The sequence below is a fragment of the Erpetoichthys calabaricus genome, chromosome 1, assembly GCF_900747795.2.
Source record: "Erpetoichthys calabaricus chromosome 1, fErpCal1.3, whole genome shotgun sequence".
NCBI lineage: Eukaryota > Metazoa > Chordata > Cladistia > Polypteriformes > Polypteridae > Erpetoichthys > Erpetoichthys calabaricus.
In genome coordinates this window covers 12086490-12230668 of record NC_041394.2, presented here as the reverse complement: position 1 = coordinate 12230668, position 144179 = coordinate 12086490, and the positions used below count along the sequence as shown (strand labels likewise).

General features: G+C 43.4%; 5 protein-coding genes across 5 annotated transcripts in view; 1 reads left to right on the top strand and 4 right to left on the bottom strand.

Moving 5' to 3' along the window:
- Positions 1–7702, bottom strand: part of rhoub (ras homolog family member Ub) — a 15830-nt gene extending 8128 nt beyond the window's left edge. The window contains exon 1 of the mRNA XM_051934362.1: positions 7241–7702. Within this exon, the coding sequence (XP_051790322.1) occupies positions 7241–7457 (217 nt within the window). The 5' untranslated portion in view covers positions 7458–7702. The remainder of the gene's footprint in view (positions 1–7240) is intronic.
- A 22278-nt stretch (positions 7703–29980) lies between these two features.
- On the bottom strand, positions 29981–62240 carry LOC114644933 (reticulon-2-like). Its single transcript, XM_051934403.1, has 7 exons — positions 62088–62240; positions 42458–42668; positions 38698–38836; positions 38283–38352; positions 37237–37283; positions 36037–36095; positions 29981–30238 (listed from the first exon to the last, which is right to left on the bottom strand). Exons 1-7 carry the CDS (start codon positions 62098–62100, stop codon positions 30196–30198), a joined length of 582 nt encoding a protein of 193 aa, XP_051790363.1. The 5' UTR covers positions 62101–62240; the 3' UTR covers positions 29981–30195.
- Positions 62241–77090: 14850 nt separating this feature from the next.
- Positions 77091–97596, bottom strand: LOC114645218 (uncharacterized). Its single transcript, XM_051935481.1, has 4 exons — positions 97488–97596; positions 86481–86534; positions 85670–86188; positions 77091–77275 (listed from the first exon to the last, which is right to left on the bottom strand). The coding sequence occupies exons 1-4, from the start codon at positions 97543–97545 to the stop codon at positions 77091–77093; spliced, it is 816 nt and encodes a 271-aa protein (XP_051791441.1). The 5' UTR covers positions 97546–97596.
- Positions 97597–116060: 18464 nt separating this feature from the next.
- Positions 116061–133475, bottom strand: fkrp (fukutin related protein). The gene is made up of 4 exons (XM_051934159.1): positions 133378–133475; positions 126458–126505; positions 123867–124062; positions 116061–118580 (listed from the first exon to the last, which is right to left on the bottom strand). The coding sequence occupies exon 4, from the start codon at positions 118229–118231 to the stop codon at positions 116660–116662; it is 1572 nt and encodes a 523-aa protein (XP_051790119.1). The 5' UTR covers positions 118232–118580; positions 123867–124062; positions 126458–126505; positions 133378–133475; the 3' UTR covers positions 116061–116659.
- Positions 133476–134240: 765 nt separating this feature from the next.
- The window catches only part of strn4 (striatin, calmodulin binding protein 4), a 133225-nt gene continuing 123286 nt past the window's right edge, over positions 134241–144179 (top strand). The window contains exon 1 of the mRNA XM_028792904.2: positions 134241–134591. Within this exon, the coding sequence (XP_028648737.1) occupies positions 134340–134591 (252 nt within the window). The 5' untranslated portion in view covers positions 134241–134339. The remainder of the gene's footprint in view (positions 134592–144179) is intronic.

The window sequence follows — 144179 nt, the reverse complement described above, 5'->3', positions numbered from 1 at the left end:
AAATATCCTTTAATATCATTCAAAGTTTTATATAAAATAAATAGTGTTGCATGGCAAATGTAGGCACCTTTCAACATCATTCAAGGCGCTATATGAATGAATAGTGTTTCGGTGTAAATTGCACCACCTTTAAACCTCATGCCATCTTAATCAGCAGCCTCCCAAATGGCGCCTCGTCACCGTGAGCACACAGTTAGGCTCCTCTGGTAGCCTAAAATCGGATTGAGGATTTCAAAAAACCGCTTGGATGCCAGTTTTGTTGATTTAGATTCCCGTTTGCCGGGCTCAGCGATTAAAGTGTATACTTTGGAAGGTGCTAAACGCCATGGTGACAGCCCCTCACCGTCAATCTGTTTGTTTAAATGGAGAGTCTTTGAAATTCAAGTCATAGGATCCCACCCGACTCGACAGATCCATTCGGAAAAAAAAAAAAAAACAGGACAACAATCGCTCCTGCAGATCGGGGGGGGGGGTGGGGGGGTGCTCTTATCGGACAGCGCTGGAAACCTCGTGGAGCTGAACGGAAAAAACAGCGTAGCGTCTCACGGTGCTCGGGTCAAGGGTGAGGGGTAGGAGCCAGCGAGTCTGCTGCATTCACGAAGGAGTTGATCTGTCAGCCTATTGTTAAAAAAAGAAAAAAAAAAAGTACTTTCCAAAATTCTAGCCATGATAGACAAAATGAAAAAATGAGAAAAATCACACCAGCGTTAGACCGGGGAGTCGAGGGTCTCGTCTTTGTGAGTGTGTGCACATTTTATGTGACAGTACAGCCAGTTCAGAAAAAGCGCAACGATCGGCACGGGCATGGCGGGGGTGGTGGGTGGGGGTTTAGGGGGGATTTGAGCCCATAGACACCGGCAGTTGCTAACTTTCTCCGCTTTTCACGGATTCATAATCCACGGCGATTACTGGAATGAGTGACCACTACATTGAGATTTTGTGGAGTTCCGCCCAGAATGACGTAATTTAATCCGTCGTGAATATGTGTGTGTGTGTGTGTGTGTGTTGGGGGGTCTCCTCCTTTAAATACACACAAAATAAATGCAACCGGCCCGACGAGTCTTTTCAGCCAGCAAGCCCATTCAGACCATTTGGAATTTTATAGGAACTGCAGGTCTAAAGTTAAACAAACCAAACACGACGTCGTTTGCGCAATCAGCCGTTCTTATGCCTGCAGTTTGAACACTAATGGGACTTCTTCACGGCGACTGTTTACATGCGCGAGGAAGAAAGGAGGCGTTTTAACAGCTTTAACAGCTACACAAATGACATTAACTCTTTAAGTTCATTATCGACTGCCGCGTAGGTGCGATTGTCGCCGTGAGTCACTTATGTGCTCCGCCGTCCCGTCCAGAACTTCAGAGACCCCCCCGTGGGTTCGCAAAAGCGGGATAAAGTCTTTGATTTGAAACCTCGGAACGCCTTTAAATGGCACAACACTTAAGCCGCGGGTCTGTTTTAGCGGGTCGCCAGCACCTGCCCGCTAATAAAGACGCAAGGCAGGACCCACTCGTGGACGGGACGCAGATCTGAGGCAGCGCATACACGTGACGTGCAAAGCCACTTTGTAGCATGTATAGATTATATAACTGTAACTAAATATTCAGTTACAGCGGCCACCCATTAATTAATCCGCTCGTCATTCGGCAACACAGCGCATGCGCTAAAATAATCGGTATAAACGGTCACTTTACTGGGTGCAGTGGGTCCTTGTAGAAGCATTGATTGACAGAAAAACGATTTAATTCTGGAAGAACTCTTTGCTTGTGTGGTTCTTGGCGCTTTGAAAAAGTTCCTTATATGTAAAAAAACGAAATCGTCCCTGTCTAGTAAAAGGCTGCAGTATTATGAAGCGAAAGTCCTTTAAAATCTTCGTCATCATCTATCCATTGCTATCCATGAAGCCCAATACAGATCTAAATAAACAAAGGCTCTTTTTGGAATCTTCATGTGAATGGATATCTAGGGTCCTAAAAATGGTTTTCCTATATGGCATTGCTCGGAAGAATCATTTTGGACTTTTATCGTGTTTAAAGTCCTGGGGCAGAGAGAGAGAGAAGACTTTGGACTTTAAGCCCTGAGGTTGTGGGTTCAAATCCCACTACTGACACTGTGCGACCCTAAAGATAAAGGCATCCGTCAAGGAATAACAATATATGTTTTAAAAAGTCATTCCTAAATAAAAAATGACTTAATATATTCAGACGCTGATTTTATTTTAATATTAATCAGTAGCCTCCCCAATGGAGTTTTTGTCATCTGCAGCTGTGAGCACAATATTTGCCTGCTTAGCATCCCATAATATTTATTTATTAATTTACCATGCCTGCTTTAACCAGAGCTGGAGCCTATCCCTAAACAAAGTGCCAGACCATCATAGGGTGAAGGGCCATCTTAACATATGGGCACAATGGGCACCGGCCGGGGTCCCCAGGAGCATAGGGGCACGTGTTGTTTCTGATGCTTAGGAATGTTTCTGTGTTGTTATCCACACAGGGGTGCCAGCGCATTATATTGCCTGTGGGTCTGTGATGCTGGTAAGATGGCACTGGGTGAACACACAGACATACATTAGGGGTTACTTTGGCATTGCCTGTCCACTTAACCTGCACGTCTTTGGACTTTAAGAGGAACCCCACATGAACAAGGGGAGAACATGCAAACCACACCGGGAGGACCCGGGATGTGAACCACTTCCTCTTTGTTGCAAGGCAGCAGAACTATACAGTATACCACTGCACCACCATGCCACCCAAAATATATATAAACACACTTAAAAATAAAGGTGCCAGAGTGGTTCTTCAAAGCAATGCCATGGGGGTGGGCATTTTTGGTTTCCAAAAGACCCATCTGCATGAAGGTTCCAGAAAGACCATTTATAATAATAAAATAATTCTTTGCATTTATATAGTGCTTTTCTCACTACTCAAAGCGCTCAGCAATTGCAGGTTAAGGGCCCAACAGAGCAGAGTCCCTATTGGCATTTAAGGGATTTGAACCGGCAACCTTCCGATGGCCAGTGCAGATCCCTGACCTCAGAGCCACCACTCCGCCTATTTATTTATTTAGATCAGTAGCAGGCTCCATTCAGTGAATAATTAACAGATTTAGGAAAAACCAATGGGTCATGAACTTGAGGACTCTTCCCTCATAAGCTAACTTCAGCTCTGCTAGTGTCCTGCTAGGTATCCTGACATTCATGAAAGATTTCCGGATTATTTTTTCAACATATTAGGAAGTTTTTCAAACCACAACTATGCAGAGAACCCTTCCCAGAACAAAACGGTGCAAAGGTTCAATAAGGAACCACACAACCCAGTAAAGAACCATGAAGTGCCATTAAAGAACTATTATTTTGAAGAGTGTACATACTGTACATTCAGATATAGAGCCTTACCGATAAGGGATGCACAATACAGTACACGATGAATTATTATCAATGGCAAAAACATTAAAAGAAAGCATCACTACAAATAAATCTGAGGTACTTTCACGGTTTTAAAACATAAAGTAACTTAAATGTCGGGGACATTCCACGTCATTCATCTCTGAGGATTTTCCACGAGTTACGAGGTGAATTCTCCAGAGCTACTGACTTATTTCTTTATTGACCTCCGCCTTAACTTGCCACTTTTCCTCGCTCTTATCTTAAACATCCATCCATTTTCCAACCTGGTGAATCCGAACACAGGGGTCTGCTGGATCCAATCCAGGGCACAAGGCAGGAACCAATCCCAGGCAGGGTGCCAACCCACCGCAGGACACACACAAACACACCCAGCACACACTAGCGCCAATTTAGAATCGCCAATCCACCTAACCTGCATGTCTTTGGACTGTGGGAGGAAACCCACGCAGACACGGGGAGAACATGCAAACTCCATACAGGGAGGACCCGGGAAGCGAACCCAGGTCCCCAGATCACCCAACTGTGAGGCAGCAGCGCTACCCACTGCGCCACCGTGCCACCCATTTATCTTAAACAGCTCTTCAAAAATACCTACATACAATAAAGTGTATTCTACAAATACTGCGATGGACTGGCGTCCCGACCAGGGTTTGTTCCAGTCTTGTGCCCAATGCCAGCTGCGATAGGCTCCACCCCTGAACCCCCCCCCCCCCAATGTGACCCTCTTCTAGAAAAAGGACTGGCTGGTATTTTACAAATAAGGTTTCCCTGGCAGCTCTTCCCGGTATCCGTCGGTGTTGCTCCACTTATTTGGACGTTCTGTCCGCGTCATTTTCTGCTGTGATGTCTGCTCCCGTAAAGCGCTGTCTGATGGTGCTATATGTACACACTGACCGATTATAAAGCGCTCTTCACGGCTTAACATCAGGCATCTTACACTCAAAAAAATGAATCATGGTGTAGTTTATTATTAAGTATTTTCATCTTATTGATTTTATTTAAATATTAAGATTTTCAAAATGTATTTATTCAAACTACTTAAAATCAGCATAAATGTCTTAATTGTAAAAATAATTAAATTTAATCAGTTAAAATGCATGTAAACATTTTAAATATGTCTACCAGTGAAACAAATAAGATTCAATTAGTTAAAATGTATGAAATTGGTTTACTGTACATATACATTTGAGGAAATGGGATCATTTCGAAGCGGAACTGACGTAAGAGTTCTTGCCGCCGTCCAAACTTGCAGCTTTCTACTGCTACTGTGACTGGTAAGTTACATCTGCACTTGTCGTATTTAATCTGCCACTTATTAATGTATGTACGTGTTATTTTTGTACAACTAATATTGTATAACGGTTTTATCAATATATTGATAATCAAATTAAATAAGTAAATATGTTTGTCTTGTCCGCTGTAGCTAGTCAACTTGCACACAATTCTAATAAATATCAGCCAGCTTTAGCAAGTCAGCTTTTTACTGTATACAATAATACAATTCACTGTCATGTAATGCAATCCGTCCATTCCTCCTGCACAACCTCATTTTAAGGAAACGGAAACGATTGTAATTCATTACACGGTGAAGCACACTGGAAGGACGTGCTGTGATGATTCGTCATAATAAGCGTGAATTATAAAACTAATAAAATATTACGGGCGGTACGGTGGCGCAGTGGGTAGCGTGGAGTTTGCATGTTCTCCTCGTGTCTGCGTCGGTTCCCTCCGGGTACTCCGGTTTCCTCCCACAGTCCAAAGACATGCAGGTTAGGTGCATTGGCGATTCTAGATTGTGCCCTCCGGTGGTCTGGCGCCCTGCCCGGGGTTTGTTTCCTCCCTTGCGCGCTGGGATTGGCTCCAGCAGACCCCCGTGACCCTGTAATTAGGATATAGCGGAATGGATAAAATATTACCGGCCAAACATTTATCCGTCCATCCACTTACTGAACACGACAGGTCCAACTTTAAAGCCGCAGATTGCCGGTTGTGTTTCCCAACCTGCACGGGACGCCGCCGTTCGACTGCCAGTTCACCAAACGGACACGGCCTTGATAACGTGGAAGGCACGATAGTTTTGTGGGTTAGATAACTTTAAAACGATGTTTCTCTTTTTAAGGTGCTGCTATTTCTAAGATGAGCCCCTGCGTTAATGCAAAGCTGCCGCTCGAAAGGTCCGGAGTGGTGGCTCTGAGGCTAGAGATCTGCACTGACAATCGGAAGGTTGCCGGTTCGAATCCCGTAAGTGCCAAAGGAGACTCTGCTCTGTTGGGCCCTTCAGCAAGGCCCTTAATCTGCAATTGCTGAGCGCTTTGAGTAGTGAGAAAAGCGCTATATAAATGCAAAGAATTATTATTATTAACGCTGCAGATGAATGGCAATCAGAGCTCTTTGAACGCTTACGGTGCTGAGCATGAAGAACAGAACAGAATGCCGTTTGTTGTCACTATACACATGTACAATGTGATTAAAAGCAGCCCCTTCAGTGCCGACATATATGTAGAACACAACAAGTAAATAAACAAATGGGGAGAAATGGAAGTAAGCACCCGCTTTAAAAGGCCGACAGTGTGACTGAACTTTAATGCTAAGACAAGTCACACGCCTCTCCCGAGTTCTCACTAATGCGGTTTAATCGCGGGGGGGGGGGGGGGGGGGGGGGGGGGCAGATTTGCAACAACGTTAACGTAAGCTGCACCAGTGCATTCAAAGCAAGGAGTCCGTTAAGCGTCGCGTCCGTTTTATATGTTTGCGCTTTAACGGGCCGCCATAGCCTGTCAGATAGTAAAGACACAAGGCGGGACCCCACGCCAGCCGGGACGCACTTCTATCCCAGAGTATACACTCGTAAGAAGCCATACTTTATATAACCGATATACTGTAACTGTGCCCGAATATCCAGTAACAGCGACCATCTACAGTATATGAATGAATCCGCTCATCACCCCCGAAATCCCGCAGGTACCTTTCGGAATGCTGGCTCTAAAATGACACTTTATTGGGATTTGTGGTCCGTTCTTTGAATCCCGGCTTGACAAAGAACCAATTCATTCTGGGAAGACTTCCGCGAATATGACTCGGGGTCTTTGAGCTTCGAAACGGACAAAAGAGTTGGACAAAACGCAAATCTTTAATGTCGAATATTGGTCAGCAGGATATAACAGATAAAGACCATTGAGCTGAGCGTGTTATTGTGTGCAGCACGAGTCTTTTTAAAAGCGGGACCCCAACATGTATTATCAGCTATTCGTGGTTATTTATGGATCGTGTTACATAGCTAAATAAATACATAAATGGTCGTTCTGGGAACCTGAATGGGGATGGTGATATTGGGAACCAGAAAACATCGCTATACACTTAGGCACCTTTTATTTTTAAGACTCTAATGTGTCGCATGGGACACTTACTACGGGTCAATTTAGTGTCGCCAAATAACCTGACAAGTGATGTCTTTTGGAGATGTGGGAAGAACACCAGAGTAAACGTTAGGGGGACCCCCGCAGGCCAAGTGACAACGTGAAAAATCCAAGGCGACAACGAATGGTGTCACTGCTACCCAATACGCCACCCAGCCGACCTATATAATAACTGCACTATCGTATTTATGCTATATATGTACCATAATAATAATAATATATATATAAGTACAGAATAGATCCAGATATACAGCACACACACGGTTATATATAAGCAGGCATAGACACATGCAGATATAACCGCTTTGCTGCATATATTATTATTACTAATTTTATTATTTTTATCATTTCTTGGCGCTTCTCCTACGCGCGCACTACTTCCTCGTAGCCCCCCGAACTGTTAACGATGTCTTACCTGAAAAGTCGTCGAATGCGGTGGGCACGTATTTCGTTGGATAGCCGTTTGTCGTGTAGCTGACCACCAAACTGGTCTTGCCCACGGCCCCGTCTCCCAGTAGGACACATTTCAGGTTTCGCTCCTGTCCTTCCCACGACCTTTTTTCTTTCGGCTTGTGGGGGGGCACCGGCGGGGCAAAAATCGGCCTGTAATCCGAGGGCATCTGCGATAGCATGGTGCTACTATCAACGATTCGCTCCAGAATTGCAGGACTCGCACGGCGGATGAACTACAACATTAAAGAACTCGGGTCCAAGTTGACACCTTCTCAACACCAAGGCGGCATCGGTGTAAGTAACAAAAAAGAAGAAGAAAAAAGACGACGGGTTTGGTTGAAAAGTCTCACGTGTCGCCTCACTAACCGCGAATAAAGTCCACCTCAGCCCAACGTCAGTTTAAAAAGCTCAGCTGATTATCTTAGCCCGTCCCACAGCCACCCCCACCCCCTCCTAATATCCACACAATAGGCGCACAGAGCCCTCCCAGGCTACATCTCAAGCTCCGTTCATTGCGGATCAGTTCCCTGCTGGGGACACAGACCTGTATACGTTACAACCCCCTCTCGGTTTTCAAAAGCGTCCGAACCGCCCCTTCCCCCCAAAACCCCCCACCCAAGAAGTGCTGAGCGCTTAGCGACGGGACCGCAGCGGCCAGCGCATTAGGCTCACTTCATTGTAAGCGCTACACTGTGGGCGAGCTGTGCGAGTTACGGGATAGCAGATCGGCAACGTTCATACCGAAAACGGAAACGGAGGCGCTCCTCGTCCGAACAAAAATACCCCCGCTCCTGTAACTGGGGGCCGGGGGTGGGTCACTTTTTATTAGCACATTAAAGTGTACAGATTTGAATTTTTAGTTTTTAAGATGACGATAAGCATAATTAAAAGCTCAAGTTTTACATTGTACTACGCTAGCCAAGCCGGGACTGGGCACAGCATGGCACACTGACACACACCACGGGCAAGGTATTTAATGCTGTCGACCAGCATGATTTGGGACAGTAAGGGGAGAACGAATGTGCAAAGGGAGAACACACAGACTGTACACAGGAGGACCGGACCAGGGTGCAAGGGCAGCTAGGCCGGGACGATCAGCTCGCTACACCCCCTGAACACAAAAACAAAGCAGTGTATTGGAAATGTAATGGGAACATCTATCTGTTATATAGTGCCTTTCACATCTATCTATCTATCTATCTATCTATCTATCTATCTATCTATCTATCTATCTATCTATCTATCTATCTATCTATCTATCTATCTATCTATTTTCCAAACCGCTGAATCCGAACACAGGGTCACAGGGGTCTGCTGGAGCCAATCCCAGCCAACACAGGGCACAAGGCAGGGAACCAATCCCGGGCAGGGTGCCAACCGACTGCATCTATCTATCTATCTATCTATCTATCTATCTATCTATCTATCTATCTATCTATCTATCTATCTATCTGATATATAGTGCCTTTCTATCTATCTATCTATCTATCTATCTATCTATCTATCTATCTATCTATCTATCTATCTATCTATCTCTTTATCTCTCTATCTCTATCTTTCTATCTATCTATTGTGCCTTTGCAATCTATATATGTTATATAGTGCCTTTCACATCTATCTATCTATCTATCTATCTATCTATCTATCTATCTATCTATCTATCTATCTATCTATCTATCTATAGTGTCTTTCCCTCTATCTATCTATCTATCTATCTATCTATCTATCTATCTATCTATCTATCTATCTATCTATCTATCTATCTATCTATCTATCTATCTATCTATCTATTATATAGTGCCTTTCACATCTATCTATCTATCTATCTATCTATCTATCTATCTATCTATCTATCTATCTATCTATCTATCTATTATATAGTGCCTTTCACATCTATCTATCTATCTATCTATCTATCTATCTATCTATCTATCTATCTATCTATCTATCTATCTATCTATCTATCTATCTATCTATCTATAGTGTCTTTCCCTCTATCTATCTATCTATCTATCTATCTATCTATCTATCTATCTATCTATCTATCTATCTATCTATCTATCTATCTATTATATAGTGCCTTTCACATCTATCTATCTATCTATCTATCTATCTATCTATCTATCTATCTATCTATCTATCTATCTATCTATCTATCTATCTATTATATAGTGCCTTTCACATCTATCTATCTATCTATCTATCTATCTATCTATCTATCTATCTATCTATCTATCTATCTATCTATCTATCTATCTATCTATCTATCTACAGTATAGCATATTTAACACAATTTTTCATTGTATTTCAGGGTTCCGTATCATACTTTCTTAATTTCTTATTAAACGTCTAACACACAAATATAACACACCAGATGATCCGTTGTGGTTGGATCCTCAATGTCTGACCCAAAACAGTCATTTTTTTGGAGGACAAAAATCTTTGACTTGATGCTTTGTGATGTGACCTCTTGGCTGTTTAGAGCCATGCAAGTCCGCTCTTAAAAACTAAGGTTGCCGGAGTGTTTCTTTAGAGAGATGCCATAGAGGAGCCATTTTTGGTTCCCAAAAGACCCATCTGTATGAAGTTTCCATGTATTTAGATGTTTTTGCACAGTCAATTTCAATGAATAGACGGTAACAAATTTATGAAATACCAATGGTTTGTAATGGTGGTTCTTGATTTTAAAAGGACACTTGCTGCCTATGTACAATAACTCAGGCTAATTCCAGGTTTTCATACTCTGTTAAAAATGTTTTTCAAAGCATAAAGAACCAAATTTGTATGAAAAGAACCCTTAACAGAATGAAATAGTGCTTTGTCAAGCAACGGCTCTACAGTATAAGGAATGGCACAGCCCAGTAAAGAAGCATATATTACTATTAAGGAGCCAGTATTGCAGATTACACATTAGTAAACTTCATGGACATTTTTTCCAAGTTTGGGAATATTATAATGATCCTAAAGTTACACCCACATTTCCAAAAAAAAAATGTAAAAACATATAGAAAGAAAAGTGGGGACTAATTTGTGCCGAGAATGACGACGTCCTAAACCGTGCTGTGTATCGTGGCCCTTGTTCCCTTTTGAGCCGCTGCCCACCAGAAGGTGTGTATGCGCCCCGATGTGGACTGGCGCCGGCCCGTCTACACTTAGTTCCTGCTTTATGTCCGATGCTCCCCAAGAACACAAAATTGGATTAAACGACATCATTAAATGGGCACTCAGATTTTAATACAGACGTTTTAATTAAATGGAGCTCGTTATTGTATTCCCTCGCCAAATGATCATCTAGATCCAGATGACGCCTGATGTGTCCTTTTTGTGTAGTGGACGACACCATTTATGAATTTTCATTTAATCTGAATTTATCTAAAAGGGCTGTGGCGTTTGGTGGTCAGCATTTCAGAAATAGAAGTATTGTAGTCTTTACTTTATTTCGGCGCTTTAAACAAACGCAGCGTTGCGGATTTCCTTGGGGACAAAGCGTTTCTCTTTTTGTCTTCCCGCAGCGTCCGAATCGGCTTTAAAAGCCTCACGGGACCGCGCATTGCGCGTCTTCGAGCTACAGCAGTTTGGCGAGCGTTTGTCTCCCCCTAGTGGAAGATGGTGAGCATGAGGCGGATTTCACCTATAAGCCTGATACAGTATAAGGTTATGGAAAGTGTAGTTTGGTGGAAGGCAAAAATGTATGAGCTGCTGGTTGTATCTGAACATCACGGTGAAAACTGACATTGTCCTAAACTGCAGCATAGACAGGACGCTTAGTCTGCTCGTGATCATGATGATCATGCTGAAACAAGACACCCCAAAGACCACCCAGAAATGTGGTGTTGTATGATGTCAAGGTGGCATGACAGTGGAGAACCGCATGATTACTTGTGGCTATGCAGAGTGTGTCACGTTGCCATCATGCTGGTCAGGAACTTTGACAAAGGCATGTTGGGCAATTATATTCCTGTTTCTCCTTCTCCTCTTGTTGGTGTCAACATTAAACTCACCCGTGCCACCATTCTGCCCTGGCCCACAGTCAATTCAGTTGGAATCATCACATCATTAGAAACAAGTGTGGACAGTCCACAGTCATTGAGTGGAAATGGTGGCATCTGGACAAGTTCTGCGACCTGAGTTTACCATTTTGGATCACAAGTGAATCACAATGCAAAAGGTGAATGAGGTACAGAAAAAGTGAATTGGGGCTGCAAATTGTTTCTAACAAAGTGAACACGGGTTAAGGGTTTGCCAAAAGATTCAATAAAGGAATTGGGGCATATGTAATAATAATAATAATAATAATAATAATAATAATAATGACATATTGAATATTCATGTATACAATAGCAGTTTAAAGACATCAATGACACTAGTGTCATTTACATTTTCTAATCTGCCCAGTCCTGAACAGGGACCTTGAGTGGGATGATGGAGCCTATCACAGCTAGCAGTGGGCACAAGGCAGGAACAAACCCTGGACAGGGTGCCAGTCTATCACAGGGCAAACACACACAAACACACACACGCACACACACACACATATATACGCACATTATGGACAAATTAGGATCATCAGTCCTCTTATCTTGCATGTCTGTGGGAGAAAACTGGAGCACCAGGAGAAAACCCACAAAGACACGAAGAGAACAAGCAAACTGCACAGCGGGAGGACTTCAGTGAACCCTGGGACTGCACCACTGTGCCACCCTGGCCTTATTGGGGTATTATTATTATTATTATTATTATTATTATTATTATTATTATTATTATACACTTAGTTTAAAAATGTTGTTACTACTACTACTAAAAAGGATAATAATATTAAAACAAAAGTGTACAAATTGCTACTACTATTACTAGTACTACTAGTAATAATAATAAAGTATTGAACATTAATGCATACAAAAGCCATTAATTACCCTGGTGTGATAATGATAATAATAATAATAATAATAATAATAATAATAATAATAATAATAATAATGTGATAGGGACATTGACGTCTTTAAACTGCTTTTCTATGTATTCATATTAAATATGTCCTTCTTCTTATTATTATTATATAATACTTAAACGGGGTTTAGAATGTTGTTACTGCTACTAGTAATAATAATGGTAATGTATTGAACATGAATACATACAAAAGCAGTTTAAAGACATCAATGACCCTATCATGTTATTATTATTATTATTATTATTATTATTATTATTATTATTATTATTATATAATATTAAAACATGTTTTAGAATGTTGTTAATGCTACTAGTAATAATAAGATAATGTATTGAACATGAATACATATAAAAGCAGTTTAAAGACATCAATGACCCTATCACCTTATTATTATTATTATTATTATATAATATTAAAACATGTTTTAGAATGTTGTTAATGCTACTAGTAATAATAAGATAATGTATTGAACATGAATATATATAAAAGCAGTTTAAAGACATCAATGACCCTATCACCTTATTATTAATTATTATTATTATTATTATTATTATTATTATTATCCATCCATCCATCCATCCATTTTCCAACCCGCTGAATCCGAACACAGGGTCACGGGGGTCCGCTGGAGCCAATCCCAGCCAACACAGGGCACAAGGCAGGGAACCAATCCTGGGCAGGGTGCCAACCCACCGCAGGTATTATTATTATTATTATTATTATTATTATTATTATTATTATTATTATTATTATTATTATTATTATATTAAAACATGTTTTAGAATGTTGTTAATGCTACTAGTAATAATAAGATAATGTATTGAACATGAATATATATAAAAGCAGTTTAAAGACATCAATGACCCTATCACCTTATTATTATTATTATTATTATTATTATTATTATATAATATTAAAACATGTTTTAGAATGTTGTTAATGCTACTAGTAATAATAAGATCATGTATTGAGCATGAATACATATTAAAGCAGTTTAAAGACATCAATGACCCTATCACCTTATTATTATTAATAATAATAATAAACTGGTTTAAGAATGTTACTACTACTACTACTACTAATGATGATGATGATGATGATGATGCATACATTCTGAATGGGAGTCCTGTGATCTTTTTATTTTATTCTGATGTCATTCCTTTGAGATTTTTTCTTTGCTATCTCAGGCGCACACACCATTTGTTTAAGTCGCCTTTTCAGTTATTTATATTTATTATCATTAAATCTCTTTTTAAGTCGCCCATCTCTGTCGCCGTTCGTCTTTCATTAGCTGCGTTTTTCTCCCTCTGCCCCATTTTCCATATTTGTTTTTTCTCTGAATGCTGCCAGATCTAAATTTACTATAAAGCGCCTTTCCATTTCCCAGGAGTCTCTTCTTCTGCTCCTCTAGTACTTTGCTGCCATGTAGCATGTGGTCTGTGCCAGTCTGCCTGTGTGCCAACACTGTGGCTCTCTTTTACACAATGAATGGCCACCTCCTCCACGTTCAGACTTTTTGTCTTCTTGTTCACTGGGTTCACTGGGTGACGTTTTATGCCCTCACATTGCCTCGATGGCCTGACATTGCCATTGTTCTCATGGTGTTGGCTCAAGCCAGTTTCTTATGCCATGGCTGACTTCAGGCCTCCATGAAGGAGGTCAGCTGCCCGGTGGGCTCCAGCGTCACTGTACTTTCTTCATGTACTAGCATCTCGCCATTGGACCACTCAGTTGAGACAAACAGGGGCACACAGTGCATGTTTAAATCACAAGTCCGTGTGAACAGCACCCTGGGTTTGCCTGGTGCACAAGGCAGGCTCCCTGGCCTGGGAACAGGACCCCCTGATTTACATTCAATGGTGTGTCTGTCTTCTTGCTCTTATTTGCCTTCCATTGTATTGAGATAGCAGCTCCCATCCCCGAGCACTCACAAAGAGATCCTCCCGGCCTTTAAATCTCCAAAGCTCATTAGCAGCCCACTGACCAAACTTCTGAGCTTTGATGTGCTGGGAAAGTTTGACCATAAAGACGCAGACGGAGGTGGCGATCTCCTCCACCACCAGCCGATGCCTGCGTGTGAAAGGCAAACGGAGAGCTTCTCAAGAGAAAAAACAAATGTTTAAGTAAGTTGATTAGACAAAGATCAGCTTGAAGAAAGCTTTTGAGCGTCTGCATGTGCTACCTGGGCAGGCACGGCCATCGATGGACCAATCAAAGAACCTGAGCATCTCGGGCAAACAAGTAAAGAATAGAAATGGTGGATTAGTGAGGAGAAAGATCAGGCCAGGAGCCCCCCAGTGCCGCATCACAAAGGCCACCATTGGGGAGGCGAGTAAAAGACAACGCAAATACACAACGGCGGTGGGTCGAGGTGCGGCTCCTGAGCTCAGTGCATTATGTGAATGAATAATCAAAGCAATCAATTTATGAAGTCCCTCCATTCATCTGTCCAGGACTCGCATGTCTTCTGTCAGATGGAAGATGGCGCTGAAAGTGGAAATAAAAGGATCAGAACGGCAAAGCTTCAAAGTCGCAATGCAGACATCACCTGACAAAAACGATAAACGTTATTTACAGAAAAGAGCGGCGCCGCTCAGCAACTCTACAAGCTAACAGACCTGGGGGGCCGCTGACAGTCGGGCCATCAATGGGACAAAGGCGGGCCAAGAAAGGTGCAGGAGACAACACACGGCACCAGTGTCAGTCTGTATGCCCGTCCATTTGTCTAACTGTCTGTCTGTCTCTCTTTGTGTCTCAATGCCTGGGCATTCGTCCATCTGTCTGTCTGTCTGTCTGTCTGTATGTTAGTCCATCTGTCCATCTGTATGTGTGTCTGTCTCAATGGCAGTCCACTCATCCGGTCGTATGCTTGTCTGTCTGTACGTTAATCCGTCTGTCTGTCTGTCTATATGGCAGTGCGTTTCTTCTTCTGTCTGTCCTTCTCTATGTCTGTATGTTCGTCCATCTGCATATCTGTATGTTAGTCTGTCTATTTGATGACCTGCTTGTCCATCTGTATGTGTGTCTGTCTTAATGGCGGTCTGCTCATCCGGTCATATGTTGGTCTGTCTGTATGTTAGTCCATCTGTTCATCTGGTGTGTCTGTCTCACTGCCAGTTCAGTCATCCATCTGTATATCTGTATGTCAATCTGTCTGTTGGTCAGTCTGTCCTTCAGTCTGTCTGTACACCTGTCCGTTTGTCCATCAGAATGTCAGAATGGCTGTACGTTAGTCCATCTCTCTGTCTGTCTGTCTGTCTGTCTATATGGCAGTGCGTTTCTTCTGTCTGTCCTTCTCTATATCTGTATGTTCATCCATCTGCATATCTGTATGTTAGTCTGTCTATTTGATGGCCTGCTTGTCCATCTGTATGTCTGTCTGTCTGTCTGTCTGTCTGTCTGTATGTTTGTATGTGAGTCCATCTGTTCGTCTGACTGTCTGTCTGTCTCAATGCCAGTCTGGTTATCCATCTATATGTTAGTCTGTCTGTTGTTCTGTCTGTCCTTCTGTCTCTCTCTATGGCTGTCTGTATGTCTATATAGCTGTCTGTCTGTCTGTATGCCAGTCTGTTTGTTCTTCTGTATATCTGTATGTTATTCCATCTATTCCTCTGTCTGTCTGTCTGTATGCTTGTCCTCTTGTCCGTCTGTATGTCTATATAGCTTGTGGCAAGCGGCTGGGGGTGGCACCCAGCCGGGATGCCCAGAAGGACTGGAGGAGGGCTTACGCCTCCTCCAGACCACAAGGGGGCAACTGCCCTGGTGGCTTTGGTGACCACGGGAACGGAGCTTAGAAGCTCAACCCTATAAGGGCCCGTAGTCCCTGCCAGGGGGCGCCCCAATGCCTATGGAGCCCTGGCCCTCAGCACTTCTGCCACACCCTGAAGTGCTGGGTCGGGGTGGGGGGGGGTGTATTGAAGACCAGGGACACCCGGAGTGCTTCGGTACTTCCTCCACACCAGGAAGGGGCGGCAGAAGCTCATCAGGAGGCACCTGGAGCACAACCGGGTGTGTATAAAAGGGGCCGCCTCCCTCCATTCGAGGGCTGGAGTCAGGTGGAAGAGGACGGAGCTCAGAGGAGTGGAGGCGGTGAAGAAAGGCATTGAGGAAAGAGGCCTGGACTTGGGGGTGATTGGTGCTGCGGTACTGGGCTTGCGTGTGCTTCAATATTGTAAATAGTTAGGGTTAGATAAACGTGTGTGGACTGAACCAACGATGTCTACCTGTCTGTGTCTGGGCTGTTCCCCACAAGTTGTAGATTAGTCAGTCAGTCAGTCAGTCAGTCAGTCAGTCAGTCAGTCAGTCAGCCTGTCTGTCTGTCTGTCTGTCTGTCTGTCTGTCTGAATGCCTGGGTGTTCATCCATCTGTCTGTCTGTCTGTCTGTCTATATGCCAGTGTGTTTGTTCTTCTGTCTGTCCTTCTCTATGTCTGTATATTAGTTCATCTGTTTGTCTGTCTGCCTGTCTGTATGCTTGTCCATCTGTCTGTCTGTCTGTCTGTCTGTCTGTCTGTCTGTCTGTCTGTCTGTCTGTCTGTCTGTCTGTCTGTCCATCCATTTGTTCTTCTCTCTGTCCTTTTTGTATGTCTGTATGTTAGTCCATCTGTTAATTTGTCTGTCTGTGTGTGTCTAAATGCCTGTGTGTTCATCTGTCTGTTCGTCTGCCAGCCTGTCTGTATGCTTGTCCTCTTGTCTGTCTGTATGTCTAAATGCCTATGCATTTGTCCATCTGTCTGTCTGTCTGCCAGTCTGTTTGTTCTTCTCTCTGTCCTTTTGTCTGTCTGTCTGTCTGTCTGTCTGTCTGTCTGTCTGTCTGTCTGTCTGTCTGTCTGTGTCACAATGCCTGTGTGTTTATCTGTCTGTCTGTCTGCCTACCTGTCTGTATGCTTGTCCTCTTGTCTGTCTATATGTCTCAATGTCTTTATATTTGTCCATCTGTATGTCTGTATGTTAGTCTGTCTGCTTGTCCATCTGTCTGTTGTGGTAGAAATCAAGCACATTAATTAAAGGAAGAAACGTTTCCTCTACTGGGACAAGTTTAATAAAACCTTCTGGAGTTAGTAATCAGGCAGGAGAAAATCTGCTCATTGCTTCTTTATTTACTCCTCAGCAAAGGCCTTAGACGGAGCATCCAGCATGGCCGTCTGTTACAGCCTGGTCAGAATGATCAAAACACAAAGAGTGGACACTGAATTCACACACAGCGTCCATAGCAATGCACACGTTTTACTCTGGCTGGCTCCTTGGCTTACACATCAGATCGCTTAGGAAATAAAAGTCTCTTTTTGTTACTCTCCTGTTCTTCCTATATCTTTAGGATTAACTATTATCTTTGAAATTAAATTTCTGTGTATGTTAGGACAATCCAGTTTTTTATAAAGGACCTCTGCTGATTTCTTAATCGTTTTTCACTATATTTTGTGCATTACATCAGCCTTTCCTCGGGCACATCCTTTCTTTACATGACCATCTTAGTAGTTTTCCAAAACCAAATCTTATTTATTTCAAAGTACTCTGCAAACCAAAATACTTGGCTATTGTTTCTTCTAAATTATTTTCTCACACCATCTGTCTGTCTGTCCGTCCGTCCGTCCATCCGTATGTATGTATGTATGTATGTATGTATGTATGTATGGATGGATGTCAGTCTGTATGTATGGATGGATGTCAGTCTGTCTGTCTGTCTGTCTGTATGTATGTATGTATGTATGTATGTATGTATGTATGTATGTATGTATGTGTGTATGTATGTGTGTATGTATGTGTGTATGTGTGTATGCCAGTCTGTATGCCTGTCTGTCTGTCTGTCTGTCTGTCTGTCTGTCTGTCTGTATGTATGTATGTATGTATGTATGTATGTGTGTATGTATGTGTGTATGTGTGTATGCCAGTCTGTATGTATGTATGTGTGTATGTATGTATGCCAGTCTGTCTGTCTGTCTGTCTGTCTGTATGTATGTATGTATGTATGTATGTATGTATGTATGTATGTATGTATGTATGTGTGTATGTGTGTATGTGTGTATGTATGTATGCCAGTCTGTCTGTCTGTCTGTCTGTCTGTCTGTCTGTCTGTCTGTCTGTCTGTCTGTATGTATGTATGTATGTATGTATGTATGTATGTATGTATGTATGTATGTATGTATGTGTGTATGCCAGTCTGTATGTATGTATGTGTGTATGCCAGTCTGTATGTATATATGTGTGTATGTATGTATGCCAGTCTGTATGTATGTATGTCAGTATGTATGTATGTATGTAAGTATGTATGTCAGTCTGTTTTTGGGTATGTTTGTCCATTTGTGGGTCTATCTGTTCGTGTGGTGTCCCTTCTTACAAACCAAAGTCTCTTATTTCCTAAACACGGGCGCAGGCCGAGTGAAAATCAATGCAGGCGGGTCCCCCAGAGACGACCCATCATTTTCACTACTCATCCCATCAGACTGCTAGGCCTGCCCATTAATATTTTTGTTAAAGAAACTTTCTTTTGTATACCTGTGAAGAAGTAAATGCACCCCATGAAATGTTTTACCGAGAGCAGACCTCAAATGGTCAGATTGTCATTAGAGGAGATCTTCCTGGCGCTCATCTTATTCAAACTAAGTGAGACATTTGGTTTGGCAAGAAGTGTGTGTGGAGAAGGACAAACAAACTGGAATGGCCTTCACTTCACTATCAGAACGTAGACTTGTCTTACTCAAATGGAAGAACCCTAACTCACCTCTGTTAAGTCAGTTGGTAACTGAAATTATATAAACTGCTGAAAAAAATGAAAGGTACCCTTTGTAATGAGAGTGTAGCATCGAGTCAATGACACTTGTGGGCTATTGATCAGGTCAGTGAAGTAGCAGAGGGGCTTGTTCATCAGTTTCTGCTGCTTTGGTGCACTAGAGGAGCAACAATGAGACAGAAATGAATGGTTTAACAGCTGGAGGGAGGCCACTGACATTTTCCCCTCTTCATCTCATTTTGCATTTGGATGCGGTCAGTGTCACTACTGGTGGCATGAGGCCATACCTGGACACTACAGAGGTGTCACAGGTAGTCCAATGTCTCCAGGATGGCACATCAATACGTGCCTGTCATTGCCAGAAGGTTTGCTGTGTCTCCCAGCACAATCTCAATGGCATGGAGGAGATTCCAGGAGACAGGCAGTTCCTCTAGGAGAGCTGGACAGGGCCCCTTGTAGAAGGTCAGCAGGACCCACTGGTATCAATGGAGGAACATGAGGAGCACTGGCAGAGCCTACAAAATGACCTCCAGCAGGCAGGCAGGCCACTGGTGTGAACGTCTCTGATCAAACAATCAGAAACAGACTTCATGAGGGTGGTGGCCTGAGGGCCCGACAATGTCCTCTAGTGGGCGCATGGAGCTTGATTGGCATTTGCCATAGAATACCAGAATTGGTAGGTCCACCACTGGTGACCTGTGCTTTTCACAGGTGAGAGCAGGCTCACCCTGAGCACATGTGACAGACGTGAAAGGGTCTGGAGAAGCCGTGGACAATGTTTTGCTGCCTGTGACATCGTTCAGCATGACTGGTTTGGTGGTGGGTTAGTGATGGTCTGGGGAGGCATATTCATGGAGGGGCGCACAGACCTCTACAGGCTGGACAACGCCACCTTGACTGTCATTAGGTATCGGGATGAAATCATCAGACCCATTGTCAGAACCTATGCTGGTGCAGTGGCTCCTGGGTTCCTCTTGGTGCACGAAAATGCCCAGCCTCATGTGGCGAGAGGATGAAGGACTTGATCCCATTGACTGGCCCCCACACTCACTCACCTGACCTCAATCCAATAGAACACCTCTGGGTGGGACATTATGTTTGGGTCCATCTGACTGTCCAGGAGCTCAGTGATGCCCTGGTCCAGATATAGGAGGAGATCCCCAGGACACCATCCGTTGTCTCATTAGGATGTTGTCAGGCATGGGGGGCATACAAACTGAGTACGATTTGGAGTTGCTGTAGTGAAATTTCGGCCAAATGGACTCACCTGCCTACCTCATCATTTTGTTCCCTTTGATTTTCGGGGTGTTTTTGAGTTAATTCCTCTGTTGGTTGATCATTTTCATTTCCATCACACGATGTGCCGTCCTTTCATTCCTAACACATTACCAGTCCATAGCAGTAGAGATGGCCAGCAGGATTTATTTTCTCATTGAGATCTGATGGGTTTTCAAAGTGGTCCTTTAATTTTTGTGAGCAGTTTACGTGTTTCGTTTTATCGGCCATTTACATTTTTACTCCTGTGAGTGGCCGTGTATATAAGGGTCCCAGTGCACTGCAGGGCCTACAATGCTGTTAAGACGGCCCTGACCATAGCTGGCTGGGGTGAACAGATGCCCCTGTAACTGGGCTTTCTAGATAGACACCGCCTCATGTCTGGTGGTGCATGAAGAACAGCGAGGGGATCTCTCAGGACAAACAAAAAGGAAACAAGCGAGAAGAAGAAGATCTCTCTTTTTTTTAGCAATAATAGAAATGTCAGTGGCCACATTGGATGATCCTTCCCTCCACTCATTTTCTGTTTCTACCTCAATCTGACAGGCCGCTTTCTTCAGGAGGCGCTTTCTACGGACGCACCCGTCTGCTTTTGATCTCCGCCGGCTCACCCTGCAGCCGCAGTATCTTACAATCAAGACAAGCCTCCATGTTTTCTTTTGGATGACTGAAGGAAAGTCAACACGGCGCCACAACAAAGCGGGCCCTGTTTGTGTCTGTGAGCCCTCGCTTTGCCGCGTCGCTCAGCTCCTGTTCTCTGAATGGCTTCTCAAATCTCCTGTGACGTTTGTTTTCGTCTCAACCCCACAAGCGGAGTGCCACACGGCACGGGTCAGTGCAAATGTCAGCACCGATGTGCCCGGCTGCACAGCAAAGTACCGGGGATTACTTGGTCTTCTAAGGCTTGGGGACAACCCAGGAAGTTGGGGGGGGGGGGGGGTTTCAAAGGGAGTCCGACGTTTTACAGTTCGGCCTCTTTGAACTGGCAGACCCTTCATTGTTCATGTCAATCAATTAGTCGCCCATTTGTATGGTGACTTTAAATGTGATAACACAAATGGCCGCAGAGTAACAATGATGACTGCAATGAGTAAATCCAAACAGGAAAGTCAAGATGGTTAGAAACAAAATAAAGGCGACGCACTCAAGACGTCAGCACAGCCACAGATAAGAGGTCAGTGTGCCAGTAGAGGGAAAATGACCTTCTATAGCCCCCAAAGTGGGGACTGCCATTCACGAGGGTGGACTGTACACTTAGGGACAGTTTGGGTACAAAACTGTGGCCACCCGTGTAGGGAAGGTCTGTCACACACTCTGGACAGACCACCTAATTAACCTCTAAAGACACCACCAGAAAGGGGTCTCAGTCCCAAAATGGAGTGCTCTGCTACTGCCCTCTAGTGGCGATCAAGTACAAGTCTCTAGGAGAGGCCAATCTCAGCAATTCTATCTATCTATCTATCTATCTATCTATCTATCTATCTATCTATCTATCTATCTATCTATCTATCTATCTATCTATCTATCTATCTATCTATCTATTATATAGTGCCTTTCTATCTATCTATCTATCTATCTATCTATCTATCTATCTATCTATCTATCTATCTATCTATCTATCTATCTATCTATCTATCTATTATATAGTGCCTTTCAGTCTATCTATCTATCTATCTATCTATCTATCTATCTATCTATCTATCTATCTATCTATCTATCTATCTATCATATAGTGCCTTTCACATCTATCTATCTATCTATCTATCTATCTATCTATCTATCTATCTATCTATCTATCTATCTATCTATCTATCTATCTATCTATCTGTCTATCTATTATATAGTGCCTTTCACATCTATCTATCTATCTATCTATCTATCTATCTATCTATCTATCTATCTATCTATCTATCTATCTATCTATCTATCTATCTATCTATCTATCTATTATATAGTGCCTTTCAGTCTGTCTATCTATCTATCTATCTATCTATCTATCTATCTATCTATCTATCTATCTATCTATCTATCTATCTATCTATCTATCTATCTATCTATTATATAGTGCCTTTCTATCTATCTATCTATCTATCTATCTATCTATCTATCTATCTATCTATCTATCTATCTATCTATCTATTATATAGTGCCTTTCTATCTATCTATCTATCTATCTATCTATCTATCTATCTATCTATCTATCTATCTATCTATCTATCTATCTATCTATCTATCTATCTATCTATCTATCTATCTATCTATCTATCTATTATATAGTGCCTTTCAGTCTATCTATCTATCTATCTATCTATCTATCTATCTATCTATCTATCTATCTATCTATCTATCTATCTATCTATCTATCTATCTATCTATCTATCTATCTTGTCCGCATGTGTTCTTAGACTTTTCAAGCTAAGGCTGTTGCACTTTACTGAACTCGGACCCACCAAGTGCCGGCGTGTTCCATGTTGATTAGCACATACAGCTCAGAATTTCCCTGCACTCTGTACACATGAGGACCCTCTAAGCTTTGACCTATAGGGGGCGCCTCTCTGCCCCAAACTCTTGACACAGCTTCAAATAAATGTTATTCTTCTTCTGCAATTCACAGATAATTTCTTTTCTTTTTCTCTTTCTTTTCCTCCTCAAATCTTCTTCCGGTGAGCTTCACCCTTGTCCACTCCCAACTCTGACTTGTCTGGCTGAGGTTGAGGAGCTTCTTTTAAGTGGGACCCAGGAGTACTTCCAGTATAATTGTATTATCTATAAAGGAACAAGCACTGCCCTGTAATGTCCATTACTATGTATCTCCAGTGGCTTCCAGTTAATTGAGAAGTATCCTGCTGCAGCCCGGACAGTTGAAAGCCTCCGACAGCACTTCAGACTCTATGAGGCCAGGAGACTCTTTGTATTCATGTGAGAAACACAACAATGTTTATTTTTACCAATTGTCCAGCTAAATGTACAATTAAATGATTTACTAGTTGGATTCAATAGATACTTTAAATACGATTTGTTGCTTTATTTGGAAAATTGATCCATTTAATTTTTTCACACAAGTTACGTTGACTTCTGAAAGCATACATATATACATATATATATATATATATATATATATATATATATATATATATATATATATAAAACCAGTAACAAAAGACACATCCATTCTGTGGTTTTGCTTCAGATGCAGAACTGAGAGACCTTGATAGTTTAGAAGTTTCATAAATTTTGAATACTCAGGCCTCAAAACTACAGAGTCCACTGGTTTGAGAGCAGGAACCTAAAATGAACTGAAATCAGTGTGAGGGGCGTGTCTTATAGGTGTCAGTACACTGGTGAAACAGGGGAGTGGCTCCTGTAAAGTGGGCGGAGTCAATTAGATGCAACTGTCAGGGGCGTCGTCTTATGGGCCTCAGAATGTCTCAGGTTGTTGAATCTCTCCGAGGCTTCAGACTGTCTTGCCAGCAGCTTCACTCTATTGAATTAATCTTAATAGAAAGCTATTGCCCTCTAGTGGCTAATTGGAAATCTCTTAGAGGTCCCAATTTCAACAGCTGCTTTCCTCTACTGGTCATCATTACAAACCTTTAGCAGCCCTCAATTATTGAATGTAATTTATAACTCTTGCCTACTAAAGATCTTTAGGAGATGCCAGTTTCAGCAGTGTGGGCACACATAGCTTCCAGTGACCCAGAACTGAATGAGGCATTGTAAATAAACGAATGAATGAATGGGTACAAGTGCTGCCTTCTAGTGGTACCGAATTCTTGGTGTTAATGCACAAGTATGGCTTTCTAGTGGCCGTCTTTCACACATCTCATTAGTAGTAACAGAACAAGTGCTGCCCTCTAGTGACCAGAATTATAAACCTCTAGTGGCTCCCAATTGAAATTAAGGTAAAGCTATTGCCCTCTAGTGGCTCAACTTTAACAGAGCCTAATTCCAGTAGTAAAGGAGCATGTGCTGCCCTCTACTGTCCATTATTTCAACTTTTCAGTGACCATCACTTATTGAACTTCTTGTACTGGTATTTCCCTTTATTGATTGATGATTACAAATGCCAGTTTAAGGAGTAAATGAAGAGATGCTGTTCTTCAGTGGTCATTACTGTAAATGTCTAGTGGCTTCTAATTATGGAAGTTAATAAATATACAGCTATTACCCTCTAGTTAATGTCTACTAAAATGTTAGTTTCAGCAGTAAGGGTGGGCCTGGCTTCCAACAGACCTGATCTGAATAAGACAGATTAAGAATGGATGTCTACTGCTATCTTGTAATAATAAATGTTTGATCTTATTGTACAGCTACTGCCATCTTGTGGCCATCTCTCACAAATCTGTTTTTGAGCCTTATTTCAGAAGTAAAGCAAATAATACTGCCCTCTAGTGGCCATTATTGCAAATCTTTAGTCAGTCAGTCATTTTCTAAACCGCTCTGTCCAGAACAGGGTCACGGGGGGTGCTGGAGCCTATCCCCGCTAGCATAGGACACAAAGTAGGAACAAACCCTGGACAGGGTGCCAGACAATCTCACATACACACACACACACACCAACCACACACTAGGGCCAATTTAGCATAAGTTGCATGTCTTTGGAGAATAGGAGGAAACCAGAGCACACAGAGGAATCCCACGCAGACAAAGGGAGAACGTGCAAACTCCACACAGGGAGGACCCGGGACAAGATCTTTGGTCTCCATACTGTGAGGCAGCAGAGATACCACCATGCCACCGGGCTGCTCTTGAAAGTCTTTAGTGGTCCTCAGTTTGTGAACTTTTGCAAGAGAGTTTCTTGAAATGTCCACAAACTTGGACAAAGTGTTACAAGAATGCATTCGCCGGAATTATGTGTCCTGTGACACCGCTTCTAGGACACTTCCCCTAGTAACCCAGTGCCACATCATAACAACCAGGCGGCTAGACTCAAACATAAGTTTAGAAAGAAAATGAATGGAAAATAATTTGGTTTATCAAAAAAATTTATACAGCTCAAGAAAAATGTATGAAAACTGACCCATCGTATTAAGATCACAATGTTATTTTGTAGCCAGTTAGCATTGTTACGCAAAGTCTAGGAGAAATGTATGACAGGTGACATCATTGTTGTGATGGTATACCGTAATTGTCAGTTTCATGTGTTTGCTGGTTTTCCAAGATTGTGAACACTGAAACGGTTCTGAGAGAGTGTGGTTAACCCCTTAACCGCCCTCTGCCGGATATATCCGGCATTGTAGCTTTAATGCTGACGCCTTACTGCCGGAATTATCCGGCACATTTGCCTGTGGTTATGTGAATGCCTGGCGCGTAGTATAACTGACAGTTTGGCGTGGGTATTATTACTACGTTGTATTTCGACAACTCTGCGATTCGATAGTGAAAGCTGTGAATATGGCGAAACGTAAACTGACTTCAAGTGAGGTTTTGCAGGGGATTTTGGACAATAATTCTGATCATGATTGTAGCAGTTCTGAAGAAGATTTTAGTGACAATGATGATCAGCAACGTGCGCTGCATGATACTGTGAATGAAGACGCATCGGATGACGGCGATGAGTGGGTGTATCCCCAGCATCTCAACTGGACTGCTGCCCGAGGTGAACTACCTTTTCTGCATCCGTTTGAGGCAACGTGTGGCTTTATTGTTGATGTAAACAATTACACTGCTGAGCAGTTTTATGAGCTGTTTGTGTCACCTGATTTGATCAGACATTTTGCTCATCAGACAAATCTGTATGCAGCACAGTTTATTGAGAAAAATCCCAATTCACCTCCACATTCCCGTGTTCGTGCTTGGGTAGACACTGATGAAAACGAAATGAAAAAATTCATTGGGATTTTGATGTTGATGGGAATAATCAGAAAACCAGATATTGAGATGTACTGGTCTACAGATCCTATGTATGCAACACCTATTTTTGCAGCTATCATGACACGTAACCGATTCTCTTTGCTGCTGAAATTCTTTCATTTGAATGACAACAGAAATGAGCCAGATAAGAAAGATCCAAACCGCGACCGCTTGTTCAAGCTACATCCTTTGATTGATCATTTATTTGAAGCATTTCAGTTGCCCTACATGCCAGGACCGTCAGTTACAGTTGATGAAAGTTTATTGTTGTGGAAGCCTGAGAAAAGGGACATTTTGTGTTTTATTATGTGTTTGCCCATTTCTAGAACTTGCACAACATTTAGTGGTCAATACTGCTTGAATAAATGTAAAAAATGTAAAAAAAATGTAAAAAAGTAAAAAAACGAAAATTGTTCAGATTTCGCCTGGCGTGGGGAATATTTAGGGAGTTGGCGGTTAAAAGGTTAAAACATCTCTGAGGTTTACCACTTAAAACGTCTTGAATTTTGGTTAACGTCTTCATTTTTTTGATCCCCCAGTTTTTGACTTTTGGACCTTTCTCATGATTCCTGCATTTTCAGATCCTGTGGCCTGACATGTCACTTCATCTGTGACAGAACAAAGAGGGGAGTGTGCAGTTCAAAACCATAATAAAACCCTTTTACGATGGTGATGGTGATGGTATGCCACCCTGCCCTTGCCTGTCTCCCACCCGGTCATGACTGATCACACTGTATGAGCTTTTAGATGTTTTTTAAGAAAGATTCCTAAAACTCGGGACATCTGTGTCAAATTTATCAAGCGTCTCGGAGTTACTCCCTGGAATTGCACTAAAAGTCTGACTGGGATAAGAATTTGTCCTCCCTCAGAGTAGGACTTGCGAGGAGTAGGAGATGACATTTCAGAATAAATGATTTTTCAACACCCCGAGCTGCAAGTTACTCATGATGACGTTTTGTACCTTTCTGATAATAAGTATAGGGCTTGACCAAAATGATGACAATAATAACATTCAAAGAAGAAGAAGGAAAATATAATAAGGTAAGATGTAGCACTAAGCTTCACGCTACTGTGGCTACCGCAGCAACATCAAGACTTACAATAGTAGCCACCATGTTACCCAGAAGATATGCAGGGCTGGTTGGGTGAGTGTCAGCAAAACGCCTCACAGCTACACTGAGCTCTGCATTCCACAAATGACTCTGAGTGGGAGGGGCCCCCTAATAGTGCAGCTGTAGCCCCACCCCCAGGCCTATATAAGTCTGTAAAATCTTCAGGACCACTAGTGAGGCATTGACGTGTGCTCTGGTAGGTTTGGCTCCCCATTGATTTTTTGGAATTAAGACCACAGTTTTAGTGGTGGTTGAAGTGCATTTGGAGCCTCAGGAGTGTGTGTGGGTTGGGTTGGGGTACCCCAAATGTCCACAGAGGGTGGTCAGCATTAAACTTCACCCCTCTGTCAATAAAAGTGTGCCCATAATCAGGGCTGTCTTAACGCATGGGCATGCTGGCCAGTTGCCTGGGGGCTGCCTGAGCATAGGCGCCCCATGCCTAATCTCTGTATGTTGTGACCTGCTGAGTGGTTGTGTAGGTAGGTACACACCTACCAGGGGTCTGGGGAGTAGCATCCCTAGATGTCCACAGAGGGTGGTCAGCATTAAACTTCACCTCTCTGTTAATATTAGCGTGCCCGTAATCATGGCTGTTTTAATGCATGGGAACGCTGGGCAGTTGCCCGGGTGCCCCATGCTAATCTCTGTATGCTGTGACTTACTGAGTGGTTGTATAGGTGAGGAACCCCGTGCACTGCTTTGCCCGTGGGCCTATAATACTGTTAAGACGGCCCTGTCCGAAATTAATTGACTGGCTCAGACTGTAATCACCATTCCAAAGTTTTGGTCATGGACACTCTATGCAACCCCCATTGGGTAGCTGCCCACGTCCCACATTCTTCTCTCTGCCCCTGATTATGAGTGGTGTTATGCTTATTTTCGGTTTTTGTCATCTGTGAATTCTTTGTTATATTTCAGTTCATTTTGTTCCATTTGTTTATTATGTACTTTGTTTTGTGTGCTCCTATGTTCCTTTTATTTTTTGGTTAGGATAGAATCATCCCTGCATCACAAGTAAGAGACTGACCCTCCTCAAACACCCATAAGCTCTGACTGGCATCAGGAGATAAGGCAAAGGGTGGGGTCAAGTGTGACGCGTGATGGCGATTTTCACTCCCCGTGGTGTCACATTCATTCACCATGTTATAGTCACCAATGCAGGATGACCTAAAATATCCATAAGCTTTTAATTGACCTTCTCAGGCTTGGGTGACAAAAAGCCAATGAAAAGTAATGGAATCCATGCTTGCCTCCGGACCGCCAGTGATAATGAGGAGTCACATCTGGCATTGCAGTCTGCTGGAATACTCACAGACATCTTAACAGCATTATAGACCCCCGTGCAGAGCAGCACATTGGCGCCCCTACCTACCAAACCACTCAGCAAGTCACAACATACAGAGATTAGCATGGGGCCCCTATGCTCACGGGGTCCCCCGGGCAACTACCCAGTGTGCCCATGCGTTAAGACAGCCCTGGTAATACTCCATATGAAGTAGGCGAAGGCCGTCCAGAAGTGTGCTTCTAAAGGACACACCACATGATTGCCCCAGCATGCATTGCATTGCATTAGCCCTCCCAAGAATTCCTGAGAAGTTAAGTTAGAAAATATGGTGACATATATAAAAATAAACACATTAATGGTGATGGTGTGCCACCGTGACCTTGCCGGTCTCCCTCCTGATCACACTGAATGAGCTTTTAGTTTTTTTCTGTTTTCTTCACCTGCTTACCCTTTGCATGTCACCAAATGGTCACTTTAACTCTTTCAGCGCTAATTATTTTTGCTTCCTTTTAATCCCAGGGCTGAATATTTTTCCAAAAATATCGTTTTTTTCAAAAAAAGCCCACAAAGCAATGGTTTTCACGCATAAATCAACATAAAATCCTTATTTTTGATCAATATCACTCTGTTTTATGTTCCAGAAGCCCCTGCAGTAGGCATATTCACATACTTATTACCTACATGTTTGTCCCATCACTCATAAGCTGAAAGGCACTTTCTGATAAAAGATGGCTTGAAGTAGTCAAGGGGCTGCTAATCTGTTGTGTCCACCACCAGGCCGTGTCGTTTGGTGAAGTCCAGTTGCCAGCTTGTCTCTCACAGATCGATGTCTGTGTAGTCCTCCCAGGGCGAGCGTTTTTCATAGGTGTGTCACCTGCACGAGCGTGTCCAGCAATCCGATCACCTGATGGAGGTACCTGACTTTCGTTTTCGATCTCCAGATCACTTGTATAAAAAACCTCAGTTCGAGAAGTAAGAGTCCAATTCAACAATAATATGCAAAAAAAATAAATAAATAATATGCCGAGTATTTCGCCTTGTGCATTTGCTTCACTCTCTATTGCCCGATGTCGATGCCATTCTAGATGTTGCTTACTCTACGCTATTCATGCACACGCAGGGTTTCAACATCAAGTCAAAGAGTTCTAACAGTCCTCCGAGCAAAGAGGGTCTACCTATAATGTCACAGTGAGTTTTATCAACATTTACAGCTTTCTGTCGCCCTCTGCCCCTGATGTCCATTCTCAACCCCTTGTGTCGACAAAAGTCAACTTTCGCCCTAAAAGAGTTAAACTGGAAAATTTGAAGGCAACATAAAAGCAGGTGGACACAGGGCCAGAGTGACCAGAGGAAAGGTGCTATATAAAGAGCAAAGTATTAGCATCATTACTATTATAGAAGGGAAGGGTTAGGGTTAGGGTTAGGGTTGCCTTCTGTCTGCACTCAGTCCCACTCCACACCAACCGAACCGCAGCGCCACACACAAAGCAGACAAGAGAAATTGTAAAAAGTCGTCGTTTAATAGGAAAGACGTGTCATTGCTTTGCAAATCGGTACCCTGTCTTTGAGCGCTCGGCGGCTAAGACATAAGTGACAAAAGAGAAAGGCTTCATCCAAAATGGAGCGATTGACCATCGCAATGATAAGCACTTTGTGGTGTCTTCACAATACCCGCCTCTCAGCGTGGCCCCACCCACTGCCCCAAGTACCTCCTTCTCACTGCTCTTTGGCTTTGGCACTTGGAATTTTTGCCCGGAACCTGGAAAAACAGAGAAAGTGAAAACGTGAAATCTAAAACACGACACTCACCGAGCGTTAAGACAAAGAAAAATGGAAGAATGGTAATATGTTGGGCTTCCTCCTGGGATTTATATGTATTGGTGTGACTCCATGTAGATATGGCCGAACCCGAAAATTTCCGACCGCCTTGGCAAAAGATTTTCCAGCTCATTGTTTCATGTCGCGTTTCCTACTTTCCCTGTGTCTCCTTTATTTCCAAGGGTGGTTGTGTCACAATATTAGCTAAGAGAGAAATTTCAACCCATAGATCAGATAATCAGCGGGTTTCCATTCGGTTAGTTAGTATTTGGTGGTGTGACACCCAGGGGTGCGTCAGCCACCCCAACCCCGACACAGACAAGTGGGACACAAATGTCGCACAGCACATATTTAATTTCACGTGGGGGAAGCACTTTTCTCGCTCCCTACACAGCTTAGCACAGTCCTTTCACCTCCACTCCTCCTCAGCAGCTCCGTACTTCTTCCTCCCGACTCCGGCCGCTGAGTCGGGGCAGTTGGCCCCTTTTATGGGACACCCGGAAGGACTCCAGGTGTCCAATGACCTCCTTCCGGCAGCACTTCCTGGTTGTGGCTGAAGTGCTGCCAAACAGGGCCCTGTAAATGAACAGAAGCCCCCTAGTGGTGGCCACGGGCTCCAGTAGGGTTGAGCTTGCATACTTCAAATCCACTATTAGCCAATGGGGGCTTCCCTCTATTGGTCCGAGGGAGAAAATGTCCTCCAATCGTTCCATTGTCGGGGCATCCCGGTCTTGTCATTTAACTGGTTTGACTTGAATCAAAACACTTAGGGTCGCCTTCAACAAGCTTCTCACAATGCGTGGCAGGACAGTTTGCTCATTCGTCCTGACACAACTGCTGTAAGTCAAGCAGGTTTGGGGTTTGTTTGGAGGTGCTTCTTTTGTTTTTATAGGATTCAGGTTAGGGCTTAGTGATGGCCACTCCAGTCCTTTCACATTAGTGTCTTTAAGTCATCATTGGTCTGCTGGAAGTCAAATTTTGCGACCCAGTTTGAACTTCCTGGCTGATGTCTTGAGGTGTTGCTTCAGAATTTCTAGGTAAACCTCCATTCTCTTCTTCCTCTTCTCCTTCTTCTTGCTTTTCATCTTTTCACCCTTCTAGGTATGGTCAATGTGTTTGATCAGCCTTCTCAAAAACAGCTCTGTCCTGCACCTCATTCATTCATTCATCCCTGGGAGTAAATCTGTGCCTCCTTCCTGAACGAGGCAGATCCCTCATTGGTCTGCTGGATGTCAAATTTATGACCAACTTTGAACTTCCATAAGTGACTCTACTCCGTTGGACCCCTGAGCAAGGAGGGCTCTTAAACCTGCAATTGCTCCATCCAGGGAGTGATGTTAATCTGCAGCCAGCTCTACCAGCAGGTCCTTCAACCTACAGGTAAAACTTGGGGGTTGGTGGCAGGACTGGCACTGCAGCCACCATAAAAAAACCCAACAGTGTTCAGAGTGGTGCTGAGGTGTCACCTGCTGCACGGCTGCACTTGGGTCCAAATTTGGGTGGTTTGTCATGTGGTGGGTGCAGCAACACCCTGTAATCAGCGCAGGCTCCCATCTTCTCTCTTTCTTTCTCTTTGAACTTCCTGGCCAATGTCTCGAGGTGTTGCTTTAGAATTTCTAGACAATCCTCCATCCTCTTCTTCTTCCTCTTTATCTTTTCCCCCTTCTAGGTATGGTCGATATGTTTGATCAGCTTTCTCCAAACAGCTCTGTCCTGCACCTCCTTCCTTCATTCATTCATTCATTCATCCATCCCTGGGAGTAAATCTGTGCCTCCTTCCTGAACGATGCAGATCCCTCATTGGTCTGCTGGATGTCAAATTTGCAACCAAGTTTGAACTTCCTGACTGATGTCTTGAGGTGTTGCTTTAGAATTTCTAGATAATCCTCCATCCTCCTCCTCATCATCATCATCATCTTCTTCTTCCATGTGGGATCAATGTGGCTGATCAACCTTCTCCACACAGCTCAGCCATGCATCACCTTGCCAGTCAAGCCCTTTTCCTTCAGATCTTCTTTGACTCTTACTCCGCCACTTCTTCTTTGTCCTCCCTCAATTTCTCTTCCCCCAGACTTCCATTCCCATCATTCTTTGGCCCACATCTTCATTGTCTCGCCTCATCACATGTCCACACCACTTTAGCCTACTCCCTTGTGCTTTCTCAGATTTCTCTTCCACTTCTCTTGTATCTCTGATTGTCTGACCAGAGAACACCCCATCCCACTCCCTGTGTCCTGGAGATTACGTCAGTCTGGCTTTTTCGATGTTAGTTTTGGAGTAGAGGCTCCTTCTTCATGAGACGGTCAGTCATGCTATGGTGATGGCCACTCCAATACTTTCATGTTGGTGTCTTTCAGCTATTGTTGGTCTGCTGGAATTCAAATTCTGTGACCAAGTTTGAACTTCCTGGCTTACGTCTTGAGGTGTTGCGTTAGAATTTCTAGATAATCCTCCATCCTCCTCCTCCTCATCATCATCATCTTCTTCTTCCATGTGGGATCGATGTGGCTGATCCACCTTCTCCATACAGCTCAGCTCTGCACCGCCTTGCCAGTCAAGCCCTTTTCCTTCAGATCTTCTTTGACTTTTACTCCGCCACTTCTTCTTTGTCCTCCCTCAATTTCTCTTCCCCTGGACTTCCATTCCCATCATTCTTTGGCCCACATCTTCATTGTCTCTCCTCATCACATGTCCACACCAGTTTAGCCTGCTTCCTTGTCCTTTCTCAGATTTCTCTTCCACTTCTCTGATTGTCTCATTTCTTCTTCTGTCACCTTTTGTAACTCCACACATCCATCTCCACATTCTCATTGCTGCCATATGTGACTTTTCCTCCATCCTTCTGATGTTATTTATTTTCTGAAGTTCCCCAGTCCCTTTACTCCTCTCCTCATATTATGTCTCTGACACCACCATGATTGACAATAGGAGTTTATCCTTCTTTAGCTTAACATCTCACCCCTCATATGCTATATAGTGGTGACCTTTATAGTCAAACAGTTCAGTTTTTGTTTTAATTGGACCACAGAACACCCCATCCCATCCACTTTGTCCTGGAGATTACGTCAGCCTGGCTTTTTTAATGCTAGTTTTGGAGTGGGGGCTTCTTCCTCGTGAGATGGTCAATCACGCTATGGTGACGACCACTCCAATACTTTCATGTTGGTGTCTTTCAGCTATCGTTGGTCTGCTGGAAGTCAAATTTTGTGAAGAAGTTTGAACTTCCTGGCTGATGTCTTGAGGAGTTGCTTCAGAATTTCTAGATGATCCTTCATCTTCTTACACTTCTATGTTTAGTTGATGTTCTTGATCAACCTTTACCAAACAGCTCGGTCCTGCACCTCCAATGATCGTTCATCCCTGCATTGAATTTTGTGCTTCCTTCTTGAATGACGCAGTGTCTGTGTTCTCTAGATATGAAGGTTTGCAAACAATTGTTTGGACAGAAGCTTGTGGTGCATTCATTAGCTTGGAGGAACCGGACATGTGGAGGTCCACCATGTTTTACTTGAATTTTCCCAAAGGTTACAAGGCACTCTGAAAGGTTAGGGTTAGGGAGCTGACCTGGGATGCCACTATTGTGGAAGGATTACTTATTCAGGGCATTGTCTCTGCCAGCACACCCCCCAGGTTTTGGTACCACTACAGAGACCTGCAGGGCAGATTGGGAATTGTAGTCCTGTTAGTTCAGTCCTGTTGGGTACCGCCAGGGGGGGCTGAGAGGATTTAGGAGTCCTACTCTGTCAGGCTGCAGCTCTACCCGAAAGTACTACTGAGCCACAGATTGGGGGACACTGGCAGTGCCCCGGGATTTGGCATAAAAGGAGTAGCAGCCTGTTCCAGTAGGGGGAGCCACAGTCGGGAAGAGGAAGACAAAGCTTCCCTGGTGGTGTGGAAGGGAGACGAAAGGGTGTCTATCTGGTGGAATTGTGCGGTTTGAAGCTTTTGTACTCGGTGGGGAAAATGAAGGAAAACTTGTGGAACGCACCAGAACTGAGCCATAGCAACTCTAGGCTGGTAAGCTTAACATGCATCACAGGAATATTAATGGAAGGAATTCTGATGGATAAGATTGAGCAGCACATGGAAAGGACACAAGTTATTAGGAACAGTCAGCATGGAGTCAGAAGATGGAGGTCGTGTTTTACTAACATGCTGGAATTCTATGACGAGGCAACAAAAGGATACGACCAAAGTGGAGCAGATGATCTGATTTATCTTGACTTTCAGATAGCATTTGATGAGGTGCCACATGAGAGGGTGGGCATCAAACTAAAAGAAGTGTCAGTTCAGGGTGTGGTGTGTCGATGGGTGCAGAATTGGCTCAGACACAGGAAGCAGAAGGTGATGGTGTGAGGAACCTCATCAGAACTGACCGATGTTAAGAGTGGTGTCCAGCAGGGCTCAGTGTTGAGGCTGCTGCTATTTTCAATATTTATAAATGATTTAGATAGGAATATAAATAACATGCTGGTTAAGTTTACAGATGATACCAAGATAGGTGGATTAGCAGATCATTAGGAATCCATTATATCATCACAGAAGGACTTGGATAGCATACAGACTTTATACAGCGGATCAAATTTAATGTACATAAATATGAAGTATTATTTGTGAGAAGTAAAAATGTTAAGTTTGAATACACAATGGGAGGGCTGAAAATCGAGAGTAAACCTTATGAGAAGGATTTAGGAGTTGTAGTGGAGATAACACTATCAACTGCCAGGCAGAAGTCATTAAGAAGGCTAACAGAATGTCAGGTTATATAGCGCCTTGATGTGTGGAGTACAAGTCACAGGAGGTTCAACTCAAGCTTTATAACACACTAGTGAGGCCTCATCTGGAGTCCTGGGTGCAGTTTGGGTCTCCAGGCTACAAAAAGGACATAACAGCACAAGAGAAGGTCCAGAGAAGAGCAACTGGGGTGATTCAGGGCTACAGGGGATGAGTTATGAGGAAAGATTAAAAGAGCTGAGCCTTCACAGTTTAAGGCAAAGAAGATTAAGAGGAGACCTGACTGAAGTGTTTAAAATTATGAAAGGAATTACTTGAGTGGATCGAGACGGTGACTTTATAATGAGTTCATCAAGAACATGGAGACACAGTTGGAAACTTATTAAGGGGAAATTTCGCACAAACATTAGGAAGTTTTTCTTCACACAAAGAACGATAGACGCTTGGATTAAGTGACCAAGTAGTGTGGTAGACAGTAAGACGTTGGGACTTTCAAAACTTGATGTGAGGTTTTTTTAGAATTCAGTGGACAGGACTGGTGAGCTTTGCTGGGCTGAATGGCCTGTTCACGTCTTGCTTGTTCTAATGTTCTAATAGACCTCATCGGTTCTCTGACCCAGTAATAGAGAAACGGACAAAAGGTTGAATAAAATAATAAGCTTTTCATAGTAAACAGGGTGCTCATAACTTCATCAGATTGACTTTGTGTCCCAGGCTGGTGTTTATCTATGTGGGGTTTGAAGATGTTGGGTTTTTCTTGATTGAGTGCGGCCATCCAGAGCTAGATGACTCCAAACTGGCTGAGTGTGCTGGCGTGTGCTTGTGTCAGTGTGCCCAGACCCTTACAGATAATGGAATCCACCTTATGCTCAACATGTGCCCACTCCTGGAGGCACACAGCTGGAGATTCAGATTAAAAAATGGATGGATGGATGGATGGATGGATGGATGGATGTTTCTAAAAATATGGATAAACTTCACCACTAGAGGGAAGCAAATACTCACTTTTCTCTAATATTTCCAATCTGGGATGTCACCAGCCCCACATACTGATCAATTTGTGCCTTAGGGGGGAGAAAAGACACCAAAATTACAAAAATGATCACCAATTTCAACAGCTTGGACAGTCTATCAGATAATAGTTTGAATAAAATTTCAAACTGTATGCAAATTGAAAGGAGCTGCAAAATATACAATAGACACTGATGGCTTTGTGATGTGCATGTGGTGAGGTTTGTGGAGCGCAATCAGCGTACACAGAATTGTGATTATAAATGTATTAAAAGGTGATAGATAGATAGATGTGAAAGGCACTATATAATAGATAGATAGATAGATAGATAGATAGATAGATAGATAGATAGATAGATAGATAGATAGATAGATAGATAGATAGATAGATAGATAGATAGATAGATAGATAGATAGATATGAAAGGCACTATATAATAGATAGATAGATAGATAGATAGATAGATAGATAGATAGATAGATAGATAGATAGATAGATAGATAGATAGATAGATAGATAGATAGATAGATATGAAAGGCACTATATAATAGATAGATAGATAGATAGATAGATAGATAGATAGATAGATAGATAGATAGATAGATAGATAGATAGATAGATAGATAGATAGATAGATAGATAGATAGATAGACATGAAAGGCACTATATAATAGATAGATAGATAGATAGATAGATAGATAGATAGATAGATAGATAGATAGATAGATAGATATGAAAGGCACTATATAATAGATAGATAGATAGATAGATAGATAGATAGATAGATAGATAGATAGATAGATAGATAGATAGATAGATAGATAGATAGACAGATAGACATGAAAGGCACTATATAATAGATAGATAGATAGATAGATAGATAGATAGATAGATAGATAGATAGATAGATAGATAGATAGATAGATAGATAGATAGATAGATAGATAGATATGAAAGGCACTATATAATAGATAGATAGATAGATAGATAGATAGATAGATAGATAGATAGATAGATAGATAGATAGATAGATAGATAGATAGACATGAAAGGCACTATATAATAGATAGATAGATAGATAGATAGATAGATAGATAGATAGATAGATAGATAGATAGATAGATAGATAGATAGATAGATAGATATGAAAGGCACTATATAAGTGTTATATTGACTGCTGCCTTTAAATATTACCTGGTGTTGCCGGTACAGCAGCGGTATGGAGAACACACAGATCACAGCTGAAAGAGAACAGAAAGTCAGTCTTTATGTATTTGATTCCTCTTTACATTTTCTGCCAGTCACAGTGAGTAGTGCCATCAGGGGGCGCTCTAAGCTCAGGATATAATCCTTCTGTATTCAGAACAGCTCCAGAAGGTCACCATCCCAGAAATTTCCCCGTCACTGAAGTTGTCAGTTCTTGATTAAATGTCATTTGTGACTCTCACCTACTGTAATTTCTATACCCTAATTATGATGACCACCTTCAACTGGCTTTCCAGGTGGTACCAGTTTAGTGAGCATCTATGCCTGGTTTATGCCCTCGAGTGCCCGTTGGTTATAATGTCTAAACCATTTCAGCGTTGCTGGTGGGCACAGCCTGCACTGGAGGTGTCAAGTGACAGGCAGAAGTCCTCCAGGATGGAATGCTAGTCCATTGCAGCACCCAATCACACACAGTCACACACACACACTAATCTGGGGTTAATAATAATAATAATTCATTACATTTATATAGCGCTTTTCTCAGTACTCAAAACGCTATCCACACAGGGAGGAACCAGGAAGTGAACCCACAATCTTCCACAGTCTCCTTACTGCAAAGCAGCAGCGCTACCACTGCGCCACCTGTGAGGACAACTTACAGAATTACAGGATTTCAGAAGAGACTCCATCCAGACCCAGGGAGAACTTGCAAATGGCCAATGGGTAAGTGTGACGATGCGGGTTCTGCTCCAAGCTCCCATCCGCTATTAGGGAGCCCTTGAACCCAACACCGTCAGTAATGTCACCGAGATGAGCTGACAAATGGAGACAAATCTCTCATGAAGCCAGGGGATATTTCCAAAAGTGAAAACATGCTTTTATTAAAACAATCCAAACAAAAAGTGCAAAAGTGACCAGCAGGTGATCACCAGCTGACCCAACACCCAATGCAATGCACTGCCTCAGGCCAGACTGTATGATCCACTGCAACTTGTCACCCTCCTAGCATTTACATCAACTAAACGGAGTCTTACCGATAATGACGAGAGTCAGGCCATTGAAAACGGCGCCAATGTAGGTGAGCAGGTACATCAAGACTGTGAACTGAGAGAAGACACGGGTTCAAATATTAAAAAACAAAACAAAACAAATCATCAGCAAATCAACCAGCGTATGACTCGACTCAAAGATGGGGGCTGAGATCTGATGAGAGGGACTGACAGTAAAGAGCGCCACCTACAGGCTCTGCTGCCCGCACTATGATGATGGGGTCACATTCTTTACGGTGCCACTACAAGCGCCAGCTAAGCAGAATTTGAGACTGTCAGGAAGAAAAGGGGCAGGTAGGTGACTGAGATAATGACAAAGTGACAAAGTGAGCAGAATGACATTAAAAAAAATAAGACCCCCCCCCCCCCCCCCCCCCCCCCCACACCCCCGAAGGTGTACCTTGATAGAGTCGATGAAACTGTCCACCAGAAATAACCGGCGCACCTCCGTCATGGCGGACGTGACCATCACAATAATCCGGTCCACAAACTTCTGAGTCTGCTCTTGTGACAGGCTGATGTCCACATCCAGATAGGTCCTAAGGTACAGCGTGAAGACAGGAGCACAGAATGAGACCTTACTCTATGATATATAGCGCCTTTCACTAGTGACCTCAGATACAACAGACTTGTTATTATTTACCTGCCTTTTGATCCATATCTTTCTTACTTAAATTTTGGCGAATCTGATTTACTAACAGCAGCTCCAATATCCATCCATCCATCTTCTTAACCTGCTTCTCCAGACTGGGTGGCAGGGAAGTTGGAGCCTAGCCCAACAGTCATTGGGTACAATGCAGGAGCAACTCCTGGACACGGCGCCAGTCCATTGAAGGGTTAACACACCAAAACATATGAGGGGCCGATTTAACATCTTTGGGAGGAAATCGGAGCAAATCCACACAAACACGGGGAGAACATGCAAACCCCATGCACCCAGGTACCCCTGATGTGAGGCAGCCACTGTGCCACCTGCATTCCCAATATTGAAGAATAAATAACAGTTCATGTATACGGCTAAGCAGAATTCAGCGATACCATCTGACAGGCAAGCGTAGGGTGTGCTTATGGACAAGAAGAATAAAGGAGTAACACGGTCACTCACTTCTTTTCTATTGTTTCCTCTAGAATGGAGGGGGACACTCCGACCAGAGTTGCCTCGAAAGCCTGAGTATTGTAATCTTTTTAGTTAGCCGATAAAAGGTGTCATTTTACTTGACTTCTCACTGCATTCTTTGTAAGTTGTGGTAATTACACACTGAAGACCCCTGTATTCTTATATGGTGGTCCGGAAGGCTCTATCCGAGGTCCGCTGCTCTTTTCGATCTCCATGCTTCCGTCAGGTCAGATGATCTCAAGGCCTAACATGAGCGACCACAGCTATGCTGACGACACACAACTGTATTTGTCAATGGCGCCTGATGACCCCGACTCTCTTGATTCACTGAACCCCAGTGTCTTACTTGTGTTTCTGAATGAACGAGTAGCCATTTTCTCAAACTAAATAAAGAGAAAACAGAAATCTTAGTGATATAGTGAGGGTATTAGAAATAAACTTGATCTACTAGGCTTAAAAGTCAAGACGGAGGTAAAGAATTTAGGGGTAACTATTGACTCTGAGGTGGCACAGTGGTAGCACTGCTGCCTCACTGTTAGGAGACCCGGGTTCGCTTCTCAGGTCCTCTCTGCGTGGAGTTTGCATGTTCTCCCTGTGTGGGTTTCCTCCCACAGTCCAAAGACATGCAGGTTAGGTGCATTGGCGGTCATAAATTGTCCCTAGTGTGTGCCCTGCGGTGGGCTGGCACCCTGCCTGGGGTTTGTTTCCTACCTTGCGCCCTGTGCTGGCTGGGATTGGCTCCAGCAGAAAGATTTCTGCCAAGAGTGCTTGCTGGACTAAATATTACTTTATTTTATTCATATAATGTGTGGTGTTATATTGTGTCTTGGGTTTGGCGTTCTCTGGCACCCCCTGGTGGCCATGTCATATTTCAAACACTCAACTACTTTTGCTCCTGCGCAGCAAAAAAAAGAAAGCAAAAAAAAAAACCCTTCTATAGGGAAAAAAAGCTTTAAGCATTGCGGTAGGCTGGCGCCGTGCCCGGGCTTTGTTTCCTGCCTTGTGCCCTGTGTTGGCTGGGATTGGCTCCAGCAGACCCTCGTGACCCTGTAGTTAGGATATAGCAGGTTGGATAATGGATGGATGGATTATTGATTCTGACCTGAATTTTAAAATCACATGTTAATCAGATTACCAGGACAGCATTTTTCCACTTAAGAAATACAACAAAAGTTAGACCTCTTATAACATTGCAAGATGCTGAGAAAGGAGTTCATCCTTTTGCTTTCAGTTGGCTAGATGACTGTAACGCACTCCTCTCAGGACCACCAAAAAAAAAAAAGATATCAATCGATTCCAACAAAGGCAGAATGGAGCTCCCAGAATCTCAACTAGGAAAAGAAAATCTGAGCACATCACCCCAGTTCTGGCGTCACTACACTGGTAACCCGTGTCATTTAGAATTGGCTTTAAAATATGGCTGATGGTTTACAAAGCCTTCAATAATCTGCTCCATCTGATATTTCAGAATGGCTGTCACCTTACACTCCAAATTGTAACCTTAGATCTTCAAATGAGGGTCTGCTTAGAATTCCCACAGAAGTGGTGAGACGGCCTTCTGCTGTTATACGCCTAAAATCTGGAATAGCTGACTGATAGAAATTCGCCAGGCTAATATGGTGGAGCACGTCAAAAAACTGCTGCGACCCCTTATTGTAAGATGGCTTTCTCAGAGCTTCAATTGAGTGTAACCCTGATATTCTGTATATGCATCAAATTATCATTTCTAACATGGTGGCTCCTCAATCTGTCCTAATCCCTACTTTCTCTGCTGTTCTTTTTCCATTTTTCTGTGCTGCCAATCTGTGCCACCGCCACCCGATCAGAGCCCTATATTGATGATTGAAGGCCAGAGGTCTACGTGACCATCATCATCATCACATTCTTCCATGTGAACCCTGAAAGCCATGAGGACTGATTGAGGTCGATGATGTCCGGTAGAAAGCCTAGAGGGGGCTGGGTGGTCTCGTGGCCTCAGAACCATCCATCCATCCTGTTCCGCTTATCCAAGATCGGGTTGCGGGGGCAGCAGCTTGAGCAGAGATGCCCAGACTTCCCTCTCCCCGGCCACTTCTAGATTTTCCAGGAGAATCCCAAGGTGTTCCCAGGCCAGCCAAGAGACATAGTCCCTCCAGCATGTCCTGGGTCTTCCCCAGGGCCTCCTCCCAATTAGATGTGCCCGGAACACCTCACCAGGGAGGCGTCCAGGAGGCATCCTGATCAGATGCCCGAGCCACCTCATCTGACTCCTCTCGATGCGGAGGAGCAGCGGCTCTACTCTGAGCTTCTCACCCTGTCTTTAAGGGAGAGCCCAGACACCCTGCGGAGGAAACTCATTTCAGCCGCTTGTATTCGTGATCTCGTTCTTTCGGCCTCAGAACCCCTGCAGATTTTATTTATTTATTTATTTTTGTTTTTTCTGTCCTCCCTGGCCATCTGACCTTACTTTTATTCTATGTTAATTAGTATTACCTATTTTTATTTTTTACATTTTGTCTTTTTTCTCTTTCTTCATCCTGTAAGGCCCTTTAAGCTACACCATTTGTATGAAAATGTGCCATAGAAATAACTATTGTTGTTGCTGTACATCCATAATGGCTAACATGGTACAACACCCAGGTAATACAGGGCTCACAGGCAGTACTACTTCACTTTGACGACTGGGGTCCCCCTCTGCGTCACTTATGTAATTGGCACCCCTCTATGTACATAACAAGGACTTTCATAAACTGTGCCCCTAATGGCTATAATCACCATTCTGAATTTTTTGGTGAGGGTGTCCCATGCTGCCCCTGGCAAGATGCCACTCTGGGTAGCTGTCCACAGTGCCCATGTTAATCACCTCATTAATAGATGAGGTCAGAGACTCCTCTAGGAGGTTCCCAGAGGGGCATCATGGCTGGTACGGTCTTTCGGTTTCTTTGTGCATTAAGCTGCTCCTTCTGTTTATCCCGTCCTTTGTGGGCTTCAGACAGACTCAGGAGCGCCCCCTTATAATGAACACCCCAGTACTGAATCTGCTCTTTGTCTCAAGCTAACTTACTGGAATGGATTTGTGCCATCAGACTTCTTCAAGGCCTTCAGGATTTTCATATAAAGGCGAGCCGAAATCGTCATGCACAGGATCGTCAGGGACAGGTTGGAGGCAATGCTGATGATGCTGATCTGCGACAAGGTGATCAGCGCCACCACGAGCCCAGTGAAGATGAAGCCCGTCCACTTGGCATCTTTCCAGTAGATGAGTTCTGACACACCTGGATAGGGCAGAGAAAGCAAAACGTAAACCGTGATGTCGGCGGACAACTCAGGAAGCATCCTGAGGACAAACGTTACGGTGCCATGAAATGGGTGGAACCGTATAGAAAAAGTGTCATTTCTAAGTGCTGTGACCAAATCCCCTTTACATGAAAGTCTGCAGAGTGCACTTTCATCACAACGTCTGATTTGATTGATTTGTAATTTTAAACTGTGGAGCAGAGGAGGAAATCAAGGAAAAGTTAGTCTTTGTCACAAACATAATAGAGGACACTGTAGGGGTGTAATTATGTGTCCCCCAGCGAGCAGACCGTGTGTATCTGCATAGACTTCTGATGGCCTAATCAAACACCTCAGAGCTGCTGGCATCCCGAGCTTGACCACAGTGCATAATCGAAAAAGCACTTGTGGGACCACCGACTTCACTTCGGTACCAGGTGTGATAAAGAGACCAAAGAGACAGATTAAGGGTTGAGAAACCGTCCCCATCTATCTATCTATCTATCTATCTATCTATCTATCTATCTATCTATCTATCTATCTATCTATCTATCTATCTATCTATCTATCTATCTATCTATCTATCTATCTATCTATCTATCTATTATATAGTGCCTTTCTATCTATCTATCTATCTATCTATCTATCTATCTATCTATCTATCTATCTATCTATCTATCTATCTATCTATCTATCTATCTATCTATCTATCTATTATATAGTGCCTTTCTATCTATCTATCTATCTATCTATCTATCTATCTATCTATCTATCTATCTATCTATCTATCTATAATATAGTGCCTTTCACTCTACCTATCTATCTATCTATAGGGTGATCCAGATCTAATTATGTAATTTTCATTACGCTTTAACTTATTAAGTTTATTACATAGAGAATTCACAGCACCTGCGCTGCACATAAAGATTTCACTTAAAATTAATTTTGTTGCTGATAGATGGCAGCACCTGCCCTGCATTCTAAAATGGTGTGGAGACGGTTGTCATTCGAACAGTTGCATAATGAGATCTGGACCCCCCCCCATATACTGTCGATGAACCAGAATATTTGCTGCTTCTTTTACAGAGGGTAAGAATTAGCACACACATTCTGTAAAACATTGGAAAGGTGGCTGATTTTTATGGCGGATGGACCAGAAATTGGAGTAGAAGTGAAATGACGTGGACAGGATGGGACGGAGATGATGTCATCAGAGGGTGACCGGGTTGAAGTTGTCACGTGGGGACGGCTGGGATGTGGAAGGTCTTCCTTGTTCGTGCTCGTTTTTTTTAGCGGAGACTTCACGTATTGGGATTCGTCGGCTCTTCGATCCGTTTGATGAAAAAATGAGAGAAGCGTGAGTATGCCGTCTTATATCCCCTGTCCGGTGAGTTTTCACGCTCCATTGGACCTTTTGGCTACTCTCTAGCCGCGCGTGTGTGACACAGGACTGGAACCTACAAGCATTAGGGTAGAAGTCCAAAGTCTTAATCTCTACTGTGAAATGAACAGCCTGGACACACACAAAAAAGGGTTTGCGGCAGCCTCCCCATATATTGTCCCGGGCTGCATAAAGGGTTTTGAAAGAGCACTCATGTGCATAGAATTGAGTCCTGAACTGAACTGACGTTAAGCAGGAAAGATGGCGGTTTGAAAGGGTCCGGACCGGAAGTGACGCCATCTTGGTACCAGAACCAGAAGTGGCATCATCCTTGGCACTGGAACCAGAAGTGATGTCAGCCTTGACACTAGAACCAGAAGTGACATCATCCTTGGCACCAGAACTGGACGTAATGTCATCAATGTGAAATCAGGCCGGATTTGCGGTGATTGGCCTGTAGAGATAACAGAATTAGGTTTAGTGTACCCTGTCACCCCCTGGCTTGGCGTGGAATTACCTCCACATGGTTGTTTCAGCTCCCTCCCAGTCGCGTGTGTGTAAAACTACGTACTGTATAGCACACTGTCTGCCAATAATGTAAAAATAAACCCTCTGAATATTACGTACAGGAAAGCACTTAGTGCATTCTTATACGCTTGGCACTATAAAGGAGGCCCCGTCGTGTTACAGAAATTGACGTCAGGTAACAAAGCTTGTCTGCATGTACACTTACCGGCCACTTTATTAGGTACACCTTGCTAGTGTTGGGTTGGTCCCCCTTTGGCCTTCAAAACTGCCATAATTCTTCATGGCGTAGATTCAACAAGGTACTGGAAACATTCCTCAGGAATTGTGGTCCATATTGACATGACAGCATCATGCAGTTGTTGCAGATTTGCCAGGCTGCACATCCACAATGCGATTCTCCCGCTCCACTACATCCCAAAGGTGATCTATTGGATTGAGATCTGGTGACTGTGGAGGCCATTTGAGTCCAGTGAACTCATATTGTCATGTTCAAGAAACCAGTTTGAGATGATCTGAGCTTTGTGACATGGCATGTTATCCTGCTAGAAGGAGCCCTCAGAAGATGGCGGTCATAAAGGGATGGACATGGTCAGCAACAATACTCAGGTAGACTGTGGCATTTAAACAATGCTCAGTTGGTACTAAGAGGGCCCAAAGTGTGCCAAGAAAATATCACCCACACCATTACATCACCACCACCAGCTTGAACCATTGATACAAGGCAGGATGGATCCCTGCTTTCATGTTTTTGACACCAAATTCTGACCCATCATCTGAATGTCACAGCAGAAATCAAGACTCATCAGGCCAGGCGACACATTTCCAATCTTCTATTGTCCAATTTTGGTGAGTCCGTGTGAATTGTAGTCTCAGTTGCCTGTTCTTAGCTGACAGGAGTGTCACCCGGTGTGGTCTCCTACTGCTGTAGCCCACCTGCTTCAAGGTTTGAAGTGTTGCATGTTCAGAGATGCTCTTCTGGACACCTCGGTTGTAACAAGTGTTTATTTGACTTACTGCTGCCTTTCTATCAGCTATTATCTGTTTTTTCTATCAGCCAGTATTGTTGCTGATCATGTCCAACCCTTTATGACTGCAGTGTGCCCAACTTCTGATGGCTCCTTCCAGCAGGATAACACGCCATGTCACAAAGCTCAGATCATCTCACACTGGTTTCTTGAACATCACAATGAGTTCACTGGTCTCAAATGACCTCCACAGTCACCAGATCTCAATCCAGTAGAGCACCTTAAGGATGTGGTGGGAAAGGAGATTCACATCATGGATGGGCAGAGGGCAAATCTGCAGCAACTGCGTGATGCTATCATGTCAATATGGACCAAAATCCCTGAGGAATGTTTCCAGCACCTGATTGAATCTACACCATGAAGACCAGTCTGGCCATTCTCCTCTGACCTCTGGCATCAACAAGGCATTTTCGTCCAGAGAACTGCCCCTCACTGGATATTTTCCCTTTTCCAGACCATTCTCTGTACACCTTACAGATGGCTGGGCATGAAAATCTCAGCATATCAGCAGGTTATGAAATTCTCAGAGCAGCCTGTCTGGCACCACCAACCATGTAAAATTCAAGGTCACTTCAAACCCCTTTGTTTGCCATTCTGATGCTCTAGTTGAACTTAAGGATACCATCTTGACAATGTCTACAGGCCGAAATGCATTGGCTGATTAGATATTTGTGTTAACGAGCAGTTAAATGAGTGTACCTAATAAAGTGGCCACTGAGTGTATTTATACACTTCATTCATTGTGTCTCATTTACATTCTGGTGACCCATCTTCTTTTTTACACTTGATATTAGGATTTTGTAGTCAGTCATTTTCTAACCCACATAGTCCTGAACAGGGTCATGGGGGTCTGCAGGAGCCCATCCCAGCTAGCATAGAGTGCAAAACGGGAACGAATCCTGGACATAGTGGGATGCCAGTCTGTACTCTATAGTGTCTGTTATAAAATCAGTGTTTTTCAGTCATTATTATTGGACTTTGGTATTATACAAATGTATTTACCTTGTACTGCGGTGGGCTGTCGCCCTGCCCGGAGTTTGTTTCCTGCCTTGCACCCTGTGTTGGCTGGGATTGGCTCCAGCAGACCCCCGTGACACTGTGTTCGGATTCAGCGGGTTGGAAAATGGATGGATGGATGGATAGAGTTTCCCAGTAATACAACAACTGTCATGTGATGTTCATAACGTTTGATGTTATACACTAAAGATGTCCCAAACACACAGAGTTCCAAATGCTCACTAGAGGGGAGCCAACCATTAAACCCCAGGTCGTCCAGAAAAGGGTAACCTAGAATCTTTCTCTGATAATCCACTTAATCTGATAAGCATTTCGACAGTGGACTGCCAGTGGTTCAATGGCGATTGCAAATAGCAGTGGTGACAAGGGGCATCCTTGTCTGGTATCACGTTCTCAATTAAAGTAGTCTGAACAAATGTTGTTAATACAAACTGAAGCTTATGGATTGGTATACAGTAGTTTGATCCATGCACAAATGTTCAGGCCAAACCCAAATTTCTCTAATGTAGTGAAAAGGCAGTTCCATTCAATCATATCAAATGCTTTTTCTGCATCCAACGATAATATCATCTCTGGGGTGTTTGACTTTGCAGGTTAATATATTACATTAACTCTTTTAGGGCTAATTTTTTTTTTGTTTCTTTTCTCCCAGGGCTGAATATTTTTCCAAAAACTAACATTTTTTAAAAAAGAACACAAAGCAATTGTTTAACATATCAAATCAACAAAAAATATTTACTTTTGACAAATGTTACTGTCTTGCATGTTGTATGAGCCTGAATTCTCTATGTGTTGTTTTGATGCCTATTTTTCAATTGTCTGTTGCTGCATTTTCTCACATATATTGTTAGTGTGTACTGTAGAGAGACAAGTCACCCATTTGCCATCGTGCCATGCCACTGCCACCAAGTTTTCTGCCTGCATGAAAACCGTATTGTCACCTCTTTTCATCTTTAGAAACTTTATGAACTTTATGTATGGCATTATAGCCTGGCTCACCCCATGGGATTTGCTTCTGTTTATTACAGAAGTGAATAAAACTTTGCAGCAGCACGTACCTAAGCCACCCGGGGACAAAACACGTTTGGACCAATGCTCCCTGAAGTTATATCACCAGTTCTGTCCCATCTCTATTTGTAATGCCACAGCGCGCTTCATCTCGTCTTTCGTTGTGGGTTTCCACTTTGAATAACGAGAATGCGATGCAAAGGCAGCCCGCGATTCAAAAAAAATCTCTGCCTACCTGTTTGTCTCGTCTGACAGTAGCTGAAAAGCAGCATCAGGAGAGAGCAGCCTGAAGTACAGTAGCTGGTGATCTGTCGTGTCCAAAAGCAAGCCATGCCGTCTTGTAAACTCCGGTAGCCATATCGGCTCTCAACGGATCAATGTATGTGTATTTATCCCATGCGAACCTTGCCGTAGATGCATCGGCTGCGCGAAGGCACTCAACTGGCAGCAGATCCGCTCGCGCGGCATCGGCTGGTGTCTGATCAGCTGATGCCTGCTTCTAACTCTCTTGCTCGATCTCCTGATCACTGCCAATAAAGTCCGATTCTGAAAAATCAAGAGTCCGATTCCACGGTAATGCGCAAAACAACGTCTGCCAAGTGTTTTCTTTTCTGCACTTGCTTCGCTGCCTTTTCACATGTCGATGCCATCTTGCCATTGTTTACATTTCGCAACTCACGCACACGCAAGGTTTATTTGCCGAGTCAACGAGTCTAGCATTCCTCCAAGCACAGAGGGAATGCCTGTGACGTGACAGTGAGATTTGTCGCCATTAACAGCTGATTGTCGCCCTTTATCCCTGGATGTCGACTTTTGTCGACATTCGCCTTCAACCCCTCCTGTCGACAAAAGTCGACATCCGCCCTAAAAGAGTTAAACAGGCGTCGAAGATTGAAAGCTAAGTTTCGGCCTTTAAAAAATCCAGTTTGATCTTGTGATATTACCGAAGGCAGCACTTTCTCCATCCTTCAAGCTATGATTTTTGAGAGTATCTTAACATCATTATTCAGAAGTGAAATTGGTCTATATGATGCACATTGTGATAAGTCCTTATTTTGTTTAGGAATGACGGTGATTAGGGCGGCGCGGTGGCGCAGCGGGTAGCGCTGCTGCCTCGCAGTTGGGAGACCTGGGGACCTGGGTTCACTTCCCGGGCCCTCCCTGCGTGGAGTTTGCATGTTGTCTGCGTGGGGTTTCTCCGGGCGCTCCGGTTTCTTCCCACAGTCCAAAGACATGCAGGTTAGGTGGATTGGCGATTCTAAATTGGCCCTAGTGTGTGCTTGGTGTGTGGGTGTGTTTGTGTGTGTCCTGCGGTGGGTTGGCACCCTGCCCGGGATTGGTTCCTGCCTTGTGCCCTGTGTTGGCTGGGATTGGCTCCAGCAGACCCCCGTGACCCTGTGTTCAGATTCAGCGGGGTTGGAAAATGGATGGATGGATGGATGACGGTGATTAATACTTGGTGAAAAGTTTGAAGTAGAATTTTATTGTCTCTAGCTTCTGTAAATGTTGTTAATCAGAGGGGAGCTAGCTGAGTGGAGAATTTCTTATAAAATTCGACAGGGTATCCATCAGGGCCTGCTGATTTCCCACTCTGAAGTGACTTTATAGCATCTAGTAATTCTGATAGTGCCAGAGGTTTATCCAATTCCTCTGCACTAAGATTATCTATTTGTGGTATCTGTAATGCATCCAGAAATGCATTAGATTGTGTATTGTCTTCTTTAAACTCAGTAGAATATAACGATTTATAGTAGTCTCTAAATGTGTACATTATATTTTTATGGTCAATGATTTGAAGTGAGGCTCTTCATCGGAAAGGGCAGACTCTGCACTCAGAACTCAACCTCTTGACAGCTAAAGAAACTGAACAACTCATTTTTAAATCAAGACAACATTACTATGAACACGGAGAGAAAGCTAATAAGCTCTTAGCTCAACAAATCCACAAGCAAGAAGTTCGCAATACAATCCCAGCAATCACCAACACAAACAACATCATTGACTGGTAACCTAAAATCTTTATAAATAAAAAGATTTAATAATTTTAAAAAATGCTCTGAAGGCAAAGAAGCTTCTCAAGAGCACAAAAGGCACGGCTGGGGGTGCCTGACAAGGTAATCCAAAAGCAAAAGAGTCCCAATCACCAATCCAAAATGCAAAGTCAAGAACAGAGTATTGGGTAAACAAAAATCCAGTAAGAACACCAATGAACCGCAAGGGACTGAGGCTTTTGCCAGCCTTTATAGGGCTGAGGGCAGTCCCTGCATTCCGCCTCTTAGGGATCCACCTGCAAGACACAACAGAGGACACGGAGACACATGGAAAATGAAAGCATCAACACTCTGTTAACATCGAAAACGAGCCAAATAAGCAACAATGGGCCATCTGAACCCTCAGCCACAGGGGACCCTGGCTGAAACATAACAATGTTCATGTCAGATATTGTATTCCTTTGATTCTTGATATCAGTGAGTGTTTGCCTGCAGGGGGCGCACAGACAGACACCAGGCACAAGTACCAAGCACAACACACTTTATTTTCAGTGGTAACGCTTCCCACACCATTCCCACAAGTGGCGCAGTACAGTGAGTACAGCACACAGCACTTTCTTTGCCTTTCTCCTTTCTTTCTGTTTTCTCTGTCACTTTCTCCTTCGCTTCCACTCTTCCTCCAGCAAGCTTCGTCTCTCTATCCCTCCCAACACTGGCTCCTTTTAAGCTTCACCTGTGAATGCTGCAGGTGGCTCATTAGGGAGGTCTGGAATCACTCTCAGGTGACATAATAGGGCTCTGCAGTCTCTGCTGCCAACCCCACCCCGTGGGGACATCCCAACATACATGCATAGAACTCCAACTCCCAGCATGCCCTGTGGGAATCTGTGGTGTCCCAGCAACCCATTGGGGCTTCCCTCTAGGGAGATAATGCCCTTAGCACACTCTCTTTCTCCAGTCCTTCCACAATGGTGGCATCCCATACAAGTAAGGCCCCTGGGCTGTCAGTGAGTCTACTTCTATCTCTTCAAAAGAATAAGCATGACTGTAATCAGTGCAGTGTAATTTAATTCTTTCCTTTTACCTTTCCTCCATTCATTTCCTTCTTTCTTTTTAAAATAACATCAACCTGCTTTCACACATTTGATTTTTGCAGGTTTTGCAGCAAGAAAGTTAAGGCGATACCTCTCATTTGTTGTGTGTTGTGAACTCCAGCTGCCACAAAACTTAAAAATGGGTGCAGACCTCAAAATCGAACACATCAAATGCCAGACCTGCCGTCTACACCAATCGATACCCACCAGATAGGCCTCACTCCTGGCAGCCTGGTCCCGAAACTCAAATAGCAGACTTCTGGCCTGTGCTGGCCCCCAACAAATGGAGGTAAGGCATTTCAGATTTCAAATTAACCAATAGGAGGAGAGGAATTCTGTAAAACCTCTGGTCCAAATATAAACACAGTGAAGTTCCATTAAATGGCATTATTTATTGACAGGATTTCAAAAGATCTAATGAGAAAAGCAGGACGGGAACAAAAAGAAGTAAAAACAGGTCCGGCCTTTAACCCTTAAACCGCCACATACTTGGTGAGCCAATGCACCTCCCCGAACGCCAAATACTTTTTTTGCTGCACTTTTTATCCCTTAAACCACCAGAACTGGCTATAGTCGGGTCCCAATGCAATTTGCCAGCATGTCGGAGCTGAGTATATTCAGCAAAGTACATTCATTGAACGCCGCAACTGGCTATAGTCGCTTCACAGAGCAATTAGCTGGACTTGATCAGTCCGTGGCGTACATTCGTTGAGCAGCCAGCTCGTGACCACTGGCGCCCCCTAGTGAATCAGCATCACTGTCTCAGGATTCAGCCACTGCACCAGACTAGCCTGCCAGCATCAGCGCTGTCCTCTGTGTGCTCCTGTGCAGCCAGTTCGAGCGCAGTTGGCTTGGTGATTTACTGAATTTCATCAATGGCGTCACTTGCACCTTGTACATATAATAAGAGATTGTTCCAGTAGTTTTTAAATAGTTTTTACAGTTCATTAGCAGTGTGTAAAATGATCCGTGTTGCAGCAATTGTGATGCTCTTTGCATGAAAAAAAAAATGTGTGTTCCGTTAAAATTTCACTTTTTCTTGCTGAATTGAGATGTTTCATTAACCCTATAACTGCCACATACCTGGGGGGGGGTGTCAATGCACACCCGGATGCCAAATACTTTTTTGCTGTACTTTTTAAGGAAACGTCACAATTCACCAAGAAAAAGTGAAATTTTAACAGTACACATATTTTTTTTCATGCAAAGAGCATCACAATTACAGCAAGTCTGATCATTTTACACACGGCCAATGAACTGTAAAAACAATAAAATAAACTACCGGAACAATCTATTATTACACTAGGGGGTTTCGCTCACCCACCCCGGGGTTTGGTTAACCAGATATACAATTTAAAGACATTGTTATTTTTATAGGAATTGTTACAAATGCATTATTTTCACTTTTTATTTAAAAAATTACAATATTTGGAATGAACATTTCTTCAAGATCGTAATTGAATTTTGATTCCGTGTTTGGACTTACATCGTGACAACGCAACGTATAACTGGCCGTGAGTGAATTTCATTTCTTTCTCTCTATTAAATAAAACGACTTTCTCGAATGTTTGTCCCTGTGATTTGTTAATTGTCAGAGCAAAAGCTATTCTAACGGGAAACTGCAAACGTTTTAATATGAATGGCATATCAAGATCTCCTTCGGTGTCTAATGTTATCCCCTGAAGATGGACTCCATTAACTTTGTTGTCACCTGTTAAAATTTTTTGTCAGAATTGTTCAACCAATTTACAATACAATTAACCTTGTCCTACCTCATAGCCCATCACGCAATAACCATCCATCCATTTTCCAACCCACTGAATCCAAACACAGGGTCATGGGGGTCTGCTGGAGCCAATCCCAGCCAACGCAGGAACCAATCCCGGGCAGGGTGCCAACCCACCGCAGGACACACACAAACACACCCACACACCAGGGCCAATTTAAAATCGCCAATCAACCTAACTGGCATGTCTTTGGAATGTGGGAGAACATGCAATATGCAAACATGCAAACTCCACGCAGGGAGGACCCGGGAAGCGAACCCAGGTCTCCTTAACGCGAGGCAACAGCACTACCACTGCGCCACCATGCCGCCCTTGTGCAATAACATCCATCCATCCATTTTCCAACCCGCTGAATCCGAACACAGGGTCACGGGGGTCTGCCGGAGCCAATCCCAGCCAACACAGGGCACAAGGCAGGGAACCAATCCTGGGCAGGGTGCCAACCCACCGCAGGACACACACAAACACACCCACACACCAGGGCCAATTTAAAATCGCCAATCAACCTAACTGGCATGTCTTTGGAATGTGGGAGAACATGCAATATGCAAACATGCAAACTCCACGCAGGGAGGACCCGGGAAGCGAACCCAGGTCTCCTTAACACGAGGCAACAGCACTACCACTGCGCCACCGTGCCGCCCTTGTGCAATAACATTACGTATAAAATTATTGGGCGCTCCGGTTTCCTCCCACAGTCCAAAGACATGCACGTTAGGTGGATTGGTGATTCTAAATTGGCCTTGGTGTGTGGTTGGTGTGTGGGTGTGTTTGTGTGTGCCCTGTGGTGGGTTGGCACCCTGCTCAGGATTGGTTCTTGCCTTGTGCCCTGTGTTGGCTGGGATTGGCTCCCGTGACCCTGTGTTCGGATACAGCGGGTTGGAAAATGGATGGATGGATAAAATTATTGTCCTGATAATATTTATAAGAGCTGAGAGCACAGGAACTGTATCGGCCAATAGCATTCACACGACTGAGAGGTTAGATGGCCGTGGTCTTATTTGAAAATAGTTGTAAGTAGGACGTGACTTGAAAGAATCTCATGTTAAAAGTCTCGATCTCATGGGACTTCATAGCCTCAATGTTTTTGGAATCTTTTCATTCTCGCTGGCAACACGAATTAGATGATTTAGAAGTCTCCGACTTAAATTTTAAAATCGAACAATATATTTGATCTCTTTTCGCTGTTCCGTTATTTCGCCGAGTAATAATTTCCATTTGTTTGAGCTAATGCAGTTTTTGAGACTTCTGAATTTTTGTACTTCCATTATCTCTAACCTGCCCTGCATGTGTACCGTGCCATCCATCCATTAGCCAACCTGCTATATCCTAACTACAGGGTTATGGGGGTCTGCTGGAGCCAATCCCAGCCAACATAGGGTGCAAGGCAGGGAACAAATCCTGGGCAGGGCACCAGCCCACCACAGGGCGCACACAGACCCACACCAAGCACACACTAGGGACAATTTAGGATCGCCAATGCACCTAACCTGCATGTCTTTGGACTGTGGGAGGAAACCCATGCAGATACGGGAAGAACATGCAAACTCCATGCAGGGAGGACCCGGGAAGCGAACCTGGGTCACCTAACTGCGAGGCAGCAGCGCTACCCACTGCGCCACCGTGCCGCCTGTCCCGTGCCAACGTTTTCAAATTCTTTATGACATTCTATTTTGTCATCTACTCTTTGTCTTTTATTTCCGGCCTTGGGCGTGGTTAACTCTTTTGGCACAAAGACTCGTCACGCAGGACGTGAAAGTGTCTCTCTGAGAAAATCACGTCTCATCTCCTTCCAAGATTTTTTTTTATAATAGTGAGATGTACAAGGTGTAACTGACGCCATTGATGAAATTCAGTAAATCATCGAGCCAACTGCACTTGAACTGGCTGCACGCGAACACACAGAGGCCAACGCTGATGCTGGCAGGCTAGTCTAGTGCAGCGGCTCAATCCCAGGGACAGTGATGGCGCAGTGCTGTAGGGGGCGCCAGTGGTCACGAGCTGGCTGCTCAACGAATGTACGGCACGGACTGATCAGCTCCGGGGTGTTGGCAAATTGCATTGGGAGCCGACTATGGCAGGATTAAAGCAAGAAAATTCAAGATGGAAACCGGAAAACTGTACCCTTAACAAGAAGAGAGGGTCAAAACCTAGAAACACAAATGAGCACTGCAGCTGCTGAAATATAAGGTGTTATCAGGCACGGGTAAGACACGTGTCAAAAGAATTCTCAAAGTCCAAGAGTTTGTTTTAAAGGTATTTAGTGAAAGTTAAAAGCAAATAATCCAATTCTTCTTCTCTTCTTAAAGGTTCTTAAAATCTTCTTCTGTACATTTCATGTATGGCACAACACATAAATTAAGTGCTGTTTTCTAACATATTTACTTCACACACTCAAAAGGCTCGTAAGCCGGTTGGCACATAGGCAAGTGCCCAGGCACGGTCACGTGCAGTCACGGTTAAAAACCTTATACAGTCGACCCTTGATATACGACCGGCCTGACATGCGAACAACTTGATTTACGACCAAAATTTTGGTTTTGATTTACAACCAACATCTTGCGTTACGACCTGAATGCGGTCACGTGTATCTGCTTGCACGATTGTAAACAAACAGCCGAGAGTGTTTGTAAGCGTCAGTCGGAGCCCAGATACATGTGTTTGTGGACATAATTTCAGTCATTGCAGTGATTTACCTATATATATAATTCACTAAGACCATGCAAGCAAAACACATAATTGCTAAGGAAGGAAGAGAAGGTAACGAAGGTAAAGAAAGCGATCACAATCGAAACAAGGAAGGAAATTGTGTGGAAATATGAGAGTGGTGTTCGTGTGACCGATCTCGCTAATATGTACAGCATGTCGAAATCCACCATCTCGACAATTTTACAAAGAAAAGATATGCATAAGGAGGCTCCTTCCAAACAATAACCACCTTCCATTTCATTCTCCTCCCTCCTCCTTTCCTGCAGCCCAAAGATGTCAAATTAAATGGTGAGTACAGTATGAAATTGTTGTTTCTAGAATAGAATAGAATGCCTTTTATTGTCACTATACATATGGACTGGCATCCTTCAACATCTGCAGTAAGATGCTGCAGATGTTCTATCAGATGGTTGTGGCGAGTGCCATCTTCTACGCAGTGGTGTGCTGGGGAGGCAGCATTAAGAAGAAGGATGCCTCACGCCTGGACAAACTGGTGAGGAAGGCAGGCTCTATTGTTGGCATAGAGCTGGACGGTCTGACATCCGTAGCAGAGCAACGGGCACTCAGCAGGCTCCTATCAATTATGGAGAATCCACTACATCCATTAAACAGTGTCATCTCCAGACAGAGGAGCAGTTTCAGCGACAGACTGCTGTCACTGTCCTGCTCCACTGACAGACTGAGAAGATCATTCCTCCCCAAAACTATGCGACTCTTCAATTCCACCAGAGGGGGTAAACGTTGAACATTATTCAAGTTATTGTCTGTTTTTTTATCTGCATTTTTTATTACTCTTTAATTTAATATTTTTGCTGCTGGAATATGTGAATTTCCCCCTGGGATTAATAAAGTATCTATCTATCTATCTATCTATCTATCTATCTATCTATCTATCTATCTATCTATCTATCTATCTATCTATCTATCTATCTATCTATCTATCTATCTATCTATCTATCTATCTATCTATCTATCTATCTATCTATCTACAATGAGATTAAAAGCAGCTCCTTCAGTGCAGACATATGTGTAGAACACAAGTAAATAAACAAATAAACAAATGGTGTGAAAAGATGCAAAGAAGTTGCAAAAAAAAAGTTCTGCATAGGGCTTGTATGGTTGTTTCTTTAACCTTAGCATAACGCCGGATCTGCGGCTCCGCTTCTGCTTCCTTTCCCTCCTCCGTCTGCGTCGTCTCCTAGACACGACAACAATCCACGGAGAGCCCGCTGGTCTCGCTATGTTGTCTGGGATGTTGTGCGTGTGATGAAAAACACTCGAAACAGATGTCTGGCTCTGGACACCGATGTCTATAAGGTTCTGACGGGTGTAGCGGATGTTCGCCGAACCGATCGTGCACAAACAAGCAAGAAAAAAAAGTACAAAAACAACAAAAAAGTGCAATGAAAAGGAGAGCCCTGAGCTGCTGCGATCATGTGCGCCGCCATGCTCCTAGCTTAATCTAGCCTACTTCTGGTAGGCTAGGCACTTTTTATAACTTTTTGGTTAGTACATTAGAAAAATTATTGATGTTTTAGTAAATTATGCACATTATACAACCCTTTTTTATTATGAAAAGGTTAAGTAAGTGTTGCAGTGGGAGGTTCGGAATGCATTATGGGTATTTCCATTATTTCTTATGGGAAAAATAGTCTTGACTTACAACTAACTTGAGTTACAACCAGACGTCGAGAACGAATTGAGTTCGTAAGTCAAGGGTCCACTGTACAAGGCAAGGCTGTCAGTAACTAACTGAAGAATAATGTTTACTCCAAGCTGTTAGAAATGGCAAGAATATACCAATACGATTCTATTTACGGGGGTTATAGGAACCTCCCATAGTTTATGCATTGTCATCTAAGAAATATTCATGAATCTTATAGAACTAGGAAAATGGCTCTTACAAGCACAACAGACTACAAAGATCCCAAACACAACACCAAAACTGCTTTTATTGCAGTTAGTTATTATGAACTGGGAGTCCCAAAGCACATAAATACTTCCAGAAATGGCCACTAGAGGGGGATTTCACCATCAAACCCCGGCTTGCAATAAGGACAAATGCAAAGTCTATATAAATAAGAAGACTTCACCTTCACAAAAACTGCTCTTCCACAGAAGTGAAGCTCCACGGGAGCACAAAGTCAAAAAGGAGTTACCCTGCAACACAAAATGTTATCCAAAGGAAACATTTCTGTCGGGTCGACCCCATTGACACCCCAATGCTTTTTGAACTCAAAACTATTCACCCATCCACAACTGTTATAAATATTTTGCGTCATTTCCTGATGCCATCCCGTTTTTATCGCACTGCCATTTTGAGCAGAAATCGCATGCACACAGTAAAGTCATCCAAGGGCAGCCTAGACCCAAACTCAAATGGAAGGCTTCTGGCCTGCACATGCCCAAAAATGGGGTTTAGGATTATTAAATTCAAAATGCCTAGTTAGTATATTTGGAAAATAAACATTTTAAGCAAAACAGGGAGATGCGTGTAAAAAACCAAAACAAAAAAAAATTCAGACGTGAGCGTCAGTTGGCTTTGTGCCTTAAAAATGAGTCATTACGATAGCAACTCATAATTAATAGCAGAATTACGGCATTTGAGGGTTCCACTAGCGTGCCTCTCTCTTTCTCTTGCATGATTTGTCTCAAAAACTAATCAGTACATCGCCATATCATGACAGACTTAAGTTTCGAGTTTGGTATTTTTCCATCCAGCCATTTTAGCTGTAAGTCATCCTCAAGACACCATGACACACAGACAAACACCCATCATCGAGATATCAATGTTTTCGGTATCATGGGACCCTAAAAAAGTCGAGATCCGTCAAAAACCGCAGATTGAAATTTATGACGAATCTGAAGCTTTTGCTCCTTCCCCATAGATTTTGAATGATAGGTTATGGTGGGGGAGGACACAAAGCAAAAAGGTAGAAGTCAAAACAAAACCAAAGCCCAATATGAGAGACAATAATGGAGGTCAAGAGAACAAGAGGGTCAAAACTGAAAGCACACGCAAGAAAAGATCACCGTGACAAACATTGAGTTCTTTAGAGTTTTGGCATCCACAGTTTGGATAAGGATTTGAATTCATAGCCATCCTTTTATCCCATCGCATCGATTACACATTGCATTTATCATTCCAACAGGTGGTGCAACCCAATCATTGACACTGCTTTTATGAATCCTATAATAAATGGCTTATAATAGTGACATATGCATTGAATTTGACATTCCATCAGATGGCACCTCACAAAGATTTGCAAGAGTAAAATGTATTGCACTTGTCTCTCCAACAGATGGCGCATTACAGGCATTTTCAGTAATACAACACGTTACAGTTGTTATTCCAATAGATTGTGCATCAGAAACATTTTTAGTAATGCATTTTATTACTACAAACATTACGGATATGCCATCTGTTAGAATGACAAATGCACTGTATTGTATTACTACATGCATTACAAAATACAATCCAATAGATGGTGTACTGCAAATAAATTAAAACTGAGGTCTATGGTGATCACTTAGATTTCAGCCCATCTTAGATGGGGAGCACAGATATCAATCTTTATAAAAGGATGAGCAGATATGTGTCTGTCTGATGGTTATGTCTCTGTCATTCCAAGAAATAGTGCATCACAAACATTTTTAGTAATAAAATGCATTTAATTTGTCATTCCAACAAATGGTGCATCACAAACATTTGTACTAATAAATTGCATTGCATTTGTCATTCCAACAGATGGCACATCACAAAGATTTGCAAGAATAAAATGTATTGCATTGTCTCTCCAACAGATGGCGCATTACAGGCATTTTCAGTAAAACAATACGATACATTTGTCATTTCAATAGATTGTGCATCACAAACATTTTTAGTAGTGCATTTTATTACTACAAACATTAGGGATATGCCATCTGTTAGAATGACAAATGCACTGTATTGTATTACTACATGCATTCCAAAATACAATCCAATAGATGGTGTACTGCAAACATTAAAACTGAGGTCTGTGGTGATTACTTAGTTTTCAGCCCATCTTAGATGGGGAACACAAATGTCAATCTTTATAAAAGGATGAGCAGCTATGTGTGTGTCTGATGGTTATGTCTCTGTCATTCCAAAAGATTAGTAATAAAATGCATTTAATTTGTCATTCCAACAAATGGTGCATCACAAACATTTGTAGCAATGCACTTTATTAGTACAAATGTTTGTGCTGAACCTTCTGTACAAATGACAAATGCAATGCATTTTTTAATTACATACGTAACAAAGTACTGTACATTCCAATAGATGGTGCACTGCAAATATTAACTCTGAGGTCTTTATTGATTATTTACATTTTTTCCCATCTTAGGTGGGTAGCAGGGCTGGTGATCTATATCATTACTTCATATGTTCACTGCATATAATGAATTTGATCTCACATCATATTCTGTCTTTCATATTACATATCACAAGAGCTCATCATAAAACAATGGATCAACCTTACTTTATATAGCACCTTCCTCTGGGGTGTTATAACAATGAGTAAAAAGCTATCAATGGATTGCTTTGATTATTTCATGTAACATCTCATATGTCAGGCCTGCTTAATCCAGTTTACGGTCTTTGGTGGGCCTTAACAACAGCGTCAGACATCTTTGAGCCTGCAGGAAGAAAATCCCACACAGGCATGGAGAGAACAAGCCAACTCCATGGAGACCATCATCATGTTCATGATTTGAACCCTGGATGCTTTGAGCAAAGGGATGGCACTGTATAAATGAAATATTTGATGATGATGATGATGATTATTGTTACTGGCTCTTTGAGGTAACAGCACTACACCACCATGCTGCACCGCCCTGAGGTACCTTTACGTTTTCCTTTTTGTCGAGTTACGAGTTTAAGCCAACTGAAGGGGTCACTCAGAGAGCCCACCTTTTCATTTTATATAGCATCTTTCATGACAAAAGAGAACAATCACATTGCCTACTCTTAATAACCTGAGTGACATCAGGTTGGCACACTTGCTCAGGGTGACGCAGGGTGTCAGCAGTGGGATTGCATCTCTTCTCATGAAGTTCATTCAGTCGAGCTTTATGGCAGATTGTGCCCCGTCATATAAAGTCCAACACAGCGCGTCTCCTTGAAACACCTGCTTTTGTATTGTGACTTAGTATTTCGATTCTCCTGTATGTTCTGCAGGAGGCACGGTGGCGCAGTGGGTAGCGCTGCTGCCTCGCAGTTAGGAGACCTATGGCTTCGCTTCCCGGGTCCACCCTGCGTGGAGTTTGCATGTTCTCCCCGTGTCTGTGTGGGTTTCCTCCCACAGTCCAAAGACATGCAGGTTAGGTGCATTGCCGATCCTAAATTGTCCCTGGTGTGTGGGTGTGTGTGCCCTGCCCGTGGTTTGTTTCCTGCCTTGCGCCCTGTGTTGGCTGGGATTGGCTCCAGCAGACCCTCATGACCCTGTAGTTAGGATAATGGATGGATGGATGGAATACCACAAACATTTTTGAAATAAAATGCATTGCATTTGTCATTCCAACAGATGGCATATCACAAACATTAACTATTCTATTATGAACCCTATACCAAATGCCATATAACTGAGACATACACTCTACATTTGTCATTACGATAGATGGAGCATCAAAAACAATTGTAGCAATGTGTTTTATTACTATGTATGTTTGTGATGGACCATCTGTTGGAATGACAAATACAATGCATTTTATTATTTTCACAGTCCAAAGACATGCAGGTTAGGTGCACTGGCGATCCTAAATTGTCCCTGGTGTGTGGGTGTGTGTGCCCTGCCCGGGGTTTGTTTCCTGCCTTGCGCCCTGTGTTGGCTGGGATTGGCTCCAGCAGACTCCCATGACCCTGTAGTTAGGACATAGCGGGTTGGATAATGGATGGATGGATGGAATACCACAAACATTTTTGAAATAAAATGCATTGCATTTGTCATTCCAACAGATGGCATATCACAAACATTAACTATGCTATTATCAACCCTATACCAAATGCCATATAACTGAGACATTCACTCTGCATTTGTCATTCCGATGGATGGAGCATCAAAAACAATTGTAGCAATGTGTTTTATTACTATGTATGTTTGTGATGGACCATCTGTTGGAATGACAAATACAATGCATTTTATTACTTTCACAGTCCAAAGACATGCAGGTTAGGTGCACTGGCGATCCTAAATTGTCCCTAGTGTGTGCTTGGTGTGTGGGTGTGTGTGCCCTGCCCGGGGTTTGTTTCCTGCCTTGCGCCCTGTGTTGGCTGGGATTGGCTCCAGCAGACCCCCATGACCCTGTAGTTAGGACATAGCGGATTGGATAATGGATGGATGTTCTGCACATATAGTGAATTGACAATACAAGGCTATTTGATTTAATTTGATTATTTAACCCCTCAGCAGTCCACACCGAGGGCCGGCCTCTCATTTTTTTTATTTAATCATTCAAAACAATCCACAGCCTGCTTCTCATCGTCTCCACAGATAGCTGCCCTTTCACCCGTCAGAGGAGCTCAAGCACCTGTTCGTGCCTTCACTCTTCACCCGTCTCACTCAGTGCCTCGGGCGCCCAGCTTGAGAACATCAGAGAGAGAGTGAAAGCTCGACTGTTTAACTGTAACTTTATTCACACGATCCGACGTCTGACAGTCTCCAAGTGTCTTGGCGCCATTGCCAAGGACCAACAAAGGCCCAATCTGCTCTGCTCTGCCCTCAAAGCCCCGGGTAGTTGTGTGCCACAGCCCAGCATACCACCACCCGCGTGCCCAAACTTAACTCTGCTTCTCGCCAAGCACACATTTTAAAAAGTTCTGGCCAGACCCCCTTACTGGCCGGCGTGGACGCACTCACCTTGGCTGGTCATCTTGTGAGGGTCTCCCACGGCCTCGCCTCGCCTCTCTCCGCTGCACACTTCTGCTCAGGACTGTTTTTAGCCCAAACTGTTTGCTCAGCAAAACCAAGGCCAGTCTGCCTAATTATATCCAGCCAATCCCGCCTGGAGTCCCACCTGCTTTGTGACCCCTGCACTGGTAGTGTGTGGGGGGGGGGTGGTCTGTGGGAAACTCTATAAGGCTGCAGAGGAGTGTCCCGGAGTCTCTGGCGCTCCTGCTGTGGCGCTGAGGGACACGTCAGCTTTATTTAGGAACAGACGCTGTGGGCTGAAGAGACATATTAAGACAGAGGGTCAGGTGCCCTTCACACTTTTTTAGTTATTTAATCAATTTTTGTAACAATGAGACTTGTATAACAAATTAAATGAGAGCAAGACGTGTTGAAAGAAATCCGACAGCACTTCACAGCGTCATGGAATTACAAACGGAGCCCAGATAGACTTGTGACAGCTTTAAGAGACCTGGCCAGGTGACAATGTGTGCCCTTGTTAGTTGTGGGGGGGGGTGGTCTGTGACTTTATTCTTCAAAGACGTACTCAACGGAGGGCTCAACTCTGTTATGAAGCCTCAAGGTAGAACTGCTGCCGAGGAGGATCGTTTTGTAGTTTAGCATAGCATGGCCTGTAGGGGGCATCACTGAGCCCCCAAACCCCAGACACAATGACACACAGACAGCTCCGGGTTCAGCTAAGATGACTTTTATTTTTCTTCATTGCACTTCCAATAACGATGTCTTGTAGCGATTCAAGATTTATCGAGGGTGATTTTTTTTTTTTGGGTGGGACACACCCACCACGCACCAACCCTTGGCCTGACCTGCACACACTCACAAGCGGAGACAAAAAACAAAAAGCAACCGGTAATAAAGCAACAATTAACAAATATATTAAACACTAATAAACGAAATATAACTACACGCGGGTGGCACGGTGGCGCAGTGGTGTCTGATGGTTATGTCTCTGTCATTCCAAGAGAGGGTGCATCACAAACATTTGGAGTAATAAAATCATTGCAGGGCAGCACGGTGGCGCAGTGGGTGGCGCTGCTGCCTTGCAGTTAGGAGACCTGGGTTCGCTTCCCGGGTCCTCCCTGCGTGGAGTTTGCATGTTCTCCCCGTGTCTGCGTGGGTTTCCTCCGGGCGCTCCGGTTTCCTCCCACAGTCCAAAGACATGCAGGTTAGGTAGATTGGCGATTCTAAATTGGCCCTAGTGTGTGCTTGGGGTGTGAGTGTGTTTGTGTGTGTCCTGCAGTGGGTTAGCACCCTGCCCGGGATTGGTTCCTGCCTTGTGCCCTGTGTTGGCTGGGATTGGCTCCAGCAGACCCCCGTGACCCTGTGTTCGGATTCAGCGGGTTGGAAAATGGATGGATGGATGGAAAATCATTACATTTGGCATTCCAACAGCTGGCACATCACAAACATTTGTGTCAACAACAAACATTGCATTTGTCATTTGTACAGAAGGTTTATCACAAACATTTGTACTAATAAATTGCATTGCATTTGTCATTCCAACAGATGGCACAACACAAACATTTGCAAGAATAAAACGTATTGCATTTGTCTCTCCAACACATGGCGCATTACAGGCATTTTCAGTAATACAATATGTTACAGTGGGTAGCGCTGCTGCCTCACAGTTAGGAGACCTGGGTTCGCTTCCCAGGTCCTCCATACGTGGAGTTAGCATGTTCTCCCCGTGTCTGCGTGGGTTTCCTCCCACAGTCCAAAGTCATGCAGGTTGGGTGCATTGGCGATCCGAAATTGTCTCTAGTATGTGTGTGTGTGTGCCCTGCGGTGGGCTGGCACCCTGCACGGGGGTTTGTTCCTGCCTTGTGCCCTATGCTGGCTGGGATTGGTTCCAGCAGAAAGATTTCTGTAAAAGGTGCTTGCTGGACTAAATATTACTTTATTTTATTCATATAATGTGTGGTGTTATACTGTGTCTTGGGTTTGGGGTTCTCTGGCACCCCCTGGTGGCCATGTCATTTTTCAAACACTCAACTATTTTTACTCCTGTGCAGCCGAAAAAAAAAAAAGGGAAAAAAAGCTTCCTGCATAGCCCTGCGGTGGGCTGGCACCCTGCCCGAGGTTTGTTCCTGCCTTGCGCCCTGTGTTGGCTGGGATTGGCTCCAGCTAACCCCCGTGACCCTGTGTTGGGATATAGCAGGTTCGACAATGACTGACTAACTGGCTAACTACACGCTAAACGATCCCACCTCAGTTCCCCTTATGCCGACGTACAATCAAACCACAAACAAAAATCACTCCCTATAAAGTCCATGGAAAATGGCAACTGATGAAATGCAATGATGGAGGTAGACATTCCAGAGATCAGCACGTCGAATGGGAATGTAGAGGTCAGTCCTACCGGTATGACTTCATGAGATGAAGATGGGTGAATAGGATCAGGAGCGCTCCTTTCTTCACAGGATGATAACAAATCCTCGGACAGTCCTCACATAGCAGGAAGACACCAGACAGACCACACATACACCCAAAATTGGAGACGATCCCGGACTAAACAAAAATCCACAGGTATCAGAACAGACAGGAAACTCCAGACATGAAACACAAAAGACTTCCCCTCTTTTTGTATCACTGGGCCACTTTTAAATGTCGCACCAGCCTCCTTGTACCCAGCAGCCCCTGTAACCTCAGCCGACGACCAATCAGAGGCACTTGCAGGGAGTGCTGGGAGTTGAAGTTTCTTTACCCAGTAGCACCGTCCACACTACAACAGCAGTGAGGCAGTGCCACATATCTGTTTGCCACTTGTCTGTCTGGTCTGCTGGCGTGGGCAAAGAAGACCACCCATATGTGCTGTTTTGGAATGAATGGGTGATGATGGACAGCTGAACGTTCAGTTTCTGAGGTCTTTTGCATAAATTGCGACATTTTTCTTTTTTCAAAAGGAGGAAGGTGGTAAAGCGAGAGTGGGAAGCGAACTGAACGGATGAGCATCTGCATTGGCCATGAGAAAGGAACTACAGTGATGAAGACCTGTCAAGACAGATGAAGGACAGCATTTAGCGTTCATCTCCAGGGGAATCCCACATTGCTCTTAGTTATATCTAGCGGCCCTGGTGAGCTTCTTGAAGTTCTCTTCTTATTATGGCGCAGTACTGACTGTGGAAACATTTTACCTTTAAATAATTCTAATTCTTTTATTAGATGGCGAGCACAGATATCCATCTTAATAAAAGGAAAAGCATCGGTGCGTCTGTGTGTCTGTCTGATGGCTAAGTCTCTGTCATGATGGTGCATCACAAACATTTTTGGTAATAAAATGCATTGCATTTATCATTCCAACAGCTGGTGCAACCCAAGCATTGACACTGCTTTTATGAATCCTATACCAAATGGCTTATAACAGAGACATATGCATTGAATTTGATATTCCATCAGAAATAAAATGCATTGCATTTATCATTCCAACAGCTGCTGCAACCCAAGCATTGACACTGCTGTTATGAATCCTATACCAAATGGCTTATAACAGAGACATATGCATTGAATTTGATATTCCATTAGTAATAAAATGCATTGCATTTATCATTCCAACAGCTGGTGCAACCCAAGCATTGACACTGCTTTTATGAATCACATACCAAATGGCTTATAACAGAGACATATGCATTGAATTTGATATTCCATCAGAAATAAAATGCATTGCATTTATCATTCCAACAGCTGGTGCAACCCAAGCATTGACACTGCTGTTATGAATCCTATACCAAATGGCTTATAACAGAGACATATGCATTGAATTTGATATTCCATCAGAAATAAAATGCATTGCATTTATCATTCCAACAGCTGCTGCAACCCAAGCATTGACACTGCTGTTATGAATCCTATACCAAATGGCTTATAACAGAGACATATGCATTGAATGTGATATTCCATCAGTAATAAAATGCATTGCATTTATCATTCCAACAGCTGGTGCAACCCAAGCATTGACACTGCTGTTATGAATCCTATACCAAATGGCTTATAACAGAGATGTATGCATTGAATTTGATATTCCATCAGCAATAAAATGCATTGAATTTATCATTCCAACAGCTGGTGCAACCCAAGCATTGACACTGCTGTTATGAATCCTATACCAAATGGCTTATAACAGAGATGTATGCATTGAATTTGAGATTCCATCAGCAATAAAATGCATTGAATTTATCATTCCAGCAGCTGGGGCAACCCAAGCATTGACACTGCTTTTATGAATCCTATACCAAATGGCTTATAACAGAGACATATGCATTGAATTTGATATTCCATCAATAATAAAATGCATTGCATTTATCATTCCAACAGCTGGTGCAACCCAAGCATTGACACTGCTGTTATGAATCCTATACCAAATGGCTTATAACAGAGATGTATGCATTGAATTTGATATTCCATCAGCAATAAAATGCATTGAATTTATCATTCCAGCAGCTGGGGCAACCCAAGCATTGACACTGCTTTTATGAATCCTATACCAAATGGCTTATAACAGAGACATATGCATTGAATTTGATATTCCATCAATAATAAAATGCATTGCATTTATCATTCCAACAGCTGGTGGAACCCAAACATTGACACTTCTATAATTCATCAGGCCCACCCAGTATAAAAAGACAACTCCAAGTCTGGACTATTGTGTGAACATCAGGAGGAGGTGGGATGCGTAATTCTCTCTTCTGTATATGTATTGTGGCAGACACCTCCACACTGGGAGGTCTGGGGGAGCCAGCCTACCCAAAGCATTACCCACGGAGCACTAGATGGCAGCCCCCCTGGGTTTCAATGGTGCCTCGCACTCCCACAGGACTTCATGGAAGTTGGAGTTTGGGATCTATAGGCCATCAAGGACCTGGAGCACATCCGTGTGTATTATAAAAGGGGTCGCCTCACTCCATTCGGGGAGCCGGAGTCGGGAGGTAGAAGACAGAGCTTATGAGGAGAGGAGTGGAGGCGGCAGAAGAATAAGAAGAAGGGGAAAGGAAAGAAAGGACTGTGAGCTATTTGTGCTGATTTGTGCATTGTGTGTGGTGCTGTAAAGCCGTAAGGAAAATGAATGTGGGTGTTTTTGGGATGTTTGCCTCGTGGTCTGTTTGTGTCCGGCTGAATCTTCCACAATATATATACATATATTATTATAATACCCTAATATACAATTAGGGTATACATATATATATATATATATATATATATATATATATACTATGATCTGCTTCTCACAACTGAGGGCATCGTGGCGGATGTTAGCCGACTTGCTGGCCAAACACAAGCGTTACCTGGTAGGTAACCACCCATACAATCAGATTGTGACACAGACTACGAACGCAATGAATATATATATATATATATATATATATATATATATATATATATATATATATATATATATATATACTGTATATATGGCAAATACTATATAACATGTCTATGACCTGCGTCTTGCAACTGAGAGGGTGGGGCGGATATTTGTCGACCAATCACAAGAGTTACCTGGTAGATGACCACCCAAATAATCAGGCTGCGATCAGACCTATGGATTTAATACTCCGATCTTAGATGAAAATTGAGGTTTTGTAGCCTTTTCCTGTCGGGGAAGCCATTTTGTGTACAGTTGTCAGGGTCACATCCCACGTTTCTAGGGGCGTGGTCTCTGGGGTCATGGAGGAGGAGGAGGAGGAGGTGGAGAGCATACACTGATTACAGGCGTTGCCGGACCCACCACATGACAAACCATCCGGATTGGGACCCGAGGGCAGCGGGTGAGCCCTCAGCTCCACACTGGGACAGGGTGAGTTTTTTTTTTTTTATGGTGGCTGGAGTGCCACCCCCTGATAACACCCTGCCCCCCCCAACCCGCTTGCAGAGCTGGACGCAGGTTAAAGTCATAGCCAAGACAAAGCAATTGCAGGTCATGACCTTTGACCTAACCAGAAGATGGGATTAAAGGTCAGGCGTTTGCTGAGCTTTATGTGATCAGCAGATAAAACCTCATTTACATTTGTAATTTCCCGTGTGATGGCTTCGCACGTCTTGCCTGGTTTATGACTTATTGCCTCTTGATTGACTGTGATTTTTGCGTCTGCTCTGGATTTCGGTTGCTTCGTTTTATTTTTATTTTCCTTTGTTTTACCTTTGGTTTGCATCTCTCGGTTTCCTCAAGAAAACTAATTATCTGTTTTTCTTCCCTCCCGATACAAAAATGCAGTCAATCACAAACAATCGAAAGGAGCAATAAACTCACCAAACACCGAGCGCATTCAATGAACTGCAGGGGACTGTTGGTTTTTTTTCTCTGCCTTGATATGACCGAGGGAAGTCACTTGATGGTGATGGCCACCTCTTCGGGGACCACTAATAAAACTCAAGGCACATAGTGGGACAATCAAAGACGCATAGAAATGAAATAATACATCAAAGTAATACGAAAATTGGAATAATGGAAGTAATTAACACCAAGAACACGATTAACCAAAATGGACCAAAACGGACATGAAAGAGAAAACTGAAATTTTAAATTTGGAATAGAGCAGATTGTGGCCTCTCAGCTGTCTTCCTTTCTGCATTCCTGATCCCAGATCTCAGCCTCTCAGAAGAGTCCAGCAAGTCCATTTTAGGTATCTGCAACAATTGCCGTCTCCTCATCCCACCGCTGACACCAATATAGCGCCATGCTGTGGTGGTGCTCCCTACCTCACTGGACTTTTGCACTTTACGTTGCTCTTTTAGGTCACTCGCTACCTTCAAAAGGGCCACTTTTATTTTTCACAAGCCAGCGTCAAGTCTTCCCGGTCACTTGCCATTCCCTGCTCTGCAGACCCTCATCACAGATTGGCTTCAGATGTGAAGGATAGGAAGATTGGAGCAGAGATGTGGGCTGTTAACTCCACGCCAGGCTTACTCAGCAAGGCCGTGTCTGAAGCTGATGACTCAGTTAGTCTCGAGAGGACGGTTACCAGGGAAACCATGGAGAGGGGGGATCGATAGTCGACCTGGGGTCTCCTTAATGGAGTCAAGTACACGTGATGACAGTCGGGAGTGCAGAGGAATGACAGCATCATCTGGGCCGATTTGTTAAAGTGCTGACTGAACATGAAGCCTCCAAAGTCAGCGTGAAGATCTGCACATGTTGGCATGAAACAACTGGCATGAAAGCTGATTGTGGACAAGAAGAAGCAGGCCTCCTACGAGACTGGAACGGAAAACTCAGGGTGTAAAACAATGGCAGAGGGCACCAGTCCAGACGCAGCATGCCACCACTTAGGAATGGAGCAGGGAGCGGGCATGAGGGCACAGAGCCAGAAAATGGCACTTTATTAATACATCAGAGATCGCGGGGGGTGTCTTCTGTCAATGTAATCAAAAATATAATCTATACAGGGAGGGCATACAGGTGGCACAGTGGTTAGTGCTTCTGTCGCATGGCTTCCAGGACCTGGGCTCAATGTCTGCTCCTACTGTAGTAACTGAGGTAATGTAAAGAGTGCCATCCATTCATGGAGTGCACCTCGAAGGGAGTGCAAATAAGTGGCAGGGTGGTACCTTTACTGGATGGGACCCCAATACAATGACAGGCAGCGGAGGACTGCCTGCTGGGGTAATGTGGTCCTTCAGTACACCAGGTGGCAGCATACGTCTTCTGCTGCACAGGTCTGGACTCACGCAGGGCTGCAGGGGAATTGTAGTTGGAACATCTGGAACATACCGGAGACCTCTAGGGCCGCTGGAGGGAGTTCAGTTATTGTGGAAATTTAATATGTTTAATGAAAGCAGTTTCTCTGAACCCGTGACTACTATCATGAAGTTGTTTCTGGAGTAGGGGGATTTGGGAGTTTTTAATGTAGACTTTGGCCAATTTATGAATTGCACAGATCTCTTCATAATCTTAGCATCCCAGCTGGAAGGTGAAACAGAGACCTCTTACATCTGCTACATTAATCTGGCGCCCCCAGGTGATCGTTTTAATTAATTACTGGCATCGCCAAAGGTCAAACTGAAACCTAATGAACCGAAAGATCAATTCAGGTCTTTTACTACAACAGTCTGTTCACTGGAACCTACAGAAGAGCTGCAAACATGTCACCATAATGGGAGGACATTACGGTGACACAGGGGTTAGTGCTGCTACTGTACCTGGTGGCTTTCAAGACTTGGCTTCAAAGCTTACGACTGACCTGTATAGATAGATAGATAGATAGATAGATAGATAGATAGATAGATAGATATGAAAGGCACTATATAATAGATAGATAGATAGATAGATAGATAGATAGATAGATAGATAGATAGATAGATAGATAGATAGATAGATAGATAGATAGATAGATAGATATGAAAGACACTATATAATAGATAGATAGATAGATAGATAGATAGATAGATAGATAGATAGATAGATAGATAGATAATTATTAATGAGGAAAGTGCTATAAGAATATAAATATTGATAACTATTATTATGATTGAGCTATATGAATGTAAAAAATTATTATTTTTATTATGATTGAGAGAAGTGCTATATGAATGTAAACAGTTATTATTATTATTATTATTATTATTATTATTATTATTATTATTACTACACGTCTGCCCCTTGTCTCGGAGCACACAGGAGTGGACATTTGTGTTTCCCGTCATTCTTCCAATGTTATGCTTACATTTATCTTATTTATGAATTTTAAATCTAACGAGTCTATTCAATAATTCATCTGTTTTCCTACACCACTTATCCTAATGTACAGAGAGGGCAAATGGAGTCTAACCTACTGGTAATCATCCCAGTGTGTGAAGTTGCCCAGGAGGGGGCGCCAGTCGACAGTTAAGTTCCATTTTGAATTCAAAGCTGGAGTCTAAAGGTCAGAGCTGAGGGGTCTACGGTGCCATCACTGCGTATTCGGACCCCTGCACTTTGTCCACATTTTGTTACTTTGAAACCTTTTTTTTTTCCTCCATCAAGCAACACCCATAATTACAAAGTTTAAAGAGGATTTTAGGATTCTTTGAAAATGAATTACAAATAAAGAGGCTGAAATATGACATTTCTATAAGTTTTCAGACCCTTTGCTTTGGCTCAGGTGCACCCCCCCCCCCCCCCTATTGATCATCAATTATTGAGATGTTGGAGTCCACCGGTAGTCCATTCAGTTGATGGCACAGATGAGGAAAGGCCCAGAGCTGTTGTTAGTCCGTCTGTCGTGCAGACCGCCATTTGTGAGACTCAAGGACTGTGTGAGCAACACTGGAGCACCACAAGGGATCGTTGGCTCTCCTGCTCTCTTCATACTTTTTCACTTTCCATAGAAGGTCCCACAACTGAGTCAAAAACTGAAACCATGAGGTCAAACGAATTGCCTGCAGGATTTCCTGTCTTGAGGGACAGATCTGGGCAAGGCTTCAAAAAAAAAATTCACCAGCACTGAAGGTTCACAAAAGCTTGGTTGCACTCCATGATTTTTAAATGGAAGAAGTTTTGGAACAACCACAACTTTTGTTAGAGTCGGCTGTCCAGCCAAACTGAGCAATCAGGGCAGAAGAACCAAGAATTATGAAGAACCCAATAGTCCGTTCTGCTGAGCTCCAGACAACTTGTGTGGAGATGGGAGAAACTTCCAGAAGGTCAACCATCAACTGCAACACTCCACCGATCTGGGCTTTATGACAGACTGGCCAGAGAGAAGCTTCTTCTTAGTTAAAGACACATGGAAGCCCACTCTTGCAGTTTATAAAAACTCTTCAACTGTGAGAAATTAGAGTCTCCGGTCTGATGAAACGAGGATTAACGTCATGACTGGAGGACCACAGGCTTCAGTCTATCCAGACAGATACTGTAGACATCAGTGCTCATCACCTGTGCAATACCATTTCAAGCCTAATGGTGGCAGCATCATGCTGTGGGGTTGGGGACCAGGACATGAGACAGGGTCATGGGCAACTTAGGGAGGAAACCTTGAAGAAAACCAGGTCCAGATCTCCGTCGACCTCAGACCTGGCCGAAGGCTCACATGCACCGAAGGATGTTGGCTCAGTAAGGAAGTGAAGACAGCAATGAATGTGAAGAGCGAGTGTAACTGATGAAGATCCATCTGGTCGACCATCACCATCACACACATCAACACGTCGAATGGCTTCATCAGAGAAGACCTATGGATTACACTGTCCACATGCTGGAGATGCCACAGTGAGGGGGGCCTTGTCCCCCTTGTTCCCTCTTTCTCTGTCATTTGCTTTCTGACTTGTACTGAATGCTCTTCGGTCTCCATTTTGGTACCAGACTCTGAAACTTCAGGGAATTTAATAACAAACAGAGAACAGGTGAGCCACCCGGTGGAGACCATTGAAAACTGGGGAAGCTGGTCAGGTGATACACGGCACTGAAGGAAGGGATCCTGGGATACAGCTGTGCGCCCACCCACACACACACACACACACACACACACAACAGGGGCACCTAAAGTAAGACATAAATGTGAGGACATAACCATGGGACCTCACTACATGTCTAATCACCCATACACACACACACACGCACACACACACACACACACACACAACAGGGACATCTGAAGTAAAATATAGATGTGAATCATTAACCAGAGGACCCCACTACATGTCTAATCACACACACTTACATGTATACACACACACGCACACACACACACATAGATACATAACAGGGACACCTGAAGTAAGACATAAATGTGAAACCCCAACCTGAGGACTCCACTACATGTCTAATCGCACACACACACACACACACACACACACACACACAACAGGGGCACCTGAAGTAAGACATAAATGTGAGGACATAACCATGGGACCTCACTACATGTCTAATCACCCACACACACACACACACACACACACACACACACACACAACAGGGACATCTGAAGTAAAATATAGATGTGAATCCCTAACCAGAGGACCCCACTACATGTCTAATCACACACACACAACAGGGGCACCTGAAATAAGACATAAATGTGAGGACATAACCAGAGGACCCCACTACATGTCTAATCACACACACTTACATGTATACACACACACACACACATAGATACATAACAGGGACACCTGAAGTAAGACATAAATGTGAAACCCCAACCTGAGGACTCCACTATATGTCTAATCACACACACACACACACACAGATACATAACAGGGACACCTGAAGTGTTAACTAATGTTGTCTTATTTTAATTTCTTATTTTGTCTTTTATTTTTCTTTTCTTCATTATGTTAAGCACTTTGAGCGACTTTTTGTACGAAAATGTGCTATATAAATAAATGTTGTTGTTGTTGTTGTTGAAGTAAGACATAAATGTGAAACTCTAACCAGAGGACCCCACTACATGTCTAATCACACACACACACACAGCGTGTATAGACAGGATTGTTAGCTCCACTATACTATATACAGTATGCAGTGTATACTCATTCCGTATATTCCTGATATCATGAAGATAATAATAACTGACCTCTCCATTCTTCCAAGATAACTGGAGTGTCTTTGTCTTTCTGCACAGTGGGCTCCCCTCTCTGGGGCTGAAGTCAAGTCAACTTGGGGAGCACCCACTACACGACGAAACAACTTGGGATCCCGGTTGGCAACCTCCCCAGGCAGTCCCACCCTCTGGAAATGACCCCCTATCTGTCACAGTCAGGTGTTACGTGGGTGACCCCTTGGCCTGCTCCATCCACTCGGGTCCCCAACAATGAGGATGTTATGAGCTGATCACCCTCGGGTAATTGCGCCACATGGCCGTAGTGCCGTAACTGACGCTCCCTCACACTGCAGGTCATGTGCTTCATTCCGGACTCCATGAGCAACACAAAGTCAAACCTGTGGTACCCAAGGATTTTCCGGAGGGACACAGAACTGAAGGAGTTCAGTCTTCATCTCAGGTCACTGGATAGCGTCCATGTCTCGCAACCATAGAGCAAGAGAGGAAGCACCAGGACTGTAAAGACTTGGACCTTCGTCCTTTTGTAGAGATATCAAGAGCGCCTCACACCCTTTCCAGTGACCTCATGACCCCCCCCCCACCCACGCTCTCCTAACCCGTCTACTGACAGGATTGAATGGAGGTCCAAAATGTGGGGGGCCACAGCATAAATCACTGGGCTGCCATAAAGTGATAACTGAACTGATCATTAAAGTCTCCTTCTCTTTTGATTTTATAGATTGTGTTCCTCTCAAGTTTAATAAGTAACATCTGAAAATGACTTTTCAAGTAATAATTTAAAAATGACATTTCAAAAATTGACTTTAAAGACAAAAAAAATGGACAGTACGTCAGCGGCAAAATATATTATTCATTGTGTAATACTGAAAAATAATAAATAATGCAAGATGCGCTCTGCAGTGACGGTGGGCACACTTATCCCTCCTTTAAATGCGCAGCACATTGAGGCTCACAGGCCTCCGTCCACAGCCTCTCTGCACCAGGGCCAGACCTCCATAAAATGAAACTCCATTAAACTTTCAGAAGCCGTAAAGCCGGCCACACAAAATAACAACGGCTTCGGCTTTAGGTAGCTCACTGCCATCGTATCTGTCACCTTACACCGCTGACACGAATGTCCCTTTCTTGCTCAGAATTGGATGAAGTGATGTGACAAGGTGACAGATCACAGACAGTGCTGTGGACATCAGGGAGCAGTGACACACTCAGTTTAGAGTTGGGGTTAGCATGAGCCCAAAATAAATAAATAAATACATCTCTCTATTATAAAAGGAAACCCTGAGACGAGACTATTGCCAAGAGATTTCTTCAAGTCGCGCCCTCCTCTCCACCATTTACAGTTCACGGCCCAAACTCTCATTGGTGTGAATGCTTTTGTCAGACGCACTTCCTGTGCTCTCAGCTCTTAGAAATGTTTACGTTTTCCTCACTTTAAGTTCCCAATAAAAGAAGGCTTAGTATATCAAAATCTTATTGAAGAATTTCATCAGGAAGGGTTATCAACAGAAGAAATGAGAACACAGGCAGTCCTAGCACCGAGAAACGATGAAGTCAAACGCATTAACATGATTATTGTCAATCGGTTACGTGGCACATTGGTTAAATGCGTATCAAGAGACTATGATGGAACAGCTGGTGGTGATGGTGCGGAAGATGAAAACATCAACTTACAATATCACAAAGAATATCGACAGGCGTTAACACCGTCTGGTCTTCCACCGGCCGAATTACTGTTGACAGAAGGACGTATGGTAATGTTACTGTGGCATTTATGTCTGAGTGATGGGCTATGCAATAGGACAAGATTAGCTGTATTGAAAATTGGTCAAACAATTCTGACATGTAAAATTGTAACGGGCGACAAGAAAGGTAATGTAGTCCATCTTCAGGGGATAACATCACACACCAAAGGAGATCTTGATATGCCATTTGTATTAAAACGTGTACAGTTTCCCGTGACAGTAGCTTTTCCTATGACAATTAACAAATCACAGGGACAAACATTCGAGAAAGTCATTTTACATATTAAAGAGAAAGAAACGAAATTCACTCACGGCCAGTTATATGTTGCATTGTCATGATGTAAGTCCAAACGTGGAATCAAAATTCAATGCAATATTGGCGAAAAGTTAATTCCAAATATTGTTTTTAATGAAGTTTTACAGTAAATGTGTACATTTACTGCGGTGGGTTGGCACCCTGCCCGGGATTGGTTCCTGCCTTGTGCCCTGTGTTGGCTGGGATTGGCTCCAGCAGACCCCCGTGACCCTGTGTTCGGATTCAGCGGGTTGGAAAATGGATGGATGGATGTGTACATTTAAAAAGTATTTGTGTTTTAATTTCAAAGCCAAACAGAACAAAAACGTATAACGCAACAAATAACTCTAACGCAACAAGAAACATAATATACTTTCAAATTATAACATTTTAATATTTTTTACTAGGGTTAATTACTCTCTGTACTGTAAAATAGTTTGTTCCATTATGCATATGTAACAATTCCCATAAAAATAACAATTTATTTAAATTGTACATCCGCATCCTCATACATGAGCAGCAGAACTACAAAGTGGCTAGCGTGTAGCGCCCGCCCAGGGGTTGGCGAGTGAAGCGAGCAGAGGGCAGAGCCACCTAGTATATAAATAAAAACAAAAAGTCCACTCCAAAAGCAAAGAAAACCTTTAAACAACTCACCCAAACAAGGAATATTACTGTAATAACTAATAATAGTCAAATAAATATTAGGGTGGGCTAAACCTACGTTTAGAAAAACAAAGTAGAAGCAGACATCAAGTCCAACACTGAGTACGAGCATTTCAGGGAAATCATACCATAAAATACTGGATAGATGAAAGGCACTATATAAAAGATAGATAGATAGATAGATAGATAGATAGATAGATAGATAGATAGATAGATAGATAGATAGATAGATAGATAGATAGATAGATAGATAGATAGATAGATAGATAGATAGATAGAAAAGGCGCTATATAATAGATAGATAGATAGATAGATAGATAGATAGATAGATAGATAGATAGATAGATAGATAGATAGATAGATATGAAAGGCACTATATAATAGATAGATAGATAGATAGATAGATAGATAGATAGATAGATAGATAGATAGATAGATAGATAGATAGATAGATAGATAGAAAAGGTACTATATAATAGATAGATAGATAGATAGATAGATAGATATGAAAGGCGCTATATAATAGATAGATAGATAGATAGATAGATAGATAGATAGATAGATAGATAGATAGATAGATAGATAGATAGATAGATAGATAGATAGATAGATAGATAGATCTGTGGAGGTGTGGCTGATCTCCACTGCTGTGTTTCTATTAAATATCTCGTTGGCTGAACGTCCTCAGTGCTCGTCTGCCATGGACTGGACTTGCACCCCCGATCATGATGGCCGTCACTTTTATCTTCACTCTACGCTCACTCACTTTGATATTTTAGATGCCCGCTGACTCACCTTTTGTCCACTGCTGCCCATCTCCGAAGGCTTCTGATTGGCTGATGATCGGCGCTACCTGAGTTTCTTGACCTCTGGGGTGGGAGCAGCGAATCCCCAAGTCCTTGTCTTCTGAAGGTCCGGACTCCATGGAGAAGTTGAGAGCCATGTAGGTGGTGTGGTATTCTGGAAATGATGAAGTGACAAGCATTAGTAGGTGGCAGTGCTGGCGGTGGAGGGAAGAGAAGTAGAAGATGGTGAGGGGACAATTCAATTCGGTGGCAGGCACAGAACGCTGTGACAAGATGTCAGGTAAAATGACTAAATAGAGAATCAGTACACTTAAAGGCACACATTTTTTTTAAACAGACAGAAAAGAAAAGAGAAACTGATTAACATAAATGGAAACCAACGACATCTGTCCATTAACTGATTAGTTCAACTATGGAGGGGAGTAAAACAAAATCTCCTCTCCTTAGCAGGGTGGCCTTCATTTCACAGCATCACTTGTCATTAAATCAGTCAGCTCCTTATTTATGTCTGCCTAGAGTTTGGGTGTTAGAAAGAGGACGAGGCTAAGAGACTCACGCCACCCACTGCATTTCCAGTTACAGGGTCATTTCATTTCATAAATGAGATGCAAGGAGACCAACTTGCCGAGAATCGCCAGGGGGAGTTGGGAGAGAGCAGAGAGTTCAAACACCAGAGACACTAAACAAATAAGAGGGGTTAGATCCCCCATCATGGATCCTCACTGCAATGGTGGGTCACAGAGACACATAAAAGGCAACATTGGGTAACGAGAAGAAAAAGAACCCCAGGGCTACAGTATCACTTACGAGCATTTCTTGTCAAACCAATATTATAGCAACCTATATAGTGCCTTTCGTGAAAAAGTAACATACATACATACAAGATTAAAGATACTTCACGATCCAATAATTGCTCAGGAGCAAAGCACGACAATGACACCACTTGTGCCCACTTGTGCCCTGGTGTCCTCTTTGTTACTCTCAGTCACATGAGTTTCTGCTGCACAACATAAAAGGTGGAGCGAGCAGAGCTTTGACTCCATGTTGCTGCACTTTTACGTTTTGCTGACTTGTTTTAGCCGTCAGGTTCTCCCTTTGCACTTACACGGTGCCTTGAAAGAGAATTCACCCACCTAAGCCGTTTTTCCCATTTTATCGCTTCAATTCTGAACTTGCAGTATTATTAAAGAAGTCATCGGCACTGTGGCATCGCCATTTGTGGGACTGGCAGTCTGCTGTGGCCACTAGGGGGTGCCTGTGACACGGACACAAAGTGTACTGACACCATAAAATTAAAAAATCAAATCAAAATGTATTTATAAAGCACAATTTTAAAACACCATAAGTATAAACCAATGTGCTGTACAATAAAATCAAAAATATCAATAATAAATCAGTAAACAAACAAAGGACAAAAATAACAAATACTAAAACAAATAAGTTAAAAGAACCAATTAGAAGATAAACAATTCACATAAAAACAATGGATATGAAAAAATTTATAAAATTAATACCAGAGTTACTCATATACAGTTAAAGGCAATCGAAAACAAGTGTGTCTGAAGTTTTGATTTAAACGGGGGTCTGCTGGAGCCAATCCCAGCCAACACAGGGCACAAGGCAGGAACCAATCCCGGGCAGGGTGCCAACCCACCGCAGTAAGTTGATGATGCCAACCTAATTTCAATTGGCAGAACATTCCATAACTTTGGTGCTAGAACTACAAAGGCACGATCACCCCTGGTCTTCATCTTAGACTTTAGCACAACCAACAATTGCTGTAGAGAGGAATGTAAAGAGCGGACTGGTGTATACGGAAACCAGCAACTCAGCCAGGTAGGATTGGGGCAGCACCATTTAGCGACTTATAAACCAAAAGTCAACTTTTAAAATGAATCCTAAATTCAACTGGGAGCCAATGAAGCGAGGCCAGAATTGGAGTAATGGACACAACTTTAACGGACACAATGGACACAACCCATCAAGGGCTTCACATTAATACAAGCGTACAGCGGATATAAGAAGACTGCACCCCCCCTTTCAAAATCTCAGATATTGTGAAATATAATGTGAAATAATACTCCTTTTAGCTTTATCAGCTCCTTCCTCCAAGAAGCACAAGTGCAAGGTGTGCTAAAGTGAAGTCTGCGTCTCATTGCCTTTTTAAATAAATATTTTCAAATGATTTCACTTTTACAGATTTTTTTTTTTTTCAAATGATTTTACTTTTGTTTTCCTCATAACCCATTAACTTATGTCTCTACTTTTATATAATATATTGGCCTGGGTGTGTAAGGGGCATGTATACATTTATATATATATATATATATATATATATATATATATATATATATATATATATATATATATATATATATATATATATATATATATATATATTGTAACAGTTGAGGTATTTATCGGCCTCTCGAACCCTCAGGTAGTACGCCAAACACCAGGTAAAAGTCCAAGACTTTTTATTATTATGATAATACAGTGCACTAAGCACCCTCCACTCCACACTACACATACAAATATGAATAATCAATAATCAAATACAAATACCACTCCTCCTCTCTCAGATACAACGCCACCCTTCCTCCCAACTCAGCTCAGTGTCTGGGGTGTCCCAGAGTCCTTTTATACCCCCTGACCCAGAGGTGTTCCTGCCCAACAGTCCACAAGTCCTCATTACTTCCGGGTCAGGGTGAACAGTCCTTTTCTTCAACCTGGAAGTACGTCATCCCTCCTGTTCACGTGACCAGGACGTACTTCCAGGTTATAGGGCACATAAGAGTTCATGAGCCTCCCTACAGCGATTCCTGGTGGTCCCCAAGGTATCCAGCAGGGCTGTGTATAAAAACTACAATGTCCATAATGCCCTGCTGGAATTCAGGGCACGTCCATGCTGCTGGGAGAGCTCCTCCTGGTGGCCTGGGGGTGAGGGCCGGAAACTGTCGCCGGCCATCCATCACTATATATATGTATATATATATTGTGAGGGATGGCTCGCCAAATATTCCGGTCCAAACCTCCAGGCTGCCAGATGGAGCCCTCCCAGCAGCATGGAAGGTCCCCGAAGTGATGAGGACTTATGGATTGTTGGGCTGGAACCACTTCCAGGTCAGGGGATATAAAAGGACTGTGGGAAAGCCCAGACACTGAGCTGAGCTGGGTGGAATGGTGGCAACGTGTTTGGGAGTAAGAATTGTGAATTAATAGTATTGAGTATTGTATGTGTAGTGTGGAGTGGAGGGTGCTTAGTGCATAGTATTGTAATAAAAATAAGAGGAATTATACTTTTACCTGGTGTTTGGCATGGTACCTGAGGGTTCAAGGGAGCAATAGTGCCCCTACTGCTACAATATATATATATATATATATATATATATCCATCCATCCATCCATCCATCCATCCATTTTCCAACCCGCTGAATCCGAACACAGGGTCACGGGGGTCTGCTGGAGCCAATCCCAGCCAACACAGGGCACAAGGCAGGAAACAATCCTGGGCAGGGTGCCAACCCACCGCAGTATATATATATATATATATATATATATATATATATATATATATATATATATATATATATAGTAATATAGGGAGAGATTTAAGAGTATACCATATTTCTAATTTTCTAATCTGGCAACCCTAGTGGTGGTTGAAGCGACCCCCCCAACCACTCTCACAATGTCAAGCACTTTAAGCAGTGAGAAAAGTGTTATATAATTGTAAAGAATTCATTTTTTATTACCTCCCCCGGGCTGACAGGGGGCGCTCACGCTAACTTTCTCTTTTATCTTTTCCCTCCACAGCACTGAGAAGACGCCCATTCAGGACAATTGGCTCCACCCCTTCCAGCCTCCCACCTTTAAAAGTCGCCGCTGAGGGCAGGAAGGCAGTCAGTCCTGAAGTGAGGGAACTAGAAAGCGGAGCTCCTGAAAAAACGTAACGACGAATATAAGAGAACTGGCTTGCTTGCCTTTTTGTTTCATTCTTTAGATTGAATGGTGACGACCGTGTTGGTACCCCAGCATTTTCCTGTGGGAACCTGCTTGGCCTTATTCAGCCACTTTATGAATGGGAATTAAAAAATAAAACTAAAAATCCTACAATAACGTAACAACCTGGCAGGAAGACTTTATGACTTTATGACAAGAACCATTCGAAAAACACTAAGCAAAATTCACGGTTAAAGCACTCTATGGAGGTCAAGCCTTCAAGTCGAAAAGATAAAAAAGCACCTAAATGCAAAATGTGAAATAAAACCCTCGTCAGATTAATCCTGTTCTATGGAGAAGATGGAATTTAATAGGGACAAGGAGAAGAAGAGGAAGTGTTAGTCAGTAGCAAGTGAAGGTGTAACTGCAAATTCAAACCAAACAACAAAACCCCAAATCGTTGCCAACGTGTGTAACGTCTTAATAGCCGGAAACCAGGAAACAAAACACGTCACTAAATTCGCCTCCGTTTTCCAATCTCAGAAAACCCCGAAATGCCTCGGCTGACCTTTCAAGCTGTGGTGATGGCGACGTCACTTGTCACACAATTCTTCAGTAATAGTGGTGCACCCTAGCCAGGGTACAATGTTTTCTAATTTTGTATCATTTATTTCTATTGTATTTTTGTTTGTTTATGAAAATATTCTTTTTGTTGATTTGATTATGTCCCATACAAAATCAGAACAAAAGAAGTCAAGCGAGTTTGCCTCTGAGAGCTCCATTTTACCATGACCCCCTTACAAATAAAAGGGCCCAAGCCTACCCTGGACCTTAAATTTAACAATCTTTTATTCATTTCAATTTTTTATTTCATGCCACAGCTTGCCTTGTGATGGCAATTGTTAGAATTTGTAATGACCCGCAATAAGTTGGAGTGGGGGGGTTAGGGTTTAGTGGTTCTCTGAAAGGTGCTATATAGAAAGAATCATTGACCGACTTAGGGTAGCATCTGGAAGGAAGAGGCAGTGCATGAACAGCAGCTCTGGTGCCCTCTTCTGATGCACCCGGCATGGACATGAAATTACCGTATATACTCAACTAGAGGTCGGAGGAAAGATGAATTCATTGTCTCTAATGACAGCCATTCAGCTGATCCAATGTTATCACTTCTGCCTTCTGGGAAGTGCCAACCAGAGCCTCACCACTCACTCCAACCACGTCATGGATGGCTTCTTCCTCAGGCCATAAGGCCACTAAATTCCTGGTAACCTGGGACCTCATGTATAAACAGTGCGTATGCACAGAAATGTTGCGTACGAACATTTCCACGCTCAAATCGCGATGTATAAAACCTAAACTTGGCGTAAAGCCACGCACATTTCCACGGTACCTCATACCTTGGCGTACGCAATTTCTCCGCTCGGTTTTGCAGACTGGCAGCACCCAGCGTCAAAGCAGTGCTACTGTTCCTGTGTGGTCACCCTTTCTTTCTTAGCTCCACATTCCTGACACGGCTTTATAAATACACTGAAATTAACTGCATATTGTTTATTAGTGTAATGCATCTGATTGTAATTAACCTGCAGCAATATGATGGTCCAGGGAATAGCCACAGTATTCCAAATACCATAACTGCTTTAGCGTTGTTACGCTCACTGCATCTTCTTCTTCTTTCAGCTGCTCCCGTTAAGGGTTGCCACTGCAGATCATCTTTTTCCATATTACTCTCACTGCACCACTCAGAGTATTTATATCACTGTATCTGAGTGGGGAATCACAGCAGCAGCTGATCGGAAAGAGAATTATCGGTATACAGTTTCAAGTACACACTACCTCAACCACGGCAGAATGGTTCAAAGCCTTTCCTGTATGGACCTCATGTTTCAGAAACAGTTTCATCCCAAGAACTATAAACGCACTCAATCAGTCCATCAAGTGCTCCTTGTAGAACTGTTTGTACTTATAAGTACAATCACCTCACTGTAAACTTACATTACAGTTATAATATTGCACAACCTGCGCTACTTTATAAAGCACGTATGATGACAATATCATTTTTAAGATGAAAAGCAGCAAAATATGTTGCTTATAGTATACAGATAAAACTTTAACTTCATTTAAATAATCTGCATTGTTAATAATTAAACATGTGAGGACACGGTGCCGCAGCGTATAGCTAGTTCACGGATAGCTCCTGCCTTGCGCTGTATTATTGCTGGTGCTGACGCGACACTGGAAGGAGACGGATAGAATAATTAAACATGTACTACAAAGATATTTCAATGTTCCTTAAAAGTTTTGAAGAATCGGCGTTCTAAGCTTACAGATGGCTTAACGTCTATTACAGAGCTGATTGTGTGGCGATTGGGTATTTGGAGAAAGAAAAGTAAGGACAGGAATTGGAGGTTAGTACGTTTGAAAGAGACAGTACTGCTGTGATAAATTATTTCATCGAAGGTCTCACATGGCGCAGCAAGCCTCTTGCGTGAGATATGAACAATCACTGCGCCACCGTGTTCCCATGTTTAATAACATGCTTTCATTGCTATCATCATGAAAAAGATATCACGTATACATCTCAGAATTTTAATTATTCAGAGAGCTGTAATATCACGAATGTAATGCATTCTGTGTCCTGTCAGAGAAAGAGAAAGAAAGGAAGCACGTAGTGATTCACACACAAAGAGCACATAGAAGATCAAACACAGAACAAAGCATTTAACGTGCTACTTGAGAAACTAGTAAAATAAACGATTTTAAGATGAAGTTTATGATGTTCTACTTTAATGACAAAATAAACTACGTGATTAAAGTGGAAATTTTGAGATTAAAGTTGACATTTCCTGCTTTTTTCCCACTGTGTGCCTATGTTTTTTGTCTGTACCCTAATAAGCTTTCATATGACACTCAGACGGTCCGCTGCGAGTCGTCTTTTCACGGCGACTTTGATATGTGATTTCTTTTTTATTTCAGGCACTGTGCGACTTTGTGAATTTGATCTTTCAAGTTTCTCTGACACTCTGTCACTCGATCAGCTTTCTTTTGTTGATTATATCACTGTTTAAACCAACAAATAGTACGTTTTTCATTTGCCTCCACTTGGTATTCGTTGAAATTCTTATATATCCCCCCGTGCTTTTCCCATTGTCTTTTCACAGAAGGCTATTTATATCGATGTGCATATTCAAAGAGGCGTAATTCTGGGAGGAGTTGGGGCGGGACAGAAGGCGCGTGCACGTGCGTTACTTTTCACGCTGATCGGGATTTATGTAGTAGAAGAACGTGAAAGTTTGCGTGCGCACAGATTCCTGCATCTGGATTTTTCTGTGCGTACACACAATCCCGCTTTTGTGCTTACGCCATGTTATAGTGTGAGTTCTACGCACGGCGTTATACATGAGGCCCCTGGTCCTATCTGCCCTGCCCTGTGTGCTGTACCCACCAGCTGGTTTATGTGTAATTGTACTGTGCATTTACTCTTATTTCCTGTATTTATTTTTTATTTACCGTGTATATTTGGGTTTAAGTTCTCCCACAGATAAGTCAGGACTTGATTTTACCGCATAATTTCATGTATTTTATAATGTCGGTCTTATAAGTTGAATGCTGAAAACTCACGCTATTGGTCCAAGAGTTATGATATGCTAACTCCCTCCTGAGAGAGTAACCACGGAGCACACGGCCTTTATTTTTCTATGTGTTGTGCCTATGTGACCATATGTTAACACCCGACGTTTGCACTGTTTTGTGTATCTCACACCCTCATACACCTTTATCGCAAGATGGAGCGTGAAAAATGAAGCTGGTTTTAAATTAAAAGTCGTTGAAGTGGCGAAAGAAATTGGCAACTGTGCTGCTGCAACAAAATTCAATGTATCTGAGAAACGAATGTGAGATTGAAAAAAGCAAGTGTTGTATTTTTGAATGGGCGTATAAGTTGGGGTCTGATTTTATGATCGATTTTTTGGGTTTCAAGACCCCGACTTATACGCGAGGCAGATTTGAAAACGGATGAGAACAAGCTGAGTGAGAGTGTGTGCATGTGGAGGAATATTTCAGACAATATAAAATTAATTAAATAAAGGAAAGGTAATGTGAAATGTGACCATACATGAAAAAAACTAGCAGTAACAATGTGGCATAGTGGTTATAGCTATGAGCTTCAAGCCCTGCGGTTGTGGGTACAAATCCCACTACTGACACCAGCTGGTCCTGAGCAAGTCATTTCACCCGCCTGTGGCTCCAACTGGAAAAACAAAATAAATGGAACCAACTGTACAGTATGTCACATGTTGTAAAGCATCAGCCTAATAATAATAATAAAGAATGTATAGGCTTAGGCCTCTTGTTGAGTATGCATGCCACATGCCTGCTTTGGAGTTTTAGGGCCAGGCCTGCTTCACATCTTGGAGTCTAGTTTTTAAACTGAAGGCCAGTTTTGGAGCTTTCTGTGCCCATATGTGACAGAGGGGCTGATCTTCGTGAAAGACAAAATTAGTGACCAGTTGGAGAACGTTTCTTCTACTTCATCCTTTAAACCACATGACCCTGCCACCACCCAGTCTTATGCCCTATAATGAATGGAATCTGCTGGTCGCACTCTTACCTGGACTGTGGCTCACTCTGCCACTGGTGCCACTCTCTGATCCCAGGGGACATGCGGCGACATCAGGATTTTGCCTAAGTATCTCCCTGTCCCCTTCCTGTCCATTCATCTCCAATACCCGGGTCCCCAAATGGAAATGCCCATCTAAAATCCCGTGGGCGCTCTGAACAAGATCTTCTGATAACCTGCTGTCCCAGGGCTCAGGGTCCTCCATTAATGAAAAGGCAGGGTCCCACTGAGGGAAACCATCCACCGTATCCTCTGGAAGGAGGGTCTCAGTGGTGTCCGTGCGGCGTAACCCAGCCGGCCGTTCTCTTCTTGGCCGGCGACAACCCGCTGGCTCCCGCCTTGAGGGACTCCCCTGAGGCTCGGCGAAAGTGATATAGGAGAAGGTGAGCTCATAGGAGTTCTGTCGTGGGGTACCCCACACCAGGGGGCTTCCTCTGCCATCGTCATCATCCTCTGCTGACCAGTCATGCGCTGTCTGTAGCTCCGGAAATTCGGATTCATCGTTACCACCTGTTAAAAAAACATAATGTAGGGCATAGTGAATGCTTCAAGAAAATGAAGGTTCTGAGCATTGACACCTAATCTGGGAACACCAGGAGTTCAAGTGGTGCTAAAGGTAGGGGGTCTACTTACTTTATCCATGTTACAAATCTGCCCTATTGTTAATTTAGATTATGAGGGGGAATACACCGTGTCAATTTTAGGTGTCATTTGTTCATCACCTTTTTGTTGCCTGGTCAAACAGTAGAACTTTACAGAAAATTCCTTCAATAACATGAAATGTCATCTTCTTCCAACTTACCCTCCGTGCTGGACGGGCTGGAGTCCGGAGTGGTAGACACGGAGCCAAATTCTTCTGTAACCAAATCAGAAAGAGCATCAGTTGTGAGGATGAAGGGGGTAAGGGGATGGGAGAGACACTCAGACAGGGGTTCATTGACTGCCTTCATTTCATTGTACTCCTTTCAAGACCACTTGCGCCCTCACTTTCATAGCAGTATGTAATAACTTAATGGCAAATGCTGTACGTGTGTCCTGTGATGGCCCACCTGGTCTGTTCCCTTCCATCAGGTGAACATGCTGACGTCAACCATGTTTGGTGAGGTGGATGGCGTGCTGCTGGGTGTTCTGTGTTACTTACAGTCATATGAAAAAGTTTGGGAACCCCTCTCAGCCTGCATAATAATTGACTCTCCTTTCAACAAAAAAGATAACAGTGGTATGTCTTTCATTTCCTAGGAACATCGGAGTATTGGGGTGCTTTCCAAACAAAGATTTTTAGTGAAGCAGATAGATAGATAGATAGATAGATAGATAGATAGATAGATAGATAGATAGATAGATAGATAGATAGATAGATAGATAGATAGATAGATAGATAGATAGATAGATAGATAGATAGATAGATAGATACTTTATTAATCCCAATGCGAAATTCACAATTCACAGTTGTGAAATAAGGTGCTTTATAGGTGCCCGACCCAGTACAGATTCAACCTGAGGCACGTGTAAAAGCACAAAGACTTTTTATTTTTTTTTACCTGTGGGGCACGTCTTCTCCGTGAACCCCACAGGCAATACACAGTCCCAAAGCACTTCAAATAAAGCAGAACTATTCACCACAAATACGCCCTTCTGGCACCACCACAACCACCACCACCACTACCACCACTACCACCATCACCACCACCATCACTCTTCCTCCACCTCTTCCACCACCACCACCTCCTCCTCCTCCTCCTCCTCCTCCCAGACAACCTTGTCCTCTTCCTCCCAATTCTGGTCCTGAGTAGTGGCTGTAGGCTCTTTTTGTAGCCCTCCTGGAAGTGCTTCAGGTGGTAATTGGCCTAATTAGGTTGCACTTCCAGGTGTGGCTGCCTTCCAGGTCACAGAGGCTCATTAAGCCAAGCAGCTCCTCCAGGTGATAGCCATGGAGCCCAACAGGTCTGAATCCTGAAGTCCCACCAATGTAACACAGGAGGACTGCCACCAAGGGGCACGTAGAGTGCATCCCATGGCTGCTCCCCTGGATCCAGTGTTGAAGGGGCGTCCCGGCCGGGCATCGGACCCGGCCACCTGTCACACAGTATTTAGTTGTATGAAATGAAATCAAATGTGAAAAACTAGCTGTGCACAAATGTGGGTGCCCTTGTCATTGTGCTGATTTGAATGCCTGTCACTGCTCAGTGCTGATTACTTACAACACCAAATTGGTGGGATGAGCTCGTTAAGCCTTGAACTTCATAGACAGGTGTGTCCAATCATGAGATATAAAGGTATTTAAGGTGGTCAATTACAAGTTGGGCTTCCTTCCCTTTGACTCTCCTCTGAAGAGTGACAGCATGGCATCCCCAAAGCAACTCTCCAAAGATCTGAAAACAAAGATTGTTGAGTCTCCTGGTTTAGGGGAAGGCTACAAAAAGCCATCTCAGAGGTTTAAACTGTCAGTTTCAACTGTAAGGAATGGAATCAGGAAATGGAAGGCCACAGGCACAGTTGCTGTTAAACCCAGCAGGTCTGGCAGGCCAAGAAAAATACAGGAGTGGCATACGAGCAGGATTGTGAGAATGGTGACAGACAATCCACAGATCACCTCCAAAGAACTGCAAGATGGTGTATCTGTACATCGTTTTACAATTCAGGCCAATTTGCACAAAGAACATCTGTATGGCAGGGTGATGAGAGAGAAGCCCTCTCTGCACTCACGTCACAAACAGAGTCGCTTGTTGTATGCCAATGCTCATTTAGACAAGCCAGATTCATTTTGGAACAAAGTGCTTTGGACAGATGAGACAAAAATAGAGTTATTTGGTCAGAACAAAAAGCGCTTTGCATGGCGGAAGAAGAACACCGCATTCCAAGAAAAACACCTGCTACCTACTGTCACATTTGGTGGAGGTTCCATCATGCTGTGGGGCTGTGTGGCTAGTTCAGGGACTGGGGCCCTTGTTATAGTCGAGGGTTGGATGAATTCAACTCAATATCAACAAATTCTTCAGGATAATGTTCAAGCATCAGTCACAAAGTTGAAGTTACGCAGAGGTTGGATATTCCAACAAGACAATGACCCAAAACACAGTTGGAAATCTACAAAGGCATTCATGCAGAGGGAGAAGTACAATGTTCTGGAATGTCCGTCACAGTCCCCTGACTTGAATATCAGTGATAATCTATGGGATGATTTGAAGCAGGCTGTCCATCAAATTGAACTGAACTGGAGAGATTTTGTATGAAGAATGGTCAGAATCCAGACACTCATCAAAGGCTATAGGAGGACAGCGTCTAGAGACCAAAGGAGGCTCAACTAAGTATTGATGTCATATCTCTGTTGGGGTGTCCACATTTATGCACCTGTCTAATTTTGTTATGATGCATATTGCATATTTTCTGTTAATCCAATAAACTTAATGTCACTGCTGAAATCCTACTGTGTCCATAAGGCATGTCAGATATTAAAAGGAAGTTGCTACTTTGAAAGTTCAGCCAATGAGAATCAAAAATCCAAAGAGTTAAGAGGGTTTCCCAAACTTTTTCATATGACTGTATGTAACATTTGTAAGAAGACAGCTCCCTGGGACCATTTGCTTCCCCCCAACATAACAGATGGCAGCAGCCCTCCCATGTACACATTCGCAGGGCAGCATGGGATCTGTTGTGTCGATGGGCATCCCTTCTGGGGTCCCTGAGGGCCACCAGGGGGAGCAGTTGTTCAATTAGTCGTGACAAAGTGAGTTAGGTTAGGTTTAGGTTTATTTGTCATATATAGGTTAACACAGGGTCAACATACAATGAAATGTGTATGACGAGAAAAACAAGTCACTCAGCCTAGATCTAATAAAGCTTAAAAAAAGATTACAAGTTAAAAATAGACAAGCCATATAAAATAAAATGTGTATGTTTTAAAAGAAGTTATAGAGCAATATGAGTTGATTGCACAGATAATGTTTTATAAGTACAGATGCATATTCCATAAAGTGCAGATGCATGTTCCAATCAGTATTCTGAGTGTGTGCAGGTACAGTTTGTGTGTGAGTAGTGCAATGTAGATGTAATGTAAGTGTATTTAAGTGTTCAGGTGTTGCTGTTGAGGAGTCGAATGGCCTGGTGGTAAAAGCTGTTCTTAAGTCTTGTAGTCTGAGCAGCCAGACTCCTGTATCATCTGCCAGACGGTAACAAGGAGAACAGCTGGCGTGCTGGATGGCTGTGGTCCTTTATGATGCTGCTTGTCTTACGCAAGCACCGATGGAGGTAAATGTCTTCAATGGCAGGAAGACTCTTGCCCGTGATGTGCTCTGCTGCCTTCACCACTCTCTGCAGTGATTTCCGGCTGCTGGCAGAGCAGCTCCCATACCAGATGGTAATGCAGCCCGTCAGCAGACTCTCGACCACACTCCTGTAAAAGTTTGAGGTGATGTTGGCATTCATGCCAAACTTCCTCAGCCTCCTCAGGAAGTAGAGCCGCTGGCGAGCTTTCTTGACCACAGTGTCTATGTGAAGGGTCCACGAGAGATCCTTGGTAATGTTTACTCCGAGGAACTTGAAGCTGTTAACCCTTTCAACTTCTATGCCTCTGATGTAGATGGCCTGTTGTTCTCTGCCTTGTTGTTTTCGATAGTCCACAATCATCTCCTTGGTTTTGCTGACGTTAAGAGACAAGTTGTTATCCAGGCACCAATTCCTCAATGCCAGCACCTCCTCTCTGTAGGCCGTCTCATCGTTGTCAGTGATAAGGCCTATGATGGTTGTGTCGTCTGCAAACTTGATGATGGTGTTTGTGCCGTGTTTTGCAACACAGTCGTGGGTGAACAAGGAATACAAGAGGGGGCTAAGCACACAGCCCTGCGGCGCTCCTGTGTTTAAAATGAGTGATGAGGATGTGTGTTTGCCGACTCTCACCACCTGGGGCCTGTTTGTGAGGAAAGAGAAAATCCATCTGCAGATGGTCGTCCCCAACCCAAGGTCATCAAGCTTCAAGACGAGTTTTGAGGGGATGATGGTGTTGAATGCCGAGCTGTAATCTATGAACAGCATTCTTACATATGTATTTCCTCTTTCCAGGTGGGTGAGGGCAGTGTTTATTGTTAGCGCAACGGCATCCTCTGTCGATCTGTTTGCTCTGTAAGCAAATTGGAGAGGATCCAGCGTGTCAGGGAGGGAGGAGCAGATGTAACCTTTGACTAGTTGCTCGAAACATTTCATAATGACCGATGTCAGTGCAACCGGGCGATAGTCATTCAGACAGGAGACCACCGGTTTCTTTGGGACAGGAATAATGGTGGGTGCCTTGAAGGAAGTGGGGACCACTGACTGCCTCAGGGAGAGATTGAAGATGTTGGTGAACACACCTGCTAGCTGGTCAGCACACGCCCTGAGGGCACGGCCTGGGATGCCATCTGGTCCCGGAGCTTTGCGAGGATTGACCTTTTTGAAGGACCTTCTCACATCAGACGTTTCAAGGATCAGAGTGACAGACTCACTGCCCCCTTGAGGATATAGCACCTGTTCTTTGTTGGCTGCATCAAAACGAGCATAGAAAGTGTTGAGCTCGTCTGCAAGACATGCAGTGGGCTGAACACTGACTGTGTTTTTCTTTTTATAGTCAGTGATGCAGCACAGTCCATTCCACAGGCGCTTGGTGTCAGAGCTGTGGTAGTTTGACTCCACTTTGTCCCTGTAGTCCCGTTTGGCCTTCTTGATGGACCTCCGGAGGTCGTATCTGGCTGCTTTGTATGCATCAGAGTCCCCTGAGCCAAAGGCAGAGGTCCGCGCCTTGAGCTTAGCCCGGATCTCCCTATTTACCCAGGGTTTCTGGTTAGGATATATGCAAACGGTGGTTTTAGTGACAACATCGTCAATGCACTTGCTGATATATCCTGTGACAGAGTCTCTGAATTCATTGATGTTGCCATCAGCTGCATCCTCAAACATCTCCCAATCAGTTGTTTCAAAGCAGTCCTGTAAGACCCCCTCAGCTTCACTGTCCCATTTGTAGATGTTCCTGTAAACCGGTTTTTCCTGTTTAAGTCTTTGTTTATATGCAGGCAGCAGCAATATAGAGCAATGGTCTGCTTTTCCAAAAGCTGGTCGAGGGAGAGATTTGTAGGAGTCCTTGAATAAGGCGTAACGATGATCCAGTGTTTGATCACCTCTTGTGGGGGGAGAGATGTGCTGATAGTATCTAGGGAGAACTTTCTTCATGTTTGCTCTGTTAAAGTCTCCCAACACAATAAATGCTGCTTCTGAGTTAGCGTTCTCTGGTCCACTGATAACATCATACAGTTCATCCATAGCCGAAGCTTTATCAGCTTGTGGGGGGATGTAAACAACTGAAAGGAGAACTGAACTGAACTCCCTCGGGAGGTAAAAGGGTCTAACTTTAATGGTCAGCAGCTCAAGAACCGGTGAGCAGTGTGTTTTTAAGACACACACATCCGTAGCCCACGAAGAGTTAACCATAAAGCACACACCCCCTCCCCTTGACTTGCCAGAGTCCTTCGTTCTGTCTCCCCGATAAACTGTGAACCCGTCTGGTGTGACTACGCAGTCAGGTACGCTGGGCTCCAACCACGTCTCTGTGAACGCCAAAACGCAGCAGTTCGTGATGTCTTTCTGGTGCTTTATCCGTGCGCGCAGCTCATCTAATTTGTTGTCCAGAGACTGAACGTTAGCGAGCAGGATGCTAGGCAGAGGAGGCTTGTTGTTTCTCTGTCGGGTTCGGCACAGAACTCCGGCGCGTTTCCCCCTCTTTGTTTTCCTTCGGCGTCGCGCGAGTAAGCAAAAGGCTCCAGGCAGTACAGTGTCCGCGATATCAAAAACTGTTGTAAAATCCGAAATGGCTGATGAACGTAATTCCAATAGTGTTTGCCGGTCATACTGAAAGTGTGATAAAGTAGAACGCACAAAAAGAGTGAGTAGTAAGAAAATAAATAATAACTTTTTGCTGAGATGACTCGGAGCTCTCGTCGAGTTGGCATGGAGAGTGAAACCGATGCACATGGTATTGTGCGACTGAAATGCCGTCATACGCCTGGTGAATTTGGCCGTGTAATATTGTAATGGCATGCAGTATCTGCGTGGCAAAAAGGCAAAATGACTGTGATCAAATGGAAGGACAAGAAAGACGTCAGCCCCCCTAAGCACAGCTCACAATGCAGCAAAACCGTCAAGGTTCACATCAGGGAAAATGTGGAAGGCACTATGCCTGGTAGCCCAAAATAACACAAGGGGCATGTTAATCATGCAGATCAGGACCTCAGAATATCCAAGGTCTGTCATAGGGGTCTCCACTCAGTGGGACACACACATAAAGCACCAGGGACAGCTGCCCAGGGTGACATCCTTATGACATGTGCAAACCAACTCAATGTGCTCCTCTTGATCTGGAGAAGCAGCAACTTTACTCTGAGGCTCACCTGAGATTCTCACCCTGTCATGGAGTGTCAGCCCCGCCATCCTGTGAAGAAACCTCATTTAGGCCACTTGTACCCGTGATCTCATTTCTTTTGGACATTTCCTACAGCTTATGACCACCGGTAGGGACAAGAATGGAGAATAACCAGCAAACATCAGAACAGTATGGACGAGAACAGGCCACTCAGCACAACAAAGTGCGCCAGGCCTGTCCACTTAACATCTCCACAATAACATCACGACAGGTTTTGAAAGTCCCTAAAGTCCTCCTGTCTACCACCTTACTTGGTCGCTTATTCCAAGTGTCTGTGCTTCTCTGTGTGAAGAGAAACTTCCTAATGTTTGTGTGAACTTTCCCCTTCACAAGTTTCCAACTGTGTCCCCGCGTTCTTAATGAACTCATTGTAAAGTCACCGTCTCAATCCACTGGACTAATTCCCTAATTCTAGCTCTTTTAATCTTTCCTCATAACTCATCCCCTGTAGCCCTGAATCAGCCCAGTTGCTCTTCTCTGGACCTTCTCTAGTGCTGCTATGTCCTTTTTGTAGCCTGGAGACCCAAACTGCACCCAGTACTCCAGATGAGACCTCACCAGTGTGTTATAAAGCTTGAGCAGAACCTCCTGTGACTTGTACTCCACACATCAAGGCGCTATATAACCTGACTCTCTGTTAGCCTTCTTAATGGCTTCTGAACACTGTCTGGAAGTCGATAGCTTAGAGTCCACTATGACTCCTAAATCCTTCTCATAAGGTGGACTCTCAATTTTCTGACCGCCATTGTGTATTCAATCCTAACATTTTAACTTTCTATGTGTAATTCTTTACATTTACTGTCTGCTGTCCAAGTCCTTTTGTGATGATATAATGGATTCCAAATTATCTGCTAATCCACTCATCTTGGTATCATCTGCAAACTTAACCAGCTTGCTATTTATATTCCTATCCAAATTATTTATGTATATTAAAAATACCAGTGGCCCAGCACTGACCCCATTGCTGGTCACCACTCTTAACATCACCCAATTCTGATGAGGTCCCTCACACCATCACCCTCTGCCTTCCTGTGTCTGAGCCAATTCTTCACCCATCTACACATCACACCCTGAACTGCCACTTCTTTTAATTTGATGCCCACCCTCTCATGTGGCACCTTATCAAATGCTTTCTAAAAGTTCAGATAAATAATCTCATGCACTCCACTCTGATCCTATTCTTGTGGTCCCTCCTCATAGAATTCCAGCACACTAGTAAAACATGACCTCCCTCTTCTGAACCCAAGCTGACTGTTCAATCAGACTTCTGTTTTTGACACCACCAAGAATTTTGTCTTCTTCAGCACCACGAATCGGGGCAGTACCCACAGAACAGCTGCCGCTGCTTCAATCTGCTGCTTTCACTCACATTCCCTTCTTCCATCACTCGTGAACAAGAAGATCCCAAAATTATTTGAACTTCTCCTCCACTAAGGGCAGTTGTTCACCCTTTTACCTGGATACTCTTTTCCAATTGAGACCCTCAATCTCAGATCTGGAGGTGCTAATCCTCATCTCTGGCACATCACACTCATCAGTGAACCGCTCAAAGGGGACATCTTCATAAAGTGACCGATGCTACCTCCCAAAACCGGACATCCTCACATACTTGGCAGCACCTTGATATCCTGTCCATGAAAACCACAAACAAGACACGGCCTTGATGGAGTCCAACTCCCACAGTGAACAAATTTGACGTGACTCTCTCTGAGCTCATCTTAGGAATGAATAGCTCACAATTGCATGACTGTTGTTGTTTTTCCTAATTCATTTTCCTTTTTAGAAATTATAAAGGAATGTCCCAGCTGGGACCACCAATCCTTGTTACATCTAACTTGTGTTGTTGTCCACACCAGCAAATCAGGAGAACACAGACACCATTGATGGGAAGTCATTTGAAGGAAGCAGTGGCGTAGCTAGGGGGGGTCAAGGGGGGACATCTGTCCCCAGGCGCAGCATACAGGGGGCGCCAAATTTCCCTTCCCCATTGCATTTTGGCAAACAGGAGGGGGCGCGAAATCTTCAGTTGTCCCCGGACGCTGAAAACCTTAGCTACGCCTCTGGAAGGAAGTGGGGAGGAAGTTGGGAGAATGGAGAAGGGCTTTGGAAGATACAGGATAGAAGAAGAAGAAGAAGAAGAAGAAGAAGAAGAAGAAGAAGAAGAAGAAGAAGAAGAAGAAGAATGAATATCTGAGGGTTAATGATGATCAGGATTCACGTGTTAGCCTGCAAAGGGAGCCATTGAAAAGAGTGGAGAAGTTTAAATATCTAGGATCAGAGGTGGCCCAAGATGGAGATTTGGATGCAGGGGTAACTCATAGTGTGGATGGAACAATTGGAAGAAGGTATCAGGAGTGTTGTGTGATTGAACAAGTAAGAAGAAGGTTAAAGGTGAGGTTTGTAAGGCAGTGGTGAGACCACCATTGATGTCTGGAGCTGAGACGTGGTTAGTAAAGGGAGCACAGCGGGAGAAGAAGGTTGATTTGGCAGAAATGAGAATGTGGAGATGGACATGTGGAGTTACAAAAAAGGAAATAACAAGAAATGAGACAATCGGAGGTACAACAAAGTGGGAGAGATTGCTAAGAAAGTACAGGAGAGTAGATTGAGATGAAATGGACACACGATGAGGAGAGATGATGAAGATCTGGGCAAAAGAGTGATGAGAATGGAAGTCCAGGAGAAGAGAAAACGGGGGAGGCCAAAGTGGAGGTGGATGGATAAAGTAAAAGACAATCTGAAGGAAAAGGGCTTGGCTGGAGGGGAGGCGTTTGGAGAAGGTTGATCGAGCACATCAATTGCACATAAAAGTGGGAAACGATGAAGAAGAAGAAGAAGAAGAAGAAGACAAAGACGAAGAAGAAGAAGAAGAAGGAGACAGTCCTTATTATTGAATACCAGACGAATCTTGAAAAGTAAATATAAGACATCCTGTTTGTCCCATATGCTTGGCGGAATATCCCAGATGTTGGCTTGAAATGTGTGGTGTCAGTACTACTGGCCCATAAGGCGGCCATATTTGTAGTCCTCAGGCCGTGAAAACCTCAGTCAACTCAATGGAATCGAATGAGCAAAAAGACTACAAACATGGCCACCACAAAATCAAAAATCAGATGTGGCACACAATTGAAGGCACTTTTGAGTTTTCTCATGTTTTGGTCAGCTGAACATCCCAATGAAACATTTTTGTTCTTTGACACCCTCATTTAAAACAAATATTTTTGTCATAAGTTTAGATGGTTGTGCAACCTTGAATTGAATAAAAAGGCTTCGATAAAGAAGACACGGATTGTTGCTTTGATTCCAATGTCTGTGGGGGGGGCTGTCAAGAGGCAGGGCCTGTTAAAGCCCATTGTGGCACTCCTTGTGTGATTTTGGGCTAAACAAAAATAATTGTATTGTATTGTATTATGAAAGGCACTATATAAAACAAAGTCTTACAGTACTGATTTGCACTCTTTCTGTTCTTGGAGTATAACGGTTCTATAATAAGCTGTCTTAAAAATTGTCACATACATATGAACTCATAAATAAACTCTACTTACTGTGCCTTTACTACTGAATGTGACTCTCCCGTTATGTTATATAGTGCCTTTCACAGAACACATCATCACAAGAATACGCATAACAGGATCATAGAAGTGTAGTTGTGGAGTTGAGACACACCGGAGAGCCACAGAGTTAAATATCAGGTCCAAAAATACAGAAATGCTGCTGTTTGCTGACGACAGAGATTCCAGCACACCTCACTCTGCCCGCGCTGTCTGTTGACGTTTCAGTGATTGTAAGGAAGTGTTTTAATTAACAGTTTCACAAATGAGCGTGGGAAAGGTGCTAAATAAATACATTGTATTCTTCTTCTTATTATTATTATTTGAAAAGATAAGATTAAAAGAAATAAAGCACAAGCATCCCTGTCACATGGAGAGACAACAATGAAGGCACCGGCCCTGCCCCGCCCAACCTGGACCCACCCTGCCCCTTACAGAAGATCCAGCAGAGTCACCTGCACCCACGCCAATGGACCACCTGCAGCTGACCAGACGAATACCCAGAGGCTGACAAGATCAGGGCGCTGCCCTTTGTCCACCCTTGACCAAGGCACGGCCAGGTCACTCTCCTTCTGTCAGGCCCACCTCATCCAAAAAGCAATACAAAGAAGGGGGGCTGGCTGGATGACACCAGCAGCCCTCCGTCACAAAACAAAAAGAGCTGGAAAGGCTCAGGCAGCCAACAATGGCCACAACAATGTGCTCTGTGAGCCCGGCACTGGGATACTGAGGAGCTGAAGCATCACTGCCCCACTCAACTCGAGACGACCACACGCGACAGACACGCGCCAAACACGTAAAGAGCCATACGTACTGCAGTGGGAAAATCCTAAAACCTGGCCCATGCTCCATCCGGCACCATCTGGGCCCATTCAACTCGGCGAGCCTTCAACACCGCTGCCACCGCCGCCGCCACTGCTCCCTCGCTCGCTCCCCCCCCCTCTCTCTCTCAGTGTCTGCCGGCTGCCCTCCCCCCTCCACTCCATCCCCCTTCAGTGCTCCCCCCTCCAACTCATTCTCTTCAGCTCCATTCAAAGGTGCTTTATTAGCAGGACGACACACACACACACACTGCTAACACAGATTTAAAAGAAAATACAAATTGGATGCCCAAAATTAATATTTATGAATATAAAAAATTTAATAAATCAATAGATAAATAGGAAAGGCGCTTTAGAAAATAAAGAGATAATCACATGTGCACTTTTATATCAAAGAACACAAAAGAATCAATCTGATAGTTTACATCCATGAATGAAGAAATGTGTGCTGTGTAAAAATAGAGAAATAAATACATAAATAAATAAAGTGACAGAGAGATGTGACAGGCACTAGATAGATAGATAGATAGATAGATAGATAGATAGATAGATAGATAGATAGATAGATAGATAGATAGATAGATAGATAGATAGGTGAAAGGCACTATATAATAGATAGATAGATAGATAGATAGATAGATAGATAGATAGATAGATAGATAGATAGATAGATAGATAGATAGATAGATAGATAGATAGATAGATAGATAGATAAGGCACTTTATAGTATAGGATGTAGAGTGTTGTACCGTGTTAGCCATAGATTGATGCAGGAGATGGAGCCTTAGCTGCCTTTACAGTTTGCATTTGTAATGTACAGTATTTAGTTAGCCAATAAAAGGTGTCATTTCTCCCCACTTTCTCCTGTAGTATTGATGTGTAACTTTGAACCATTAAAGTACTCACACACTTTTTCATCACATAAACCAACATCACTGATATCAGCTGTGCCTTCTGTTTACCAGGACATGTCTGTTAATGTAGAAGCGCACACACACACACACACACACACACGACCTTTCCCTCCCATGTTTTAATGCTTCTTTTCCGTGTCTGTCGAATGGGAGGTCCCTGCACGTGCCCCGATTTGTTGAGGGCCGCGCCGCGCCTGATTTACTGCAGTGCTCCTTGCAGTGGGCACCATCTTGAAGCACATATCTGACATTTGGTTTAATGCCAATGATGATGTGATTTCAGTGCAGAAGTGACTTGTTGGGTGTCACTAGGTGTCCGAGGTCAGATGTGCCTCTGTGTGTCCTTGTGATTTAAATGTCACCTTTCACCATGAATGATATCTCAGAGCTCTTAAAAGATGTCATACTGGCAGGTGACAAAGCATTCTCGTAGTCACACTGTGGCTGTAGCTTTATGACTTCATGGTAGTTTCATGGAGCAGCCTGCAGATTATTACACTGGGAGTGACTCAAAGGTGGCAGTGAGTCAGTCAGTCTGTCATTCTTCACTATGTGACACTCACTGATGTAAACAGCAGACATCATCACAAGGTGGATTAGAAAACAGGCAGAGGACATCTGGACCCACCATGAAACTGATAACCAATGTGAACAATAAACTTGTGAGTGTGAGTGACTGGAGGGCTGTAGTTCTTTCTTTCTTTCTTTCTTTCTTTCTTTCTTTCTTTCTTTCTTTCTTTCTTTCTTTCTTTCTTTCTTTCTCCTTTTATATATCCGGTTCTTTCTTTCTTTCTTTCTTTCTTTCTTTCTTTCTTTCTTTCTTTCTTTCTTTCTTTCTTTCTTTCTTTACTTTTCCTTTTATATCTCTTTCTTTCTTTCTTTCTTTCTTTCTTTCTTTCTTTCTTTCTTTCTTTCTTTCTTTTATATATCTGGTTCTTTCTTTCTTTCTTTCTCCTTTTATATATCCGGTTCTTTCTTTCTTTCTTTCTTTCTTTCTTTCTTTCTTTCTTTCTTTCTTTCTTTCTTTCTTTCTTTCTTTCTTTATATATCCGTTTCTTTCTTTCTTTCTTTCTTTCTTTCTTTCTTTCTTTCTTTCTTTCTTTCTTTCTTTCTTTCTTTCTTTCTTTCTTTCTTATGTAAAGCCTTAATCACTACACATTGTGTGGCGGACTTTTCATTCTTTCTCTTCTGTTCATGGGTCCTCTCCCGACCTTTCCTGACATATTAAGTGGTATTTTTTATGGCTCCTTTCACCAGCTGCCTCACTATGGAGATTAAGAGAAAGTCGAGCCGCTGTGGTCACAGTTTCTTTATCATGGACAGTTTATTAAGCACTTAAAAACTCTCAATCGTCTCAGTCACAGCGCCGTTCCCCATTGAAGTGCTTTGCCTCATTTTGGAGAATTCAGTGAATGTCATATTCGGGGTTGGCTCCTGCTTTGCACCTGACGTTGCTGGGAGAGGCAGTGGTCCCCAAAGTCACTAAACTGGATTTGCACCATTTACACTGTATGCATGCTTTGGTCTAGTATTACTGTTTTAATGAGTATTTTTGACTATTTGGGTGTTTTTAGTCTAATCAACTGATTTGCCTTGAAATTTGAAAGTTGACTATCAGTGTGAACAAAAGGGGGCGCCCCAGAGCCCTGAACTTCAGACACAAGTGCACATACATAGTCAAGGGTTCAAATCAAGTGAAATTAAATTATTTAAAAGGATATTTCAGAGGTTCTTCCTTTCAGCAAATGAACAACCACAATATAATAACAAATCTCCTTCACTCATCTTCAGGCGAGCCTTGTCCTCTGCCTCCTGACTCCAACTCGGCCGGGTGAAGCCTCCTTTACACCAGACCTGAGGGGTTCTTCTGGTGCACTTAGGAAGCCCATCTGGGTCAGGCAGAAGACTCATAAAGAAGGGACAGCCATTCAGTGCAGCCCTCCTTGGCCACACCTATGGAACCCCACAGAGCTGACCCATGGGACTACAACTCCCAGCATGCTCTGTGAGTCTGGATCTGGGTACACCGGCCCAAGAATGCTGTCACGCACTGCACTGGTGGTGTATGACATCTTGCTTAGCTTCCTCCCAGGGAGAGCTAAGATGTTCTTTTTGAATCCCATTAGGATGCCAGCCTGGTCGATGTTGGCATGGCATGTGCAGCTCCTGGCTGAGGTAGGATGTGCCCTGCCCCTGAATATTCCCTGCTCATGCCATCTCAGCCATCCACAACCATTAGATAGATAGATAGATAGATAGATAGATAGATAGATAGATAGATAGATAGATAGATAGATAGATAGATAGATAGATAGATAGATAGATACTTTATTAATCCCAAGGGGAAACTCACATAAATTCACATAGTTGGTGCAGCAGAGAGTGTGCTATAGAGGGTGGACTGGCATCCCAACTGGAATGGAGGGCAAGTCCTTGCCCTGCAGCGGAGCTCTGGATAGACGGGCATTCCGGCGAGGTTGGTTGTTAGTACCTTTCCAGTTGGGAGGCCATAGCAGAAGAAAAAAGAGGAGGTATGCTTCCCTTAGGCATCCCCCCTCCATACCCCCCATAATACACTGGGTGTCAGTAATCAGAAATCCCCTAGCGGACCACCACCCATTTTGTACATTCATAGGGCTTTGTGGGAGTTGTAGTCCAGATGGTCAGCCCTGTTGGGGTACTTGGGTGCCACCAGGGGGAGCTTCAAGGGAGTGATGTCCCCACATTAAGGGACTTCTACTTGACCTGGAAGTGCTTCCAACGTGCAATGTTGTGGCACCAATTGGCATAAAAGAAGCCACCTCGTCTTCATCTGGGCAGGGGGCAACACTCACTTAGAGGAGCGGAAAAAGAACCGATTGTGGTGTTTGGACTTTGTATTGCAATTAATAGAAAACTTTTATTTGAGTTTGGAACGGCGTCTGGCCCGATAGTGTCTCAGTGGCGCCCCCTTGTGCTCACACAGCTGTATTACAATGAAATCAGCTTATGAACAAAGGCAAGAACAGAATTCATTCACAAGCAGAGGGCAGCTTGTATCACAGCAATGAGAAGGGTTAATAACGGCTCATCAGTGTCCTGCTGTGCCACACGGTGCCACCGCTCTACTGCCAGCTTGAAAAGACATCTGACATCAGTGGATGGAAAGACTCTTGTCGTCAGATTCGCTATTTATTGTCAAATAACCATTGGGGTAGAGGGACTAAGCAGTTGGCTGGGGTCTTCCAGGACTGTGACTGTGGACCCCCCGAGGGGCTCATCTTCTCATCTTTCTCATTTTTCCTCACCTCTGGTGTCAACTGGCCACGGTTCAAGAATTGCTTTCCTGTCTGTTCAAATAAATCCATATCTTTATGTGTAAGAATTTATGTCATTAGGAATTTGTAAAGTTTGTAATTGAAATTACCTGTGAACTTGATATGACAAAGGGCGGCACGGTGGCACAGTGGGTAGCGCTGCTGTCTCGCAGTTAGGGGACCCAGGTTCGCTTCCCGGGTCATCCCTGCAAGGCATTTGCATATTCTCCTTGTGTCTGCGTGGGTTTCCTCCCACAGTCCAAAGACATGCAGGTGAGGTGCATTGGCGATCCTAAATTGGTCCTAGTGTGTGTGTGTGGAGTGTGTGTGCCCTGCGGTGGGCTGGCACCCTGCCCAAGGTTTGTTTCCTGCCTTGCACCCTGTGTTGGCTGGGATTGGCTCCAGCAGACCCCCGTGACCCTCTAGTTAGGATAATGGATGGATGGATTGATACGATAATCTGAGCCTGAACCTGGTGAAGGGCGCTATACAAAAATATGCGACCTTGAAATTTGTCACCTGTGGACTTGCATTTTGTTCTTGTTGGTTAGTTTTCTGTTATTTGCTTGTTTGTAGCATTTGAAACTCATTTTTAAATTTAGTAACTTAGTCATTTTTGCTTTTGAATTTATGAAATTTGCATTTTTATATTTTGGCTTCTTTATCTATTCACTCATATATCAAACATTTTGTGGTGGAAGCTTTGGCCATAATCTGTGATTATTCAAAACATGTTGTGATGGCAGCCATCTTTACTGAGTGTAGGATGGAAAGGCGTCCCGGCAGGAAATCGGGAAGATCCCTTACCTGGACGGGAGGCCCCGAGGATACAGAAAGGCAGGAGGTCACACCTGAACAAGGCTGCCCCATAAGATAGATGGACATCCCAGCAGCCGGACATGGTTCCAGTACCTTCCTAGGACATGAGAAAAGGGAAGGACAGGGAAAGACTAGATATACACAGAGGGATATCTAGTTCCGCCAGGCGCTACAGGGCAGAATCCCTCCATGATGGTGCCCAGGGAATGCTGGGAGCTGTAGTCCTGCAATACAGCACCTGCCCCAAGGGGGTGCTGTAGGGAGATATGTGCCCCAATTTAGGGGACTTCCATGTGACCTGGAACTACTTCCATCAGGCAGTCGCCCTGGCACCGGAAGTACTCCAGGGTCCTCAATAAAAGGGACCCCACTGGGAGGAAGGAAGGCAGCACTCAACTGCAGTGGAGAGAGGAATTGAGAGGAGAGACTATTGAAAGAGAGAAAAGGAAAGCCTGTAATTGTATTTGTGGTACTTTTGGAGGATTTTTGGTAAATAAACCTTCCATTATTTGAATGCAGGACTGTCCTGGTGTGTTCGTATTGGGCTTTGGGGTTCACTGACTCTCTGGTTTCCAGCATATGAGCAAAGGCTTGCCAAGAGTCTGTGGCTTTACCGCCCTCTTGTGGTCAAAACACGCACTACTCCGATAATATCAGCCCTTCCATAGCAATCTAGATTAACACTTAGACACTGCAAAATACATTTATAATACCGTAAAATGCTGTTCAGTTTTCAGATAAGTCAAATTCATTTCATGATATCTTGAAATATGTCGGGATATGTGCAAAGCATTTTAAGATATCGCAAAAGAACCTTTTACAAAATCTCAAAGTTACTTTCTCTAACATTTGCTACTCTTCAGCAGGACTTTCAGTGTACTATAAGATTATCTGGAAATACATCTGAGAGACTTCAAAATGCTCAGAAAATTAATTTGAGATATATGGATAGTCGGGTATCCTGAAACAAAATTTGAGATAGCTTGACATAACACCGTAAGATAACTCGAAACGTACAGAACATTCATTTGGGACCTGTGGAAATTCAGATATCTTGAAATGTGTAGGAAATTTAAATTTGGGATACGCAGATATTCAGATATCTTGAAACAAGATTTGATCTATCCTGTTCATCCAGCTGGCGTCCCCACAGGGTAATGGCCAGAGCCAATGGATATTCAGATATCATGAAGTAAAATTTGAGGTATCCTGAAATACATCTTAAAATATCTCAAAAAACACAGAAAATTAATTTACATTTATTTATCTGGCCGATGCCTTTATCCAAAAACAACTTAAAACATGTATGATACAATTGGTCCAATTTCATTTGGCTTTCTAATTGGAACACAGGCAGGTGAAGTGACATGGCGGGGACGCCAGCTGGATAAACAGGAGAGATCAAGCCTTGTTTCAAGATATCTGAATTTCCAATTGGAAAACAATATAAATACAAAGAAATACAACCAATCGTAGCATAAATGTTGTAAGTCAGCTTGTATGAAGGTGTCAGCCAAATAAGTGAATGTATACAGTCATATGAAAAAGTTTGGGACCCCCTCTCAGCCCGCATAATAATTGACTCTCCTTTCAACAGTAAAGATAACAGTGGTATGTCTTTCATTTCCAAGAACATCTGAGTACTGCGGTGTTTTCCGAACAAAGATGTTTAGTGACGCAGTATTTAGTTGTATGAAATTAAATCAAATGTGAAAAACTGGCTGTGCACAAATGTGGGTCCCCTTGTCATTGTGCTGATTTGAATGCCTGTCACTGCTCAATGCTGATTACTTGGTGTGATGAGCTCGTTAAGCCTTGAACTTCATAGACAGGTGTGTCCATCATGAGATATAAAGGTATTTAAGGGGGTCAATTACAAGTTGTGCTTCCTTCCCTTTGACTGTCCTCTGAAGAGTGACAGCATGGGATCCTCAAAGCAACTCTCCAAAGATCTGAAAACAAAGATTGTTGAGTCTCCTGGTTTAGGGGAAGGCTACAAAAAGCCATCTCAGAGGTTTAAACTGTCAGTTTCTGTAACTGTAAGGAATGGAATCAGGAAATGGAAGGCCACAGGCACAGTTGCTGTTAAACCCAGCAGGTCTGGCAGGCCAAGAAAAATACAGGAGTGGCATATGAGCAGGATTGTGAGAATGGTGACAGACAACCCACAGATCACCTCCAAAGACCTGCAAGAACATCTTGCTGCAGATGGTGTATCTGTACATCGTTCTACAATTCAATTTGCACAAAGAACATCTGTATGGCAGGGTGATGAGAAAGAAGCCCTTTCTGCACTCACACCACAAACAGAGTCGCTTGTTGTATGCCAATGCTCATTTAGACAAGCCAGATTCATTTGGGAACAAAGTGCTTTGGACTGATGAGACAAAAATGGAGTTATTTGGTCAGAACAAAAAGCGCTTTGCATGGCGGAAGAAGAACAACGCATTCCAAGAAAAACACCTGCTACCTACTGTCAAATTTGCTGGAGGTTCCATCATGCTGTGGGCTGTGTGGCTAGTTCAGAGACTGGGGCCCTTGTTAAAGTCAAGGGTCGGATGAATTCAACCCAATATCAACAAATTCTTCAGGATTATGTTCAAGCATCAGTCACAAAGTTGAAGTTACGCAGGGGTTGGATATTCCAACAAGACAATGACCCAAAACACAGTTGGAAATCTACAAAGGCATTCATGCAGAGTGATGTTCTGGAATGGCCGTCACAGTCCACTGACTTGAATATCATTGACAATCTGTGGGATGATTTGAAGCAGGCTGTCCATCAAATTGAACTGAACTGGAGAGATTGTGTATGAAGAATGGTCAGAAATACCTCCATCCAGAATCAGACACTCATCACAGGCTATAGGAGGACAGCGTCTAGAGGTGTTAGATTAGCACAAGGAGGATCAACTAAGTATTGATGTCATATCTCTGTTGGGGGGCCCACATTTATGCACCTGTCTAATTTTGTTATGATGCGTATTTTCTGTTAATCCAATAAACTTAATGTCACTGATGAAATCCTACTGTGTCCATAAGGCATGTCAGATATTAAAAGGAAGTTCAGCCAATGAGAAAGAAAAATCCAAAGAATTAAGAGGGGTTCCCAAACTTTTTCATATGATTGTATCTAATCTATAACTTGTGACTGGGGAGCCCCAAAAAGCACTTCAAAAGTTGATACCGTCCAAACCCTGACTAGACACCAAAAAGGGTGAAAATCTTTATAAAGTAAAAATTTTATATTGGTCCTTAATACATTCCTTCTTCGTTAAATACGTTTTACTCTGAAAAGTATATACAGATACATCATGCTGGTAAGGACTGAGGGAAACCATCAGAATTTTTGGTTACACCATATAATGGACTTTAGGCCATACAGCTGTGGGACAGACTGGTATTGCTACTTTGCCCTGGCACACAAGTCTATTGCATTAGAGGCCTCACTGTGGCACCTCTTTGAAATGTGGCCTCTGAGTGTCAGTTAATAAGATTGAGCAATCACAGGCACATGGCATCCACACACGTCTGCGTAATGTACCATTTATAACACTTGCTCAGTGAACAAAGGGGCAAAAACTCAACGGTTGGCAGCCTTAATGAACAAAACTTTGCACCAACCGTCAACCAAAAGGTTGGGTTTCTGTGCACCCAAGAAAGCAAAGGTAAAGAATGATGGGGAAACCCCTTGTAACAGTTGTGTCAGAGTCAGGCAGAGGAATCTTCTTCTTCTTAGGTAGGGGTCACCACAGTGGGTCATCTTGTTCCATCTCTTCCTGTCCTCATCATCTTGCTCTGTCTTTCGTCACCACATCTATAAACCTCCTCTTAGTTGTATACTTCACGTGATGCGATGCGTGCTCCATTAGACGCCACTGTTACACAAGCGTTGTACTGTTTATACTTGTGTGCGTTCTTTATGTACAGTGGGGCAAAAAAGTATTCAGTCAGCCACCAATTGTGCAAGTTCTCCCACTTAAAAAGATTAGAGAGGCCTGTAATTTTCATCATCAACTATGAGAGACAAAATGAGAAAAAAAAATCCAGAAAATCACATTGTCTGATTTTTAAAGAATTTATTTGCAAATTATGGTGGAAAATAAGTATTTGGTCACCTACAAACAAGCAAGATTTCTGTCTCTCACAGACCTGTAACTTCTTCTGTAAGAGGCTCCTCTGTCCTCCACTCGTTACCTGTATTAATGGCACCTGTTTGAACTCGTTCTCAATATAAAAGACACCTGTCCACAACCTCAAACAGTCACACTCCAAACTCCACTATGGCCAAAACCAAAGAGCTGTCAAAGGACACCAGAAACAAAATTGTAGACCTGCACCAGGCTGGGAAGACTGAATCTGCAATAGGTAAGCAGCTTGGTGTGAAGAAATCAACTGTGGGAGCAATTATTAGAAAATGGAAGACATACAAGACCACTGATAATCTCCCTCGATCTGGGGCTCCACGCAAGATCTCACCCCGTGGGGTCAAAATGATCCCAAGAACGGTGAGCAAAAATCCCAGAACCACACGGGGGGACCTAGTGAATGACCTGCAGAGAGCTGGGACCAAAGTAACAAAGGCTACCATCAGTAACACACTACGCCACCAGGGACTCAAATCCTGCAGTGCCAGACGTGTCCCCCTGCTTAAGCCAATACATGTGCAGGCCCGTCTGAAGTTTGTTAGAGAGCATTTGGATGATCCAGAAGAGGACTGGGAGAATGTCATATGGTCAGATGAAACCAAAATAGAACTTTTTGGTAAAAACTCTGCTGAGTTTTGGTAAAAATGCTGAGGTGCATCCAAAGAACACCATACCTACTGTAAAGCATGGAGGTGGAAACATCATGCTTTGGGGCTGTTTTTCTACAAAGGGACCAGGACGACTGATCTGTGTAAAGGAAAGAATGAATGGGGCCATGTATCGTCAGATTTTGAGTGAAAACCTCCTTCCATCAGCAAGGGCATTGAAGATGAAACGTGGCTGGGTCTTTCAGCATGACAATGATCTCAAACACACCGCCCGGGTAATGAAGGAGTGGCTTCGTAAGAAGCATTTCAAGGTCCTGGAGTGGCCTAGCCAGTCTCCACATCTCAACCCCATAGTAAATCTTTGGAGGGAGTTGAAAGTCCGTGTTGCCCAGCGACAGCCCCAAAACATCACTGCTCTAGAGGAGATCTGCATGGAGGAATGGGCCAAAATACCAGCAACAGTGTGTGAAAACCTTGTGAAGGCTTACAGAAAACGTTTGACCTCTGTCATTGCCAACAAAGGGTATATAACAAAGTATTGAGATGAACTTTTGTTATTGACCAAATACTTTTTTTCCACCATAATTTGCAAATAAATTCTTCAAAAATCAGACAATGTGATTCTCTGGATTTTTTTTTCTCATTTTGTCTCTCATAGTTGAGGTGTACCTATGATGAAAATTACAGGCCTCTCTCATCTTTATAATTGGGAGAACTTGCACAATTGGTGGCTGACTAAATACTTTTTTGCCCCACTGTAAATCTGGAAGATTCCACCAGGTGGCAGTGCAAGAGACCATCACAGTGAGAAAACGTTTGGTTTTGCTGTTTTGTGAATTGCCTGAAACATCCATTAAATTCCGAGGACACCTTGCCACAATATCTCTAAAAAGGGTGGATGTTTAACGATGACATCTATCAATCTGGGGATGTGCGCATTCCAGCAAGCATCGGGTGCGAGACAGAAACAAAATCCCTGGATGGGGCATCAGCTCATCACAAGGTGAATACAAGCACACTGATACAGTGCCATCATTTTAGTGTCACCATATCTGCATATCTTTGGAAGTAAACCGCAGCCCATGGTGGAAACCCAGCAGGAAAACATGAGAACTCCAGGTAGGGAACACCAGGAACGCAACTCCCTATGAGACAGCAGCGCTACCGCTCCACCACCGTGTCGCCTTCACATGTGTAATTATTAGCAGTTGTGACACATGCCCGGCTGGGACGCCCATTCTTTATATGTTCCGGGGGAGCAGCTATGGACATCTCACTACCTCCCCCGGGACGCTTGGTGACAGCCTCCCTGGCTGACGATGGTGCCTCTGTTTCCCACAGGGTTTCCTGGGAGATGAGGTTCTCCACAACCCTGTGGGGAGCTGGGGTGGCCACCAGGGGGTGCTGCATGGAGCCAGGAACCCACCTGGACATCTCTGCAGCCCCACCCGGAAGTGCAATTAGCCGCAGGTGATCAAGCACCTACAGCACTTCTGGGTGGGCTACAAAAAGGGCCAGCATCCACCACTCAGGAGCCAGAATCTGGAGGAAGAGGACGAGGTTGCCTGGGAGGAGGAGTGGTGGTGGTGGTGCCGCCAAGATGGAGAGAAGTAGTGTTGTTTATGGTATATTAAGTGCTTGTGGGACTGTGTTGTGGCCGGAGGGATTACGGGGAAGACGTGCCCTCCAGTTGAAGAAAAATAAAGAAACTGTTTATTTTATACATGCCTCTGCGTAAGTCTGTGCCAGGTTGGGCACTATATAGCGCCTTTATTACACAGTATTCATTATTTAAATGAAGTTAACGATTCATCTGTAAAATGTAACATACATACTTTAATACATTTCATCATGAAAGTGGTATCAAGTATAAATCTAAGGATTCTAAATGTGCAGAGAGCTGGAATATCAGAAATGTAACGTGTTCTGTGTGGCGATCACCTCCTGCCGTTGCTGTCAATGCAGGAGGAAGCCCCAGAAGCAGGTAGCCATTATGGAAGATACAAATTTATACATTAAGCATAAATAGCATATTAGCATAAATAGCCATAAAAGTAATTAACCCCTTAACCGCCCTCTGCCGGATATATCCGGCATCGTAGCGTTATTGCTGATGCCTTACTGCCGGAATAATCCGGCACATTTGCCTATGGTTATGTGAATGCCTGGCGCGTAGTATAACTGACAGTTTGGCGTGGGTATTATTACTACGTTGTATTTCGACAACTCTGCACTTGTATTGGCCGATCACGTGATGTGATTCGAAAGTGAAAGATGTGAATATGGCGAAACATAAACTGACTTCAAGTGAGGTTTTGCAGGCGATTTTGGACAATAATTCTGATCATGATTGTAGCAGTTCTGAAGAAGATTTTAGCGACAATGATGATCAGCAACGTGCGCTGCATGATACTGTGAATGACGGCGCATCGGATGATGGCGATGAGAGGGTGTATCCCCAGCATCTCAACTGGACTGCTGCCCGTTATCTGAGCCAGATAAGAAAGATCCAAACCGTGACCGCTTGTTCAAGCTACGTCCTTTGATTGACCATTTATTTGAAACATTTCAGCAGGTATTTCAGCAGGTAAATACTGCTTGAATAAATGTAAAGTAAAAAAACGAAAACTGTTCAGATTTCTCCTGGCATGGGGAATATTTAGGGAGTTGGCGGTTAAAGGGTTAACAGCTTCTGGAGCATTAGATTTAGCATAAATTAGAATGTCAAGCAAATAAGATATGTCAAACAAATAGTTAAATAAAAAAAAACATTAGCCATATTGCATTATTTTTAAGCTTGAAGCAGAATTATCGAGGACAGAAGAAGGGAAAACATGGACACCTGTGTTCAAGGTTAGGAAGCTGAGGAACATAACAAGGAAGAAAAAATGGTGCTGGTAGGCACGTGAGAAACCAGCTGGAACAGTGAGTCAGCAGAAACAGCAAAGGCACTGTTACAACGAGGTCAAGATGATGTAATGTATGGAAAGTAAAATTAGTGTATTCATGTATTACTACAGACCGGGGTGGTGGTCCCCCTCTTTAAGAAGGGGGACCGGAGGGTGTGTTCCAACTACAGAGGGATCACACTCCTCAGCCTCCCTGGAAAAATCTATTCGGGGGTTCTGGAGAGGAGGGTCCGTCGGATAATCGAACCTCGGATTCAGGAGGAACAGTGTGGTTTTCGTCCTGGTCGCGGAACAGTGGACCAGCTCTATACCCTTAGCAGGGTCCTGGAGGGTGCATGGGAGTTCGCCCAACCAGTCTACATGTGTTTTGTGGACTTGGAAAAGGCGTTCGACTGTGTCCCTCGGGGAATCCTGTGGGGGGTGCTCCAGGAGTATGGGGTACCAGACCCCCTGATAAGGGCGGTTCGGTCCCTGTACAACCGGTGTCAGAGCTTGGTCCGCATTGCCGGCAGTAAGTCGAACCCGTTTCCAGTGAGATTTGGACTCCGCCAGGGCTGCTCTTTGTCACCGATTCTGTTCATAACTTTTATAGACAGAATTTCTAGGCGCAGCCAGGGTGTTGAGGGGGTCCGGTTTGGTGGGCTCAGGATTGGGTCACTGCTTTTTGCAGATGATGTTGTCCTGTTTGCTTCATCAGGCCGTGATCTTCAGCTCTCTTTGGATCGGTTCGCAGCTGAGTGTGAAGCAGCTGGGATGGGAATCAGCACCTCCAAATCCGAGACCATGGTCCTCAGCAGGAAAAGGGTGGAGTACCCTCTTAGGGTTGGGAGCGAGATCCTGCCCCAAGTGGAGGAGTTCAAGTATCTCGGGGTCTTGTTCATGAGTGAGGGAAGAATGGAGCGTGAGATCGACAGATGGATCGGTGCGGCGTCCGCAGTGATGCGGGCGCTGCATCGGACTGTCGTGGTGAAAAAGGAGCTGAGCCGCAAGGCAAAGCTCTCAATTTACCAGTCGATCTATGTTCCTACCCTCACCTATGGTCATGAGCTATGGGTAGTGACTGAAAGAACGAGATCGCGAATACAAGCGGCTGAAATGAGTTTCCTCCGCAGAGTGTCTGGGCTTTCCCTTAAAGATAGGGTGAGAAGCTCAATCATCTGAGAGCGGCTCAGAGTAGAGCCGCTGCTCCTCTGCATCGAGAGGAGTCAGATGAGGTGGCTCGGGCATCTGATTAGGATGCCTCCTGGACGCCTCCCTGGTGAGGTGTTCTGGGCACGTCCAACCAGGAGGAGGCCCCGGGGAAGACCCAGGACACGCTGGAGGGACTATGTCTCTCGACTGGCCTGGGAACGCCTTGGGATTCTCCCGGAAGAGCTAGAAGAAGTGGCCGGGGAGAGGGAAGTCTGGGCATCTCTGCTCAAGCTGCTGCCCCCGTGACCCGATCTCGGATAAGTGGAAGAGGATGGATGGATGGATTAGCATAAATAAATATAGAGAAATATATAAGCATTAGTGTAGATACTAATGCAAGTCAGGCCTGCTAAGTAAATGATTAAATAAAAGCACATGCTATATTTCTCTTTAATTAAAGCTTAGCTTTAAGCCACCATTTTAAAATAGTTTGAAAGGCCTAGGAAAGGAAATGACACAAGAAAGCCCAAAAATGGAAAAAGGAAAACATCTGCCCGGCCGAAGACCAATCAAAAATAAGCAAAACAGAAACTACAGATGAACAACGGACAGTAAGGACAAGTGCAGAATGAGCTAATTGAGCGAGGTCGGAGTGATAAGAAATGACTATATAAGTTTTGAGTTCTGAACTGTTCAGGGCTCAGCTCAATTTGGCCGTATTGGGTTGAGTCCGTGTTATTATTATTATTATTTTATTGCAATAAAACTATTGACTCTGTCTGCCTATCCTGAGTCACCTAATAGCCTTTATTTCAGGTAAAAAGCCTTGTGGTGACAATTTTTCGCCATGACACCATTAACAACTGAGTCGACTTTAAGATGATGTTTACGACGGTCTACTTCAATGATAAAATAAACTACGAGATTAAAGCCGAAATTTCCACTTTAATCACATAATAGACCTTTTGACCGTGTTCTAAATTTTCTCTCTGTGACTCAAATACGCCGCCGTACATTCTGATGCTGTTGTGAAGGTGCAAAAAAGAGACGGCACAGAAGGTGGTATGTGAGACCTTTAAAATGCATGGCGTCATTACGATGGGGAATATGCGACGCTTGAATATGACCGCACCACGAATGCATTTGTATGTCGGCATTTTGTTTCACCCCGTCGAATCATTCATCAAACATCGAAGCAGGCACATCGACCCTGTAGGATCCTCAAAGCGGCTTTTTGTCACATGTTGGTAGTAAACTGCAACTCTGATGTCACATTCTGACTTTTATCACACTGTGCCCCCTGACTTTTTCTGGAAACCGCAACTTGTGCACGTGTCTGAGGATGTGCTTAGAGGATGCGTTAAATGAAAGCATGGCAGCCATGAGGTGTGCGCATACACGTTCTTAGCATGAAGTAGAAATGAGCCCTTAGGCTTTCCTCTTTTTCTCTTGCCTGGCAGCTCTATCCTTAGCATCCTTCTCCCAGTATACTCAGCATCTCTACTCTGCACATGTCCAAACCAACGCAATCTCGCCTCTCTGACTTTGTCTCCCAGCTGACCCTCTAATGTCCTCATTTCTAATCCTGTCCATTCTCATCACACCCAATGTAAATCTTAGCATCTTTAACTCTGCCACCTCCAGCTCTGTCTCCTGCTTTCTGGTCAGTGCCACCGTCTCCAGCCTATACAACATATCTGGTCTCACTACCGTCCTGTAGACCTTCCCCTTCACTCTTGCTGATACCCGTCTGTCACAAATCACTCCTGTCACACTTCTTCACTCACTCCACCCTGCCTGCACTCTCTTCTTCACTTCTCTTCCACAATCCCCATTACTCTGTACTGTTGATCCCAAGTATTTAAACTCATCCACCTTCACCAACTCTACTCCCTGCATCCTCACCATTCCACTGACCTCCCTCTCATTCACATACAAGTCTTGTTCCTACTGATCTTCATTCCTCTCCTCTCTAGAGCAGATCTCCACCTCTCCAGGGTCTCCTCAACCTGCTCCCTACTATCACTACAGATCACAATGTCATCAGCAAACATCATAGTCCACGGAAACTCCTGTCTAATCTCATCTGTCAACCTGTCCATCACCATTGCAAATAAGAAAGGGCTCAGAGCCGATCCCTGATGTAATCCCACCTCTGTCACTCCTACCACAGACCTCACCACTGTCACACTTCCCTCGTACATATCATGTACATCTCTCACGTACTTCTCTGAACTCCCGACTTCCTCATACAATACCACAACTCCTCTCTCCTCACCCCATCATATGCTTTCTCCAGGTCCACAAAGACGCAATGCAACTCCTTCTGGTCTTCTCTCTACTTCTCCATCAGCATCCTCAGAGCAAACATTCTTAGCTGGGTTAAGTCAGTCAGAGGAATAATAAATAAAAAAATATAATACACAAACGTATAATAAAAATCAAACATACCCTGTAAACTGATTAGAGGTTAGGAAGCATGTGCTGACACCACGCGACAAGCCACCCAGATTTGGACCCGAGTGCAGACGTACAACAGGTGACACCTCGGCACCACACTGGAACAGCATTGAGGTTGTTTGTTTGTTTTTTTCTTTGACGGTGGCTGGAGTGCCAATCCTGCCCCCAACCCTCTGAGTTTTCCTTTGCAGGTTGAAGGACCTACACGTAGGGTTGGAAGCAAATTAATGTCACACCCAGGATGAGGCAATGGCAGGTTAAGGGCCCAACAGAGTAGAGTCACGTCTGGCATTGAGCTATTTAAATCGTTCCTGCAAACAGCTCCAAGTTTGTAAATTTTGCCAATAAACCTAATTGGCTATGGGTGTTGAATAATTTTGAATGCAATTGTATTGTGTGGAGAAGTGGTGTAAGATTAGAGACAGGGATAATTAGGGGGAAAAGAATGACCAGGGTACACCCTACTCTTTACAAAGGACACCCAGGGATCTTTAATACAATACAATTTATTTCTGTGTAGCCCATAATTAAACAAGAAGTGCCGCAGTGGGCTTTAACAGGCCCTGCTTATTGACAGATAAGGCGTGACTTCTCTAAGAAGACGAGGAAAAACTCCCCAAAAAAATAAGAAAGAAATGGAAGAAATCTCGGGAAAGGCAATTCAAAGAGAGACCCCTTCCCATGTAGGTTGGGTGTGCAGTGGTGGTTAGGAGCAGACACTGATACAGCACATCCACCACATGACAAACCAGATCAGGACCCAAGTGCACTGTGGGGGTGGTACCCAGCCGGGACACCCGGAAGGACGCCTGAGGAGCCCTGGCCCTCAGCACTTCCGCCACACCCGGAAGTGCTGGTGGGGGGAGAAGACCAGGGACACCCAGAGTGCTTCTGGGGGGCACAGCTGGCACTTACGCCACACCAGGGAGTGCCGACAGGAGTTCATTGGGAGGCACCTGGAGCACGTCTGGGAGGATATACAAGGGGCCGCCTCTCTCCATTCGATGGCTGGAGTCGGGGGTGGGGGGGGGGGGGGGGTGGGGGTGGTGGAGGAGTGGAGGCAGACCAGAGGAGGAAGGCATTGGAAAGAGAGGCCTGGACCTAAGGATGGATAGATAGATAGATAGATAGATAGATAGAGTAATCCCTCCTTCATCGCGGAGGTTGCGTTCCAGACCCCCCCGCGAAAGGTGAAAATCCGTGAAGTAGAAACCATATGTTTATATGGTTATTTTTATATTGTCATGCTTGGGTCACAGATTTGCGCAGAAACACAGGAGGTTGTAGAGAGACAGGAACGTTATTCAAACACTGCAAACAAACATTTGTCTCTTTTTCAAAAGTTTAAACTGTGCTCCATGACAAGACAGAGATGACAGTTCCGTCTCACAATTAAAAGAATGCAAACATATCTTCCTCTTCAAAGGAGTGCGCGTCAGGAGCAGAGAATGTCAGAGAGAGAGAGAAAAGCAAACAAATCAATAGGGCTGTTTGGCTTTTAAGTATGCAAAGCACCGCGGCACAAAGCTGTTGAAGGCGGCAGCTCACACCCCCTCCGTCATGAGCAGAGAGAGAGAGAGAGAAAGACAGACAGAGAAAAACAAACAATCGAAAATCAATACGTGCCCTTCGAGCTTTTAAGTATGCGAAGCACCGTGCAGCATGTCGCTTCAGGAAGCAGCTGCACAGAAGGTAGCAACGTGAAGATAATCTTTCAGCATTTTTAGACGAGCGTCCGTATCGTCTAGGTGTGCGAACAGCCCCCCTGCTCAATCCCCCTACGTCAGGATCAGAGAAAGTCAGCGCAAGAGAGAGAGAGAGAAAAGTACGTTGGGTTGCTTCTCAGCCATCTGCCAATAGCGTCCCTTGTATGAAATCAACTGGGCAAACTAACTGAGGAAGCATGTACAAGAAATTAAAAGACCCGTTGTCTGCAGAAATCTGCGAACCAGCAAAAAATCTGCGATATATATTTAAATATGCTTACATATAAAATCCGCGATGGAGTGAAGCCGCGAAAGGCGAAGCGCGATATAGCGAGGGATTACTGTAGATAGAAAAGGCACTATATAATAGATAGATAGATAGATAGATAATGAAAGGCACTATTAGATAGATAGATAGATAGATAGATAGATAGATAGATATGATAGCATTCCACTAATCATGGCATCGTGTTGATTTGCACATATATGAAGAATTTCAGTGGAGTCCGTACGTGAGACAATAATCAACCAATGTGGCTCAACAGAATGTCAGCGTATCGTAACAATGACTCTGCAAAGTTTTTCGTTTTTTTCACCAATGAACTTTATTTAAGCACAAAGTGACGAATCAGACGCATATGGAATTAGCACATGAAAAACGCACAGACCTATGCATGTGAAAAACACGTGTCGACACACACACTTGGAAGATGCACGGGTGTTAACATTAACAAGCGTCTCTTCATCCTCATCGGTGAGAATCAGGCGTCAGTATTTCGTGCCTCACGTTATCATTTATCCACTGCTTCTTCAACGACTAACGTGACACGCGTTACCCACCTACAACACATTTTGGCCATGGATAAGCACAAGGTTTCCTCCAGAACTTGTGAAAGTCAGTATGGCACAGATATTCAGGAGCATTAAAAGACAACTGAAGGAATTTGCCTCAAAACGAGTCTGCAGCCATATGAATTTATCGACGTTAATACCGAGCGGGATGATGAGTCACATGTTTTTCTGCAAACATCAATTTACACACCCATTAGCGGCATAATTACAGTAGTAGTCACAACATGGCCACTTGTCGGGCCTTGCGTCTTCCTTTTTTGACTCCACCCTTCCCTCTGGCTGTGTTATTCAAATTTACTTTTCCAAAAACGGCAATAGAAGACTAAGCCCAAACCAAAAGTTTCCTTTCAAGCTTCTTTTTGGATGGATTTGGGTACTGGGGGTTCTCTATCACTCCTTCCCCAAATTTGAGTTCCAGGAAGCTGCGATAATTATTAGGGGCGTAGGCCGTGATCCCTGCAAACTGCATGGGGACCAAAGGCTGCAGGAAGTGCTCGGGGAACTCGACATCCTGCTTGTGGTCCATCCAGGTGTCCTTAGTCATCATGCCATTGCGAGGATAGAAGGGCCAGAGGTCCACGTGCAAGTGATTGGCTTCACTGTACTGAACGCGGTAGAAGTCGCCTTCGACGGCCCTCTCCCACACATAACCATTCGCGTCCACCAAGGATCCCGAGTCCAAATTCTTTAAGTAGTCGCAATTAGGTATATCTTCCAAGTAGATTCCCAGATCCACATCATAATCCCAAGGAATAAGGTCCTGGTGGCGAGCAGCGCCTAGAAGTGTCCCTCCTTCCAGCCAATAGCGCACCCCAGACTTTTCTAAAATATTGATGACATATTTCGTTGTTTCCCTGAGTGCTCGCAAGCAGCAAGGAGGAGTCCAGCGATCCACGTAGAGATACTCTGGAGTGTCGTCATGAATTGTACCAAAACACCGGGTGGTCTCCTTGCTGCACCCAAACCACTGCTGTTTGCCGTCAGCCTGGATGACCTGTTTGATGCCAAACCGTTTCATCAGACGACCGGTAGACTCCTTCACGCGAGTATCCGCTTTCCACTGGTTGTGCGCCGACCCAAACAGAGGTCTTCGGTTGGATCCAAAGACCGCTCCTTCGAGAAGTTTCACCTTCCAGCCTCTCAGGGAAGTCTGCATGAAGAGAGATGTCATCAGTGGCCTTGCGTGAGGACTCGAGAGGTTAAAAAGATCCTCGGTCCGGATTAGAACGACTGCATCCCCTTGTAAGGCCGTACAGATGCTACCACTGCTCCCAGATGCTGCTGGGGTGTACGTTGCCGTCCACTCCCTAAGGTTAACTTGCAGGTGAAGGCACTGGACTGCTGAACGAGACAAAACTGGGGCCGCGACTAACCGAACCGCTCCACCTCCTTCCACTTCCAGCTCCTTCTGCAGTCTGTCCAACTGTCGACCATAATCCAGAATTACGCCGTCTGGGACAATCAGAACATAGTCTGTGTGAATGTAAAACTCGGGTCTGGACACATATGGTGGCTGATCCGGGCCAATATTTAAAACTACCAGTTTAGCTTCACTTGGCAGTGCCATCGGAGGATACGGAAGAGAATCGGCTACTACCAGAATTGGTATCTGGGGCCTCTGCTGCAAAAAAGACCGGGCCACTTCAGCAACGTAGTTCTCAAATTCCTCAAACTCTCGCACTAATACAGTGATGCCAGGATTTTTGCTGCCACCGCCGCCGCCGCCGAAGGATCCAGGACCCGAAGCAAGGCCCGATGACCGCTTGGGTACCCCCTTCCCAGAGTCTCTCTGTTTCTCCATCATTTGCTGCTGTGCCCTGGAAACATAGTACAGGATCACCAAGTTGACAGCAATGGCGAATGTCAACAGCCCCTGGCAGAAACTGATTCTCATTTTTCCAAATGTTTGCTCTTAAATCCAATTCCAAGATACCGACCAATTGAACGGCCAACAGGTGACATTCATCAGCCTGTTCTACTAACAGCAAGTTTGAGGGAGGCAGCTGACAAAAGCATCCTGGACTGACACTTGGCCAAATATCTGAGCTCCATGATTGCTGAAATTGACGTCTAGAAGTATCAAGTTCTCATTTTTGTGCCAAGACAGCACGCTGGAACCCTGGCAGGATGAGTATTCAGCCAGAAAATAACTTTGGCCAAACTGAGCTTCTGAGTTGGGTGCATTATAGAGCAAAAAACTGGTACTTCTTTCAACACGTACCTCAGATGACGCTGATGGGAAACTGTAATGTGAAAGAGACAAAGAGAGAAAAGAGAAGAATTACAGATGGTTTGATTCACCCCTGGTGTTTAGATCATTAGAACAATCGAGACGAGAACAGGCCATTCAGCACCACAAAGAACGCCAGTCCGATCCACTTAAATCCTATAAAAAAACATCAAATTGAGCTTTGAAAGTCCATGAAGTCCTCCTGTCTACCACACTACTTGGTCACTTAAGTGTCTGTGGTTCTCTGTGTGGGGAAAAAACTTCCAAACATTTGTGTGAAATTTACCCTTCACAAGTTTCCAACTGTGTCCACATGTTCTTGCTGAGCTCATTTCAAGGTCACACTTGATCCACTGGACTAATTCCCTTCATAAATTTAAACACATAAATTCTTTGTCTAAAACTGTAAAGGCTCAGCTCTTTTAATCTTTCCTCATAACTCATCCCCTGTAGATGACTGTCGGAAGTTTAGAGTCCACTACGACTCCTAAATCCTTCTCATAAGGTGGACTCTTGATTTTCAGACCTCCCATTGTGTATTCAAACCTCACATTTTTACTTCCTATGTGTAATAGTTTACAACTACTGACATTAAATTTAATTCTCCACAAATCTGCCCAAACCTGTCTGGTGGCCAAGTCCCTCTGTGAAGATTTAACAGATTCTTGATTATCTGTCAGCCCACCTAGCTTGGAATCCTCTGCAAACGCAACCAGCTTGTTGTTTATATTCCGATTCAAATAACTTTATATACAGTCATATGAAAAAGTTTGGGACCCCCTCTCAGCCTGCATAATAATTGACTCTCCTTTCAAGTAAAAAGATAACAGTGGTTTGTCTTTCATTTCCTAGGAACATCTGAGTACTGCGGTGTTTTCCGAACAAAGGTTTTTAGTGACGCAGTATTTAGTTGTATGAAATTAAGTCAAATGTGAAAAACTGGCTGTGCACAAATGTGGGTCCCCTTGTCATCGTGCTGATTTGAATGGCTGTCACTGCTCAATGCTGATTACTTACAACACCAAATTGGTTGATGAGCTCATTATGCCTTGAACTTCATAGACAGGTGTGTCCAATCATGAGATATAAAGGTGCTGGTCATAAAATTAGAATATCATGACAAAGTTGATTTATTCCAGTAATTCCATTCAAAAAGTGAAACTTGTATATTAGATTCATTCATTACACACAGACTGATGTATTTCAAATGTTTATTTCTTTTAATGTTGATGATTATAACTGACAACTAATGAAAGTCCCAAATTCAGTATCTCGGAAAATTAGAATATCAATTAAGACCAATGCAAAAAAAGGATTTTTAGAAATGTTGGCCAACTGAAAGGTATGAACATGAAAAGTATGAGCATGTATAGCACTCAGTATTTAGTTGGGGCTCCTTTGGCCTGGATTACTGCAGCAATGCGGCATGGCATGGAGTCGATCAGTCTGTGGCACTGCTTAGGTGTTATGAGAGCCCATGTTGCTCTGATAGTGGCCTTCAGCTCTTCTGAATTGTTGGGTCTGGTGTATTGCATCTTCCTCTTCACAATACCCCATAGATTTTCTATGGGGTTAAGGTCAGGCGAGTTTGCTGGCCAATCAAGAACAGGGATACCATGGTCCTTAAACCAGGTACTGGTAGCTTTGGCACTGTGTGCAGGTGCCAGGTGCTGTTGGAAAATGAAATCTGCATCTCCATAAAGTTCGTCAGCAGCAGGAAGCATGAAGTGCTCTAAAACTTCCTGGTAGACGGCTGCGTTGACCTTGGACCTCAGAAAACACAATGGACCAACACCAGCAGATGACATGGCACCCCAAACCATCACTGACTGTGGAAACTTTACACTGGACCTCAAGCAACGTGAATTCTGTGCCTCTCCTCTCTTCCTCCAGACTCTGGGACCTTGATTTCCAAAGGAAATGCAAAATTTACTTTCATCAGAGAACATAACTTTGGACCACTCAGCAGCAGTCCAAAGGCGAGACGCTTCTGACGCTGTCTCTTGTTCAAGAGTGGCTTGACACAAGGAATGCGACAGCTGAAACCCATGTCTTGCATATGTCTGTGCCTGGTGGTTCTTGAAGCACTGACTCCAGCTGCAGTCCACTCTTTGTGAATCTCCCCCACATTTTTGAATGGGTTTTGTTTCACAATCCTCTCCATGGTGCGGTTATCCCTATTGCTTGTCCACTTTTTTCTACCACATCTTGTCCTTCCCTTCGCCTCTCTGTTAATGTGCTTGGACACAGAGCTCTGTGAACAGCCAGCCTCTTTAGCAATGACCTTTTGTGTCTTGCCCTCCTTGTGCAAGGTGTCAATGGTCGTCTTTTGGACAACTGTCAAGTCAGCAGTCTTCCCCATGATTATGTAGCCTACAGAACTCGACTGAGAGACCATTTAAAGGCTTTTGCAGGTGTTTGGAGTTAATTAGCTGATTAGAGTGTGGCACCAGGTGTCTTCAATATTGAACCTTTTCACAATATTCTAATTTTCCGAGATACTGAATTTGGGACTTTCATTAGTTGTCAGTTATAATCATCAACATTAAAAGAAATAAACATTTGAAATACATCAGTCTGTGTGTAATGAATGAATCTAATATACAAGTTTCACTTTTTGAATGGAATTACTGAAATAAATCAACTTTGTCATGATATTCTAATTTTATGACCAGCACCTGTAAAGGTATTTAAGGTGGTCAATTACAAGTTGTGCTTCCTTCCCTTTGACTCTCCTCTGAAGAGTGACAGCATGGGATCCTCAAAGCAACTCTCCAAAGATCTGAAAACAAAGATTGTTCAGTCTCATGGTTTAGGGGAAGGCTACAAAAAGCTATCTCAGAGGTTTAAACTCTCAGTTTCAACTGTAAGGCCACAGGCACAGTTGCTGTTAAACCCAGCAGGTCTGGCAGGCCAAGAAAAATCCAGGAGCGGCATATGTGCAGGATTCTGAGAATGGTTACAGACAACCCACAGATCACCTCCAAAGACCTGCAAGAACATCTTGCTGCAGATGGTGTATCTGTACATCGTTCTACAATTCAGTGCAATTTGCACAAAGAACATCTGTATGGCAGGGTGATGAGACAGAAGCCCTTTCTGCACTCACGCCACAAACAGAGTCGCTTGTTGTATGCCAATGCTCATTTAGACAAGCCAGATTCATTTTGGAACAAAGTGCTTTGGACTGATGAGACAAAAATTGAGTTATTTGGTCAGAATAAAAAGCGCTTTGCATGGCGGATGAAGAACACCGCATTCCAAGAAAAACACCTTCTACCTCCTGTCAAATTTGGTGGAGGTTCCATCATGGTGTGGGGCTGTGTGGCTAGTTCAGGGACTGGGGTCCTTGTTAAAGTCGAGGGTCGGATGAATTCAACCCAATATCAACAAATTCTTCAGGATAACGTTCAAGCATCAGTCACAAAGTTGAAGTTACGCAGGGGTTGGATATTCCAACAAGACAATGACCCAAAACACAGTTGGAAATCTACAAAGGCATTCATGCAGAGGGAGAAGTACAATGTTCTGGAATGGCCATCACAGTCCCCTGACTTGAATATCATCGAAAATCTATGGGATGATTTGAAGCAGGCTGTCCATCACATTGAACTGAACTGGAGATATTTTGTATGAAGAATGGTCAGAAATACCTCCATCCAGAATCAGACACTCATCAGAGGCTTTAGGAGGACAGCGTCTAGAGGCTGTTAGATTTGAAAAGGAGGCTCAACTAATTATTGATGTCATCTCTCTGTTGGGGTGCCCAAATGTATGCACCTGTCTAATTTTGTTATGATGCATATTGCGTATTTTCTGTTAATCCAATAAACTTAATGTCACTGCTGAAATACTACTGTGTCCATAAGGCATGTCATATATTAAAAGGAAGTTGCTACTTTGAAAGCTCAGCCAATGAGAAACAAAAATCCAAACAATTAAGAGGGGTTCCCAAACTTTTTCATATGACTGTATATTAACCTCTGTAGCGTTAGACATGAGCATCACTCGGGCTGTAAAAACAGTGCTAAAAGCCTTAGTCCTGAGTATCACTCATGCAACTGCATAGACGTGTCTCACATAAGACCCAAGGTTTACTCGGGCTGTAAAAGTGCCAATCGTGTTAGGGCGGAGCGTTACTCGGGTAATGGTGTAGGCATGTCCTATCTAAGCATTGGGCCTGAGTGATACCTGGGGAAACACTGTAGACGTGTCTTCTCCAAGCCTCTTAATGGCGACTCATAAGAAACTCCGCTCATCAACAGTGATGACAAAGTGAATCGGTAAAACAGTGAAACAAAAAGTGATTTTGGGAGTTCAAAAGTGACACTAGTGACACTCACACATTTGCAGTTTGCTGTTCATATCAGAATTATTCATCATCATTATTACCGTATATACTCGCGTAAACTTCTCCCGCGGATAAGTCGGGACGTAATTTTACAGTTTAATTTCCGGTATTTTATAATGTTGGTTGTATAAGTCGAATGCACAAAACTCATGCTATTGGTCCAAGAGATTACGATATGCTAACGCCCACCTGAGAGAGTAACCATGGAGCACACGGCCTTTTCCTCCTATGTATCGCGCCTACGTGACCACACGGTAATACCCGAAAGATTCCAAAGCGACATTTGTTTTGTGTTTTTTGTATTTCCCACCCTCATACACCTTTATCATAAGAGCATCCCTTATCTACGATGGAGCGTTCAATCAGAAGAAAATATGAAGCTGGCTTTAAACTAAAAGTGGTTGAAGCGGCGAAAGAAATTGGTAACTGCGCTGCTGCAACAAAATTCGACGTGTCTGAGAAACTGATGTGAGATTGGAGGAGGCAAGAAGATGTAAAAAAAATAAAATTAAGTGTCGTATTTTTTGAACGAGCGTATAAGTCGGGGTCTGATTTTATGACCGATTTTTCGGGTTTCAAGACCCGACTTATACCGAGTACATATGGTATATTCTTGAAGACCAAATGTAATGTTTAGGTCTGAGATCTAAGGTCTAACACATCACACGTTGTTCGAGAATATGATAAGTAAGTCTCTTGGAATACCAGGGAAAGCGGACCGTACCTGTGGTATTCATAGGGTACTTGTGTGGGTTAAAGTGCTAGGGAATAACATGTTGTGTATACGTCTTTCATACGGTATTTTTGTGGTTAGGGTCTGTGTGTATGCGTGTGTTAATCTTAAGGTGCAACAGCAGACCAACCCAGTAACGAACCTGATGAGTACACTTACCCCTAGGTAAAGGGTAAGTAGAGGAAAATATCATCACGACAATGCAAGCGGTTTACCTTTTAAATCCTGTGACGCACCAGAGGTTTTCTGAAGCTGGCCTTGTCGCAGTCCCAGATTACAGTTTTTCCGAAAGTCCATTCACCTTTGTGCCCTCTTCTCTGTGAAGCACTCCTTCCAGGCGTTTCCATGAGGCTACACAAGCCACATTTTGCAGTGATGTGAGGATGGCAAAGATCCTTCTGATGGTGCTGTCTGAAAATACGACAAGAGCAGCATAGAGTACCATTTGTAATTTTAACATGCTCTTAAATGTTAACACCATTAACGTACAAGATCTGAGGCCTTCCACTGTTTTTGCTCATTTAGCTAATGAAGAGCTACAAAGCATGAATCTTTGATTATCCCAAATTGCAAATTATACGAGCCATACTGTCTATTAAGAAATTCAGTATTTTTTTGAAACACAAGAGTGTAGGCTGACATTCTGTATATGGGAGGTAAGCTCTGCATCACTGGCACGGATATGGCAGACATAGTCACGGAACAGAAGCTCTAAACTACCTTACCTCTCAGCATGTCCACATACAGCAGGAGCTCCGTATACTGTATGCTTTAGTCTGCCCAGCCATAGATTTTATAAGGCAACCTACTGCTTAACCATCCTTATTAATAAAGACAAGTCTATCCAAGTGTGCACACGGTTATGTGTAGAGATTTAGTAGTATTATTACAAGTCATATTTGCTAAAGATGTATTACCCAAATCACAGACTTGAGAACACTAAATTAATCTTTGAATTTAATGAAGCAGTTTATGTTAAGGCACTACTGCATCATACATCCAGGGCACTGTGTATGAATTCTCAAAAACGTTACAAGTGTCTGAGCCAAAGACGTCAAGCAGATACTCTAAACTTGCATTTTTCAGAAGTCTCTCACATGTGCGGAAGTGGATAACCTGCCAGCAGTAAAAGGGACTGCCAAGGAGGTGCTTAGTGATGTGGAAATTGTAGAGGGAGAAGTGCTGCTTAGATTAAATGGGCTAAAATCATATTTGCTGAAGATATATTAACCAAATTGAAGACTTGAAAACACTAAATCACTCTTTGTATTTAATAAACCAGTTTACATTAAGGAACTGCTGCATCAAACATCCAGGGCTCTACGTATGAATTCTCACACGTGTTACAAGTGTCCCAGTGAGCTTCCCTCCTACAGTTCCAAAGACATGTATTACGTTAAGCAGATACTCCAAACTTGCATTATTCTGAAGTCTCTCACATGTGGAAGAGGATAACCTGCCAGAGGTAAAAGGGGTGATTAGCACATGCTAGTAAGAATTTCACTGGACTCTCAGTCACATGCACGTGCGGTTGGGGAACAACGTATGGGATTAAGCGATTGTAATACTCCACCGAGACATGAGGTGGCACTGTCTAATAACGATCTCTCTTCTCCTCCATCTGAAGAACGGAAGACTGACACCTTCCCACTCATGACATCACTTCTGGGGTCCAACCACCTGGACTCCGTCATAACCAGAAGAGTGTAAGTCAATACTGTAAAAAGCCCGGGCTCCTAGAAACCAAGGATTTTGGCACGTCAATCAATCAATCAATCAATCAATCGCATTGGTTGTGCATTAGCGGCTCCTCTCTCTCCTTGGATGTTTCGTTTTGCCAATGTGCTCGCCTCACTTGTGTATTAGTGGCTAAGTGAGTTTCTCTCTCCTTGGCTGTTTCGTTTTGCCGATATGCTCGCCTCACTTGTGTATTAGTGGCTAAGTGAGTTTCTCTCTCCTTGGCTGTTTCGTTTTTCCGATGTGCTCGCCTCACTTGTGTATTAGTGGCTAAGTGAGTTTCTCTCTCCTTGGAGGTTTCGTTTTGCCAATGTTCTCGCGTCACTTGTGTATTAGTGGCTAAGTGAGTTTCTCTCTCCTTGGAGGTTTCGTTTTGCTAATGTGCTCGCCTCACTTGTGTATTAGTGGCTAAGTGAGTTTCTCTCTCCTTGGCTGTTTTGTTTTGCCGATATGCTCGCCTCACTTGTGTATCAATGGCTAAGTGAGTTTCTCTCTCCTTGGCTGTTTCGTTTTTCCGATGTGCTCGCCTCACTTGTGTATTAGCGACTAAGCGAGTTTCTCTCTCCTTGAAGGTTTCTTTTTGCCGACATGCTCGCCTCACTTGTGTATCAGTGGCTAAGCGAATTTCTCTCTCCTTGGCTGTTTCATTTTGCCGATGTGCCCGCCTCACTTGTGTATTAGTGGCTAAGCGAGGTTCTCTCTCTTCAGCGGTTTCATTTTGCCGTCCTGCTTGCTTCCACTATCTATCAGCGGCTAAGCGAGTTTCTGTCTCCTCAGCGGTTTCATTTTGCCGATGTACTTGCCTTGCTTGTGTATTAGCGGCTAAACGAGTTTCTCTTTTGTCGACAGTTTCATTTTGGCGACAGAGTCGATTCCTTTGAGCTTCATACTGTAGCCTTGCCGTTCCGGGCCGGGCAGACAGACACAGAAACTTCCACATGTAGACGTTTATATATAAGATGGGGTTAGCCTTCAAGATGGCCCAAAAACCTTTAATCTGTTTGTCTCTGTACATGCAACAATAATGATCTTATAAACTATAAGCATCTGACAGATGAAACTGACTTACCACATTCACGATTCCAGTTGTTGCCATCAGGTCACAGGTTTAAATTTCCTAGGATAAAAAGAAATATGTTCAAATACACTTTCAATTCAATGGATATTATATTTAAATAATGTTCACATTAATAAACTTCAACAGCTTTAAATTGTGGGCTGACTTGTTACCTTTCTTCTCAATCATTAGTTGAGTTTTAATGTGGATTTAATTTTTATATGCAATAGGAGTATAACTGATAACATACCGTAAGTATTATGATAATGACTATTTTATTAATTTGTACAAAGTTTATATTTGATGGCTAAGTTCTGGTCTGCCATGTAGTAAATGAATACTTCTTCTTTTTTGGCCTGCTCCCGTTAGGGGTCACCACAGTGGATCACCTTGCTTCATAAAATTCCTGTCCTCGTCATCTTGCTCTGTTACACCCATCACCTTCATGTCCTCTCTCACCACATCCATAAACCTTCCTCTTCTCCTCTTACCTGGCAGCTCTATCCTTAGCATCCCACTCCCAATATACCCTTCATCTCTCCTTTGCCCATGTCCAAACCAACACAATCTCGCCTCTCTGACTTTGTCTCTCAACTGTCCCACCTGAGCTGACCCTCTAATGTCCTCATTTCTAATCCTGTCCATCCTCGTCACACCCAATGCAAATCTTAGCATCTTTTAACTCTCGCCACCCAAAATTTCTATTTTTTTTTTCATATACTGCTTACCCCATGGAGTGTGCAGTGATTTCATACAAAAATGTTTAATCTCATTCTTTTTTGGAGAACAGACAAAGTTGCTGATGGAATGAGACCCAATAGTGACCAACGATGGACAACAGAAAACGGTATAAAAACCGCCATGAAAAATTCTCACGTTACCCGGACTGCATAATCCACATTTCAAGTCACCCTGTCCTCTGCTCACAACATGCAAAATATACAATGGCATGCAAACGTATTCAACCCCCTGGAAAGTCATCCTCATTTTCTGCATGACAAAAGCTTTGTCCACATATTTGTCCAGTCAACATTTTTAATGTGAACTCTAATGCTGTCATAATATCCAAATTTGCCATTAATAAAGTAATATCACATTTGAAGATGACAAAGTCAAATTTATCATTTTTGAATCTCAAGTTGAACCACATAAAGTACAACATAGAATGAATAAACTGAACTAAATAAAATATGACCTTTTAATTTAATTTATGCAACGAGAAGTCTAGTGTAATGACACCTTTTATGGGCACGGATTACAATAAGCAAGCTTTCGAGGCAACTGAAGCCCCTTCTTCAGGCAGGCTGTAATAAATAAATAACTAAAAGGTGTCACTTTGGTTAACTTCTCATTGCATCCATAATGGCTAACACGGTACAACACCCTACTAATTCAATGCATAAAATTGAAATATAAATCGAGCAATTTAACATTATAAATCTCAATAATCTTGTACAGTAAATGTTTCCTCTGTGAAGCTCAGACATTCCATTGACGATCTGGGGGTTGAGATATCCTGCAAAGCATCAAGCGCCACGAAAAAATGACACACAATCAATGATCGCGTGGCGTGGAGGAGTAGCTCTTTTAGGGCGGACGTCGACTTTTGTCGACAGGAGGGGTTGAGGGCGAATGTCGACAAAAGTCGACATCCAGGGATAGAGGGCGACAATCAGCTCTTAATGGCGACAAAACTCACTGTCACATAGCAGGCATTCCCTCTGTGCTTGGAGGAATGCTAGACTCATTGACTCGGCAACTAATCCTTGCATGTGCGTGAGTTGTGAAATGTAAACAATGGCAAGATGGCATCGACATGTCACAAGGGAGCGAAGTGAGTACAGAAAAGAAAACACTCGGCAGATGATGTTTTGCGCATTATCGCGGAGTTGGACTCTGATTTTTCAGAATCGGATTTTATTAACAGTGATCAGGAGATTGAACAAGAGAGTGAGAAGCTGGCATCAGCTGATTGGACAGTTGATCGAGTTTCGAGTTAAAACTGATTAAGTCAGTGTTTGTGGTGCAATTACTTAGTACGTTTTCCTTAATTTTTCACTTAAGCTGGCACTTGAGGCAAATTGAAGACTTAAGAATGATTTCAGATATGAAGAGGTAGAGGAAGAGATGGCGAAGGTGGTAGGGGGCGCCCATACACATGCGCTGCATGGCTGGTGCCGAGAGTTGATTCTACAATAAAATAAAATACAAATAAAAAGAGGAATAACCTTGGAGGTCAATCATCACCCTAAAGAAGACAGTAGACATCACATAGAATATGTGCACCAAATTTCAGGTCAACAGCTCAAACGTTTTGTGAGCTACAGGTGATTAAACTCTTTTAGGGCGGGTGTCGACTTTTGTCAAAATTCAGGGGTAGAGGACGGTAATCCGCTGTAAACCGTGACAAAATTCGCCGTTACGTTTAAGTTCAACTCTCTTTGCCAGAAGGTCAGTTCGCTTCATTGATTTGACTTTGATTCCCTGCGTGTGCGTGAGCAGCAAGGAGCAAACAACCTCTAAAATGGTGACAGAACATAGCGAATGTGCAAAGCAAAGTACTCCGTGGATGACGTTTAGTGTATCATCGCTGAATCAGACTCTGAATTGTCGGACTCCAATTTTGACTGAAGTGATCTGGAGATGGAGATCGAAAATGAAAGTGAGGTCCCAGCATCAGCTGATTGTGATTGATAGATAGATAGATAGATAGATAGATAGATAGATAGATAGATAGATAGATAGATACAGTGGTGTGAAAAACTATTTGCCCCCTTCCTGATTTCTTATTCTTTTGCATGTTTGTCACACAAAATGTTTCTGATCATCAAACACATTTAACCATTAGTCAAATATAACACAAGTAAACACAAAATGCAGTTTGTAAATGGTGGTTTTTATTATTTAGGGAGAAAAAAAAATCCAAACCTACATGGCCCTGTGTGAAAAAGTAATTGCCCCCTGAACCTAATAACTGGTTGGGCCACCCTTAGCAGCAATAACTGCAATCAAGCGTTTGCGATAACTTGCAATGAGTCTTTTACAGTGCTCTGGAGGAATTTTGGCCCACTCATCTTAGCAAAATTGTTGTAATTCAGCTTTATTTGAGGGTTTTCTAGCATGAACCGCCTTTTTAAGGTCATGCCATAGCATCTCAATTGGATTCAGGTCAGGACTTTGACTAGGCCACTCCAAAGTCTTCATTTTGTTTTTCTTCAGCCATTCAGAGGTGGATTTGATGGTGTGTTTTGGGTCATTGTCCTGTTGCAGCACCCAAGATCGCTTCAGCTTGAGTTGACGAACAGATGGCCGGACATTCTCCTTCAGGATTTTTTGGTAGACAGTAGAATTCATGGTTCCATCTATCACAGCAAGCCTTCCAGGTCCTGAAGCAGCAAAACAACCCCAGACCATCACACTACCACCACCATATTTTACTGTTGGTATGATGTTCTTTTTCTGAAATGCTGTGTTCCTTTTACGCCAGATGTAACGGGACATTTGCCTTCCAAAAAGTTCAACTTTTGTCTCATCAGTCCACAAGGTATTTTCCCAAAAGTCTTGGCAATCATTGAGATGTTTCTTAGCAAAATTGAGACGAGCCCTCATGTTCTTTTTGCTTAACAGTGGTTTGCGTCTTGGACATCTGCCATGCAGGCCGTTTTTGCCCAGTCTCTTTCTTATGGTGGAGTCGTGAACACTGACCTTAATTGAGGCAAGTGAGGCCTGCAGTTCTTTAGACGTTGTCCTGGGGTCTTTTGTGACCTCTCGGATGAGTCGTCTCTGCGCTCTTGGGGTAATTTTGGTCGGCCGGCCACTCCTGGGAAGGTTCACCACTGTTCCATGTTTTTGCCATTTGTGGATAATGGCTCTCACTGTGGTTCGCTGGAGTCCCAAAGCTTTAGAAATGGCTTTATAACCTTTACCAGACTGATAGATCTCAATTACTTCTGTTCTCATTTGTTCCTGAATTTCTTTGGATCTTGGCATGATGTCTAGCTTTTGAGGTGCTTTTGGTCTACTTCTTTGTGTCAGGCAGCTCCTATTTAAGTGATTTCTTGATTGAAACAGGTGTGGCAGTAATCAGGCCTGGGGGTGGCTACGGAAATTGAACTCAGGTGTGATACACCACAGTTAGGTTATTTTTTAACAAGGGGGCAATTACTTTTTCACACAGGGCCATGTAGGTTTGGATTTTTTTTCTCCCTAAATAATAAAAACCATCATTTAAAAACTGCATTTTGTGTTTACTTGTCTGATATTTGACTAATGGTTAAATGTGTTTGATGATCAGAAACATTTTGTGTGACAAACATGCAAAAGAATAAGAAATCAGGAAGGGGGCAAATAGTTTTTCACACCACTGTACTTACTTGATGCTGAACACATTCGTGTAGCTGATGCACCTACGGCAACGTTCACCTGGAAGGACAGCCACTTACGATGACAGGAGAGACATATCAGACTGCGTCACACAAAGACAGCCAGGCAGCCAGCCCACCATGCATTCCTGCTGGCTGTCGAGCCCCAGCAACAAACCCCCCCCCACCCCATCCACATGCAACCAATGCCACCAGAGATGGTGAACAGGCACCCACAGCAGCCACAGCACACAGCAACCAACGTTTCATGTTGAAAAAATATTCAGCCCTCAAAGAGTTATAATCCTGGACAGACAAAAGGACAGCCACACTAGTGTATTATATAAGAAGAAAATTGGCTCCATTTCTTTTGGTTCTCCAATTGAAGCACAGGCAGGTGAAGTGACCTGCTCAGGGTCACACAGTGGTGTCAGTGGTGGGATTTGAACCCACAACCTCAGGGTATGAAGTCCAAAGCCTTAAACACTACGCCACACTACACTAATGAGTCATAGTAGACGCGCTTTGTCCCCCCAATAACACCTCCACTGCAGTTCAGAATCATAGGCCGTAAAGTTCAAATTGCTACGTTGCTGCCAGGACTACCAGCAGAAGAAATGGGCCAAGGGTAAGCAGCAGGTGTTGCATATAAATCAGTCCGCTTGGTCCCCACCAGCAAAAATATCAGTCAAACCTCGAAAATTGGTGACATTTCACAATCAGGGCTTGCATAGAAATCAATACCTGACCTCTGAATTCTCTATGGATCATTGTAAGGTCCAAATTCCATTCTCTTATAGAAAAGGGATGTGAATGCACCACCTGCAGCAAGGAAGCCACAAGAACGCTCATCTCAATGGCTCATTGACAGGTGACAAACACACTCACAATGCCCAATTCTTTTTATATCAATGAAAAGCAGCAACAATTAATAAAGAATGGCCCACTGCAAGACAACATTTGCACCAGGATAAAGTCGGAAAACGCACCTCACTCAGTTTTGGTGAATCACAACGCAGCCTTCGTCTTTGCCACACCTCGCCCTCTGAAATGCCATTTCACATATCAGGTTAGATTCTTGGCCATCACTACAAACTACATTATGCATCATATTACTATACCCAGATATTTTTGGGCATAGTATTCCCTTAAAGCCGTGGTTCCCAAACTCGGGTCGAGGAGACCCCAGCTGTTGTTTGCAGGTTTTTGTTCCAAACAGATTGACAATCAGTGATAATAACGGATAATTATTGACCTCATTTAATTAGCTGTTCTTGTTTTGCTTCTCTTATTCTGCATTCAGCAGGACAATGTCTACATTTAAAAGACATTTAGAAACATTTCAGTTTATTTTATAGCTGTAATTGCTTTACTCTTGTATGTTGATTTCTTATTATTTTGCCCTTTTGTTACGTAGTTTGCTCCCTTCATTGTATCCTCATAATGACAATTAAAAACAAACAGAGCAGACCGCAGGCAAATAGAACAATAAATTATGAAAGGCGGCAACTACTTCAGCCTCAGACCTGACAATTAATAAATAACGGATTAAATAACCAGAACATGTGGAAGGCAGAATGAAAGTCAGGGGATGAGAATTATGTATCATACATATACACACACATATACATATATATATATATATATATATATATATATTAGACATACACACACATACATACATACATACATATACACACTGTGGGAGATGGCCAGTCATTCATCCCGGCCAATACCCCCAGGCCGCTAGATGGAGCCCTCCCTGTAGCATGGAAGTGCCCCAAAGACCAGCAGCCACAGGGGGTCCCCAGGACTGAATTTGGGAACCGCTGCTTTAATGGGAGGTCTTGGTCTCTATATAAGAGCTTGCTTACAAAACAAATTACCCACTTGGGCCAAAAAAATTTGAAAGGTTCTGCGTTTGACACCCCTGCTAGAGAAAATAAAGTGCTGGATGCTGCCAACCTCATAATGTCATACATATGTTAATGTTTGTTAAATGTTTAGTTCATTTAGAGTGTAGAGAAAAGCCAAGCAAAATGACACCTTTTATTGGCTAACTAGAAAGATTACAATATGCAAGCTTTCGAGGCAACTCAGGCCCCTTCTTCAGGCAAGATGTAATCAATTCATTTAGAGTGTAACTTTTACCAGCATCATGGGTTTGAAGCCCAGACCGTTGTTCATGTGCACTTAGCATGTTCTCCCTGTGTCTGCACTGGCTTTCCTAAAGTCCCCGGAGATGTGATGGCTTGGCTCAATAGCAATTCTGTGATTATACTGTGTAAAGAACCGACACCTTATTCAGGTTGATTTCATCCTGCCTTACACCCAGTACTGCCAGATTTGCTATCCCAAACTGGTTTAAAGTAGGTTTGAAAATCCTGTATCATATAGTATTTTATAAAAAACTGATTGTAAATAAAACATCCCAGTGTATTAACGGGTTAGTTTTACAGAAGGAAACATTTACGAACCCCGCAGCACTGCAAACCATTGCAAAAATCCATCGCCATGGGGCATTAATGGAGGAGTACCGTTTGGAGAGAGATAAGGCCACATTTGAATTACCTGCTTGCCCCCATCGCCCACTTTTGACAAATTAAATGTGAACAGCACCTCACTTCGATCACCCCCCCCCCCCCTCTATTTTTCAATGCTCAATTAAGTCAATAAAGAAAATGATCTGCCAGACCTTCGTCGCAGTCAGATAAATTAAAATCACAGCAGAACATCTTAGCCGCTGGCGTTTGCTGTATCCGCCCTACTGGTGGTCGCGATCCATGCGCTGCCCTCCACCCGTCGCGAAAGACAGCGGGACTCCACGAAGAAGACGGGGGTCATGCTGTGGTTATCTGGAAACCTTTTCTGTCCATCATCCAAAACAATAGAAAAAAACTATATATAAAAAATACGTTTAAGTCCGTAGGAGAGCTCGGACCGCAGCTCTGTTTCTGTAGCCCGTAAATGTCAGAAATGCCAAAATCAAAGCGTCCGATCGTACAATTTAGGCTTAAGAGCTCCCTCGTCTTACAGTCTGCAGGATCAAGTAGCCATGAAAGTGGGCGGTACGTGGAAAGAGGCGGGGCTTGTATTCAAACGGGGCGTGGAAATAGGCTAATATAGTCGTTGTACGAGAAGTAAACGCATTAACACTCAAACATCAACATTGCGTACAAACGAAAAGGGAAGGAGGATCGTCCAAAAAAGGCGCCACTGTACAAAACATTAGATGAAAATGAATAAAGAAATAAATGCATAAATGCTTGTTGCCTTTCTTGACCAACGAGCGCGCGCCGTCCGCTCACAATCCTTCGCTTCTCACGATTGTGTGTTTTTTCCGCTGCTCCCGATATGGCAGGAAACGCGGGGGGCAGCGGGAAGCCGTTATCTGACGGTTCAGCTCACAATTTGGCAGCGGCGTTTGCTTTGGAGAAAGAAGAGTAGGAGGAGGAGGAGGAGAAGGGAGACGGATAGACAGGCAGGCAGCCATTCCACCTATTGATTACGGTGGAGGATTCTCTTACTCCGTTATGGAGCCGGATAGGTCCGGTGGCGGAGCGGCACGCAACCCAAATGGGCCCAAAGCCGGTCCGGCGTCTGGGTCGATGGGGTCTGTTGTTGCTGCTACTGCTGCAGCGGCCGCTTCTTCCACCTCGACGCGAGAGATGCAAGAAGGCGAAGCGGGCCTGTCGTTGCCGGGCATCCTGCACTTCATCCAGCACGAATGGGGACGATTCCAGGCTGAGAAATATCGCTGGGAAGCAGAGAGGGACGAGCTGAGGGTAAGGCATGTTTAACTAGGCGCCAATGCCAGTGGGCTATGCGGGGGGAGGAAGGGGGCGGCTAACACGGTTGGAGAGCCATGACATCCCTCGCGTAGGCCGGATCGGGCATGTCCCGGACACCGGGCTGGAGGTGATGTGTGCGCTCGTCAGGGTGGCGTTTACGATGGACTGTTGTGGGACGCGTACAGAGCGGCATTTGCTGTGAACATCCCGTCGAAAAATGAGTCGCCTGAAGGCGAATGCCGAATTAGAAGAGGACGTGTGGCTGTCTTGTACGTACAAAGAGATGCAGGTAGTGAAAAGGAGGAGGTGACAACACAACGAAGTGGCCGGGAAATGTCAGAGCAGGGACTCACGTGCCACACCTTGAAGGCGGCCAGTCAAGGTGGCAGTAAACCTTTACACGTCTTAAAACGGTTATTCCGATTTCTGACACTTGAATTTAGACGCATTCAATGCCTCACGCTGTCCAGCTGATCTTTTCCAGTAATGTTTCGTTCAGATGCTAAGTATGTGTAATCGGCTTTCCGATTTACCTTGGTTTGTTTTCACAAGTCTTACTTTCTGGGTTGCCAGGTCTTGTGAAAGTCCAAATAAAGCTTAAAACTAGTGTTGTGGCAAAAAAAATAGCTCAACAAAATTTTTTCTCTTGAGATAGATAAATAGAACTTTATTTGGCTTCCCGGGAGAAATATGGCTTTTTAGAGAAGCCCAAAAGTACGTAAATAACCTTACCTTAATGAAAGGACAAGTGTCTGTGTATGTGTGTGTGTGTGTGTGTGTGTGTGTGTGTGTGTGTGTCCGGTTGCCTTGTGACTGTTATATGCCAGTCGGTAAAAACAGTGCTAGTATTTGCGATGCACCATCTGTTGGAATGACAAATGCAATGCATGTTGATACTACATGCATTACAGAATCCATTCCAACAAACGGTGTACCACAAACATTACTACTGAATACATCCAACAGGCAGTAATTGCTGAATGGACAGAATTTGGTTTATATGCCTTATTAAAGTGTGTGTCTGGGTATTTGTGTGACAATCCTTTTAAGTTTGTCAATCCAACAAATGGTGCATCACAAACATTAACATTGATTTTACGAATCTCGTATCAATTGGCATGTAACCGAGACACATGCGTTGCATTTATCATTCCAACAGATGGCGCATCACAAACATTTGTAGTAATAAAATGCATTACATTTATGTGATGCATCACAAACATTAACATTGCATTTATGAATCTCATATCAAAATGGCATCTAACAGACATAGGCATTACATTTGCAATTCCAACAGATGGCATGTCACTACCATTAACACTGTTTTTATGAATTTCCTATCAAATGGCATGTAATACACATACAGTATGCATAGCATTTGTCATTCCAACAGATGGTGCATCACAAACATTTGTAGTAATAAAATGCATCGCATTTGTGTGATGCATCACAAGCAGTAACACTTCTTTCATGAATCCCATACTAAATGGCACATAACAGAGACATATGCGGTGCATTTGTCATTCCAACAGGTGGCACATCACAAACATTTGTAGTAATTAAATAATAATAATAATACATTTTATTTATATAGCGCCTTTCCCATGCTCAAGGCACTTACAGAATAAATAAAGAACGGCAGAATATACAGTATATAGCATTGTACAAACCAGATAAATAAATAAAGAAGATTAACACAGTAAATTCTGAAAAAAAAAAACAGACAACATAATTGATGGTCTAGCACACACATACAGGTTACATTAGCATCTTGACAGAGAAGTAAACTGAGAGAAAGGTAATAGTCAAGTAGAGCTAAAAGCCTTCCTGAACAGATGAGTTTTGAGTTGTTTTTTAAAAGAATTCATGGAGTCAGCTGACCTGATTAATTTCGGCAGGTCATTCCAGAGTCTGGGCGCTATACAGCTGAAGGCCCTGTCACCCATGGAGTGTAGATTAGTGAGGGGCACAACAAGATTACCAGAATCAGAGGACCTTAGTGGGCGGGCAGGCACATAGTGATGGAGAAGGTCACTGATGTAGTTTGGTGCGAGGTTATTTAAAGCTTTGTAGGTTATTAGTAGGATTTTATATTCGATTCTGTAAGACACAGGGAGCCAGTGAAGACGGAGCAGGATGGGTGTGATGTGCTCGCTGCTGCTGGTTCAAGTAAGGACTCTTGCAGCTGAGTTTTGAATAAGCTGGAGCTGTGATATAAGATTAGAAGGGGCACCTGCCAGTAGGGAATTACAATAATCGATGCGGGATGTGATAAAAGCATGGACAAGTTTCTCAGCATTAGAGAAGGAGAGGAAGGAGCGAACATGGGATATGTTACAGAGGTGAAAGTAAGAAAGTTTCTTAATGTGATTTATGTGGGCGGAATAAGAGAGGGAGGAATCAAAAATGACACCAAGATTCTTTACAGTACAGGCACGTCTGATGAGATCACTGCCAAGATGGACTGGGAAGGAGCTCATTTTATTAAGTTGCATTTTAGTCCCAATTTGCAGAAGTTCAGTTTTATTGCAATTTAATTTTAAAGAGTTCTGCTCCATCCAGGTTTTAATTTCACTAAGGCAGGTTGTGAGCTGAGAAAGCTCTGATGAAGTTCCACTTTTAACATTGAAGTAGAGCTGAGTATCATCTGCATAAAAATGATAACCCAATCCATAACTACGGATAATATGGCCAAGGGGAAGCATATAAATACAGAAAAGCAGAGGACCGAGGACAGAGCCCTGAGGGACTCCTTGTGTGACTGGCACGGAGTTGGATCTGCTGTTGCCAAGACTAACAAACTCTTGCCTATCAGTCAGATAGGACTTGAACCACTGGAGGGCAGTGCCAGAGATACCCAGCATGTTCTCCATTCTGGACAGTAGGATGTCATGTCTGACCTGAGTGTCAAATGCTGCACTGAGGTCTAACAGAATTAATATGCTAGTTTGTCCAGAGTCTGCTGCCATAAGCAAATCATTGGTTACCCGTAGCAGAGCAGTTTCACAGCTGTGCCGCGCCCTGAAACCAGACTGAAAGGGTTCCATCAAATTATTAGAGGTTAGGTAATTGGTGAGTTGGGAAGCTACAACATGCTCAAGAACTTTTGACAGGAAAGGTAAGTGGGAAATAGGCCGGAAATTGTTAAGATTGTCAGCATCAAGGCCAGACTTTTTTAACATTGGGGTTACAGAAGCAATTTTAAAAGTGAGCAGCACGGAGCCAGTGTCAAGGGATGAGTTTATTATTGTTGTAACAGTTGGGATTATGGCATGAAGGCAGGATTTAAGTAGTGTGGTGGGGATGGGGTCAGGTACACAAGTAGTCAGCCTCATCTTACAAAGCAGGTTATTAACAAACACAGATGTGACTGGTGAGAACTTAGAGAAGGAGCTGGATGGAGTGGGAAAACAGGGAGAGATATAAACAGATGATGTATTTATGTTAGTTGAATTATTTAGATCTTTAATTTTGTTACGGAAAAAGTGGAGGAATTCCTCACAGACTTCAGTAGAAGTAGTAGTTGGACCAGATGCGGGTTCGAGTAGTTTATTAACTACAGAGAACAAAACCCTTGGGTTATCATGGCCACTTTCTATTATTCTGCCATAATGGGTGTTCTTGGCAGAAGTTAATGCTTCTCTGTAAGCTCTTTGGTGGTCAGAGAAAGCCTGGATGTGCACGGTGAGGCCAGTCTTACGTGACATTCTCTCAAGGCGTCAGCCAGCTGCTTTCATACATCGCAATTCTGAGTTATACCAAGGAGCTGAACGTTTAAAGGAAACCTCCTTATGTTTTAAAGGAGCTGTTTTATCTAATGTTGAATGAAGGGCTGAGTTATAGTGGTCAACAAGACTATCTAGTGTTGATGGAATAGGTGAAGACAGTAAAAGATCAGAAATGGATCCAGAAAGGATAGCGGGACAGATATTTTTAAGGTTTCTGTAAGAAATTTGTCGTTTACAGGTAAGAGGTGGGAGAGGTAATGAGACAGTGAAAAATACTGCATTATGGTCAGAGAGTCCCAAATCAGTGCTGTAAATGTTGGCAACAGATAGTCCAGAAGTGCAGATCAGGTCCAATATATGACCGCCAGAATGGGTGGGAAAATCAACATGTTGTGTCAAGTCAAAACAGTCCAGTAAGGACAGGAATTCATTTCTCAGTTTAGATGTGGGGGTGTCAATATGGATGTTGAAATCACCAAGAAGGATAATTCTCTGAGAGTGAGAGCTTAGGTGGGTCAAAAGTTCAATCAGATTGGATAAGAAGGATGCATTGTATTTTGGGGGACTATAAAGAACAATGAGTGAGACAGGACCTGATTCCGTTATTAGTTTAAGAGCCAGGCACTCAAAAGACAATGGGCAGTCAATTGGGATTCTTTTAACGTTTAAGTCTTCTCTGATAATTACTGCCAGCCCGCCGCCTTGTCTTGAGCTGCGAGGCTCTGAGTGGAAAGTGAAACCAATTGGAGTCGCCTCTGTGAGACACGCAAATTCGTTTGGTTTTTGCCAAGTCTCCATTAAACACAGAATATCAAGTTTGGTGTCAGTGATGAGCACCAATGCTTTGCCATTAAGAGACCTCGAGTTAAACAGTGCAATATTACATAATGAGGCTTCTTTCTGCACAGAGCCGCAATCAGGGTTTATTTCCACATAATGCAAATTTGGCACACTGAAAATTCTATTTCCAGGGTCATGAGAAGGACGGCGTATTCCTGAGCAAATGCTGCCGGTGGTCTTTTCATTCGCAGCCCGGCGGTGGCGGCGACCTGACCTGCGATGTATATATTTCGGGCACTGCAAAATACCGGCGTCCTTTAGGATGTTGCAGTCAGACCATTTGCTCTGGACAAACTGTTTAATAAGAAGGAGTTTGTCATGAGAGTATTTTAGCATGATACTGAGCAATACTTATCTGAATAGCAGTGGAGAAGCAGCACAGCACAGTGGAACCGGTAGGACAGGCGGGTGTGGTAGCGTAGGTGAGCAGCCATAGCAATCAGCAGAAAGCATAGCAGGAGGAGGTAGCAGGAGTTGGAGGTTCCAATACACAGCCACAGACAGTAACGCTTGGTAATTTCAGGCGTGATCGCCCCGGAGCCAAAAGCCAGGTTAATATGAACATTAGATCAGTTCCCAGTCGTAGAGTACTGTAAGATGAATCGGGAGCAGATCAGCAAAGCGAATTTAATATAATCACGGAGACAGATCATCCCGAGGTCCTAGATTGCCAGGAACAAAGAAATGCTTGAAGGTTCTCGTCCCGTGATCCACAGACTCAGCTGTTCCCAGTCAAAGTAAAGTCCATAAAATCTGTAAATATAAGCCAAATCCATACAATTCGAGTCAGCTGTATCCACGAACTATATGTACAATAAAAGAAATAAAACAAACGTAAGAAAGTGTAGAATTAGGCGAATTTTGCGAAAAGTGTTGTTTACAGGGAGGAGCGGCAACAACATGCGTGCGCCAGCGTCCCCTCACCTGGTTACAACTGCATTACATTTATATGATGTCACAAACATTAACATTGCTTTTATGAATCTCATATCAAAATGGCATCTAACAGATAATAGGCATTACATTTGCAATTCCAACAGATGTCATGTCACTACCATTAACACTGTTTTTACGAATCTCCTATCAAATGGCATGTAATACACATGCATTATTTTGTCATTCCAACAGATGGTGCATCACAAACATTTGTAGTAATAAAATGCATCACAAGCAGTAACACTGCTTTCATGAATCCCATATCAATTGGCATGTAATACCCATATGCGTTGCATTTGCCATTCCATCAGATGGCATGTCACTACCATTAACACTGTTTTTACAAATCCCCAACCAAATGGCATGTAACAGAAATATACGCATTGCTTTTGCTGTTCCAACAGATGGTCCATCACAAACATTTGTGGTAATGAATTTTATTACCACAAATGTATGTGATGCACCTTCTGTTGGATTGACAAATACAGTGCATTTTATGACTACATGCATTACAAAATACATTCCAACAAACGGTGCACTGAGTACATCCAACAGGTAGTAATTGCTAGATGGAGAGAAATCAGACAATCCACGTTAATAAAGTGTATTATTTCTGTGTCTGGTCGGTTACCTTGTATGTCCCTGACATTCCAACAGATGGTGCATCACAAAAATTCGTAGTTCTGCGTTTTATTACTATAAGTGTATGTGATGCTCCATCTATTGGAATGACAAATGCTTTTTATTTTATTAGTACATGCATTACAAAATACAATTCCAATAGATGCAAACATTAAAAGGTCTCGAGGGTCTCTGCTGATTACTTAGATTTCAACCCATCCTAGATGGGTACTGTGGCTAGTTTATATTAAAAAGGTAGTTTAGGCAGCATTTTTAGCTCTTTTTGTATTTAAGGCCTTGTACCAGAACAACTGACTATTTAAGACACGGGTGTCGAACTCCAGTCCTGGTGGGCCTCAATGGCTGCAGGTTTTTCATTCTAACCATCCTCTTCATTAGTGAGCCATTTTTGCTGCTAATTCACTTCTTTTGCCTTAGTTTTAATTATCTCGACTCAGGCCCCTTAATTGTTTCTTTTTCCTTAATTAGCAGCCAAACAATAATGAGACACAAAACAAGCCACCACATGACCAGCTCACCTGTGCCCATCACACAATATCTGAAAATAAAGAAAGGTGATGATCTTGGTAAGGTTGATCTCTCAGGTCACCAAAACATTTTGACGGTGCACTTAGAAAGAACAGAAAAACAACAATTTTCAAAATGTGTGCTGTGGCAGAATGAGAGCAGCAAAAATCCATGGAATTAAATAATGGGTTTAATTAACAGCAAGAATCGGCTTCTTATTTAGAGATTGGTTGGAGTTTGAAATCCCAGTTTAGCTGGTCACCTGTTGGCTCGTTTCACATCTCATTTCTGTTTGGCTGCCATTTAATGAAGAAATGAATCAATTCAGAGGACTGACTCCTTAAAAACAGGGCTATTAAAATGAAGGGAAAAGGAGTTAATTAGCAGTGAAAACCGGAAACTGATTAGGAAAAGGGTTAGAATGAAAACCTGCAACTACTGCGGCCCTCCAGGCCCGGAGTTTGACACCCCTGATATAAGAGGAGTTTGATTTGGACAAGAAGTCAACACAGCAGCTTGATTATTGGATGATGGTGTTGGGTAGTCTTCCGGGCTCCAGCTGTAGTTGTTTCAATTACAGTACAGTCCAGCCATTCAGGGTGAAGCAAATGTAGGCAACATAAAACACAGCCGAGAAATTGGTGCTAATAAGTAACAAGGGGCATGCAGTAGGGAAGTACTGCAACACTGAGACATAAACGAGAAATCATTAAAACCTAAGAGATTTGACAGACAAGAAAAGACCATTCAGTACATGGAGCTTGTTTGTTTGTCCCGAAATCGCATCCACCTTGGAAAAAAGGCAAAAGCCAAATATACGTAAATGTAATGTGAAAAGTTGTCTCAGTAGAGTAATAAAACTGAGTTCATTTTCACATCGAAAACTAGAAAATGAAGTACCTATAGAGATTTATAGAGCTAAAAAATACACACAGGCCTGGGAAAGATTCCTTTTTGGTAAACCTTTGCAGGTTTGTAAGCAATGGAGACTTGCTGTCTGAGACTTTTAGCGATTTCATCAAGGCGTGATCCTTTTCCATAAGCCATATTGTGATGATCATGCCCTGATAGGGTAAAGTAACATTATTGTCTTGTATATAAACGTCTACGTGTTGGAAGTGTGTGTGTGTGTCTAGTCTGTCTGGTCTGGAGGTGAGAGGTGGAGTCGGGGTAAGGACTCTGCCTCCGTGTGACAATGCAGGTTCTGCTCCATGCTCCCATCCGCTGTTCGGGAGCCCTTGAACCCTACACCGTCGATAGTTACAGTGGGGCAAAAAAGTATTTAGTCAGCCACCAATTGTGCAAGTTCTCCCAATTATAAAGATGAGAGAGGCCTGTAATTTTCATCATAGGTACACCTCAACTATGAGAGATAAAATGAGAAAAAAAAATCCAGAAAATCACATTGTCTGATTTTTGAAGAATTTATTTGCAAATTATGGTGGAAAAAAAGTATTTGGTCAATAACAAAAGTTCATCTCAATACTTTGTTATATACCCTTTGTTGGCAATGACAGAGGTCAAACGTTTTCTGTAATTCTTCACAAGGTTTTCAAACATTGTTGCTGGTATTTTGGCCCATTCCTCCATGCAGATCTCCTCTAGAGCAGTGATGTTTTGAGGCTGTCGCTGGGCAACACGGACTTTCAACTCCCTCCAAAGATTTTTCTATGGGGTTGAGATGTGGAGACTGGCTAGGCCACTCCAGGACCTTGAAATGCTTCTTACGAAGCCACTCCTTCGTTACCCGGGCGGTGTGTTTGGGATCATTGTCATGCTGAAAGACCCAGCCACGTTTCATCTTCAATGTCCTTGCTGATGGAAGAAGGTTTTCACTCAAAATCTGACGATACATGGCCCCATTCATTCTTTCCTTTACACGGATCAGTCGTCCTGGTCCCTTTGCAGAAAAACAGCCCCAAAGCATGATGTTTCCACCCCCATGCTTTACAGTAGGTATGGTGTTCTTTGGATGCACCTCAGCATTCTTCCTCCTACAAATACGACGAGTAGAGTTTTTTTCATCCGACCATATGACATTCTCCCAGTCCTCTTCTGGATCATCCAAATGCTCTCTAGCAAATTTCAGACGGGCCTGCACATGTACTGGCTTAAGCAGGGGGACACATCTGGCATTGCAGGATTTGAGTCCCTGGCGGCGTAGTGTGTTACTGATGGTAGCCTTTGTTACTTTGGTCCCAGCTCTCTGCAGGTCATTCACTAGGTCCTCCCGTGTGGTTCTGGGATTTCTGCTCACCGTTCTTGTGATCATTTTGACCCCACGGGGTGAGATCTTGCGTGGAGCCCCAGATCGAGGGAGATTATCAGTGGTCTTGTATGTCTTCCATTTTCTAATAATTGCTCCCACAGTTGATTTCTTCACACCAAGCTGCTTACCTATTGCAGATTCAGTCTTCCCAGCCTGGTGCAGGTCTACAATTTTGTTTCTGGTGTCCTTTGACAGCTCTTTGGTCTTGGCTATAGTGGAGTTTGGAGTGTGACTGTTTGAGGTTGTGGACAGGTGTCTTTTACAGTGGTGTGAAAAACTATTTGCCCCCTTCCTGATTTTTTATTCTTTTGCATGTTTGTCACACAAAATGTTTCTGATCATCAAACACATTTAACCATTAGTCAAATATAACACAAGTAAACACAAAATGCAGTTTGTAAATGGTGGTTTTTATTATTTAGGGAGAAAAAAAAATCCAAACCTACATGGCCCTGTGTGAAAAAGTAATTGCCCCCTGAACCTAATAACTGGTTGGGCCACGCCTTAGCAGCAATAACTGCAATCAAGCGTTTGCGATAACTTGCAATGAGTCTTTTACAGCGCTCTGGAGGAATTTTGGCCCACTCATCTTTGCAAAATTGTTGTAATTCAGCTTTATTTGAGGGTTTTCTAGCATGAACCGCCTTTTTAAGGTCATGC

Coding starts and splice junctions, on each gene's coding strand:
- LOC114644933 (XM_051934403.1), bottom strand. Junction 38,837..42,457: donor GATGGCACAAATCCATTCCA/GTAAGTTAGCTT, acceptor GCTGTACCTTAG/GACCTATCTGGATGTGGACA. Junction 36,096..37,236: donor TGCTGTACCGGCAACACCAG/GTAATATTTAAA, acceptor CTCCCCCCTAAG/GCACAAATTGATCAGTATGT.
- LOC114645218 (XM_051935481.1), bottom strand. CDS start 97,545: ATGGGCCCAGATGGTGCCGGATGGAGCATGGGCCAGGTTTTAGGATTT. Junction 86,535..97,487: donor TTTAGGATTTTCCCACTGCA/GTACGTATGGCT, acceptor ATTTGGTTACAG/AAGAATTTGGCTCCGTGTCT. Junction 86,189..86,480: donor CAGCCCGTCCAGCACGGAGG/GTAAGTTGGAAG, acceptor TTTTTTTAACAG/GTGGTAACGATGAATCCGAA.
- fkrp (XM_051934159.1), bottom strand. CDS start 118,231: ATGAGAATCAGTTTCTGCCAGGGGCTGTTGACATTCGCCATTGCTGTC.